Here is a 144,179-nt window from a genome sequence, read left to right on the forward strand (position 1 = left end):
GCATGAAGAATTACTTTCTAAATATATACAGGATTTGGGGGGTTTTGTGTATTTGTTTGTTTTCCTGGTACTGTGCTCACACAAAGCCTTATATGAATTAATCCACGTAGTTCTGTAAATTGTGTTGCTCGTTCTGTGCTCAAAGATTAAACATGGCTTGTCCTGGTTCAGCATAAGGTTAGATGCATATAGAAAAAGATTCTCTGTGGAAAACAAGGAAATACGGCTGGACTGCCTATATACTCGAGTGAATACTGAAATGCATGAAATTTCTTCCATTTCTTGAACAGGTGTTTTCCATTATTTTGTCAAAGTTTTTGTCTCTGGATTAAATTCTCATGCAGCTCCACAGAGAAGCCATTCTGGTACAGGAGACACCATCACGCTGTCTGAGATCAGAGATTAATCACTAAATTGACTACTTGTATAATGTTTTCAGCTATGGCTTGTGTCCTTCCATGATGTACCTAAGCTCAGTTTAACTTGACCAATGCAGAGTTAAGAGCCTTTGATACTTACCCTGCTAGTTCAACATTTTCAGCATCTTGTTTTGTTAATGTATCTGAGCTCACAGGAAAACTCCTGAAGACTGGTTTTATTTTGGTCTGTACAGAGTCTGTTTTTCCCTGTCCGAAGCTCCTTCTACACTGACTATAGGAGCACAGTGCTGAGACTCCCACAGTGGCACAGGGAGCTGGTACAACCCCTCAGCCTGGCTTTAAAGGTGATGTCTTGGGTTCTGGTTCTGAGCTGTTCCCTTCCCAGCGTGCAGCTCTGGGCTGCTGTGCCTCACACTGGTTCTTGTCTCTAAGCCATCTTGGATCATCTCCATTCTAATCCCCTGTAAATCCAGCTCCAGGCTGGAATGATGATCAGTTAGTGACTGCAGATTAACAGGATTATATGGGGGTTTATTTGGCCTATTAGGTTTAGTTCAACACAGGATTTAGATGGAGTTGGAACATTCAAATCTGACCTTACAAAAGCCCAGCTGACTTTCATTTTAAACTCAGTTGTGTGAAGCTGATAGCCCTAAGCAGAGTAGGTAAGTCTATTTAGGCATCTGCTGCTTCTGCAGTAGCCCTAGTGCTCAGTTTGGGCTAAAGTGAGATAAATGGTCTCAACCAGGAGCCTCCTCTGAGCATGCTGAGAAGCTCTCTGAGCAGGGGCACTTACTGCATGCCCTGATGCAGCAGCTAGGACCAGACCCGACAGAAAGAGGCATCCATAGACATATCGTTGGAGGAGCAGCTTTGATTCCCTCTTCATTCCAGTGACTTTCAAAGGGTTGCTCACCCAAGTCACAGGCTGTTGGCTGTTCCTGAGTAGCTGAAGGGATTAGGACTGCGTAACTGCAAAATATCACACCAACAACAGTACTTCTTGTGCCTGTTTGGTAAGAGTGTCTTCTGGGCTGTGAACCTGGCTCTGTACTGGAGTGCTATACACACTTATGCTCCAGCTTTCCCTTGGCTATGTTTTTTTTTCCCCTAGTGAACCTCATATTCCTTGCTGCACACTGGGTGCCTCTTCATCAGGATGGGTTGGAGCATCACCTTTCCAAGTCTGTTATAGTCTGAGCCTATGCAAAAGCTAGAGGAACAGGGACAAATTTTGTTATGCTGTGGAAGAGACTACAGCCAAGTTTCCCACTTCCTAGGCTGTTATGGGTGGTGGTAGTGGCATTACTGGAATCGTAAGTGCCCTGGGTTTTCAGGAGAAAAACAGAGGGGGTGTTAGTCTGTTCTCACAAAGAATGGCTGCTGGCATTGTCCTCACAGCAGGTTTCTGGCTACAAAGATGATTAGGGAGCTAGAGCACCTTTCTTATGAAGAGGGACTGAGAGAGCTGGGTCTGTTCAGCCTGGAGAAGGGAAGCTGAGAGGGGATCTCATAAAAGCCTATAAATATCTCCAGGGTGGATATCAAGAGGATGGGAACCAGACTCCTTTCAGTGGTGCCCAGTTACAGGATGAGGGGCAACAGACACAGAATGAAGCACAGGAGGTTCGATCTGAATATGAGGAGAAACTTCTTTGCTTTCAGGGTGCCAGAGCCCTGGAACAGGCTGCCCAGAGAGGTTTTGGAGTCTCCTTCTCTGGAGATGTTCAAGACCCACCTGGACACATTCCTGTGTGATCTGCTCTGGTGAATCTGCTTTAGCAGGTGGGCTGGACTAGATGATCTCCAGAGGTCCCTTCCCACCCCAGCCATTCTATGATTATAAGAGACAAACTCAGCAGCACACTCTGACTTGCTGTCCACATCATATGCCTTTTTTTCTTTTAAGTTTTTGCACAGTCCTGAGACACAAACTCAAACTCTTCATGGCTCAGCCTTAGTCTTGGAAACTGTTCAGTGCTTCCTGAGAAACCTCACTGAGGTTTCAGAATAATCCTGTTCTATGATGGTCAGGAATTTCCAGCAGGATGAGATGCAAGTGTCTTGCATGACTAACTGGGACTTATCCTTTCTTTTGTTTGTTGTTCTCATCTTATTTCTTAATCCAAAGTGTTGTTAATTCCCAAGAAAATTCCTACTGCATAGTGAAGCAGAAGGCTAACCCAGGGTCTTCTAGTCACTACTGTGTAAATATTTAATATCAGTGATAATGGCTCTTTGGGAAAAAGGGTTTATCACCAGTAAGTGTTACTGGCATGGCTATTACAGTCTCCTGGATCCAAGCCAGAAGATCTGGCAGATGTTAGAGGAGGGACACTTAGACCCTTAAGTGAGGGACTAACATAAATACAACAGTTTGTTCTGTCAGTGCCTATTCAAGCAGCATGTGGTCACTTTGGCTGAATAGTGCTGAGTCTGTGGAAGCTGCTGATCTCTGTGATAGTTGAGCCCAAGGCTGAGTCCCAGTAAATTTCAGGAAGGAGAAGATACTGATTTGAAAATTATTCTGAAAGAACCAACTAGATTCCAGAGTCAACTTCAAATTCAGTTAATTTATTAGCATCCATGTGACTGAAGCTATGAAATGCAGGATTTCTGAGGTGTGCCTATTCTTTAAATACTTGGCTTGTGTGTTCCTCAGAACTCCCTGTAAGGTAAGATCAGACAAAAAATAGCAAGCAGAGAATTGGATATTTCCATTAATACTAATTCTGTATTTGTGTTTTAATGCCTAACATAGGGAACCTTTTCTTTTTTCTCAGCCCAAAGACCTTTTAAGACAGGTGTTACTGTCCTTTAAAGGTTTTGTTGCAGTAAAACAGATTGACTGACAGGAAAACTAACAAGATAAAGAAAATAAATGCATGCCTTGTCTAAAGACCTATTGCACTGATCTTTGCTCTTTTGTCTTTATTCTATTGCACTCATTGCTTAATATTAAGTCAGATAAGCTTAGTTGCTGTGCATTTCTTCACCTGCCAGCTGACTTTGTTCCTTACACACCATTCAACTTCTTCCCTCCTGAGGAGCCTAAGGCTAAGTACCTCTCATCCCAATGCAGCGGATGAATGTTCAGGACATACAAAGAGTTTTCTTGGCAGGGGTAGGTTTTGGAATGTATTTGGTTACTGTACTGAAGAGGGACGGAGTGAGACCACAGCAGTTTCTGGCTGGTTGGGAGGGCAGGCACACCTCCCCCTTCATCAGCCCTGCATTGCCTGAAAACACAGGGCTTGGCTGTCTTTCCTAATGCTGTCTGGAGCCCTGGGAGGGAAGGAAGAGGCTCTTCAGTTTCCCATTTCTCTGGAGTGCCAGCACGGCCAAGGATCCCCAGCAATCACTCATCTGTTTACTGATTCACAAAAGGTTTGTTTTTTAAGGGAAAGCTTCTGATTCTGAGAGAAGTCTGTGCATGTAATGCAACAGCTTTTATCTTCTGAAGGCACTACTCTGTAACCATGGTGTTCCTAGGAGGCAACAAATTCTCTAATGCTTTCTTTAATTGATGTAAGTATAGATTGATCATATGCTAACTTGGCAAGTGGCTTTATTGCAAATTGCTTCTGTCTTCAAGCACAGTATAATGCTTATTTAAAAATAAAAATCGGAAGCTTCAGCTCCTTGGCAAAAATTCTGAGCTGTAAACTTGGGGTCTAGCATAAGTGTCCTAACCAATACATGAGGAAATTATCTTACAACAGTAATATTGCAGGGGAAAAAAAGGGGGGGAGATATGGTGCTTTCTTGAAGTGTAGTAATGTATGTAGAAACTTGCAACAGATAGATGGAGGCTCTTGTATCCTTGCTTGTTTGTATTTAAGAGGGCTGATCAAATATTTATGTAAGTTAATGGGAATTTCTCCATTTGATCTTATGGGATCTGGTTTATGTCTAAATACATTTTTAAAACTGTGAAGGATATTTTCTTAAGTGGAAAGCAGGAAAATAGGGTGGGGAAATCCTTGCACCATTTCCTTCTTACTAAAGACATTGCTTAGTCAAGGGTCCTAATTCTATTTTATGTATGTTATTTACGGTGAAGCAATTCATGAAGGAAAGATTTAAGCTGTTCTCCCAAAAAACACTGTAAAGTACTGTAGGTTTAAGTGGAGGTTCTGATCTTGTATATCTTTCTCCATCATCTTTGAGTCCTAAGAAAGAAGAAAGCAAACCACAAAGTTCCCTTTGCTTAAACACACACAGTGTGAAAGGCAAGAAAAGACCAGACTGCTTGTAGTCTAAGTATGTCAGAAAAACAAACCCATCTCTTTTTAATAACCTTTGGTGTTAATTGCTTTGGAGTAAACTTTCACTTCAAGATTTTTAAGAGGAACAATATCCAAGGCCTATAAAATACCTTCCTCCTGCAAGTGCTTTTTGGGGCATCTGTCCTCAGAGGCAGGAGGAGTCTGCAGGCTTGCTTACTGGCTTACTTTGAACCTTATTTCTCTGTATTTGTTCAGAAATAATCTCAGCAGTTGATGCCCATGTTTTGGAGTGCCACATAACTGCTCAATCCCCAAAATATTTTATTTGGAAGAGTGAAAAAAGGTCCACTTGCACTAAGTGATAGATTTCAAAGCTGTAAGGCAGCAAAGCTGGAAGTTGGTCTGGCTGAGAGCTGTAGTTTGGCAGTAAGAACTTCTCTCTTGTATTGGTAGACAATCATAGTGGATGTATTTAACTGTAATATAAGAGGATGAGTCAGAATGTGTATAAAATCTAAATGATTCCATTAGTCTCAGATGCCTGCAATGGCTGACCCGACTTGCTTGGTACCACTGGCAGGGAGCAGGAGAGGCAGCTGATGCTCATGTCTGCAGGCAGCCCTGTTTGCTCCTTAAGGAACAAGACCTGACACCTTCCAGGCTCCTGGTCCAGACAGCATTGGCTCTCTCCCTATGAGCTCCTGTTCTCATCTTGTCAACTTAATGTTCACCATTCACCGCATCCTTTCCTCCTCACACTGCGGAACACTTTTGGTCCTCAGCCTGAAAATGTTGCTGTTCAGCCACAGCTCATGAGAGCACAAGGGGAGAAGAGGAGGAAGTAGGTGGCTATAGGGAGGAAATCAAAGGATGCAAAAAATCCACTTCTCAGTTCTGGTAATCTGTGTGGGTTTTGGTTTTTGGTGCTTTTTGTTTGTTTGGTTTGGTGTTTGTTTTCAGAAACAAAACCTTTCAATTAACACCATGCTGAAGTATGGAGTGGTCTCATGTTACAGTACAGAATGTTAAATTATAGGTTCTAAAAATGTACAGCAAATCGCTGAAGATTAATCTTCATTCCTCCTTTGTAGTCAAAACAGCAGCAGATAAGAAATAGAAATGAACTCCTTATTTCTGGTGCTAGGCTATAACCCAAAGTGCTTGAAAAGAGTTTACCTCTACTTCTGCCTTTCAGGTCAGACAAAACTAGTCCATGAGTAAGAAAGAAGAAAATGGACAAGTAATGGAGCAAGGGATTTTCTTTTTCTTCCACAGTGCACTGAAACAGAAGAATCTTATCAAGGATAACTGTCTTAGCAGCCAGAAGTTGTTCCTCGTTCCTAACCCAGGTATTATATGAAGGGGGTAATAAAGCTTTTGATTCATCTTAGACACCAGGAAGAAATTTTATGAACAAACATCAGACAGTTGAAGGAAAAATAGTAGAGGCTTGTTTAACTAGGGAGTTGTCAAATCAGCGTGCTATAATTGCAGAAGGATTTTGAGTTGCGCCACAGAGTTTGGGAAAGAAATGTTTATTATTGTTCTATCACTTTATTACTGCTGTTTGGTTTACAAATTGGTAAGGGGTTTTGTGGTCATACAATAACTATACATTTTTAATTTAAATTTGAAATAGGTAATATTGAAAGATACCTGGATTTCCAGCTGAAAAAAAAACACCTTCAGTTTCTATAATAGGAAGCTATTCCAGTACAAATTTTTTAGATTACAAACTGTTTTGCAAAAGGATTAAAAAATAACTATTGAAGCTCTTGCGCAAGTGAAGCAGATAGAATGAGATCATAACACAGAATGTGTATTGCCAGAACACTTTGAAGAGAGTGGTATTAACTCTCACACTTGAACAAAGGGTTTGGATTTGTCCTACACTGCTACAGAAACTGAGTGGTTCCATTTCATGCAAAAACATCTAACAGTAACTTTGAGGAGGAGCAACTATAGTTAAAAAAATGTTTTGTCTGCTGGGCTGTCAGTATTTCAAGGCAACTGCTGCAAACATGAAAGAACATGTAGAGAAGAGGGCAGCTTAAAAGAAAGTCACAGCCAGATTCCTCCCACCCTGGCTTTTGGAAAAAAAGTTAACCAGAACATGATCAAAAGTCACGAGTTCTTGTTCTCAATCTCTGCAGTTATTTGAAGCTGTCACATTATCCCTTTCCCTACTCATATCTGCAAGTTCCCTTGCTTTGATCTCCAAGCAACCTGGATAGAACAACAATTCATTTCAGTAGTTAAGATCACTTCAGGTAAGAGGGGACTGAATTAGGACAGGTTCATATGGTCAGTGTCCAAATGCAGTTGGACTCTTCTCCGTATTCATTTTCACATACAGCCCAGCACAACAGAGAAGCATAAATCTGAGGAAAAACTTCATATATAATCTGCTGTCTCAAATCTGCGGTCAGTCAGAGACTTGCATAACACTAACAAGTCTTGATTTGGCCAGAGAGGGCTGTGGCTTCGGTGGAACTATGTGTATGGGCATGAGTCACAGCAAAGATGTGCATGTAAATACACTGCAACCTAACCTCTGATTTGAGAGATTATCTTTTCCCTGGTATATCCTATCCCATGAAGGTTAACAGGCTTTAATCAACAGATGTAGGTCAGGACAGAGGTCACTTAATGGGGTATGAATGGCATAGGGTCTGGTGTGGTAAACAATCTTTAGCATTGATATCTACTCTTGTGGACTTGGGGGTGAAATATGAGCATAAAGTAATGTCCCCAGAAACAGATAAGGAGCAGCACATAATGTATTCATTCCAACTGGAATTAGGTCTAGAGTACTCAAACACAGAAAAAGGAGATGAAGAGTTAAAGCTAGGGTTTCAGGCAAAATTGAGGCTGGGATAATTGCAGACAGCAGGATGCTGTGGTAGTGCTTTGCACCTAGAGGGAAAGAAATAATCAAAAGGATTAAGTGAAAAACCAAGCCATGAGGATGTTGGGGCCATGGGGCAGAACTGAGCCTTGGATAACGTCATGGTCTGGTCTTGCAGAAATACAAGGAAAAGCAAGACTGGGACAGCAGCTTAAGGAGCTTCAGGAATGAGTTTTGTGCCTTGATCAAATTCTGTGAGAAGCAGAATGGGAAATCATAGGGTTGTGGTTGATTTTGTTTGTTTTTGTTGTTTGTTTGTTTAAAAAAAAAAAAATCCACAGGAGACAGAATGGAGGAAATTTTGCAAATTTCTCTTTTGAGAGAAATACAAATTCTTTCAGGTCTGCAGAATATAGCATTTATGCTACGTTGATGCTTTCAGCATTGTTGAGAGGGTATCAAACTAGAGTTGGCACCAGCATAGAACTGTTTCAAGGAGTTACATATTCAGGGTATTCCAGGAAAATGTCTATATTGTGGGCTTATGTGCCCACCCAATGCGGTTATGATGGCAGGTGCTGTAGAGAGAGAGGTAATATCTGTAAAGTATGTCATCATTCTGCTTCCTTTGAGACAGTAGGAATTCATACAGGAGTAACAGTGGCCACATTAAAAGTTTGTCTTTTTTCTGGCACATTAGATAGCTGTTTTTTTACATGCTGGCTAGAAGGTGCATGCCCCTTTTGCAACAGTAATTACACAAGTTATTTACTGTTCCTGCTTCCTTGGGTTATGCTTTTGCAGCCTAATGAAACAACCTAGCAAGTTTCCAGGTGTTATTAAGAGCTTGAATATTTATCTGTTCCCTGTTAGGGAAGAAGGGGGAACAGCAAAGTCTGTACTAACCAGTGAAACATCATGAATTTCAGTTTAGACAAATTAATGGTGTTTCCCTCTTCTGTGAGATCTCTTTTCTCTATGTCAGTTAGGATCTTAATGTCTCTTCTCTATGTGTCAATTAACATCTTGATGGATCTTCTCTCTACGTCAGTTAAGATCTTGAGTACAAAGTTGAAATAACTGCAGTGGCATTATTATCATGTTTGTTTGCAGATTATCAGCTTGTTCTGGTGCAGCTGATAAGAGTATTTGGTTCTATTAATATACTATTTGTTGACACTCAATTATTAAACTGCAGGGTGGATACTTCTTGTCAGTGTTTCTTCAGAAGGCCATGTGATGCTTTTCACACTGATTACTCTGAAGCTTAAACATCACACGAAAGATTCTTTCAGGTACAGGATTACTAAGTTGTTTTCATCTTAATAATTGACACATGATATGTTACGGAAGATCAATGCGCAGTTTCAGACTTAACCATCTGTTGAGCAGACCTCTTAATCTTGTATATGAGACTTGTGAGTTTTACGTTCAGAATTTAATTATCAGGGAGGTGGAGAGAAGAGGAGACAATGTGCATAGAAGTATTTTACAGTATATATTGCTAAAAGCCCTCAGAATTTCCTATAAGACATCTGTTTCTGCTGCTACAGTTACCTGCCTGGCTGAGCCCTTATTTGTAGACTAGGTGTAGTCTCACTAATACAGAATTCACTCTATTTTATGAAATAAATGAACAGAAAAAAGTTAATGAGTTTGCTAATAGGCCTGTTTTCCCTGTGTCTCTCCATAGTGAGACTTGAGAGTAATGGGATTGCAGCAGTTTCTGGGGTTCAGGAGCACACCCTACACATCTGATGTGCACAACCTTCTGTTGTGCAATGCCCATGAACAACAAAACTCTGACAGCCTGATGTGCATGCAGGCCTCTTGCAGACGGGTTGGGCTGGGGAGGAAAGGGGTGCAGGTATAACAGACACTTTTGATATTTAGCATTCTGATGGGTTGTATTCCCAGCCACAAGAGGAAGGCAAGCACAAGAATCTCTAGATTTTTACATAATAACTATATTTCTTGTTCTAGATCTTTAGGTGTAGAGGGTCAGGAGCTGTTAGACTCCTTTTCCCCAGAGTCACTAAAAACCTGCTGTCCCACAACTGAGGTAGAAACAGTGTTAGCAATGATCAAATAAGATGGTAGTGAAGAGGAGAGAACTTAAAACATATTCTGAAATGGAAGTAAACAAATGAACAGGGAAACTTATTTTAGGAAGCTTGAGAGGATGGAAAAAATGAAGGAAAAAAAATACATTAATTAACTACTGCCCTGAAGCCAAACTAGTAACTTGGAATAGTCTGCTAGTAGTCTAGTATTCCTCAGGATGGCATCGACTTCTCTGCTCTTTGCTTCCCACTGTCAGCCTCTTGATCTAACAAAGGGTATTTAAATGGTAGGACTATACTAGCAACAGGCTGCTTCTGTAGGCTGTACTGCCCCATTTTGTTGAGAACTCCCCTTTCCTGGCTTCCCCAGCAAGCAGTGATGGCTGTGGTGCCCGGCTTCTCTCTGCCCTGGAGAGTCCGGCTCCAGCTCGGTTTTGCGGAGTGATGTCTTGCACCAGTTCCTGGCAGTACTGCAGCACCTTGGGAAAAGTGAAGTTTACAAAATCACACATTTTCTGCGCAGAGCAATTCCTCTTTAAAATAAACACACCAAACCACCATTGGTAGAGGAGAAACCTAAGGCTGAGGCTGCTTGTTACAGCTTTAGATGAGTGGAGATTCCTAGGGCACATTGGGCAGGTTATGGTGCAACCACAGTGTTTTTGTTTCAGTCGCGATAAATCAAGACATGTTTTGGCTTGTGAGGCAGAGAAGTCTTGGACCGTGTGAACTGGATGTCTTGTCAAGTTTAGGAAAGCAAAAACTGTTTTAGTGACTAATTTAGATATAGTCTGCGAGACATAATTGCTTAATGTGGCACAACAGGAGCATGCCCAGAGAAACAAACAGTTGATGCACAAATGTGCATATTAAGCAGCATGACTTAGCTTAAGAAGGGTATAGCTGATGACCCTCACAAGAATTAAAGAGCTTCCAAAAAAGTCATCAGAAAATAAGCTAAAATTGACAACCTCATGTATTGATCCTGTGGTACTCATTGCCATAGGATGTTGAAAGAATATATATAAATTGGAATCATGAAACAGGAACATGGAATGTGAATCCAAACACTCAATGTTAGGAAGTTCCTAAGAAACCAATAACCAGAAGCTGCATAGGTGAACTGGGGAAGGCTTTTCCTATACTTGCTTTGTTTCTTATTGCATCCTTGAATATCTACTACTGGCCATTATAAGACCAAATAGAGCACTGGCTAGTTTTATTAAAGCGAGACTGTGTAGTCATCTGTAATTTGCAAAGGTTCTACAAGGAAAGGACAACTCAAGGGGAAGGGCATATCTCCTTCCGAAGCTAAGGACTCCTTAATATACTTAGTCCATACAGTAGCATTCATCATATCTGCTCCTCTCTGTGTCTTCTGTTATGAACCTTTCCTCTCACAAAATGCACTGCTAGCTGAGGTTTGGATTGGTAGCAACATAAGGACTCTTTTATTAAGACTTTAATATTTTTCTTCTGTCTTCCTCAGTGAACTGAACTGACAGCTTCATAGGACTCTCCACAGTGGCTTCAAGATCTCCCCAAATTAAAATAGTTACCTGTGAGTCCATTACCTTATGTGTATTAAGGCTTTTGCTGCACTGATTGATATGTATGTATGAGTGATTGGTTTTATCTGGCACTTAAAATACAAAGTTACTGTCTACAACAGTTGGCAATCAGCTTTAGATTTGACTGTCCCCAGTACAGTGTTGCACAAACGTTCTCACATCTGGCCTCCTTTTCAAAACAATTCAGTGACAGGCTGAGTAATATGATCCCCAGATAATGGTCATATTGTACATTACTCTAAAATTTGATTTAATTTTATGCTGTAGTTAAATTCAGCATTATGACCAGTATCCAGTTTAGCATGGTTTTAGTGCTTTCATAACTTGCTTGTGTGCTTAGATAGCATATTCTTGCATCCTATGCTGGTCTGGAGTAATGAATTACCTTTCACAGATCAAGTTATGCAAAGTACATAAAACCATTAAAAAAATAATAATTATTACAACCACAAATGGGAGGTAAAGTGATCTAGATCCAAACTACTGCTATGCAATTGCCAATTATTTCAATATTTACTTGGAGAATAAGCTCATGAATTCACATATTCTTCCTGATGTCTTAGTGTGTACTACCTATAGATTCCTGTTTCTGTTCTCAGGTTAATGTTTCATTAATTAACAACATAAGTCTTAACATGAAAGTAATGTACCTTGAACCAAAAGCAAAGTAGAATGCAGTAACATTGTGGTGTTCCAGGATTTTTCAAAATATGTGGCATGAGTCATGCACTTGCATATAATTCAGTAAGTATCACATCCTGTTGGCATAATCGGCAATAAAACTTGAGTCTCGTCCAACGTCCTAAGTAGTTCTGATAATCTAGTGACAATTTTACTGTTAATTACTTGCCTTATATCAGTGTTTCTTGCTTGTGCTAGCTCCGACCATTAAATTACAGTAGCTTGCTCAACTTGCAAACCTTGAGCAGCAAGAGAGGGCAGAGCTCAGCTTGGACTGAACTTAAAAGTCTGTACTTGAGACTCAGCAGACCAAAAGGTTGCTACAATGGGAAATGCTTGAGTATGAATGAAGTGGAAAAGGCGGAAAGAAGCCTTATACAGTAGCAATCCAAACAGAGGATATCGGGCTATCAGAAGGTGTTATACAGATCTATTACTTGGTGCTCTTATGTTACATGAGAGGCTGTTCAGACATCTGTCTGGAAGCTTATGCAGTTACCAGGTAGGCTGCCTTCTCTCTGGAAGAGCAGTCTCACTAAGAGCCCTTCACCAAATACACAGTACCTTCCTGTGAGGTTTAGACTTCTTTGAAGGCTCAGGGTATGTTCTTCAACATCAGTAATCAGTGCCTGCAACTGTGCAGTGGGAAACACTTCAATGGTCCTTGAGTAGGCCACTCTTACCCTGTGCCCTTTATTACAAAGTTGTGTTCTGCCCATTACATTACAATCAACACCACAGGGAGAGCATAAGAAATAAGTTACATAGAGCTACTTTATAAGATGATGTTGAATTTTGAGCAGTTATTCTTGAAAATGCCATTCTCAACCTCTAGTCACACTGCAGGAGACATGCTCAGCTCCTTGTAGAAATGGGCTTTAAAGGTAGTAAACCTTGTGTGAAGAGGAGCAATATAAGTTCACCTGTATCAAATTATTTCTTTTCTCCAAAGGAAAAGTTTGAAAGCAAAATAAGCGATTTCTGTCAATGCCCTTTTAGTCCATAAACAAAGATACCTTATTCACTTTGGAGTGGTGGAATTGATTTCATTTCTAATGTCTTCCTGGAATATGCTGTTCTGCTTATGTAATAATTTCTAATTAAATGATTAGACCACCTATTACAAATAATTAGGTGGTTAAGAAGTATTACCACCATGAGCCAAGACTGACAATTAAGTTTATTGCAGAAAAATTGTTTTACAATTTGACTACAACTGAAGCAAATACAATCTTTCTTTCATGGACAATTCCATTTGCTGTTAATAGTGTTAACCAGCCAAAAGAGTTCAGCTTTTGACAAATAACGATACTACACTAAACCCATGACCCCAGCATGCAGGATGGGGCACAGCCTTGTTTGGTTGACAGGCACATCCATGGTGATGACGCAGGTCTGAGTTTGAGCTGGAAAGACAGGCTTTCTGGTCAGGGTAAAGGTCTGGATCAGCTTAACCTGGACTGAGGACAATGGCTCAGAACATCGCCTTACCATGCTCTCCTGAGCAAAGGTGGAGGGGAGTCCCCGCTGTTAGAGGCTCTCCTCATGGCTGGGTGCCTTCACCCATCCTCTAAGCTGGCCCTGAGCCCAGGACGGGCTATGTGCTCGGGGCCCTGACACCAAGAACTGCTGGAAACGGTAATAACTAACAGACTTTGACCTCAACAGCTTTTGAAATGCAAAGCAGGCACTACAGCTATCAGCCCTCCCAGTATTTCCTAACCTGTGGAAACGTAAGGGAGTTTTGCGTCTTTACGTTTGTGTAATTGAAACCTACTGAGTGTGACGAAACATTTCTGTAATGTTTTCAAAGCTAAAACAAAAGACATTTAAATGCCCCTGGAAATCCCAGCTAAAGTTGGGAGATGGGGGGAGTACCTACCTCACTAGGTTGTTTTTTATTCTCCAGTTCCTCAAAGCATGAAAAAAATGCCTATGTTGGCAACACACTGAATTTTACCATATTTACATAGGAAGCTTTACTTACACAAACGAATGTTGTGATACTTTAAAGCCAATTCTTATATTACATTATCTTTCCCTACTTTTAGAGTGTAATATTTTGGTAACTTTTCTTAGCCTTCAAGAGAAAAAATGGTGAGCTGCTGTTTGCTTGTTTCATGAATCTGTGGAAAGAATAATTTGTTACGCAAATATCTCTGCATTATTTTTAGTCTCTAGATCAAGAAGAATGAGATATCAGACCTAAAACTACAGTTAGACAAGCTAAAATGGTCTGGCAGCTTAAGTGAAGCTGAGATTTGGGCTACTTAAAATAACTGGGGGGGGCTGGATAGGGCAAAGTTTGGCCAAGTTTATTTTCCTAGCTTGTTTTCCAGGACCAACTTTCACAAGAAAGCAACATGAGTATATATATCTACTCTAAGCTTGCTCTGCCTCCTTTTTAGGCACATTCAGCATTGTGAGGAATGTGTGGACTCCAGGCTCAAGCAGCACTTGCTGCTCCCAGTGGGCTGAAGCTCAAGCCCTGAAACTCAAGTTTTGAGTAAGGTGGAGGCTGGCTGGGAGTGCTACGCATGCAAAGGCATTTTATATAATTTTCCCCCTCCACAGAGATCAAGAATGATGTCTAGGGCTAGGAGGAGTACTTATATGGTCGAGGATGACACTGAGTCAGAACATGGAGCTTCATCTTGGGGGGACCTTATGTTAGAGCCTGATGTGTTAGAGTGATCTCTCAAAAAGATCACTGGTTCTACTCTGAAGATTTCACGAGGAGTAGTAAACCATTCCTAAGTGTAATAGGACCGCTGCTTGGAAAAACTGTTTCTGTAGAAATTGCCTGTCTGTTCTTGATGTCTATAGAGAGATTTTAGGGAATGATGTGTAAAGAAAGGTATATCTACCTTCTGGAAGCAGTTTTTTTCTGAAACACGAAGAGAGGAAGAAGGCTCCAGCTTTTAGTACCCTGGTGAGAAGTAGTTTCCTTGCTCACAGCAATAATAAAGACAACAGAAGCTGCTCAAACATATCGGTCTCGGGCATTTTGAAAGTTTTATCTAATGTTCAACCAAAAACCCCTTAGATACTGGGTACTCTGCCTTCTTCAGGATTGAGCCCATAATTCCCACCCTAGAAGGCCTTCATTTTTGGTCATAATCCTTCTTTATAACGAGTTATTCTGAGCATGTTTCCTTTCCACCTGGAATGAACCTGTACCCAGGAGCAGCTCTGGTCTTAACTCAGGGCATGACCTTACAACATAAAAGCTTTTACTTGTCAATATTTAATTCAACATTTACTAAATAGCAGGTGGATGCTAGGCTGACTTCCCTGGAAATAGCTTGGCAAAGATTTAATGAGCTTTAATCTACATGGAAGGTAATGTTGGAAATAACCCTAACATAATGACAACATTGAAGTCATAGCTCGTAAGATTTTTCCTAAATGATGGCATACCTGACTTGCATGTGTAGATGAGAGAAAGTGGTTAAAACAACACTGATGGCCAACAAAACAGAGAGGTAATTATTAACCACTTTTTCTTCCAAAGAACTGGGAAATACTCTGCTGTATCTGATCCAAGGCACTGTAACAACCAGCCAAAAGTATTCTCAAATATTCAACATTATTGTTCTGGTTTTGTTCCCAATTTGTTACATCTTCTTGTACTGATGCCTACGTATTGGGAACTTTGTTTCTAAGCTGAAAAGGCTACTAAAGTGGCCAGTGTTCCGGATTTTCTCTCAAAACCATGGTTTTTGCAGTGCAGGAACACAATACACTTCTGTCAAGGACATGCAGCCATGAAAGACACCAAATTCCAGTTTGGGGAGGCTGACCAAGTAAGAAACTGGATCTTCTCACTTTCACTAGTGAAGTGTATGTGTATGCTTTATTTTCCTATGAAATGATGCTTAAAAATAAACTGTATACTACTGCTTAGCCATTTCAGGGCATTTAGAACTAAAATGGAAGGATCAGTTTGGCTCATCAATTTGAAACTGATTTTCCGAAGGAAAACATTCATAGAAACCAGGTACCTCTTTATGTGTGAACACTGTGCACTCTCTAAATATCACATGTACTCCTGCATTTCTGTTTCTAACTTCCGAACACTGACAAAATTCATCTTGAACCAGAAATTAAAATTTCAGACTTGTGTCTGAATATTCAGTTGGTGAGCTTTCAACTTAGGCTTCCTTGTAATGATTCTCTTTCACCCCCCTGCCCATTATGTTTCTGTTTAAATAAAAAAAAAAAAATAATTAAAAAATAAAATCTTTGTTTCTTTCTTGTGTGGTATCTAACAAAGCAATTCCTGTCTGCCCTTTTTCTTGGTCATGACTGTGTAAGTTGCCCTTGAGATGGTTTCTTTGTATTCTTGGTCAAGTTGATACTGGCCAAATTTATAAACTTGAACTGAAAACTTGGATCAAAGAGGTAGCTTTGTTTAGTCTGAAAGGATTAGTTCTAGCACAGGGTGTGCTGCTCTTCAGTAATCATTGAATTCATGCTTTTTGAACAGGCTTGTCTTCCCAAAGCTAACCTAATAACATATAACTGGTTTTATAATGTAGCAGTGCTAACTTTACAGCCTTTTCTTGGCTTATTTTCTTGTCCTTGTGGTAATCATGGGACATGCTGAGCAATGAATCCTTTCCACAAATGGAGGCTACTAAAAAGTAGTACATCTTGCTTTTAGATGTCACAAACCTAATCACTTTGGATTAATTTAAATTTTGAAGATTCATTTAAAATGTAGATTATGTAAAATAAATGTACATAGGTCTGGAAGGTATCATCTGTCACTTGCATCTAAGATGTTTGTACCCCAGAGAGTGAGGAGAGAATCTTCTATTTCCTTATAACCACTCTAACACCTGTATTACAAAGGACTAAAGTACAAGACATTTTTCTTGTTAATTTTAAGATACTATGTGCCAAATTTAAGACAGTTTTAGATGAAATATGCTAGGGAATCTTATGGAGAACTTCCTTCCTCTCCACTAAAGTGGTGTTTTCATTGATTAGCATCTTGTAGCCATAGAAAGAGGCCTATGTTTAGCAGAAGGAAATTTGATGGTAATTTATTTTGAGAACTTCACTGAGGTTTATATAACTGGGTCAAAAGTGATCTGTAGGAGCTGCCAGAACAATCATAGCCTGAAACACAAACCAAGCACCACATGCTCAATAATACCACCTTCCTTATAAGAACAAGGCTACTTAAATCCTGGCCAGCCAACTCTGTACAGCTGCCTTCCTACATAACACACCTTGGATACCTTAGCATCTGCAAGTTTACAGATAATACAACTAAATTAACTATTAAAGTATTTGAGGAAATCCTGATGAGCCTAATCTAACTTACAATGGATTTTCAGAGAAAGCAGTATGTGTATCAGCAGGGAAAAGCCAAAACAGAGAGCATGTTTTCACACTAAAGAGTATTCTTATCTCTGCTTGGCTTTGGGATATAAGGAACTGATAGAAAAAGCAAAGTCAGAACTGCTACACCCTTGTCTTAGTTGTGTTTTGTTTAGCATGTAAACTAACACTGATATGGAGTTCCTCTCCATGGCACAGAGCCAGAGTGGCAGGCAAGTTAAATATTTTTACGAATTACTGTGGTTTCTGTGACTGTACAGTATGTTTGTCCCAGCCTTTTAAAACCTTGTAAAGGGGTGACTTCTGACAAGTGCCACGCATGCGAGTACTGGCCCAGTACATCACTGTGAAAAGCCATTTACAGCACATGGAATGCTGTGGGTGTTCCTTCACCTGGTCACTTGTAATCAGGTAAGAGTATATGAATGTGAGTCCTAGCCTTAGGCACTTGCATTTCAAATGTCTTTTGGTTTAAATGTTGAAAGCAAAGCTTTTTCATGTTGTGTGGCAGCTGAAACAAAGAACTCTTGTATGGTATTGCAGTCATACAAGGCAGTTGGCTTTCTATTGGGCAGGAAAGATTTATTGCATGAATTCCAGCTGAAGCGTCATACTGTTCTTTGGTTTTACTGTTACATATTTATAACTTCTGAAAAGGTATAAAAGAGTTAAAGCTGGCTCTGAATTTAATTCAGTGTTTTAACTGTCCCTATTTCAGAGTAGAGGACTGCTTCTGAACTGCACTGAACCTCAGAAATCACTGGAAGTGAAGAACACTTTGGATAAGTGGTGAGTAGTACCTAGGAGATGGACTTTACTTTGGAGCAGCTTCTCATATTTGGCATTGTTCTCAAGGGTTTGACTCCAGGAGGGAGGAATAGATTTATCTTCATATTAATCAATTTTGTGAAGTTTGTAAACAAATAATTCCTAGTCTTAGTCAAGTGCTCAGCTTCTGCATAAGCAGTCATTAACTCTGAAATCTGTCTTCCTCTCCTGGTTAACAGACTTCTATGAAAAATAGCTTTAATTTTCACGACAATTTATATTTTAAAAAGAAAATAATTTTGTAATAGAAATTATTTCCCCTTCTCAATATAAGAGATCAGATTGTGACTTGTATGAATGAGGTATTGAAATCCAGATACAATAATTTGTTATCTTGTAAAGACGCGCTAGGAGTGGTACTACAAATATAGGTACAAAGACAGATAGACAGTTTTAACACTGTTAACTGATTACTTAAGAGAACAGATATTTCTGGAAACTGGGGATGTCTGCAGTATTTGAGATTAACTCTTGCCAAATGGTTCAGTACCATAGGAATGCTCTGTGCTAAATTAAAGTAATGCCACACCTGACTCCAGTAATCTTATTTTAGTATTGGGACTGTTCAACATTTTCCATGAACAGTATAAGAAGCATTGACTTGTACAGTCTCACTTGCACCAGAGTAGACTTAGCTTAAAAAGACAAAAAAAAAAAAAGCCTACCTAAGAAGATAATAATCCCTTCAGTTTTTAATGGAGTTCTAGAAAACTTATTTTAACCAGGTCATTATGTCACTTATCAAGATCTAATACATAAATTGTTCCTGATTTGGGGGACGTAGAAACTTGAAACATGTTTTTCACATTGGATGCTCTAATTAATCAATCTTTTCACTAATTGATAGTGGATTTCTTTTGTGTGAGCGTATAGGTGTGATTTACAGTACCAGGGATAGGAGCACATTCTTTGAAGTGCACACCACGGAATAGTGACAGACGTATCTAGCTTGAAGCACAGGGAAGTCCTCAGTTCAAGTCTGTTTCATCGCAAGGATGGCTCCTTTTTTTGGGAGGCACAAGTGCTCAGCCATAGACTTATCCATCCTCTTTTACTGAAGTTCTAGTGTTGAATAATAAAAAAAAAAAATCTTCTGAAGCACCTACCTATTACCAGCACAATGCACAGCAAACCTAAGAAGTACTCAAGTTGGACAATTTTGCCTTCCCAAAAGCAAAAATTATTAGGTGTCAGTCTACCATGGCCCAATAAGACTTAATGAATTTGTTTAGGTTATTTTTACACCAACATGTTTTCCAAAGCTTTGTGATTCACACCCTACTGCAGTGTTACCTTTCTTAGTGCTTCTTTCTTCCTATTTTTTAAAGAAAGCAAACCATTCTGTGCTACACCTGAAAGACATTTATTCTGAAGAGTGCAAAACAATCCCTTTTCATCCCTAAGAGGCTGTGTGGGTTTGTAATTAAAGTGAATTTTGTCAGCTGGAGGCTGCTTTTCTGACTTGCACATTTTCGCTGTCCATAGTAGTGCACTGTTGACACAATCTTTCTATAGAGGTAACATATTTTGCACTTTGGAAACAGACATGGAAGCCATGTACGCCCATCAGGAAGAATTTGTGTCAGTGGAACCTTTTATACGGCAAATAAACTTTATAAAGTTTTCTTGTATTGTACCTTGGGTGGAGTGACCAGTGGTGTGGTGTAATTTGAGGCCCATCTGAACAACATGGCAAACAGGCCCTGAGTGGGTACAGGTCCAAACAACACCAATTGGAGAACAACAACTGATCTCTTCCAGATCTTACACTTAGTTCAGGTGTTTTTCTTAATAACTGTCTTATCACTCAGCTTTTCTGATGTGGTCATCTCCTTGGTGATTTTTGTCACTTAACACAACAAACATGGCTATTGAAAATCTGAGTTTATCTGGAACTGGTCCTTTCGCCTTTTTTTTTTTTTTTTTTTTTTGTGAACACAACAGCTTTCTGATAGCTTTTGTTTTTCCTAACTTGCAGTCAGTTAATGAATGCTTGAGTGTTCAATAGAAGTTCAAACCCCAAACTAGATTACAGTAGGTTTATGGATACCTTTCAAGTCAGTTTGCTGGGCCAGTCATAATGCTGAGACACCCTTGCCAAGGCTAACAATGTGTAGGAGTCAGTTGGATGGCATGTCTATCTAACGAACTCAACCTATACATAGCTAAATAAACTGCTGGATAAGTAGGTAAGCAAACTGTAGCTCTGATTGCAACACTGAAATGAAAGGTGGACCCTGGCCTAACATAAATGGGTCTTTCCTGATTTGTGGGTCACCTCCTGACAAACTGTACAAGCTAAGGAGCAGACAGATCTAATCTTCCTTGATAAAAAATGAATGAGTGAATATTTCTGAATCCACAAGTTATGCACTTACCTAATACTACCAACACAAACTTCAGAGGGGAGGAATGCGCTTTTCCACCTTGCCTGTTAAAACTTTTCAGTGAATGGCCAGCAGCAGCAGCGCAAATCTCACACTTTCAGTCCCCTGAGAGGGATGTCACTTCTTTAGATTTTGTCAAATATTGCCATTTGAAGATTGGGTTTCTGCTTGTTGTAATCATTACTCTGTCTGCACACAAGTCAATATGACTGCAAAAGTAATGCTGAGAAATCCATGCAGGGTTTCAGTGATTTCTGCTCCCTCCCTAGTCCAAATTTCTATTTTTTTTTATTTTTTTTTATTTTTTTTAATCACACTGGATATCTGTCCTGGGTATGATATTGTTTCTTTTTCCACAGTCAAGTGGATATGCTTAAGAAGTTGTGAGACCGGGGTTACCTGAAATATAGGAGGGACAGTTCAGTTCTAACACTCCCTCAGATGGTACGCCGCTAGCAATTACACTTTCCAGACACAACAGACATATCATAAAAGTATTTAAACACTGCTTAAAGAAAAAGAATATTCAGTTGTATAAAAACAAAAATTTGTAATGAGGAAAGATGGACACAAGTTACCCTTGCTAGTGGTTTAGCTGTGAGGTTATGTCTATTTAGATGCTTAGCAGACAGTTTCTGATTATCCCTGTTTCAGTGCTATGCCCCATATACTCTTTGTATTGTAAGCTCTTAAATTCCAGCTTGATGATGCTTTGTTTGTGCTTTGTCAGAACATTCATTAATTTAATTATCTATATTATCTATATATGAAATACTGTATGGCATGTGGGTGCTGCAGTGAGCAAGGCTGACATTATTTTTGGTATGCTTGTTAAATGTGCCATGGACAGGTGAGCTGTTTGAGACTAAGCATCTCTTCTCAAGTGAACTACCTTTGCCTTGAAAGACCTTTTTGAAGAGTAATTTAGCAGGAGTTGAACAAGGCCCATTGCAGCATACAGAAAGGAATTGTTTGCATGTTCTTGGTGTTGACTGCACTGAGAGGTAGAGAGGGAAGAAAGTAATTTTTCTGGGTTTAGAGCTCATAGGATGCTGTCATCTCTCTAGCTTCTCTTACTGAAAAGCTCAGTCTGATTTCTTGGAATCGTTTGATATAATGGCATCAGCACTGCCAATGGCAGAACTTCTGTCACACAGGACTTCTTAGAAAACCACTTGTATGTGTGATAGCCTCCACATAATTTCCACTCCAATGTGCTGTTTTACTAAAATGAGTGTTACTCCCTATGTATCATAGTTCATTATCTTGTAGACTCCTGTCTACAAGACAACTTGCATTCAAGACTGGATCTATCATTACAATAATGACCAGGTAATCAAAGATCTTGAAATGTGCTGTCATCTCAAGATGTTGAGGTGGAAAGGCCCAGTAATCCATATTCTAAATTAACTAAAAAGACTGACTGCTCAAGATCATGCAATGAAGCCCAGTGTAAATAACAGATAATCCATCCACTCTGAAACGCCAGAAATCAGCTTAGTTTCTTAATAAATTATGACTAAAGTGTCCTTTAACGTTATTAAAGCACATATGGTGATGTTCAGGCAAGAGCTTTCTTGACAGAGAGGTAAATAAATTGACCCCTCCTTTGCAAATGCTTTCAGGCAACGCCGCGGCTAATATAAGGTCTAATAATCATTAGAATCACACCACCAATTAATCCAAATGACCTGGCTGCAACCCAGCCATAGTAGTGCAGTTCCACCTGTCTAAACTGCTTTTGTAGTTGCAGTGGGTCTGATGTTCCTATTCTAGTAGAGACGGAGCATCTGCTGAAGGGCCTGATGCTGTAGTGTTTTCCCCTTCACACTTTAGTTGTGCTAAGAACTACTGTGCCTTCTCCAAGGAACATGCCACCTTCTGAGTAGACCACTTAAACACGGTTAGCTGGTATGTTTTGGTTGCTTTTAACTGGATTCAGTTTGGTGCTCCTATGCTTTCCTGAATGAGGATCTGACTTTTGAAGGGAATAGTTAGACTTCTTATAGGGTTTTTCAAGTCCTTCCTGGATCAGATTTATGATTTCATTAAAACAAACAAACATAAAACAACAAAAACTAAAACCCCATAATACAAACAAAAAACAACCCGACAAACAAATAAAAAAACCTTGCCTCAGCTGAATGGGACCACAACTTTCCTTCTTTTCTTCCTCAGCTATTACCTAACAAGGTAACAGAATGGAGAACAAACAGCAAAGCAATGGTGAGATGAAAGAAAGCAAGATGATGAAGAAAAAAGTGGTGAGTGAATTCCCCAAATCTTCTGTTAACACATTTGTTTGCATTGTGGAAAGTGGAGGCAGAGAATAACTAATTGGAACCTACATGAATACAGGCTCAGTGTCCTAAACACAGGAATGTTGCTATTTCCTTTCTGCCTTTGGTACCTGGACTGCTAATGGGCTTACTGGAAGACTGCATCGGGGGCCTCTCATTTTTTTTCTTGTGTTTCTCTGTATACATATGCTGGATTTGAACAAGCCAAAAAGCTGTTTAGGCAAACCATTCTGGGATTACTTGAGTTTAGGCAAGATTAAAACCTGTCTTTTATGGGAATGACTGTGTCATTGAGGACAGTGGTAACATTTCGGAGTTTATGTGCCTTTGAAATAAAATTTGGGGAGGTTTCATTTTGTCTCTATGCCTTTTTTACACAGCTTTGTGGGATCTTGTATATTCTTACCCTTTTTCCACTTCTTCTCTGACGTGTAGGAGAAGCACAAAATGATGCTTCTTTCCAGGGGAACACAGAGATTTGATCAAGGGGAAGCTGCCAGAATGGCAGTTTGAGGGGTATAGAGAGTTGTGTTTAGTTTCTGTAACTTACTAACGGTGATTGTAAAAGGTAAAAAATGTGTGTTAAGGTGAGAAATTACGTACACATTAATCACATGCAGCTGTATTATTAGTATCTGAGTATGAACAGAACTACTTGCACTATGCAGTTTGAAAGTAAATAAAACACGATTGTCTGATAAATCTCAAATATACTCCATGTATTTTAAAGGCTCGATTCTCCAAACTTGATATTTTTACTGCTTATGGACATTCAAAGAGATGATAAATGTCTGGATGATCTGTCTATGCTGGTGTTTCTCAATATGTATGATAATTTTACATGTTAATGAGTAGCATCTGGCTTTCTATTCAAACACTGCTTAGCTTGATCTGAGCCAAAGACACTTCAAAGTTGCTGTGTCATAAACTACTTTCAAATCTGCCATGCTTCATGGCATTGTTACTGTGTCTTGGAGAGCTCTATGCTAGTTGTGAGGTATGTATCATGTCAGAACAGCACAGATTTAGACCAATATGAACTGCAGTCATCTGGGAATAGTTCCCAGATGCACTTAATACTCATCCATTGCCAACTAGAAGGGGTAGTTAACTCTAAGCACTTCAAAAATCCCTGTGTTTGCAAATAGGTACCCTCAAAAATAATAGCTGAAAGCTTTTTTTCTTCCCAGGTAGCATGTCTAATCACCATCTGCTACACAGCAGTATTTCTGCATATCTGATCTAAACCTTCTAAGGCAGTGGAAATATCCACATGCCGCGTGGTTAACATCTTAATTGGCTACAAGTCTTGTGGTGTTTTCACTTTCCAGCTTCGGCAACACGGGAAAAGTCTCCCCCTCCCTCCTCTAGCCTCTGCCTCACAGAAGGGCAGCCCGGGCTTCCAGACAGCACCCACGGTCCCCCAGCCCCTGCGCCACTCGGCGGGGTGCCGTGATGAACACCCCGTCGTGACATTTCGCTGCACGGCTGGGTAAATCCCCACCGAGGGAACAGGCTTGCCGTGAACCCACACGCAAAGCGCCGGGAACGCAATGCACGTTTGCTTCAGTTCTGTCCAAGTACGCAGATAAACGACTCGGGGCTGTTCCATCCCTTGAGCCCGCCCTGCGCCAGGCACCCACTGTCCCCGCTCCCGGGAGCCGCGTCCTCCGCCGCCGCCCGCCCGGGCACCCCCCGAGCGCCAGACGCGCCCCCCCCCTGCGTGGCCGCCACCGCCTCCCGCGGCCGCGCCCCCGCGGCGCCCCGCGCTGCCCGGCGGAGATGTGCGGCCGCTGCGCCCGTGCGGCAGCGGCATGGACCGTGCGGCGGGGCCTGAGGCGGCCACGCTGGTGGCGCGGGGAGCGGGGAGCGGCCGCCGCCGCGCGGGCAGGAGCGTAAGTAGCGCGCAGCGGCGCGGTGTCTCCCCGAGGGCTGTTTTGCAAGTGGCGATCGCTGTGGGTAATCGGCGGGGCGGGAGCGAGCCCGGCGGCGCGGGCGGGGAGCCCGGCCTGCGCTGCCCGCTCCTCGGGGGCGATTAACCGGAGAGGGGGGGATTTCGGTCCTTTCCCGGCGTGGTGGGGAGGGAGGAAAAGCGAGACTGGTGCACGGTGGCTGTGGGAGCCGGAGTAACTCCCCGCTTCTCCTCCGGAGTGAGGCGGAGCTCGGGCTGCACAGCGGCGGCGCCGAGTCCTTCCCCGCTCGGAAAGTTGTTGGTGCCGGTGCAAGAGGCCGGCGGCGGGCAGAGCTAAAAATACCGCGGCAGCCGAGCCGGGACCCAGAGGACGGGCGGAGGGCAGCGCCGGCAGCCGCCGAGCGCCCGCACGGCGAGAGCAGCCGCCCCCGCGGGTGAAGCCGCTGGCAGTGGGAGCACAACAAGGCGAGGGCTCACGGTGCTTTACCGCTTCTTCCCGACGCCGCCCGTACCGGGAAGTCCTCAGGGCAAGGGAAAGCCCGGGGGGAGAGGGCTGGAGGTGTCCCTCCGTCAGCGACCTGCGGACCGCGGTGTGAGCGGGCGCACCTGCCGGCAGCGCCCGGCCTGCGGCGGAGCCCAACGGGCACGGCCCTGCTCTGAGCTCCAGGGTGCTTGGGTGCTTGGTGCTCTACTAAAACTAGATCTCGCTCAGGGTATTGGGTAGGGTGCTCCACAACCCAAGTTCCCAATATCAATAAAAAGTCTTAGCGGTATCAGTTTATTTAAACTTTGTTATGTAGACTAACAAGTGTCTTTTAATCTGGGAAGGGTATTATAACTGACCAAAATTCAGTATTCTGAAGTGTGTTTTGAAAACAGAAATGCAAACTGGCATGCATTTAAAAAAAGGTAATTTAGGGCTCATAGCTGACACAAATGCAGTACTGAACAAGGATGGGAGTTGGCCAAAGCAGCTTTGAGAGCATGATGCCCTGGGATCTGTGGTAAGACTAAAAATGTGGACTTTCACAAGTAAACAGTACTCAGGTATCTGGAGGTCTTTGCTGTGAGCTGACACGCAACTTCCCTGACTGCGCGCTGATTGCTGGGGTGATGGTCACACCTACCTGCCCTTGTGCTGGTGGCAGCAACGCATGAGCAGACGGTTGGCAGTGAGGTAAAGGAACACCTGTGAGAGAGGTGTAGTTGCCTCCTTGTTTACTGTTCACTATAAAACACACTCTTTTTTTCCCTTTCCCTCTCTTAGTGTCGCCACAGGGTTAATATTTTTCAGAGCAACAGGTTGGTTTTATATATATATATATATATATATATACATATGTATATGTATATATATGTTCTTGCTTCATTGTGCTACCGTCTTTTATCTGGCACAGCTGAAGCCTGAGCAAATATTTATAATAGCGTGTGAGGAGGCAGGTTATAGAGAAGTTAACATTCATATTCCAAGAACTGTAAAACTCTGAATTGGGTAAGTCTGAGGCTTTCTGCAGCAGACTGTATACTTGAAAAAATTCTTGATATTGAAGTGGGCTCTAAACACACCTATTTGCAATGCTTGAAAATGAAGTGGATGTGGGCTTTTCTAATTTGGCAGCACTTCTGTGAGTTGTCCTGCATTATCTTCCACTTAGCCTCGTGTGCATATAATTTGCCTGTGCTGAAAGGTTTAAGCTTTTGCTGGAGTTTTTAATAGCACTGGGCTATATGATCCAAATAATTTTATTTGCAGGATTTTTCTGATTGATCTAACGTTGTTGGAGCAGAGCCCTTTAGTAATATTGCATCAAGATTACTGCATAGCACTTGTGAACTTGCATTTGTAATTTGTGAGCCCATTGGGAACAATCTGTTAGACATCCAGGAATATTCTCCTTGGCGTCTTCAGTTGAGAGCAGAATTTCCTCCTAATTGTAGGAACACTTGTGTGTAGTAGAGAAGTGGTTGACCATGAGTCAACAATGTGCCCTTGTGGCCAAGAAGGCAACAGTATCCTGGGTGCATTGAGTGTGACCAGCAAGTCAAGGGAGATTCTTCTCCCCCTCTACTCGGCCCTGGTGAGGCTGCATCTGGAGCACTGTGTCCAGTTCTGGGCTCCCCAGTTTAAGAAGGACAAGGAATTACTGGAGGGAGTCCAGCAGTGGGCTATGAAGGTGATTAGGGTCCTAGAGCACCTTTCTTATGAGGAGAGACTGAGAGAGCTGGGTCTGTTCAGCCTGGAGAAGAGAAGGCTGAGAAGGGATCTCATCAATGTTTATAAATATCTCAAGAGTGGATGTCAATAGGATGGGACCAGACTCCTTTCAGTGGTGCCCAACGATAGGATGAGGGGCAATGGGCACAGACTGAAACAGAGGAGGTTCGATCTGAATATGAGGAGAAACTTCTTTGCTTTCAGGGTGCCAGAGCCCTGGAACAGGCTGCCCAGAGAGGTTTTGAAGTCTCCTTCTCTGGAGACGTTAAAGACCCACCTGGACACATTCCTGTGCAGTCTACTTTGAGTGTAACTGCTTTAGCAGGTGCGTTGAACTAGATGATCTTCAGTAGTCCCTTCCCACCCCAACCATTATGTGAATTTCTACTTTTTGCTACTGAGGTAATGGTGCAAAGCTGGTTTATGTGTGTGGCAGGTTCATTTTAAGAAGCTGGCTAATAATAAGAAATTGTATTTGGCTTATGTAATGAACTCAATGAGGTGTATTTGTTACACAAGGCTTTTTTCCCCCCTGTACTCTTCCTTCTGACCTGACTGAAAACAGAGTGGTTAATGAACTGTGTAATCTCTTAGAAGTTCCCACATCTTGTGGAAGAAGTCAAAAACGCTCAGCTGTCCCACAGGGCGTTTTGAGCCCTCAGGAGTGGCACTGCAGAGCATGGCAGGCCCCACGCACGCTGGGCTGTGTGCTGCAGTCCCTTGCCCTGGCACCTTAGTGTCTCATCCCTTCTTCGTGGACCACAGCGAGTCCGCAATGACAGTGTGGAAACGTGGGCTCTGACACGCATTAACAGCCACAGTGCATTTACTTGCCCTGCTGTGCTTGACCTGAGGCTGCTGGAGCTCGCTCTGCTGCATTGTTGCTGTGGCTATGCCATGTGCTAGCTGCACAAACCTAGTTCGTGCTCCAAATCTTCATTTTCCGAGGCAAACATACAGCTTTGTGCAGTTAACAGAATGTGTTGACTCATTAACCTGTTCTGTTTGCTGTAAGGGATATAACTGAAGCTGGGTTTATTAGGCTGCCTTAAGCACATCTTTTTCCCTTTGAAAGGATTGGGGCTTCAATGAGTGATGAGGCTAGACATAAAATGACAGTGAGCTGTGCCTGAAATTCTGGATTCTTAGCAGAGGGTTGTTGGTTTTTTTGTGTGTGTTGGTGGTTGTTTTTTTGTTCATTTGGGGTTTGTTTGGTTTTGTTTGATTGTGGTTTTGTTTTCAATTCAAGACACGTTAAAAAGCTGCCCACTCTAACGTACTCAGAGGTCAGGAAAGGTGAGCTGTCTTCCATGATCTACAAAACAGTGTTCACAACCAGCAAGCCACCAAAACACTAACTGTAACATCTCTTGGGAATGGCAGTGGTCACTTCTGCCACTCTCTGTAATGCAGCAGAACTGAGTAGGAGAGCGTAATACTGGGAAAGGTAGAAAGGACCCTAAAATGCAGAATCTCTCAAATCAACTGGCTGAAACTCCAGTATCTAAGCAGTCCTACCTTTTATTCAACAGCTGATGTGGAAGAAGAAATTGTTAGTAGAGGTGGGCTAAAAACAGGCTGAGAGGGAGGGAGGGAGGGAAGAGCACTGAAAAGGGAGAGGTACAGGTGTGTCACTGGGGAAAAAGGGCAAATGGTGTCTCCACTGGAGTGTGTGTGTCATCAAATTACTGTTGGAGACTTGCGTGTGGATTACAAAACCTAGTTTGTAAGCATCATTTTTATTTGTTTGGTCACAGTTTCACTAATCCTTATATACATGGGAATGGGGGGCACACGATCTCACAGACTTTCACCTAGCTTGGGTCATCCCATGGATCATCAAATACACACTACTCCTTGTGTTGTTGCATTAATGGTATGTTGCCAACAGTTTTGTTTGCTGAGAATGTACTTCTCCAGCATTTTACTTTTTGGTGGGGTTGCTGATGGGATGTGTACAGCAAAAATCTGTGAGGTTGGAAGAAGTTCAGATGGTCACTTATGCTTCGGTAAATGCTGAGATGCTGCCACTTCAAATTTACTGTGCCTCAAATTGCAGCAAGGGAAAGTGTTTCAGGCCATTATTCTACAGTTGGGAGATCCGCCCGCAGAAGTTATGCAAGATAGTGTAAGGAGAGTTTAAAACATGAGGTATGTTAATTTAAGTTATACTAACATCTTTTCTTTGTTTTTCAGAGCTGGTCTGGGAGTCTAATTGTAGCCTCTTTAACTGGTGCCTTTGGGTCGTCTTTTCTTTATGGTTACAATCTCTCAGTGGTGAACGCTCCTGCAGTGGTAAGTGACTGACGAAACTGGAACTGAATATCAGTAGAGGGCAGCCTCGTCCATTTAGTGTGTGCTGCCCAACATCCTGCTTTTATACTCCTCCTGAGGTAGTAGATTAAATCTCATATAATAACTTTGCCTGAAAGTTTCTTTCTGCTGTCCGTGTGATTTTTGCATAAATTCAGTAGCTGTCAGGAAACTAAACATCGCTGTTGAGGTGAGTGGGTGCATGTGGTTTGTTTCTCATTCTCCCCAAGCCCAGAATAATACTAAATCTTCTTGCCTGCCTTTGCATGATAAGGTATTTTTAATAGTCTGAGTATTTGGTAGCTGTATGCACATGTTCAGCAGCTTCTCTTCATATCAGTCAGTTTTAGAGGGTTGCACAACATTTCATTCCCACAGTACTGATATTATAAATAATGCCTCTGGCTCCCTCCTAAATAATGGGCCTCTTCTTCTGCATTTCACGGCGATGCTGTGTTTGTTTCTGAACTCAAAACTGCTGTGTTGACCATCTGTTGGCTGCAACATATGGAATAGATTTGATGAATAGAGTACTGTGGAATCAGTGTACAATATTTGGGGGGAGATTTCATTAAAATACCAGTTATCACAAATGAAAATCTGAACATTTTGTTTTTATGCTGGCTGTCTAGAGATCCTCTTAATTCAGTCAAGCACAGCAGTGAGCAACTTAGTGGAGTTGCAAGCAACACCATTTTGAAAAAGTAACTTTGGGAACTGTGGAAATTCCATTTCAAAATAGTTCCTTTCCAAAGCTAAGCTCCTTCTTCTATACAGATCTCTTATTACAATGTGTGGCTAGCTTTCCACCTAAACAGTCTGGTCACATTAAAGATGAATACAGTATTTATGCAAATAATGGTAGAATTTTTTTTTTAAATTCATGTTTCATATGTGTATTTTATTTGGTAAACTGACAACCCAAAGGGCTAGGAAGAGACTCATCCTATGGGAAGTTTTAATTGCTACCTTTGTAACTTCTGGGAATTTTCTTCAAGTTCCTGGTACTTTTTGTACCAATAACACAGGGTGAGACAGATTGGATGTTTATTCTAGGATGACATGTCTAGGCATCACTTCACCTTGCAGTCATCAGAAGATAAACATGGCTTAGAAGAAATCAGCATGAAGCTGAAATTCTGTGAGCAATGGTATTGATTTTCCTGATGGTAGACATCCTGTGCTGCCTTGGTACTGTCAGCAGAGCAGTGAGAGTGATCTGATTTCTGAACTTTTAAGCACCGTTTAAAAAATGGGCTGTCGTGGTAATCAGAGCTCTTCTGTCGCTTTGTGCAGGTGTAAAGGAAAGAAAGGATGACAGGATGTGCTCTGTGGCAACACTTAGACACTTAGGTTTGAATGAGGTGTTAGATTATAGTGGTGACCAGAGTATGAGTGGGGAGTCTGAAGGTGCAGCTGTACTGTGACGAATGCTAAATTCCATGGTTAGTAGCACTTGCAGGATTGTCCACTTTTGTTTGAAATCTGTACGGTTGTTTTTGGACTGAAACTGGATGCCTGGCTGATTGCTTTGGTCATCTTGTTGATAGGTATGCATGAAGTTTCCCTTTTTCTAGCATGGTGTTTCAGTGTTTGATTGAGAACTTTGTGTCCTTCTTATTCATGCTAAGCCATACATTAGCTAGGGCTAAGGAGTAGTCCTATGGCCAAGGAATGCATAATGGTGTAGTTCACGAATAAAATACCAGTGTGGCCTCTGTTTCTCTCTAGCCCCAGGATTAATGTGTTGTCCATTTACCTAGGACAGGCCACCTTCCTGTCCCTGGAGCTGCAGTGACCAGGTTGAAGGGAAGAGTCTGGCCTCTGCTCGTAGGGAGGAGTGAGCCACACCAAACCTGTGGTTCTTCACAAGAAAAGGAACCTTTGCCACATCTGTTTTCCCCCATGTGTTACCAAATCAGTCTGCTTCAAGGTGACCCTTTGGAATACAGCTGTGAGGTGACTGAGGAAAACTGAAGGGGAACAGCTTTTAGCTGTAGATAAACAGCAGTCTTGTAAAACGTTGTATTGGGAGTGCAGTAGTTCCTAAATGTTGTAAGCCAAGTTTCATTTACAAACTTGGTAGGACAAATAAATTGTTCTGGTGATGTGCAGCTTACAGTCTGCATTATATGAGCATCTCTCTTTGGGATGTTGGATATCTTCTGCCTCTGTTGACTTCAGTACAATTCCTTTTGATGCCTAAAGTCCTCCAACTTTAGAAAGGGACTGTATGAAAAAATGTTTGATAATGACTGTTGACTAAAACATGGGATGTTTCTAGGATCCTGAAACTGAACACATCAGTACAATGACTGAGCTGGGGGGAAGGTTCATTTAAGTATTGAACTGTTCATAAGTTCTTGTATACGTGTCCTTTCAATGCTGAAAGTTGCACCAGCTTATCAAAACTCAGGGAAATAGCCCTGCACTTCTCACCAGTGAACTTTACTATGGGTCATCTCGTAAGGTAGTGTCAGTCCAACTTCATTCTTGTTGCAAGGGGGTAATAGCACCAGCTCTGCTCAGAGCAGAGGTCACTTCCCACTTAGTCCCTCACTTCTCTGTGGGAAAGAGCAGTGGCCCATTGCAGGTCTCTTCCCCCTGCACATAGCGCTTGACCACTCAATAAACCCAGAATTATTAATAGAAGTCTCCAGGGGCTTGTTCAAAGAGTTACCAGAATTCATTAAAAATGTATGGAAGCATTTGCCAATCAGGAGACAAATGCTTTAATTGAATGCAAGTCAAAGCTGTCTGTTAGCTGAATTTCTACAGTTCTTTCTGTGGATTGGTTGTGGGCATGGTCTGTAGAACAATGATGTGCTTTGTGCGGGAAGTAAAGTGTCTCTGTGTACTGCCATGCAGCTCTTGCCCCTTCCCGCGGGCGGCTGCAGCCCTGCGTTCCTTCTGGAGCTGATATGGTGATATAGTGAGGCTGTTACAGAAACGTGTAGCGTGCTGTGTCAGCCAGTTCAATAGTTGTCACTGGGTGTGAGTGACCCTTGTAATGATGGGTAAGGTCATTTTTCTTCTCTAAAGATCAGCTCATCTCTTCCCTTAATAAAAGTTACTTACAGCTAAATTTTTCCCTTAAATGTAAAATATATTCCTTGTATTTAGAGATACAAAATAATATATATCACTTGTATTTCCCTGATATTTCCCATCCTAGAACTACTGCCTTAATGAACTGAGGCAGCAAAATGTGAGATACTGGTATCAGTTAGTTGCCATTCCTTGTTGGCTTTAGGTAGGGGCTAAAAATTTTGTATGCAGGTTTACACCATTAGCGTTGTTGAGACAACTGTTTAAAATCCCAAAGGAGCATTTCCACTGAATTCAGTGGATTCAAATCCAGTGGATTTGTTGGATCAGATTTGCTTTGTTCTTTGAGGTTTCATTTTCATGTGCAACTCCTCAAAACCTGTATGTGTTATTAGCATCCCATTTACTGCCAACAGGAATCCAGACAGAGGTGATGTACATACCAGCCCATTTGTCTGTTACTTTTGAGTGTTGTAGTTTGTACTTTCTGTTCTTGAATATTTGCAGTTATTTGACATCTCCTTGGTAATAACAAAGCTATGCTGAGAATATCAGTCATAATACAAGGGGAGATAATTTGCATACTATTTTTAGCCATTATCATTAGCAAGAAATGCTAATAGTGTTCCAAAAATGTTTTCTTTCAGTATTCATTACTGTCAGAAGTGAACTTCAAATAAACAAGATATCTGATTCTAAATATAATCTGAGTATTGGTATTAAAGAGATAAGATGTATTGCTTGATTTAATGGAGATTCATTTGGAAGTTTACTGTGAGATTCTTCTAAATGGACCAAGCACCAAATTTACTTTTTTTTTTTTCCTTTTTTTCTTCCTTTTTTTTTTCTTCTGTCTGTTTATATAGTAATATGTAAGACAGGAAGGATAAATATCCCTGTCCTCCTTACATACTACCTCCACCTTTTTTAGGTACTTTGCAGGTGGAGAGGTAGAGTTTCAAACTAAATGAAGTTCTCAAATTGAATAGTGCATGTATCGAAGGCTGGAATACCCAAGTCTGAAATTCCTAGTTTGAGCAGGGAAAGCGTGGTGTTAGATTAGGTTTATCCTGCTGTGTCCTGCCCCAGGATAATTTAGTACCCATGACATGCTGGAGGAAATCTGAGAAGAAACTGGGGAAAACTGCCAAGATGAAGCTTTGTGATACAGTAGAGCTTGTCAGGCAGCAGTGACACAGAACACATGAGAGCGTTACACAAGTGTGCTGTGCCCTTCTGCAGCAGTGACCTGCACTGTATCCTGGCCAGAGCATCAGACACCATGGTGGCATCAGAGCTTTGCTTGCGTTCAAAGTGGGAAAAGCATAAAAATGAGGATGCCTGACGAAAGAGAAAGTAAATAGGTGATGTCTCTGCAGGTGATACAGAGACTTAAAAAATGTCATACTGGAGCTACGACAACTTTACCTTTTAGAAAGATGAAGAAACTTTGGTGTAATTAGACATCAGGGAAGGGAAGTTGTTAGAAGGCATTCTTCAAAAACTTGCAGTTGGGCTCATGTGAGGAAAGCAGAAAAATAAACTCTGGCACATTGAAGGTGTATGTATGTGAGCAGTGAGCGGAACTCAGCTGCTGTGCAGTAACTTTCCAAGCTCAGGTGGTGTGATTTGTGGAGTCTCCCTCTTTAGAGGTATTAAAAAAGCTCTGGGCATGGTCCTGGGCACTTGACAGTATGTGACCCTACTTGAGCAGTGGGGTTGGACAAGATTGGCCTTCAGAGGACCCTTCCAACCTCAACCACTCTGTGATTCTGTGTCTGAGCCCTTAACAGCACTTTGGGCTGAAATGTTATATATGTGTACACAGTAAGGCTAATGCAAACTGTTGTTAATGTTGTACTGATAACCAAAATGGTAACATCCATGCTTTGTAGGAGTTTCTCTTTTATAAGCCTCTTCTACACCCATGTCTACCTGGTTTTTTTTCCCCACCTGTTTTTGACTGGCATGTAGTTGAATGTATGTGTGCTTTGACTGGTTCAGTTAGTCTGTGTTGTAGCTTCATCTAGAAGTGAGTGAGACCTCACTTTTTGGAGAAGGAAGATAGAAGAGCAAGGATGATTCCTGCGAATGAGCTGCTGTTTTGTTTTAGTGGTGGTTTTTTTAATTATTATTCTGTCAGTTGTGTTCTTGAAGAGTAATTTTACATTATTATTATTATTATTATTTCAGTTTATCAAGAGGTTTTACAATGAAACTTGGGAAAGAAGATATGGCTTCTCAGTGGATGAAAGCACGCTGACTCTTCTCTGGTCTATAACTGTTTCTATTTTTGCCATTGGTGGCCTTGTGGGTGCCATTATTGTCACCCCAATTGTGAAGTTCTTCGGACGGTAAGTGTATTGAAAGACTAGTTTCTAAAGCAGTTTCTCACTTTGTCTCTCTAGAAAGAGAAACAACACCACCTCTTCACCAGAATGCAAATTTAAACATCTTCAAATTATGAAAGCTCAATTCTAAGAGTTCTGAATTTCCAAGAGTAAAACTAGTACCTTTCTCTCTGGCCTTAATGTGCATCATTTGAGTCACAGAAGCCATTTGTTCTGAATGGGCAATGGGCTGAGATGTCAGAGGCTGAATAGTCAAGAATGCAACAGGAAAATACCATATAAAAGGAAAGATTTCACAAAGGATCAGCAGACTCTTGTTTCAAGAGTCTGATGAGTATTTTACAAATAAAGCTATCCACATCTCATTTACTTCTCAACAACATTTGTTTGCATACCTTCCTTGTGTCAACTTAAAATACAGTTTGAAGAACTAAACTAGGGTGAAGTTCGTGTTTGGTCTTCCCTAAGCTTGGGGATGCCTTCCTTGCTCTATGCAATGCAGTATCTGACCAAGTCTTCACCATAGGGAACGTGGGTATTTTAGGAATGTTCGTGCTAGTGTGTATTTGCATTTTTGCTGCAGGTACTAACTAGATATTTCTGCCAAACTTTTGTTTCATACAGTCTTCCAAAGAGAATTTTAAAAGTGATTTGTAATTTACCTCTGTTTAGAAAGGCATGAAAAAAAAGTCATTATGAAATTCATCTTAACTGCTCATTTGTCTTTTCCTTAATTATAAATTCTATATAATTTGATATTTTTTGCTCAATTGAGTCACTGGAGAAGATAATAACAGAAGCTTAAGTATGTAACCATCCAACTCAACTGTTCTGACTTGTCTGGGCCGCCAGACTGATATATCGGTACTGTAATTGAGGAGCAGAACAATAAAATACTTTGCTGTTAAACTGTTCAAGGGTAGGTTGAAGAGATGTATGCATGATGAAGTGGAGCTCCATTTACAGTGGTGCAGAATAATGAACTAAGGGGAATCAAAAGCATTAGGCAGAAATAATGTATGACTTTAAAAAGAGCAGTCTTGAATCATGTTGCTGCAAGGTTAATAATATAACTTCCAAATTACTAGAGTCCTAGACCCTACTTACTTTGAGAGATGTAATTCTTTCAAAGAGAACCTTCGTCCACACAAATCCCATGTTCAGATGTGGCTTTGGCACTTCATAATTTAAATTCTCTTCTACCAAAGAGCCGGTGCTGTTGAGTAACTCGAACACCCAGAGTGTTATGCTCAGGGGATTGCTTAGGCCACTGCCAGGGGGGCATTTGCAGGAGAGGGACAAGACCTTCATCTTTCAACAAGAACCACTGCAGCAGAGCTGTTGATCTTATATCTTTAAACACTCATCTTCCATGTGTTCAGGAAATAAGACCTTGTATGTTAGTGTTTGAATCTGACTGACAAAGGCCCGTGAAATCCTATGTATAATTTCTTTTGTAAAGTGTTTCCTTCTGTAGAAGTTATGAGACTTACGACTCACTTTTGAATAAATGAGTCCCCCAAACGTGAGCAGAAAGTTCTGAAAGATGAAAACTATGAGAAATACAGCTGTTATTATAGTGCAAATGAGAAATTGAGATTTTTGAAAAATTTAAAATACATTTTTTGTGATTTTATGTATGTTTATTTAATGAAGTAATAATTTTCCATAAATAACATTTATTTTCTTTGAAAGAAGTATTTTTTCACGTTGTATTTGACTGCTATAGAATGAAATAATTTAAAAATTGGAGAAAAAATGTAAATCTGTATTTTGATTAATTTTAATAATTTTTGGAAAAGGGTAGATTTTTGTCATGCCAGTGAGCTCAAGTGTTTTTCCTAGCTCTACAAGTAGTAAGTAATTTTCCTCAATGCATGTTTTTAATATCATGGGTTTAAGGATGAATTACAATGACATAAATATGTCAGTGCTGGGAAGTTCTCAAAATGGCAAAAACTGTATGTAGCATAAAAATGCCTGTAGTTATATCAGCTTATTGCTATTTGAAATATATTCTCTGGTTCCTACATACATACATTTACCCAGAGTATGCTTGTTTATATTCATATACAGAGTCTCTGGCAGGGCACTTGGGTTCTTAGGATGTTCAGGATGGCTAAATGCTGTGCCTTTGAAGTACAACTCTTTAGTTAACTGTGATATGTTTTATTTTAGAGCTGTGGTATAGATTTGGAACTGTGTCCATTTGGGTATAGTATTGTATTTTGGAACTCTGCACAACATGTAAGAGGCAGTGTTTGCTAGGCACTTTTTGGTTTTATTTATGGATATTTAAGAATAATAGCCTAGTATGCTTTGAAAATGACTAGATTTAACTGTTATGTTGCTGGTATGTACAAAAAATATATTTTCCTTTTAGGAAATGTACATTGCTGCTCAATAACGTGTTTGCAGTGACAGCTGCTTTGTTGATGTCCCTCTCCTTGCTGGCGGGGTCATTTGAAATGCTCATACTGGGCCGTGTGATAATGGGTGTTGATGCAGGTAAGCTTTATCATGCCGTACGTATCTGAAATGCTTGCGCCATGCATAATCTTTCTCCTATGCCCCAATTACATCACTCTTTACATTAAAGAGGCATTTCAGGGACTAGCCACACTGATTTTGCTGGGACAAAACGGCAGAATAAGCATTGGGAGATGTGACGCTTGGAGATGACACTGGAATGGACACTAGCTACTGCTGTCCACTCTGGTTGTTCCTCCTCCTTTCCTACTCCAGCCCTGATAGAACATATCTGTCTTCGTGCCATGAAGATCCTTTGGCTAGGAGGGTGTAGTCTATTTATTTCAGCTGCTTGCTGCTGTGTGTTTAGAAGTTGTTGGATCCCATGCTAATACCAGTAGGATGAAGTGGAAGCTTTGGTACATCACCATTTGCTTCTAGCAACGTGGTCTTCGTGGTTTAAAAGTAAATCAAAGAGGAGCTGCTGCATCGGAAGAGTCTTGCAGCTAGCAGTGAGGCTCTAAACAACTTCACAGATCACTAGATGGTGATAAATACTTACCTATTGTGGAGACAGACTTGATGAATTAACATGGGTTTACACTCTAAACAATGGAAAGTGCTCTGACTTTTCCTTCACCATGCTCCCTTTCTGGCAAGCTTTGGTGGTGGTGTTAGTAAGCATAAACTTTGGTTGTTTGACAGTGGATGTGTCTGTCACTTGCAATGTAAAGTTCATGGGTAGTTTTGGTGCTGACTGCTAATTTTGGTCTCAGATTACCACCCAATGACCCAACTTCTTGAGCTGTGTAAATATTGTCAGTATGCTAACCAGGGTCAAGCGCATTTGTTTTCTCCTGGCTTTGAGCAGCATTTTCACCCTTATTTTATGGCTGCTTTTAAGTGTTCTTTGCAGCTGTAAGCCTGTATTGAGAGGAGCATCTGCTAATACCATTTACAGTAAAAATATTTCATCTGACAGTGTCTGCTTTCTCTGCCTGACACATGGTTATTTTATTTTTCCTTACCTGGCCCAATGCTAACATTGTGCTTGCTTTGGGATGTGCAAATATAGATCATAAAATCCATCCTCCTGATGATTCTCATCTCTGAGTAACCTTTGTGCTTCCGTCAAATAGCAGCCTACACACATCACTGTAGATCTGTAACAGATAATCAGTCCCATGGTTATTTAATGGTGCAAGAGTAATTAGACATACAGAGAACATAACTCATATTATCTGTGGATAGATACAGATCTGTTCTCTGCTTGTTTTTATGCTGATCTTGTGAGCAGATTAGCACTCAGACTGCTTTCAATAGATATTTGTTTCATACCTGGTATAATGAAAAGGCGATCTGACTTAACCTGTGATGTTTTCCTTCCTTCATAGGCATTTCTCTGAGTGCCCTTCCCATGTATTTAAGTGAAATATCTCCTAAGGAAATCCGTGGTTCATTGGGTCAGGTCACAGCAATTTTCATCTGTATTGGTGTTTTTACTGGTCAAGTTTTGGGGCTGCCAGAAATATTTGGGCAAGTAAGTATTTAACAGATGTTTTCTGTGAAAGAACACAAGCATGCTTAAAAATGGCTATGTTTTCATGTTTTGACTGAGTTCCTTACAAAAGTGGAAAAGCGAAACGTTCCTTTTTTTGTTTTGAAGCACTTTGAAAAGTGGTTTCTTCCATATCTTTTAAAAGCGTGTATGTGTGACTGAGCTTGGTAGACGTGGCAAGCAGCTTTAACAGCTTGAGCAGTTTGTGTGTGTGCATATGCAGATTTTCCCACGCCCCCCCTTTCTTGTTGTACATTTACTTTTGCTGGTTTCCAGTTTCCTTGAGTATCATGGAAGTGCTTAAGAGTTTATGCATATTTCATTTATAATTTTTCGAAGTGAGATAGAAGTGAGAAAGGCCTAGTTAGAGTTTATATGAGAACCTGAATACAAAGAATGTTGCCCAGTATTTTTAATGCTGCTTGTAATGCAATCCCACTTTTAGACTAGGAGGTGAAGTAACAGAGTTAATTTATACCTTTATGGAAAGAGATTATTTGTTCCCGTAAAAAAGGTTATCTTGCTGTCGTAGACTGAGATTAACTTGGTGGCCACTGGATGTCGGCATTACTCTGAATAAATGAAGTGTAGGTTTATTCAGGCTGACACTTGGAAATACTTTTTGTCTGGAGATGAATCTTAAAAGCAGTGTGGAGGAATAATCTGCAGCAATCCTCTCAGAGTGAAACCTGAACTAAGAATCCCTTCTGACAGCAAGCAAAAGTAGTAAACTGTTGATAAGTGAGGAGAGCTTGTCCCCCTGTGTCTATCCAAATTCAAGTACTTCGTAAATATATGGTACCATCCTCCCTGACACTTTTTATTTTTGTCTGACGGGCTCTCCTATTCTGTCCTTTTATCCTTGGGCTCACTTACCCTGTCCAGCTCTCCCAAAGGCAACGGTTTGATTAAACTTATCCTTTATTGAAGGACACAATACTATGCCTGCCCCCACAAGCAACAGATTTTAGGCAAAAGCTTAAAATGGCTTTCACTGACTGTCATTGTGGCTTCTACAGATATCTCTTCTCTTGCTTCGAAAGTTGGTGTGTTACAAACGAGTGTATTAAATGTGAAGAGGCTCATTCAACTGCTTAGAATATATGTCAGACATTATGTAGTAGGGGTGTTTGTTTTTTTTGAAACATGTGTATTTTAAAGGTGAGGTGTCTTGAAAATTAGTATTTCCCTGTTAAGTCTTTCAGATATTTTGAATAGGAAATACTTTTTCCTTGGTTTCAACACATTCTTGCTCCTTTTTTTCTTCTTCTCTTCCCTCCTTCCCAAGTATTGTCACTCCAAATTATGGAGGTTGCGTTTCTGCTTTTACAGCCTACTTTAGTATGTGGTTAATTAATATTACACTATTAAAGATAGCCATTAATTTATGTAAGAAGAAATATACTTTATCTGTAGCATAAGTTATTTTCAAGAGGGGTAACATCAGCATGTAGAAGTAGCAAAGTTTTGGCTGGTGTGAATTATCATATTTCTAGTAGAGATATTGGAGCCCGCTTGTATTTTCTGATGGAATATATGGGTGTATTTTCTGTTTAATATATTAATAAAATTTAGCACTGAGGGGAAACCTCAGGCTGTTTGAAATATGATTCCCTAGTGCAGCCTTATCTTTCTTCGAAGGCTTTATCAAAATTTCTGTTGGCTTCAGTCAAGCCAGGGTTTTCTTCCCTACCTTCCTGTGGTTCCCATTGAAATCAGTGGGACTTTTGCAGAGACCTGCAGTCGCTGCCAGAGGACATTCCTACAGCGGGTACGTGTGATGAGATCACTCCTGTTGAAGCTGGGAGGCAGCAAACATGGTGTCCTTATCCTGAGTTCTTTAGTCCTTGCAACACTTTCCTCTCTCCTCTCCCCAGCGAACACCTTGCTCAAATTTATCTCACTTTGTTTGATCAACTTCAAACGTAGGTTCAAGACATTTGCAGTCTATTTTCTAGTTGTGGGCTTCTCTCTGATTTATGTCATGTTCATTAATGATGTAGGAGCTTCTTATCAAATCATTCCCGTATTATTTTTTTTTTGTCCCTTTTATTCTGTTAGAGAAAGCTGGTTTGCATTTGAAGTGAGGCCAGTATTCCAGATCCACAGCCACCCTGTTTTGGAGACAGCTGTGCATTCATGGTGTCTCCTTGATTTCATCTGTAACTGGAAAGCAAACCCTTGCTTTCCTCAGAAGGCTGAGGTCATTTGTGTTACACTTAAGCCATTCTGTAATATGCCAATTTGTAGTATAATTCTACCTTTGTAAAATTCATAAATTGTTTAAAGCAAATAGACAGGAAAGTTTTGATCAGTAGGAGCTTGTCGCCAGCAATCACCGTTCTGTGCAACTGCTTGCAATGGCATATGGACAAACACCTTTGTGGGGTCTGTCTAACTATGTCCAGCTTTTTAATGATTGTGCCTTAAAACCTTGTGGGTGTATTTTTTTTGTTGCTCTGTGGTTGGTTGCTTGTTTCTATCAGAACTGGTTGTAAATAATACTAGTTACAAATACATCTGTTATGGTTTCATAACAATTTCCCCCAGAGCTCTGTCGTGTTTCTGTAACTTGTAAATTGAGCAAATATCAAAGAGGTTATTAACCGTAGTATCTAAGCAGGGATGGTTTTGAAGAAAGGACGGACAAAGATTGAGGTGGGCATCTCGCTGGAAGAGACTGGAACAGGAGTGGACATGGGGAGGGCTGCAGGCATGGCCAAGGGTCTGTCTTGTAAGAGATGACAGCACCATTGCTCGTGTGGCCAGGTAAATAAAGGGAAAGGAGAGAAACTGACGAAACTGTGTTAACATGAGATCAAACTACTACAGAGGGGGCAGAGTAGCTTAATCTCTAGGACAATATTACAACAAGAATAACTTTTTATAAATCCTGCATGAGTAATTGCATGCTGAAATTCAGCATAGTGATTTTTCAAACAGACTCCCAGCTGAAGTAGCTTGAGCAGAAAATTTAAATTGGAGCTCGATGCCTTTATCTGGATTATATGAGGTTGTTGCTTTCAGTGGTTCTGTAGAAGTCTTTCCACAGGAAAGGAAGGTATTTCTGTAGGCTGTGGGACATAGCATTACAAGCCTTTATTAACAACCTAATTGATAGTGTCCTCTGTTATGGAACACAACAGTGTTCCTTTGAATGTGGATGTGTGATAGAAATACCTCTGAAGCACTGAGTGTTACTTGAGGCAATTCAGAAAGTCCTGCTTTTTGTGTCAAGCAGGTTAAGCAGCCCCAAAGTGATTTTTCAGCGATCTTTTATTTATGAAGACCACTTTATGTGCTGGTGTCCTCTCCACCACCCTGACTGCTGAGAGATTTGTGCTTGTTTCCATGTACTGATGTCTTGTTTTAGCCTTCTATAAGCCAGAGCCCTGAATCCTTCGGGAAGCCATGGCAACTGTAGACGACAACTTAGTGCTGGCCCACAGGAGTGCAGTCATGTTATCTGCTGTAATGTGGGCACCGAGTCATTGCTACTGCCTATAAGATTATTTAATTTAGGGTGTTTTTGATTGTATAGCATGTGCAGCTTTCCATACATCTGACTGAAGGAAAAATCCCGATACTAAGATAAGGAGGAACTGTTTCAGACCTGCTACTTCTTCAGACACAGCCCGTCAGGTGTTTCCGTTCTCTCTGTTGCTGCGATTCTGCAATTTAATCACCCAGCCCATTTTCCTGACAGATTGCACCCTGCAAAGCAAAGGCCAGCGCATTGTCAGCTTCAGTTTTGAAAGTTCAAATTTACGCTTACTGTCTTAGGGGAATATTGTCTGGCCTGATTCTGGCATATTCCTTGTATCTGAGGTATCTCTCTGACTCACCCAGTTCCTCCTGCATGTGGTGTCCTGCTCCATGTTACTACTTTAGGTTACTGCTTTAGGTATTACTTTGTAATGTCCTGTCCTCTGTTACTACTTAGGGTAGTAACTTGTAAGTGTTGCAGACTACAGGGTTATCTCTTCTATTGCTTCAGCTTGTTTACTGAAGAGGGATTTATTCTTTCCTTAAATGACAGAGGATTTAGTTTATGAATACATTGAGCCACAGTTATTAAATTAATCACTTTTTTTTTTTTTTTAATACATTGAGCCTCAGTATCTTTTTCATATGTGTACAGATATGAGAAAGGGGAGAAAAAAATGTTTCACAGCATGCATGTGTATTCAGCACCCATAAAACTGGAATTGGTGCCTTTTGCCATTTTTTCATCAGACTTGTGCTTTGAGCCTCTTTTCCCATGGTGTGTCAGGTTTTGTCAAGCTGTAGTTGGTGCACCCAGAGTTGGCCCCAGTAGCTGCTCCAGCTGCTTCTCTGACCAGAACGGCTGTTTACCATAGGTAGGCCAGTGGAGAAATAGATTTTGTTTACTTTGAGAACTGCTTTTTATCCATTTCAAGTGTTTCTATGTCATGTTGCCCACAAGCTGATCTAACTATATTGCACTATTTCATAGTGGATAGTACGTCATCCTAAAAACCTTGCTATACTTGTGTCCTAAGACTTCTTAGTGAAACACTTTCTGAATAATCCCTATTGCTGCTGTAAGTGCTTTTAGAAAACAAACAAAACAAACGAACAAGAAACGAGCAAACAAAACAAACAAACAAGAAATGAGCAAACAAAACAAACACCTCCCCCCCAAAAAAAAAACAAACCAAGCCAAAAAACAAACAACAGTAGAGGAAACAGAAAAACTGTAAAATTCCTGATGTGTCCATCTCTCGAGGGTTGCAGGTGGTTTTGGTCATCCTGCTTTAAAAAGAGTGTAATTGAGCAATACAAGATACAGGAGGAAGCAGCAATGATCAGAGATAGGAAGTGGCTTCTTGAGGAGAGAAGGCTGAGTTAAGGCTCAGCAGCTCTTATGGACAACTCTGTGCTGGGTTAATACTTAAAGTAATACAAAACAAAGTACACCAGAGAGGACTCAGAATTTATCTTTTAAATGATACACTTTGTCTAGATTTCCTTTTTTTCTTTTTTTTTTGGTAAACACCTTTAGAATCTGCCCCATTGCAGAACTGTTGTGTAAGTGGTTGTGGTTACAAAATTTATTTATTAGGTGTTGTCTTTGTCATTGAAGCAACATGAATTACACTTTTACATTCCACTTTTTTGAGGAATTTGAGAAGTTTTAATGTATATCTGGCTGGATATTACCTGTTTCTAAAAAACTAGTTAGCTGCAAAAAAAGTCTGTGACATATGGTGATAGTGGCCAAGCTGTCTTTCCCCTACAACTGATTATTTTAGCAAAGCTATTCTGCTGTTGATACAAATATCAATTTCTACAGCAAAATGAACTAAATTTGGGAAAGGACTAATGAATTTAATAGATGCTGTACTATATCTCCAGTAAGGTACAAGATCTCTGTGATGAGTCCTTTTCAAGTTAGCTCTTCTTTATCCAAGTGGACCTTGCTAAGGAATAGTTGTGATTTTTTTTTTTTAATTTTTATTTTTTCTTTAAATCAAACTAAGAACTTCTGTAGATGCAACATCAAATTCTAATTTTTTTTTTTTTTTTTTGCAAGACCTCTTAAAATCATATACTTGAAGTGATAGATAGTTGTGCATTTAGGAAAGTTTATATAGGAATTTTTCATTTCACTTTACCAACTTCTTTTTAAAAGGACTCTGTCACTTGCAGTGAAATAGACAGTGATGAAACAAGTAGTTGTACAGCTTGTGCAGCTGAAGGCTGTTCTGAAAACTAAGCTTTGATTTTACTTGTCAAATCTTCATTTTTTATTGTCTTTTTTCCCTTGTTTCTCTCTATTTTTATTATTTTTTTTTTACTGATCCTTCTTCCTAAGACTCTTGACTGAGATTCAAGGATTCCTTAAAAGCTGTCAGTAAATTATAGATGAGAAAATAAATCAATTCAGAATTGTTCTGGGGACCTGCAGCCTTCAGGTGGACACCAAAGACAAAATGATCCGTTGGAGATGCTCTTGAATCTTACACATCGGCATGGTAACACAAAGTGTGAATCAACCCGTTTCCCCATATTTTTCTGTGAGCTCTTTTGTTCTATATGTTTATCTTCCCCTTGAGCCATGATAGTGACTATAGTTAAATATATTCATCTTTCAACATACGACTGAGAATTTATTTCAGAATATAGAACCAAGAGCTCTTGTGGCAATAAGAGACAGGGGAGAACTTAACACAAGTGAACTCTTGTCACTGCATGAAGCATCTTGGAAATGAAAGCAGCTTGTGCCTCATGGGTGCGTGCTCTTTACAGAATACAAAAGAGTGTTTGCAGCTTCTGTTAGAGTAGGACAAAAGCATCCACTAGTTTAGTGTTTTCCACAATCACTCTAATTCTCAAAGTGTCCCGTTTGCGATGATTCAGAACATTTTTCTTCACCTCCCACTGCAGCCCCAGGAGGATGCAGGTCTCTGGAGTTGTGTGTGTCACATCTCCCAGTCCCACAGGGACATCTGAGGTACCCTAGGGCATCAGAACGATACTATATGCCTGTGTTTGAGGAACTGAATCTTATCCACTTCAATTATTTTAGTGTACTGTTTTGTATTTTATTGTTTGTGGAAATTAACCTGAGTCTACATGTATAGCTGAAAGGAAGTTTTGTCAGAAATTTTGCATAGCTCCAGTATACCTCTAATATTTCTTTCTAAAGAAGCTCAAGTATATATGGTGGCTGCTAATAATAATACCATTTGAAAGCTCACAATTTCACGTTGATTTTCGCAGAAGTGTTTACATTTCTCAGAAGTGAATAAGCAATGAAGACAAATTATGCCATTCAGGTATTCAGTAAAAAGCTAGTTACTACTCCAGTAAAATGTTGGACCAAAAAGTATCTTGGGAACTTCTAAAAGACACTTTAATTCTCCCTCTCAATATGTACAACATGATCTAACGTGCAATTCAATGAGCAGAATGTCATGAGATTTGGACACCAACCACTTTCAAGGCTGTTTTAAGTCCTGATCTAAAGGTGGTTTACTCAGTAACAAAAATCTTCCAGTCACTTCTGTGAATTTTAGATTAGGATTGTACAGCCTTAAGTCTGGTAACTTCAGGTACTGTTTAATACCTGGGAAGACACTGAGACTTGAGTAATCTTGTTGTCAGAACTGTGTCTGCAGTAGTGACCTACACAAATAAATACCCATGTGGGTGCAGAACAGAGTTGAAATATATGTACTATCTGGGTTGCCTTTGTTTTAAATGAGAAGGCAAGCAATTCATAACTCTGTTATTAAAATATATTTTGACAGAAGTGGGTTGCAGGAAGGGTCATGTAATGAGAAAATCGTATCCAAAAGAGATGCAGCTGTTAGACGGGGAGGTTAGTGTCCTGCTCTGCAGCAGAGGAGGTGGCAGAGCAGGGTTTGATGGGGTATGAGGAAGGTAAGAGGAAGGTAACTGTCTGTACTTTAGGTGAGTAGCTGGTCTGAAGCTTGAGATCCAGGAGAAATACTAATTTCTCAGCTGCTTCATGATCATCTCCACTGTGACCTACCCTTGCCTCAAGGAAGAAAAAGAGAATGCAATAATGCAAATAAATCAGTTCTATCTCAGTGCTTTTTCCGTCCTTGGCCCCAAGCCTGTGAGGTTGTTCTTTACATTTAGGAGTGTTTTCTGTGACATGTTAACAGATTAAGAGAGAAATGCTTGACTTCTGCAGTCTTCTCATCTTTACACACCCACGTGAGTCTATTCAGTCTGTTTTGAGCAGGGATTTGATTATTTCGTGGGGCAAATGGAATATTTCTGATATGAAATTTTTGTGTCAAATCTCTACTAAAGAGGATAAGATACAATTACTTGAACAGAAGTATATAGTATCATTTTGATGCTCTAGGGTACCTTGGTTATCTCTGTGGGACTGACAGATGAGATACAGAAAGCCCCAGAGACCCATATACTCCTGGGCCTGCAGTTGGAGGCAAGGCAAGATACTTCAGGACATTTAGCAATTATACTAGCTGTAATTTTTTTTGGCTGTGCGCTTGTGATTATATTTTGCCAGACTAAAGTTTTAAATGTGTTCTTACTTCTTTATTGGAACTTGAAAAAGAAGAGACTGCCAAATCACTAGTTCCTGGACTTCTTTAGTGTCTTGCATTGGGTGCAATAGGCCTTTGTCTCTTTGTTCACCACATATAAAAGGGGTAAAATATCATGCTCCACATGCGAAGGGCTCTATACAAAAAACCTAATTACTGTTTGTAAGGCGTTCAGTGCTGTAGTAAACATATCATAACTCCACACCTCTAAGGAATTAATTCCAGATTTAATATTTAAAGGAGTTTGGGATAGCGACAGGTTAAAAAAACCAGTCACTGAGAGATCACAGTTTATCCTGTGCACTGAATGAGAAAAAGGGAGAGTATTTTTATCCTCTGGCAGTGCCCTGTGTCATCCCGTGTGCCGGCGGCTTCCCAGGAGGTGTTTGGGTGCAGGAATTTCCCCTGTGGCTCTGGAAGAGGCAGAGATGTGGGAAACATGCCCTGGGGCAGCTGGGGTCAGGGATGCTCAGCGGAACATGGGGGTCTCCACAGCAGAGAAAAGCAAACTCAGGGCAGAGAGCAAACGAGGAGCCTGACTGTGGTGTACTGCTTGATACTCAGTTGGGAATGGGACACTGGGATGCATCTCCAGATTATGCTTTGTAAATAAATAAAATTACTTAGAGAGAGAGTAGAGCTCATGGAAGCCATGTGTTTCCTTACTTGATGCTGTTATTCATCTCGTACTGAAATAGTTAATGGTTCTCAGTAGATCTTTCCAAAAAAGAGTGCCTATGTACAGGGCAGTACAGCACTTCTTCCTACATCTCTGTATCATACTGTCAAGGATTCAGTTCTCCCTTTTTAATTTTTATATATATATATATATATATATATGCATAGTCTTAGCCTTTTCTGTGTTGAAAGTGTTTTCAAATTTTACCAAAATCTTCCTAATTAGTGAAAATATTACATGTAACCATGCTTAAAGATGTCATTGGACTTAATACGGATGAATAGTTCAGCTCTCAGCAGTGCCTGTTGACATTTGCCCATGCCAGTTTCTTTTCCACCTTTTAATTGTTAAAGTAAGTTCAATTTTCTGCATTTTAGCTGATTATTCAGTGACATGGTGACCTTTGCTTTACTGTATTCCAGCAGAACTTGATCTTGTCTAATTTAGAGTTGGTAAATCCATGTCGTGCTTTATACATTTCTTTTACCCCCCGCCTTGTATTTTTGCAGCTTTGCACTTTATTACATCAACCTTTGAATGAGTCTATAGCTGTCAAAATCACTCTACTGTTTAACTGTCTTTTGTAAATAGATCAAGGTTGGGTTTTTCACGCTCCAGCCTAAGCAAATATCCATAATGTGACAGTTCAAAATTAAAATCTTACCATCTTGACATGTTATTTGTAGTGATTCTGAGCAGGTGATGAGTCAGGTCCCCTGTAATTAAAATATTTCATGCTCTTTTAAATTTTTCCTGAGATAAAATGGGATGCGGCTGCTTTCATTTCTCTCAGTAGCGCCTGTGTGCTTCTCCTTACTGATGACAGCTGAGGTAAAATGCCGATGTGTCTTCTAAGTCAAGCCTACGCTGTCTTCTGCCTTTACCTTGTTATGGCTTCTGAGCATTGTGCAAGTTTGTATCCTGTCCTATGCCTTCCTAAAGAACTTGAGGAACCCTTCTTTTCTCTGTATCCTTTCCTTCTCTTCGTAGGGTCTAATTCAACTTGATTTTCAGCAATTTGTATTTTATACTTTCAGACCAACAAATGTAGCTTTTTTTTTTTTAATGGACCTTTTAAACTAATTTTAGTCGTCCTGTTTCTTTTCTGTAGTGGGATGAAGAATTTGAACATGGATAATGTAAATGAAGAGAAAAGCAAATAGAACACTTGTTCTATAGCATTGAATAGACATCGTCTGAAACCTTTTGAAATGAATGGAGATGTTGCCATTGATTTCAATGACTTACTGATCCACTCATGCCAGAAATGGCAAGTTGGAGCATATTTATTATTTTTTTACCTTGAAGTTTTAAAAGTTAGTGTAATAAAAAGTAAACCAGAAATTTTTCATAGAGGAAGCTCAGTGTCTTATGCAGTGAAAATAGAGGGCTTTTTATTATACTGTCAAGGTCTGTTTTTTATCGTGAAGAATAAGTTCAGAAGTTCAGTCTGGTTCATAGCTGTTTCAAAATAACACTTTCAGAAGAGTTATTTGAGAGAAATATGACCGACTGAAAAACGATATGCTATGCGAGGCTTTAAAAGGGGTAAAAGCTTATTCCAAGTATTTCTCCATGGATTGGCAGCATGTTAATAACAACAATATAGAGAAATGACTTTTATTTTTTCCTTGAAAAGGTGTTTTTGGCATTGTGGAAAATACCTACAGGAAATACAATGTGCTGATCAAGAGTGTAAGATTTTTATCTAGAAGTGTTGTAAAAAGTTCTAACATCCTAACATCCTATAAACTTTTTTATATGGTACACAGCAAGTGTATTTATATTATGGGATATAATGATAGAGATTAAATAAGACAAGGGATTTTTTAATGACTTTGTGTGAAAGAAATGTCTGCTTCCATAGAATAAAACTGATCAGCTATACCACCTGTTTTCTTAAGTTATTCTTTAAAAGCAGATACTTATTTTGTTCATGTGATTTATTAGTTTTTCTAAAAGTCTAATCTATGTTTAATTTTCTAATTTTTAAAATAAGACTGAAGCTAATTTTTTTGTAGATTGTTAACTGCTCTCGATTCTCTTGTGTTACGTAAAGTTCTCCACTCTACTCCATTTAAAAAAAAATGAAATTAAGAAATAGGATCTAGAAGTCCTCATGGTAATTGAGGCTCTTAGTAAGACTCATAACCTTCAGTTTTGAATTGGTTGAAAAGCCCCTTGTTCAAGTTGTTTTCCCATCCCAGGAGATTTAGAAAAGAACAAACAAACAAAAGCAACCAAATAAAACACAAACAACAGCCAACCAAACAAAAACCCCTGTCACTTAAAGGGCATATGCCTGAGAGTTACTAAGTTATCTCAGGCTCCAGTTTGGGTTCCGGGCTTGGGTTACATCATGTACTGTGCAATACATTGTGCTTTAGCAGTGGCATTGCTGAAGTGGGAGAATGTGAAATACAAACTATCAGCAGGAAGTAGTTTGGGTGCTTTTGACCTTTGATTTTACTGTGTAAAATGATGTTGAAATGAAATTTATCCAGCTCCGTTTAGCGAAATTTGAGCTCTGAATGGGTGTATTCATTCTGATGAAGGGACAGGATCCAACCCCCCAGTTTCTCTTGGAGCTCAGTCAGCCAGATGCAGCACAACCTGTCTTTGATCTAGCCAAGCTTTTGAAAATGTGCTAGACATGATGCCTGAACAGCAGGCCTACTGAAGTCTTAGCAGGCTTTTCAATTAAGAACCAAGTCTCAAATTAGAAAACACTGAATTAAATAGATGAATGCTGAACTTGGAGAAAACTACTAAAAATTTCATCTCGGCATTCAGTTGGAACAGAAGGCATCTTAAGAACAGGGACAGAGTGAGGGCCATTTTGCAGGGGAAAATAATACTGCCAACACCTTTCTCCCTCAGCTACTTGAAAGTGTCCTGTACAGACAGTAAGCCCAGAGAGCAAGAACTCTCCATGCTGCCTTTCCAAGCCTTTTCCTGAAAGACCTTTGCTCAGGTCACCCTCTGTAGCTGGTTTTAAATAATGAATGTTTGAGGATGTTGACAACTTAGTTTCAGTTGATTTTAAAGAAAATTATCAAAGTCAAGTTGTATCTTGTCAAAGTCAAGTTGAAACCTGCTAGTGGTTGAAGAGATTCCTATAAATTGTGTTGGATAGTGCAGCACCTTGTGCTCTTCACCTGTGCCACAGCTGGGCTCTGGCAGGTTAAAACTGCCTAGCTTCTGTATAGGGGACTTACCAGAGAGGAGTCATCCATGCTTTGCATTGGTGGAGATACTGCAGATGGCCCTTGTGTTTCAGGTGCTTGCTGGAGACTTCCAGCAGATTACTTGCAATGCAATAGAAAATGTATTTTCTGTTTCATGGACTTGGGAACAAGACGATCAGTGTTTCATTTGAACATCTGAGCTTGGTTAGCTAATTCAGAGTGGGAAACAGTGTAATGTATAATTCTTAGTTATGGTACCATAGAACCAAAGGATGTCTTTGAGGTCCTGTGATTCACTGATAGAGTGGTTGGTCACTGGAACAGTTTCCCCAGTGATCACAGCACCAAGCCTGTCAGAGCTCAAGGAGCATCTGGACAATGCTCTTACTCATATGGTTTAGTTTCAGGTAGTCCTATAAGGAGCAAGGAGTTGGACTTGATGATCCTTATGGATCCCTTCTGATATGAGATATTCTATAATTTTGGGCAGGAGGACAGGTGAAACACCTTTTTTATACTTAAATTAGCATGGAAACCAGATTAGGTGGTGAAATCAATGGTTGCAAGAGAAAACTCTCATAAAGATAACCTCCCTCTGGTTAGACAGGTATCTTGTATGTTGTTAAATTATATCACTGTCTTAAATTGTGTTGAACTGTATATGTCCTCTGTTCTCAATGGAAATGAAAAACGCATGACTGTGTGTTACTTGTACCTGTAAGGCAAATACTGTGTTTTTCCAAGTAGAAGAGGCTTTTGGTGAGACCTCAGCCCGAGCTGGTTCATTCCCAGCAGCTGTGAAATGCTGAATGGTCACTGTCTGCACTTCCCCAAGAACCACAAAACTGTGCTGAACTCTAGATTAGCTGAACAGTTATCAGGATTTTACCCATACTATGATAATTAGAGGATTGAGCCAAATGGGTTTTTTTGTTGTTGTTCTTTTGAGATCAGTTAGATTAGACTAAGAGACAACATGCTGGTATAGGTAACTATATGAAAATAGTGTACTGTTGTTTAAAACTAATGAGTGATACTATTGTGAGTGGGGATGACTTGTAGAATATATATTTGAGTATATGTAACATTTTTACATGTATAGTTGTTGACACTGAAGGAAAGGAAAAACATGTTATATATTGCTGTTTTCCAGCTTTCCTGCCTCTCTCTTTCCATGGTCAGTCAGCTCATGGCTTGTGTTGTCGTCCTGGGCCATTGAGTGAGGTGATCGGAGCTTACTAAAGCTTAGCTTACTAAACTCAGGCAGAAGACATCACTCTGCTCACTGACACAACACGTTGAACAATGAAAAGTTACAGCAATTCCCATCAAAGCTATTTTTCTTCCAAGTATCTGTGAGAAAATATTACTGACTTATGTTTGCATTACTTTGCAGGAGTCTCGATGGCCTTACTTGTTTGGAGCGATCGTTGTTCCTTCATTGATACAAGTCGTGATTCTGCCTTTTCTTCCTGAAAGTCCTCGTTACCTCCTACTTGAAAAACGTAACAAGAGCAAGGCAGAAAAAGGTATGGTGTGTTACTTTCTTGCAACAAAGGATGTGTATTGTAGGAATGCAGGCTGGAAGTAATTGTGGTATTAGTAAAACCAGAATATTCCAGTAGGCAAGCTTCTCTTTGCAATTATTTTTCTTTCATATTTTTTGTCTCCGTGTGTGTAAATGTAACTCTTGCTTTGATTTTTTTTTTTTTTTTATTTTAAGAAATTAAATTCTCCAACTAACTAACCTATATAGCATTATGCATGGTAATACAAATCTGACCAAATCATTCTGCTGTTGTGCATCAGCCACTATCCGCAGGGTTCATTTGAGAGGGAAAGGTGGTTTCTGTCTTCATGACTCTCCCTTGTCTACGGTCTTTGCAGTCTGATTAGCAAAAACACTGATTCTGTTGCTGGGTTTTGTTCAGTAGTCACTGCGTTTGACCATGTGTTTCTGTAACTCAATAAGCTTTGTATATCCAATAAAAGCACCATACACTTATTTAACTGAAATTTTTCAGTGCTTCCATATTGCTTGCTGCAGTTTCACAGACACAGACCAGAATAATTTGTTCTTACTTTAGGTTGTATGTATAAAATAACTTGCTTGTGTGATGATAGCTGCTGTATACTCTGCCCCAGTAATATTGCTATGGTCAGTTGTAAGTTCCAATATATCATCATGTTAAGGCTGAGAGAATGTTGAAAATTTGTTTTTACTTATTATAGGGACATGCTAAAAATAGAGGTGTACAAAGATGGAAAGAGCCTGATTATAATACCAAAATGTTTGCAGAACATAACTGCTTTTAAAATTATTCCTGAAAACTTTATTTGAATATAACCCTTAATGTTTTTAGTCACTAACTAGTTGCTTACAAAATTACTTGCAAATTGTGAATCAGTTCCTGAAACTTAAATTTAATAATTTTTTAGCATTAAATTAATGCAACTTAGTCTATCCTGTTTCTTCTACTCTGAAATGAAAAACTGTCCTTTTTTATTCTGATCAGTACCCTGAAATAGAAATGGCACACTAATGAAGAGACTCTCATGTTGTCTCAGTTTTAATGTTGGAGTCAAGTGTTTAAAGCTCCAGCAGAGTGTTTAAAGAAAAAGAGAGAGAGCAAATGGAAATAGGCTTTGGGGAGAGTACTTTCGCTTTACAGAATCAGCAGAGATTTGGTGAGATAGAGAACAGCTTTTCCAGGGATGGCAAAGGAAGGGGCTTGCTTGCCAGCTGTGGTCCAAGCACCTTGGGGCTGGCTCTTGGGTAGGAACTTCTGCAGCAACACAGCTGGGCTGGGAAGAAATACCTTTGGGTGCCAGGTTTAAACTGGCTCATTTCTACCTGAGAAAATTGTAAATGTATTTCCGGAGCTATGGCTGGCAAAAAGTCTGTATCTGCAATGCTGTTGTGTAATGGCACACTTGTTGTAGGCATCTCTTGGAAACACTGCCACAGAACCTGAAACTTCCCCACTGACAGTGAAGCTGGGCCTCACATAGGTAGAATTTAAAAATTGTAAAAAATTGGCAGTAAAGTAACACCACCTGCCTTGAAATTCACACCATTTACTGTTGCTGGTGATGGGCCAGCTGAAGTCTGGGATGCTTTAGTGTACATGTTCTGAAATGATAGGAAAGCTGATCTAGAAGCATTAGAGTTGGATTTTGCAGTAGAAGACATCAGGAAAGCAAAGTTACACCTTATTTGGTAACTGAGTGGAAACGAGCTGTAGCAACTGGCTTGCTGATTACAAGAAAGTAGCTTTCAGGAACCACCCTAAAGACTATTAATTTAGACACTCTGAGAAAAAAACAAGAGGCCGAAATAAAAAACTTCTCAAAGTAACTGCTTCTCAATAGAAGCTTTTGAACTTGATAAATTCTAAAATAAAAAATTAATACTGGTACATGTTGTAGTACAGAGGGAAACTCAAAATGAGTGTAGTCAATAGAGCTTTCGAAACAGGGACTGCTGTTTCTAGACTGATATTTGCAAAGGACTGTAGGGCAGTGAGGTGTAAACATCCCCTGAATTTCCCTCTCAGCCCTTGCCTATCAAGCACCCACCCCTGCGTCCAGAACTGGCCACCCTGTTGCACAATCAAAGTAGCCTGTAGGATATCAGCTGCAAAATAGGTAGGGATGGTTTTAAAACATCATTTTGAAGTTAATGATCCATAAAATCTACCTGCAGGGCAGCATACCACATCATCTTGTACTTCTGTGCTGTAAAGTATCTACATGCTTTATTACGAAGCATGTTAGGAACACAAGAAATTTTCTTACCATTGCACATGCTTTGTAATCCCTCCTCTTCTAATGTAGATTTGCAAGTGTTAGTATCTTTGGATCTCTGTTCAGCATGGGTACAGGCGGGGAAGGAGTTTGGCTGATCCATGCAAGGACTGGGCAGAGGACACCAGTGATGTTAGCCGAGTGCAGGGGTTTGGAACCCTTTTCCCTGCTCCAGAGCACTTGGAGAAATCCAGGTTAGGCATGAGCCAAGCCTCGGATATCTAGACTAATGCAGTGGAATAATGAATGCGAGTAGAGGGGAATTCACAAAATAAGAGGGTGAATAACTGTGAATCAATAATCATAAAAAAATCATCTGGATGTTAGCATTATCTACAAAAATGGAGGAGGGAAAGTCTGAGAGACCTTCTCTGGGAGACCAGAGGAGTTTGTGGGTTATTAAAAAACCTACTGCTTGTGAGCCATATAATGACGAAGTGGTATTCTCCATTTTAATGATAATTCTTTTGAATTATTTGCCTCCTAGGTTAAATCTGCATATTAATATCAGAAATGTTGAAGTCCATCTTCTGACTAAATCCTTTTTCTTTCCCCCAATGGATCAAGGCTATTCATGCAAATATACATTTCACGGTGGATTATATCTTGTTGGAGAAAAATAAAACTGTTATTTGTAAAAGGTCTGCTGTATTTAAAGCAGATGACTACATTAGTCTTTATAAAATACTCTAAAATGTACGTGCATGTCAAAGCTTCTAAAATGGAGATGACAACATTAATCTTCTTAATTGTTTTAGAGCAATAAAAATCTGGTGGGATAATGTAGGTCATTGAGTTTCCACAGAGTTCTGCTTCTGCTTTCATCCCTTCCTTTTCTTCTGTCCTCAGGAGAAAACCACACTCTCAACTACTGAAATACTAGCGGCCTCATTGTCTTTTTGGCAGAGGTGTAAAAGAGCATAATGCCTTTAAATGTCAAATAAGAGACTGAAAGAGGGAGAAGGACCAAAATGTGTTGTGTAAGTGATGAAAAAAAGAGAAGCTATGATGTTAGATCAGGCAGGCCTCACGTGCAAACGTAAACCACACCACCACAAGAGCAGCTACTCCATAGGCACAGGAGTAGAGAGGCCTCAGATGAGTGATGTCTCGTGAGCTTCACTAACCAGGTTCTACCCGGTTCCCTGCTTTCCCCTTTCTCACAGTGCAAATGGTGCACGCTGATGCACCGATGTGTGGCTGATTAGCCACTGGGACACCGTGGCTGGTGTGCCGTTGTCTGCTGCCAAAAGCAAGTCTAGCAGCCGAGCTCTGCTTGTCTTCCTGGAGGTCACCATCCTGTGTCTGACTTCCTGAGACCAACAGGAGCTAAACTATCTCCCATATTCCCGTCTTGCTGCTGAATATGGGAGAACTGATTTATGTGTTGTGAGGGGAGAACGATGGACTGGATCAGCAGCAGAGTCTGTAAACCTGCTCTGCTCAGATGCTAAAAGTCTGGAGGAACCATCCCAGCTCCCCTCACAGGTCCTATAACTAACATTATTCTTTTTTGGTAAGAAAAGAAGGGAGAAAAATGCCTGGCATTTTACTGGTATAATCCTTCTTCATAAAGCTCACCAGACAGTAGAGGAGAAATGGGTATTCAAGTGGCTGAGGAAAGGAACTTTGGAAGGAGATTGTTATTCGGTTACTAGAGAGCAGTGAGAGTGAAGAGTAACAAGGATAGAAACAGGAAGAAAAACTTGCTGCTATAAGTACGTCAGGTGATTTACCATCCAAGTTCTAGAATGATAAGACAGGAATTTTACATTAATTGTCAAATAGTTGCATGCTGAGTGGACCACTGATCTATGTCTGTGGCTGTGACACAATATAAATAAAAACAGTAGTGGTGTAATAAACCAGACCATTTTTTTACTAACTACGTGGGTTATAAACACTCTCAGATGGAGAGTTGAGGGGTCTCTCTTGAAGAATGCTGTTACAAGAAGGAAACCTGAATTTTCAATGCAGCTGTAGTAGTTTGTCATGTAAATCAATACTGGAATTCAGCTGGCATCCCAGCTTGCCAGAGAACAAGAATATTGTTATCTCTTAAAGGTCAAATAACTTAGATATAATGTCACAGTAACATCTGTTGGTGACGAACAAAATCTGTTCATCTAGTATGTTCAGTCATACATTAAAACTCCCATGGTTATGAAAGAAGCACTGCGCCAGGTATGACAAGAAGTGTAGATTTAAATACTTAGGAAAATGAATCAGAGTGGATACCTTTTGATGTGGTAAAAGAGCGAGGCTGTTCCTGATTTTCAGAAAGCAGGTAGCTAATTTTTTATGAAGCCCCTTCTGGGGTCCACATGAAAAGGAGAGAGATTAAAGCTGAAGTTATAGCAGGAACAAATTGCTGCAAATCCAGTGATTTAAATGAAGTTTCTATGACTGACAACAAGAACATACATGATTTACTTTTGCTTATCTCTGCTTTTATGTCTCTAAGCATTATAAGCTATGCTTATGGGAAAGAAAGAGACAGCCATGACTACTGTTCTTCTAGCTTATGATAGAGACTCCATCTCAGATAGTTGCTGGCTGCCAAAAGCTGGAGTGATTGTGATGTGTCTGTTTTATTTTTGAGCTTTTCTTAAACGTCTCGTCTTTTACAAAGGATACTTGGTTCACTGAACCTTTGATACAACTCGGTTTACCAATTCTTGTGTTGTTTTAGGGTGGCATGTGGATATTTTGTTTTGCCTCTATCTCTTGACTAGCTTCAAATGAACCTGAACAGGCCTATTTTGTATTTAATATCTGTGAAACCAGACATAAGAACTGGTAAAGATGTAATCCCAAACTCATAGAAGGTGATAACTCACAGAAGATCGGCGAGTTCCTTTACTTAGAAGAATGAGGTGACACATGAGAAAAGCCTAAAGCCTTTTGCTTGCCATTATATTTACTGAATTGGAATTGCAAATTTGAGATTTATTCTTAAACTCTGCTATGCTACATGCTAGTAGTTAATTAACATTTTGCTAGATTTAAATAGCTATTTAAATCTCTTCTATTAATAGCAAGGTACATTTAAATTATTCTTTGGGCTATTCAGTACTCTAATAGAATTAGTGGTATATAAAAATAACTTTTTTCATTTTGTGAAATATTTTTTTATTGGTATGAAGCTACTACAGGGAAATTATTACAGATCCCATTCAAAAGCATTGAAGTTGGGTGAACTTTTTGCAAGTGCAGAGGCAACAGTGAAGCACCCCATATGTCTGCTGCCATCCGGAACAGCAGCCAGCATTAACAGGAGATGCTTGACTGCATCTGTACAGCCCTGTTTTCTGCCTCCCACAGTGGCCAAAGGAGATGCTGTTGAAGCAGAGCTTACACAAATCTTTGTGTTAAAGACACTGCATTTAATATACTCTAACATCAGTGAAATGAAAGTGAATGTCTCTGTGGGAAACAGATGACGATAATACTCACGCATCTTAATTTTTTTTCTTTTTTAAAGGCGTAGGTCCTATTGCCCAAACTACTACCTGTGACCACTTGTCTCTTTTCCTGCCTCTTCTTGCCCAGGGCTGGTTCTGTTCTATAAACCACACAATAGCATTTTGATCCTTTTAAAAGACTTCACAAAATTTATATGCTAATTCAGTCTTTACAATAAGAGCTGATTTCTTTGCACAGTCGTGGAAGTACTACAGTGGAGGAAGAATTAGTAATTCCCTATGTAGCTGGATTCTTGAGTCCCCATCTTCAGTTACTTTAAAGGCCTAATTGGCATTAAAGACAGTACCAACCTGATTTCTTTGAGACATTTGAACCACTTTTAAATATTTCACCTTTGCTTAGCTAAGAAGAATAAAAGCTGCTGGTGTAAATGGAAGGGTTTCCTATCTCTGTGCCCCTTGAATGGAACCACCCGCTTCTTTTGCCTTTTATAAGGGCAGTGCAACAGCTTTTGAAAGCTGAGCCTCTAGGACCTTCAGATCGAAGGGAATTAAAAAGAAAAATCTAAAAGTTTCTGGAACTGTGACTCCTTAGGTGTTTTTAAGCGTGACATGGAAATAAAACTTCCCTATAGAGAGAAGCAGCCAGTCACAGAGGGAAATGAGTCATTGCAGCAGGGAGAGGAACGACTGCTGTGCTTCTCAGTGCCAATAATGCAGGGGTTTAAAATATAAAATGGATAGAATTGAGCATCACATGTTGAAAGACCTTTGAGTTTTCCCATCTCCCTGCTAATGCAGAATTTATTTCCACATTAATTATGTATAAAATTGTGGTTCTTACAGTACTGACAAACTGTTAATGGAAGAAAATTGAGGATGTGTTGAGTAGCAGGAAAATGTGTTTTTACAAGAAGACCGAGTGTTGTCTACTCAAAACTATGCATATGTAGCATAGCATTTTCCTAGCATTTCTTGACTTGTTGGTAATTTTGAGTATCTGTCAAAGTTTCCTAGTGGCATCTAAATCTATGGTCCTAATACCAAGGAGGGAAGAAAGAGAAGGCAGGTGTCTATATATTTTTCTTGCCTTGTACTCGGTAATTTTGGTAATTGCAGTTTTTCACTTCCTGGTGCCTGTAGAAATATAGCAAGCTCCCTTATGCAGAAAAGACAGATTGCTTTCTTTTTACTTGACTGCACCTGTATTTTTGACTTGCGTGCCCTACAGGAATGCTGAGGATTCTAAGGACAGGAAAAATAAATAAAATCGTGCACTGACCTAATTCACACTGATAAACCAGATGCTTAAAAATCTGAGAGAATCTCTTCAAGGAAGAGTACAGTGATATTTATCTGGTTATTCTCATCTTTATCTGAATTTTTCTTTATCAGTGCTCTAATAATACAGGAGAAAGTATAATTTAAACGAGACGTTGGCTGTGACATGCCATAGGCACACGTTGTTCTAATTTTATGTTTCCTATCGTAGCCTTTAAATACAACACACTCATTTTAACAAGCGTTTAGCATGTCATTTAATAACAAGTGGGCAGGGGCACAAGGGCAGAACTCAGCAGCCTAAATTATGGGGTTTGAGGTCCAAATTTGTTAACTCATTTCTGATTGTAAGGCCTGTGTGAAAAGATAAATCTCATGCTGTTTCTGAAGGCTTTAACAATTCTGACCTCTCTTCTCCCAAGGGAGAAACTGGATATCAGAATAAATTAATGTTACAAATTGACTCAACACCCAGAGGTGGTCAGTGTTCATCCCTTAAAAAAATCATCCTTCATGTTAAGCAGAGTCACGTAGAGCCCATTAAAATGCAATAGAAGTGCTAACTGCATCTGAAAATCCTGGCCCAGAGCTCAAGTTAGTTCGCAATTCTGCCAGACTGGGAGCCAGGCAGAGTGCACGGTGTTGTGCACTTGCCAAAGAGATGGACAAGGATGTCCCTGGGAGGCCACTGGTTCATTGGTGTGACCTGCCCCTCACAACACTGAAATGGTGCTACTCAGCCTTTTCACCGCCTAGGTAATATTAAATTTTATAACTTCAAAACCTAAATGCAGTTCAGGTGTTCTAGTCATGACTAGTCAGTGTCTCTGGCTTTCTTAACTATTCTAGTACTTTCCATGATGCAAAAGAACGTATACTTACTGAAAAATGTGAAGGTCGTTTATTTATAGGCAGTACTGTGCAAAGCTGTGGATAAAAGAAAAATGGATTTGGCTCGTAGGAGAACTAAATTAACTTACTCACTTGGTAAAAATAGCAATTTTAAGTGACCTACTGTGTGAAGGTTTGTTTTTAGAGTTAGCATCCCACTGAGTTGCAAAGCCTTGATGCATGGGTATGTGTAACGTAATTGTTCCTCTGCAGTCATTCCAAGATTATGAGCATTTTAAACACCTCTTAAAAAGCCAACCCCTGGGGTATGTTCATGGGATTGTGATGAAAGTATCATCAGCATATACGTTATCTGTAGAACAAGGTTGGTGGAGATACACCACCTCCATTAGGAGGTATTTGTTTGTAGTACCTCTTGGAGGAGGTGTGAGATGGAAAGCTTTTATTATTCACAGTGAAAGGATATCTCAGTAAGTCATTCATGTCCAGTAATATAATACTAAATCGTATGTTTTTCTAGGGCCACAAGGTTGTTTGTTTGTATTTGCCAAGTAAATTTACTCCCATGTCTCCGGCATTGACAAATAGAAAGTCTTGAACTGCTCTGAGTAATTCTTGCTAATATTAATAATCTTGACAAAGTGAATTCTTGTCTATTTGCTAGCAAAAACAAGAAGTGATACAAAGAGTAATAGCTATTCCTTTTAAATGTCTGCCTTTTCTTGGTTTACCAGACTTATGTACATTCTTAAATGTTATTACTTCTCTTATCCAGTTTATCTCTGGCAATGAAGTCTGCTGTATTGTTAGGTACAAAAGTAGCCAGGTCAAATAATGTTCAGAGCGGCTTTGCTATTAAACTTTTTTTTTTTCAGATTGCACAGGGTTTTGACTCTGTACTGGACCTTAGGCTGGAGTGTATGTGAAATAATATAAGGAGAGATCTGGTGGGGTTCCAGATAATTCATATTCTTGTTGCAGTTTCTGAGACCAGTTGCAGGGATGAGCCAGATCATACCCAGAGCAGAATGATATTGTTGGCAGAAGAATAATTGAAGTTGTAGCCCATGTGTGTCCCCTGTTTGTATCACACATTTCCATTTCTATCAAAGAAGTCTGTTATAAATGCACATAGTGCCAAGTGTCTGACCTAAAGTACATCTCTCTTTATAGCATTTCAGACCTTCCTTGGGAAAGATGATGTGTCTCATGAAGTAGAAGAAGTTTTGGCAGAGTCCCAAGTCCAAAGAAACACCAAGTTAGTGTCGATACTTCAGCTCCTGAGAACCCGCGCTGTGCGATGGCAGGTCATTACCGTGGTTGTCACCATGGGCTGCTACCAGCTCTGTGGGCTGAATGCTGTAAGTGTCCTTCTTCAGGCCATGGCATCTCCTGGTCTCTCCGTTTCTTTCTTTGTAACACAAGGCTTCTACTATACCCTTCAGCAACCTCTGTGACTTTCTGGTTTTGACTGTTTCTTATTAGTAATGATTTAGTTATGCCAACCTGTGGCGAGGTCCATGAAGAGCTGTATCCGTTGGGGTTTTTTAAACAGAAAAGAGAAGGAAGCCTTGTTATGTTTTGAAGGAATACATGAAACGGTAGCACAGATCAGCAAAGAAAGAGTATGCAGCTGCTGATACTCATTCTCTGTTTCTGGTCAGTTAAGATCTGATCTGATGTGCCCCATATTTGTTCATGTTGGGTAAACTTGGTCTCTTCAGTTGACGTTTCTGCTTGGATTAATTCAAGTCAGCAAAAGTTCCTGTAAGCGATTTTAAGAGGTTGCACTGGATGTTTGACTTTTTGTTGTTGTTTCATACAATTTGAAGAATAAGCTGTACTTCAATATACCTTTCTTGGAAAGTGGAGCAAAATAGGAAAAAGGACACCAAACAGTCAATAGTGAGTCCTGTTGACCATTAATGTATCTGAGGCTAATGGATATTGAAGTCTCCTTTTCTTTTCTATCTGTCTGAGCCTATTGCATCAGCAAGGAGAAGGTTACAGGTCAATTTAGATTCGAAGGGATCTTTGGAGGTCATTGGGTGCAACACCCTGGGCAGAGCATGACTGACTTCAGGGATGACTCAGGCTACTCAGAGCTTTGTGCACTTGAGTTTTAAGTATCTCCAAGGCTGAAGAATCTGCATCCTCCCTGAGCAGCCTGTGCCAGGTGTTCTCACTACTTACACTGTGAAAAGTGTTTTCTATATATGCATCCAGAACTTTCCTTGCTGCAGCTTATGACATCTGGGTTAGATGCTTTATGTTGGCAACACAAATGTTTCATGAAGTGCCTCGAAGTGAAAGGGGTTTTCATTATAGTTCAAAGATGTTAATTGCTTATATATATGAAAGGCAATATTATCACTGCTGAAAGGAGCTCAACAAATGCAGCTTCTCACTGCGGCCTTTTGCATTACAGAATACTTCAGCTATTTTTTTCCCCAGAGGTCTAATCAGTGACAGCTGAATAGTTCAGACTTATTCCAGGTATCTCTATAGCTTTAAAACTCCTAATACGAAGTAATTTGTCCAAGACCACTTGAAAGATCAATGTGATTATAACTCTGATATTGTAAAGTTTTTAACAAAATACTAGGAGGGAGCAGGAGTATTTTTCATACTGTGGGGTAAACTATAAAAACATTTGTATAGGTGGTATTTTCTTCTAATTGTAGGATTTCAGTGCTAATGACAGGCTATTTTGTTCCTCGCTGTGGATACTTTTTTAAGAAAAGAAGTGGAATTATCTTATCATCCTGTCTTTCTAAGATTTATCAATGTCTTAAGTGAAATAACATGACATTTATAGTAAGAAACAGACTGCTCAAATAATGAAGCACAACACCTAAAGAAAAAAAAAGGTCACAGCTAAATTTTCAAGGGAAAGAGGAGAGTTTTGTGGCTTTGAGGATATTTATTAAAATGACAGAAATTGTTTAGTATTCTCTGAGAGAGCAAAACCACACAAAACTTGAGTGGGGGCACTGGGGGAAAGTGAGAGATGTCCAGTCCAAAATGGATGCTAGAGTTGTTTTAAAGTGCCACTGGGGGGGCACTTTCTGAAAATATGCCTCAGAAAAACTGTCTTTGTCAGGAAACCTGTGTGTCGGGTTGGCTGTTTCCAGCCTTAGCTTTTTATTACAATTACTTTGTTTCTCCTCCAATGCAAGGCCACTAAACATGAAAAAAAAATTATTCCCACAAAATTTGCATTCTGAAGTTGATTACTTAAATAGTTAATATCAATAGTAGAAATAAGCAAAATAAGCAAATAGTAAAAATAAGCAAATTGTAAGAGAGGTCAAGGGAAACAGCTGGACCACTTGATTAAGAGACCAGGTTTCAATTCCTTGTCTCTTGCGTGGCTTTCCTGGCTGATCTTGCCCAAGTCACCTGAAGCTCAGAGATTAGAAGATGGGTACAGGTGTGACAGAAACTGCTGAACGCAGGTCTTGTTTTGCCTGGCTGTATCTGGTCCAGCCTGCTGGGTGTGGGCCTGCATCAGCAAGGGTTGTCTGGCTGCAGATGATTCCTTTTAACTCACAGCTCCTGTCATTTGCTTTGTCTGTAGTGCCCTATTAGTTGGTCTGGTCTTTTCCACAATTACCATCTGGGCAGGGCATATGGGAAAGCTGGACTTCTTTCAGGTGAAAGTCTCAAGTCACTCTCTGGGGAAATTATCAACTGGCAGACTTCTGTAATCATTCTGCTGGTATCTTAGAACACTTGCTTCCTTTTAAGGCTCTTGCTTCACAGAAAAAACCCCTATTTTGCTTAAAACCAGTACATTTGTTGATTTCCACATAGAACAGAAATCATGGTGAAACCTTGATAATATTAATGTATCAATTATAATAAAATACCAGACAGTCTGACCTAAATTGACATAAATAAATGAAAATATATTAGTATCTTTTCATCTGATAAAATTTATCCATGATACGTATCATGCATAATTAATTTCTTTACCTGCCACCATTCTATCTCAGTTCTAAAGAAGACATGACACTACAGTGAAGTTCTCATTGATGAACTTTATGCTTTTTTATGTCAGGAACTATACTGTACTTCATACTGCTTTAAGAAGGTCATTCCCAAAGTGGGATCCCTTGGCTTCTGTGGGGTCTGTCGTTAAGGCAGAAGGCTGTATTTCAAATGGCAAAGAAATGCCAAGGAGTCATGCAGGGGATGGGGAGTCCATGCAGCAATGTATGTTTTCAGTGTGCAAAAAAACATACTTTGCTTTTCACACTTGTTACGGAGAAGACCTGGGATCAGGCAGTGTAGAAAGGGGTGAATGCGTATGCTATGTGCAAGACACTATATGTCCACATTGTTGCCCATCATTTTTTTGTTGCTTTCTTTTGCTATTGAAGAGTTAAATTTCTTGGGAAGACATGCATGTAGGGAGCTGGCTGAGAAATAAAAGAACTGGAAAACTGAGTCAGTGCTAGAAGGGTCAATGGCATGAGTAGGTTTGGGAACCCCAGTGATAACATACACTGCATGCCACTTTAAGCCAAGACCTTGTAGCAGTAAACACTTATGATAAGTAAAGTAAACAACTTTCATGAAGCTGACTGCAATCTACAGACAAAAATGCTAAAATGTTGCCTCCAAACTCACAGAGAGTGGACTGCAGAGATACAGTTAAACAAACGGACCAAAGTGGGGAAGTTTTACTTCAATCTGTGAAGCAAAAGCAAGCTGCCATGGACGTTGGAAGTCAGATGTCCATGTGTTGATTTGGACCTGACAGCAGTTGTTTTTGGGGTTTTGGACCTTCTGACCCTTTTTCCACAGCTCTCACATTCCAAAACTTTTAGCCCAGTCATCAGCTAATTTTGTTAGCTACAGAAATCACTAGCTAACAAAACCCGTGTTATAAAAAAAACTTAAGTAGTCATCATTAGCCTAGTAAGTTTGTCCTAGTAATATCCTATAGCAATATATTTCCTTGTTTAATGGTACACAGGCCGGAAAATATGCACTTTTATTGTTTTGAAATGTGTATATCATGTTAATTTTTACCCTAATATATATTTGTGCTGCTACAGAGACTAATAAGTCAGTGAACCTCATCCTGTCTTTGCTCTACCAGTTTTTAATCTAGCTGTGTTACTACCACTAATCTAGCTGAGTTACTACCACTCTCACCATCACATGCTCCTCTGTAAAAACACATCTTGTGTTCTAGTTGTTACATTTTGGCAAATTGCATTCAGCAGTTGCCTGCTTCAGTGAATCTTTGGCCTCTTTCTTCTCTTTAAAGGTCTACATACATGCATTATCACATTGAATTTTTCAATCTTGTAACCTGTAATATGGAGAAAAAAATTACTTTTGTCACAGTTTTGTGCTACCTTGTTTTCCTTACATACTGTGCCAGGGGTATGGGAGGTGAATAGGTTGTCAGGGTACTGGGCCCCAAAATATTTATGAATGGGCATAGACATTTCAAAGGGAATTGGGAGCTGATCCTTGGTTTTGTTTCAGTGTGTGCTCTGTATCAGGAGGCCAATGAAACGCACGGTTAACACCAGTGCACGCCACATCAAGGCAGATGGCTTCATATAGAGAAGTTTGCTGCTATCACTTATTGTCACTGCATCTATTCTGATGAGAGCTGATGTGCCAGCAGTAGGCACAAAAGCCTTCAGTCAGCTTCTATTTATCTGTAAGGTGATATAGGTGACGTTTTAGTCCTTGGTACTTTATTTGAGATGAGCTGGATTTTCTTCTTTGGTCTGGGACAAGCAGCTTTGCTGAAGGGCTAGTTGGGAATTTAGAATTACTTTTTTGTTTTTACAAAGCTCCTGGGTTAGTAGCTTGATGAACAGATGCAGCATGTGCACGGGCAGCAGGGCTTTCCTCATGCTATCAAACACTTCCATTCATCAGACAAGCCTTGTCTTTAGCAGTGCTTGCCCTGTTAGGGCTTGTGACATGGACAGCATATGGGAAAAAAATATCATTGCTGCTTTTTTGTTTGGTGCCCTCATTATTTCTGGCTTTCAGTTTTGTCATCACAGGTGATCAGCTATCGTTCAGAACTCTTTTTTGTCTTCTGATAATCAGTTGGTTCTATTATTTTTCCCTTCTCTAGTAAATCAGTTATCTTTTCTCTCTCCAAGGTAGTCTTTCCTTGTATGCTTTTGACAACCAAAATATTTGGCTAGCTCTTTGCTGTCACCTGAGTCCAACATAAAGATTATGTGATTTTCAAACGTTATTTATGATGTGCACGGTGCTCTGATACTTACCAGACTTGCTATTTTAGAGTATTACTGATACATATTCTCTGTCTGGATGTTGTCACCACTGGATATGGTTTTGCTGACCAAACATGATTGACTTTTTCTAAGCTAGTAACCCTGTACACCTTGGCTTTCTGTCCATTAATGACAGCTCCTTATAGCCTATAATTAATTTTATCCTAAAAGCAGCTTTTCACTTTTCACCAAGCAACTCTCACTCTAAAAGCATCTTTTCTTTCTGTTGATTATAGAGAGATGAGGGTGATGGCTTGACTGCAGATGTCCACACTGCAGTGCAGTTCAAGTGAGAGAAGTCTCACACATTCTGTCCCAAAAGGACCAGTTTCTCCAGTGCCTCTCGGCATCTCTTTCCTGTTCTCTCCTCTTGTCATGTGCCGCTGAAGTATTCCGTAAAGCCACCCAAACCTGCTTTTCTAGCAGTGTGGCTCAGCCACATGAAACCTATTTGTATCCTCTTGTTCAAGCTTAAAGTTGAGTTTCTTTGATTTACTCCTAAAGTGAATTAAGCTAAATTGAGTTAAAGCTGCTTGTAATTCTGCCTGGGTCTGCAAGCAGAAGTACAGCGGGGCTGTGTAACTAATCCACCTGAAATTCGCACCTTCCCTTAATTTGTTGTCCTGCCCAGCTCTCGGTCATTCAGGAGTGCTCAGTGTTTTAACATGTCTGGTCTCTGGCAGATCAGATGTTTGAACTGAATACTGATATATTGTAGTTCAAGCCATAATGATTAATAACTAGTTTTCTTCTCTCTGATACAGATCTGGTACTACACAAACAACATTTTCAGTGAAGCTGGGATCAATCATGAAACAATCCCCTATGTTACTCTAAGTACTGGTGCTGCTGAGACTCTGGCTGCTGTTTTTTCTGTAAGTATGGTTATAAAAATTCATTAACATGCTTGGTGTATTAATTACTGATTTTATTTCCTTCTACAGATTAAAATATCAACAGAATAATATATTGATGATTCAGTGTAATGATTGCTAAAGCAATTGCAAACATTTCTATGTTTAATCCTAAAACAGTTTTGTAGCTTGGGTTTTTTTTTTTTAAGATGCTGTCTAGTTTTAGTTTTATGAAAGAAGCATAAAAAGTTGATACATCCTGAGGTGCTTTGTATGAGTGAAGAGGAAGAAGGCAGGAACAGCAAGGCCCAAGGTATACTGAGTGATAACTCAGAAATGGTTTTACCTGGTAGAGTGACTTTACCTGGTAGCAGTTTATTCACATCTCAGGAGGCAGTGTTGCTGGAGAAGGCTCAGACATCACACAGCTGGGTGTGTTCAGTGTGGGTCACAGAAACAGCCATATGTCTTAATGGTATGGTTTAATAACACATTTTCTATAGCAGCTTATGAACAGAAAGTTCTTCAGCCATTTAAAAATATGGGAGTAAATGTTTGTAACCCAGCTTGCTGGAGAAGTAAGGCAGCTCGCTAGAACAAGATTCTCCCATGTTGTGTTAAATTCTGCTGTCTCATTCACTGAGGGCACGTGGGCATCCCTTTGTAACACGAGAGCTCCTGAGTAGGTCGTGTACCTTTGCTGTGTACTAAATATACTCTAAATGTAGAGGAATATGATAATAGAAAAAATGATCCATCCACATTTTTTTCTTTCCTATTTCAAAATGGAAAAGCTGACTAGTAAAATATGTACCCTAAATAAGCAAACTAAACCTGAGAGTTTTATTAGGTTAATATACAATGAATTGCTAAAGGAAATACAATAAATAAGAAATAATGATAGAGGTGTTTGGAATGGAAGGTTGCAAATAAGCAAACACTCTCTTCTTTCTTTGTTAGAATTTTTCCTTATCTTCATAATATTCTATACCAACTGTATTTGCACAATACACACCAGACAAGCATTTTTAAATGTCAGAAGAATGGTTTTGGCAAAAAAATCCTTTCCAGTGGCAGAGCAACTGCTTGTGACCTACGAAATGCTAAACTAAATCCAGCTATCAAGTATATTTTCTTATAGTCTAGGACATAAGGACTCTCATAGGTCATGAAGTTCTTCTTCTGATCTTTGTAAATTTCCACAAATCTATTTTTGGGTAAACCATCTTATTTTTGTTCTTTAAATGAAGGGACATTCTTTTAATAGGTGGAAACAGTAAAGTATGGAAATCTCTACCTTTTACAATTTCGTTTTTTTGATATTGCAGAAATGCTTCTTTGTTCAAGATACATGTAAAAATAATGGTGATAATTCTGCAAGTTATTTAGGTGAAGAATACACCTCTTTTTTTGTGGAAAAAGATGAAAATTATATGGAGATGATTCTGTAATATTAAAGCCATTCTCTAAATAGGGTCTGTCATCTTTTCAGTTCCTTCTCTGCTCTCAGATTGTGGGGCTTATTCAGAGCACAGTGTTCATACATAACGAGGTGCATGTGTCTGCTTTGGTTCCTGGCATGTGTGGTAACTTTTTTATGCCCAAGAGGAGTGTTTTTAATACTTTTTAAGCCACTTGCCATTCCTCTGGTAACGCTCATGTATTGATATCTTTGCTCCCTTCAGACTTGCTCTTTCCATTCAAGAGAAATGCTGCTTTGTAGCCTTAATTTTATTTCAGCGATCTTCATTGCTGCTGTTTAAAAGAATAACAATATGAATTTGTTTTTTTCAATTGAAGTTTTGCGGCTTCTCATTTTTACAAGTAAATTCCTCTGAATTTTTTTCATGCCTAGAACTAAGGAGGGGGAGTTCCTCCCACTCCCAGCCTCTCAGCTGCTCTTTTTGCCCCCTTTTTTTAATGTATTTGACAGCATTAAAGATTAACTCAAGTGCACATCTTACCTACTACTTAGAGGGAAGAATGGAAGAAGCAGGAGAAAGTGAGAGGAGAACTTAAATTTCCTGGTACTTTTTTATATATTGTACTTGCTAGCAGAAACCAGATTTTACTAGCAATAAATGCCAGGATTTTAGTAGATACTCCTATCAGTAATAGAAGTAGAGGTTTTTTTCTTGTATAATAAATGAAACAGCTATTGGAGAGTCCACAATAAAATCATGTACCATCTCCGATCATTACGCATATGTTAGGTGATCATGAAACTTTGTGCCTCAGTGAGAATACTTGGGGGTTCATCCACTGATGAGCCCCATATGAATGCTAAAGGAAACGATTGAAATAGATATAGTTCACAAGAGAAGGAAAATAGTATTTAGGAGATAAAATACCATTCAAACTGTGGAAAAAATTGAAAGTGACCCTTTAACACGTCTTCTGGGAGTAGCAGCATAACAGTAATAATGTTGATGTGGTCCTTGAGGAAAGGCAAACAACATCCTATCCCTTTTATAGCTGTGCATTTTCTCAGATCATTTGATATGCCTGCTAGTAGCCTGCTTTGCCTACAGCTCCATCCCTCATCCTCTTGAGCGAAAGCTGCGTAAACAAGACATCGAAAAATGAAATGTGCATCATCGTTTTCCTGTCATCTGTATAATTTGGCTGCAACTCCTGCTTACACAATCACTTCCTATTTTACTTCATGGAATACCTGTGTTGTAGCATTGCATACTTGGTGCCCTGGCTTCTCCCTGCGGTGACAATATACATGTTCTGTATGGTTTTGGGTCATTTGTAGACTTCTCCACCCACCGTACTGAACACAGGTTCTGTTCAGAGGACTGGCTAGACAAGTTGCTTTTTAATGAGAGAACCACCAATTTCAGTTTGCTCTCAAAGAAGTTTGGTATCCTCTGGAATGAAATACTGCATAGATTTCCTACTCACAGGCATGTCGCAGCAGTAAAGTCATCTAACCTGATGCTGTGCTTTGAATAAGGATGGAATATACCTAAATAATTCCCTGGCAAATATGTGTTTATTAGAAGTCTATTCTTTAAATTTTACAGTAAGAGGAGTCCACAAACTTAGTTTTTCTTTAGTAAGACTGGTTACTGTGGCTTTTTTGTAATTTGTAGTAATTGAGGTTAATTTAATTGTTGTGTTACTCTTAGTGGACAGAAAGAACAATTTGCCAGTGCATTTCTTTGACAAGGCAACAGGCTGAATGGAAAGGGAGACAAAAGTAAATGTGTGAAAAGATTCCCCCCGCCATCCCCCACCCTAGTGAAACCAGCATAGAATAAAATTGAATGTTATTCAAATTAAGCATCCCACATCCAATTTTGCCATCTGTGGCACCACATTTGGTGTTTATATAATGTTCACAGGAGACTAGCTATGACTATATTGAGAAGATTATGCCTTAAGCATTTCCCAGGAGGTGATGCATCAGCGTGTTACTAATGTGCCTTCCAAAGCCTGTGACAATGAGTTAAAACACAATTCAGTAGTAGACCACAAAAGACTGTAGAAAATCTTTTGCAGTATCACACAGAAGTCAAGGAAGCCAATTTTCTTAGGTGAGATGATTCTGGTTTGGGATGTCACGAGAAAGGGCTCTGAGACTTGTTCTGTGTTTCTTTTAACATTAGTTAATAGATCTTAACATACAAGAAGGGATTCCTTGCTTAGGGCATGGCACATCTTAAGGGAACTCCAGACACTTCAACAGGTGTTCTCATCCCTAACACATTTCCTTCATGGTACCCAAAGCATAATCCAAGATATCTTCGTTGAAACTCTGAGGCTCCACTGGGGTCAGAATAAGAAGAAATACAATCGGCTGTCACTGGAATGTAGCACATGGAAAAAATGGGGTGATGAATACTTTAATCTTGAGGGTTCGTAAGAGGTTTTGCTATAATCTGATTTTTAGTAAGACTTTTAGTACAGTCCCCTGTGACTTCGTTCACATTAGGTCAGAATCAGCCTTCACGTACCCATAATCCACATTAGGCTGTAAGTAGAGGAGTGTGCAAGAGAGGAGCAAACATGGCATTTTCCCCTTTTGCTCCCCTCATCCTGACAAGCTGTTGATGAAGGAATACCTGAATGAGAAAGTAATATCTTGGTCTTCAATATCTATGATATTTTCTTTGAATTTGTGTAGTTACTTTTCAGAATGCACAGCATCCTAAAGCAGTGAATTTCACAGTTTAACTACATATTATATGAAAAAGATACAGTAGGTGTGGGCTGGATGAAATGCTAACAGTGTAGTTGCTCAGCTAACTGTAAAACTATTATTGGAAAGTAGCAATCAATCCTTCACTGTTATACAAAGAAATATCAAGTCAGATTCTGTGATGGTTTGCCATGGGTCAACTAATCATAAAAATATCCATTAATAATATGGGAGAGGTAACAAAGAGCCTTTCATAATTAACTGTATCATCTGAACTCTGCAAAGGGAGAAACTCAAAAAAATTTGCAAGAACTATGGAAGATCGTAAGAAATTGGACAGGTGGTCTGAAATCAGTAAGATGAAATTCAGTAAGGAAAGGTACCCAGTACTGCACTTTGGGAAGGAAAAAATCATATGCACAAATACAAAATGTCATGCGGAACTGTGATAAAAGGCTTAATGAAGTCAAAATCTATCTTGTTTTTAATTTTCTTTCTATCAACTCAGCTTCCTCCCTGACAGTGAAAGAAGTTGCACCAGTCTGCATGGAGCGGATCTGTTTTGACTGTTCTTATCACCTTAGTCTCCTCTAGCTGCTGCCAGACTGTTTGACTGTTAATAATTTGTCCTAGTATTCTGGGGTGAATGAAATCCAGACCCTGTTTTCCTTCTCCCTGTATAACAGAAGGCAAGTTCTCCACCTGCCCAGATCCAGTACTCTCAGACATTGCCATCTACTCACAAGATTTATGGGATTTTCATTAAATGAAAGTCTCATTTTAACTAATAAATTGCGAGATGAAAAAACAGTCCTTAGTGAATATGCTACTGCATATTGATTTTGGGGAAAAAGTTACCTGGCACCAAAGACCATTAATTTTATCCAAGAGAAGTATTTATGTAGTTCATAATTTTTAATTTTAAGAGGCCATAAATAGTTGCCTACATGAGCAAACAGTTGGCTTCCAAAATTGCCTGCCACACTGATTTGTTTTGCTGATACAGAATTTTCACTTGCGTGAATTTTTAGATGATTTACATACACTTTACTCAGTATTACTAAAGCACTGCCAAGTGTGTCTAATAATTGGAATAAAAACAAATACTTGGTGATTCATTTGGAATATAAGATACTGAATTCTTTTAGATGCAGCATGTCACTAATTACTCCCTAGTCCCAAATTCATCATCATTTCATATCTCAAATGTGTGTGCAATATTTGTGGAACAAATTTGTGCGTGGAAAAATACTCAGATTTATGTCACTGTACTGGGCAAAATGTGAACAGAAAGAATCACCAGTACAAAAAAGTGATACTGACCAGCTTCCCAGGCTGTGCTATTAAAGCCAGAATCAATCCAAGAGGTTCCTGGAATGTGTTGATGATAACTTCTTTCTTCAAATGATAGAGGAACCAATGAGGAGGGGTGCTATGCTGGACCTTGTTCTCACTACCAAGGAGAGGCTGGTGGACAATGTAGAGCTCAAGGGCAGCCTTGGCTGCAGTGACCATGAAATGGTGTAGTTCAAGATCCTTATAGCAGGGAGGAGGGTGCACAGCAAGCTCACTACCCTGGATTTCAAGAGAGCAGACTTCGGCCACTTCAGGGGTCTGCTTGGTAGAGTAACATGGCATAAAGCCCATGGGGGGAGGAGGGGCCCAGGAGAGCTGGTTAATATTCAGGGATCACCTCATCCAAGCTCAGGAGTGATGCATTCCAACAAGAAGGAAGTCAGGCAAAAAGGCCAGGAGGCCGGCATGGGTGAACAAGAAGGTCCTGGACAAACTCAAACAGAAAAAGAAAGCCTACAGAGGGTGGAAGCAAGGACAGGTAGTGTGGGAGGAATACAGAGATATTGTGTGAGCAGCCAGGGATCAGGTTAGGAAAGCTAAAGCCCTGATAAAATTGAACCTGGCCAGGGACATCAATGGCAACAAGAAAAACTTCTAGAGGTATGCTGGTGAAAAAAGGAAGACTAGGGAAAATGTTGGCCCTCTCCAGGAGGAAATGGGAGACCTAGTTACTCAGGATATGGAGAAGGCTGAGGTACTCAATTACTTTTTTTGCCTCATTCTTCACCAGCAAGCGCTCTAGCCACACTGCCCAAGTTGTAGAAGGCAAAGGCAGGGACTGGGACTATGGAGAACCATCCACTGTAAGAGAAGATCAAGTTTGAGACCATCTAAGGCACCTGAAGGTGCACAAGTCCATGGGACCTAATGTGATGCATCCGTGGGTCCTGAGGGTGGATGAAGTTGTCAAGCCACTATCCATCATATTTGAGAAGTTGTGGCAGTCTGGTGAAGTTCACACTGACTGGAAAAGGGAAAATATAACCTCCATTTTTAAAAAAGAAAGACCTGGGGCACTATGGGCCAGTCAGTCTCACCTCTGTGCCCAGCAAGATCATGGCACAGATCCTCCTGGAAACTGGGCTGCGTCTTCGTCATGCTGGTCTGGCAGGCATTGAGTGTGGAGACCCTTTTTCACGAATGGGAAATTTTACTGCCAGGTGAAGCTGATTAAGGATACTTTACTGCAAAATAGTTCAGATTGAGCTTAGAAATGTAACAATCAATTCCACCCTTTGCTGATAGTAATCTCTAGCCTGGTACTTACAGAAAATTTGTAGGGTCTCACGCTGTTGTGACTTTAACACAGATACAGGCAAACTGATGTGAGAGCCAGGGTAGCCAGAGAGTTATTTAAGGTTTATGCTTATGTGGTCAAACTTGGCACTAGGCCTCTAAATTCCAGTTTAGGTACTTAAATAAAATAACTTCTTTCTTTGTTTTACAACAGTATAATTCATACAGTAGACAAATGGATATATTTAACAATATGAATCAAAAACCCTGTCTATAACCCTCAGGGTTCCTTTCCTCTTCTTTTCCTGGATGCAAGATACTACACATTGTGTCATAAATAGATATGACAGTGATATAAATGTGATTATCCATTTTAATCCTGCTATTTAAAATGGAAATAACGTAGAGTAAGCTTGTTACATTAAGCCTGAATCTAGATATACGGTGTTACTCAGACGTATATCCAAAACACAGGAGAAAAAAAGTGTGGCTAGTCTTGACGTTAGCATACAGATCAAGCTTCTTCACAGATCTGAGACGTCAAAAAGATTTGATAAGGTTTTCTTAGCATAATTTAGGGCCAGCAAATAAGCAGGGAATAGCATTCAGTGACCTCCCATCTGGGCTGTGGAACTCACAAATTCATTTTATCCAGAGAAGCTGGTCTGATCTTTTTTAATGTGCTCTGCTTTCACTATGTCAGCCTTGGTAACTGCAGCTGACTCAAGTGAAAAGGTTGACATTTGCCTTTTTAACTTTATTCACAAGTGTTTCCTGCAAGACAAAAGTAAGTTGTGTGAACTATTAACTGAGTTTGTGTATCAGTTGCCTTGTTATCACCAAATGTTTGTGTTGAATTTTGGTTGCAATAGTTTTTTACGCATCTTCAGTAATTTTAGCTGTGTTCATTACCATGACTGAGTATAGGCTTCTATGAATGTATGTTTATGATCACACATAAACAAGTATTAGCCTACACAATTTGGCAAATAACTCAGTGTGCTATCACAGAAAACAGTTGTAAGATTCTTTTTTTGACTCTACTTGTGCATATACTGATTTCTTGTTATTTCATTTACTCTACCATATAGTGTGTTTTGACTTTAGGTCTTCAATAGGTAACAGTTATCAGTGCATAGCAGTGAGGCATTCAGAACTATAAATACCTGAAAACTGGTGAATCATCTTCCACGTCTTATGAGTCATAAGCGTCTTAGTGATTTCTCAAGTTGACAAGTTTTGGGTCTTTATAATCATAACTAAAAATGAAGTTGTTGTCTGTTTATAACATCAAAACCAGCATTTTTTCACCAGGGAAACTTGCTGTTACATAAGATGTTAGACCTTTCTTTTCAAGTATTTACTGAAACTTCAGAGTTTTTCTGAGCTTTTATTCCCATCAAGAAAAGAACGAACAATTCAGAGAAGTTTGAGGTACTGATTTATTATCATAAGTTTTCTTAAGAAATCCTCAAAAATAAAATAATTTTTAGTTAGAAATACTGTAGACTTAAATGATTCAAAAAACCTTTTTGGCCTTGATGAAAGATGGTCCTTCCTGAGAGGCTTTTCTATTGTGGCGCTGGGCGCTGGGATGTTTCTTCATTGCCTCCTGCCCAGCAAAGCCACAGACCCATGTCTTTCCAAACACAAATGCTGCCTTTCATGAGACCACAGCTTTGTAATTTATTATCAGGTAGGGACCATGTTTTTGACTCTTGCACCTGGCTTTTCCTGAGCTTGATTCTGCGTAGTATCCTGTTTCAGCAGGGACTGGTGGGCCAAGAGGTGGGTCACACATTTGAACGAATTAGAGGTGTTCTTAGCTTTAAAATGGAAGTGGGCATTTCTCTCCCCATAACTGTACAAGTTAATCATGTCTAATTGAGAAACCTTCTGAGTCTGTATTCCCTAGATTTGTTAGTGTTGTCAGTATACTTAACTTTGTATCAAATTTGAAAATGATTATAGAATTCCCAGCAGTTCTGGTGCATCATGGTATCCCTGTGAATAAGGACAAAATCACTGCTTATTTTTTCCAGTGAACAAAGTTGGTCCATTCCATAAATCACAAGAATTGTAATTGTAATTGTAAATTCTTTGTGGCAGAAACTGCAGGGAATGCCCAGAAGCTGAAGCATTTGAGTTCCTCATTGCTACTGTATTAAATAAATAGCAATGATGAATGCTTGGGAAATCTGGCATCAGCTCAGGGAAAAGAATGACTGCACATGGATTTGCTTTATTTCATCCTGAATTTTCTCTGAATAAAAAATAATTTAAATGTATTAGAAATTATTATTCTTTTCTGTAAAAAGAATATGGAGCCCACAGATCTGCTGTAACTGTATTGTATGTGGCTGCTCTCAGTTAAAACTGGGAGTTCCTTACCAGCCCACATAGTTTTGCCCAAATATGTCCAGACTACTTATTCTCAATGCATGTAAGCACAAGTGCATACACTCCTCTAGGACCTTTTTCCCCCATGTTTTGCTTTGTATGAGAGCCATCTCATACAAGAAACATGCGTCCCTTACCCTGTTTTAATACAAAACCTGCCAGCTGGTGTAACATCAAGATTGTTTAATCATGGCCACCAATCCAGAATTGAAAAAACTAAGGGAAATTACCTGGTATGTCAAATTACATGTGCAGCATGTACTGCAGATAACTTTTCATCACTCATAGCCATAAAAAATGTCTCTTGGTTAAGTGTATGTGTGGCCGCATGTGTTTGCAAGATGGATTCATTAATCACCCTGGAAAACGCTTGGCATCTTATAGAGGTTTTGACAGTGCAGCACTTGTAATTTTGGAACATTTGGACCCCGTGAGCACAATGTGAAATGTTAATAACATCAGTGCGAGTCTATTGTAAACATGGCTCTGAAATCAATTCTATTATGGAAGCTGTGGAAGCTGTCAAAATGAGTATATTTCTTCATTTAAAGAAATAACGCTAAAGCTTGCTCCAGAGCTGCTTTCCGAGTTCTGCAGTGTCACGGTGCGTATCTCTGGTGTGGAAGTCCAGCTCAGTGGGGTGCGGGATTGGTGGGATTTGCAGCCTGTCCTAAAATCTGCCAATGACCCTGATGGTGTAGGAGAAGCTCTTGCCACACCAGGTGTTTCTTCTGTGGGTGACTTTGTACTTTCCTTTAACACGTCTCTTCTAGATGCTTACAGTGGAACAGTGTGCATCCTCTCCCAGAATTAAGGGTATTGCTCACGATTTAATCTTAGTTACTCGTTTTATCTTTTCCTCAAGAGAGGTGTGAAAGCAGGACTTCAGTCTCGAGTAAATAATGATGTGGCAAACAGTTGTGTGATTCTGATTTCAGGTTATTTGAAGTGATACATTTCAGGCTTCATGGAATTGTTTTATCTTTCTCATAAGCAAGCCAATTGTAATTAGCAGTTCCAGTAGTTATCAACAGGAACAGTACTACTAAATATTATGACCTGATGTATGTATGTATGAACCCATTTTAGTGAGTCACCCTAGCAAAGACAAGACAGTTCCATGTTACAGCATTTTAAGAATCTTTTGTGTTCTTCTCTAGCAGATAAGTATTCAGATTTTGTGATTACATTTAAGGAAGTTGAATTATCTTCAGGTGTTACATATAGATTCAAAATGTGCGTGAGTGCGCAAGTATCAGTGTTACAAACCCCTGTCTGAGCAAAGTTTTCTGACAGGTGGATTTGTTTTATCTTACTAGTCCAGTTACATTAACCATCCTATATCATGAGTAAATGTTTTTTCTGTGTTTGGACAAAAAATAAATTTAAATTAAATTTCAGATTAATAAAAATATATTTAATCTATGCTAAAAAGTTTTTATGCTTAAATTTTAAGCCTTTTAAGCTTAAATTCAGGAAGAACTTGAAATTAAGAAATGTGAAAAATGTTCGAACTTCTGACATTTAAAAATTACATATTTTGAGAACACCTTTATACTGATTTGGTGCAAATTTGTAAGCAGTTCAACCAGTGTAGAGTTATTTCTCCCCTGAAAAACCCACAAACCCATAAATAACAACAACAAAAAAGCCCCAACCAAACCTCTTGTAGTTATCATCATATTGATTATTTTAATATAGCTGATGTACAGTCCGTGTTTTACTATTAAATTGTTATCGAAGAAGTTTAATGTAGAAGTAGCTTTTGAAACCTACCATGCTAACAGTATTAAAGTTGAATTTACCAGTTGTACATTCTTCTTATCAAGGTGGTCATATTTGTTCCTTAGGAGGAAATCCAAGCATAAGACTACTACCAAGTACTGGTTTTAACGGTTTCCCATTTTTTCAGGGGTTTTAAATAAGGATGCTGTGCTAACTTGTTTTTTCAAAGAGGTTGAATTATGTAAACATAATTGTGAACACAGTTATGAACATATCATAGCTGATAAATAGTATAAAAGCTGATAAATAGTATAAAATCAGATTTCTTGGTTTTGTTTTTGGTGTTCATATTTGCAAGGAGAACGTAATTCATTATCTGAGTTCTTCAGTGCTTTATCAAGAAAGTCAAATGCCACTTTTTGTTTTCCAGGGCTTAGTTATTGAGCGGCTTGGGCGCAGACCTCTGCTCATCGGGGGCTTTGGGTTGATGATTGTCTTCTTCGCAGTGCTGACCGTCTCTCTGACTTTACAGGTAATACTACAGCCACTATATATTTTTACTCTTGTCTGTTTTAATAAACAGGTGCTCGATACCTGTTTACCTTGGCATTCCTATATAAGCCAGTCCTTTTAATTAGTTTGGCATAAGGATTTGAAGGTCTTTCATGTTTTTTTTGTGAATCTGTTGGTTTCAATATACTATGTTTAGCCATAGCAGCTTTTGCATTAAAAAGCCATATGGGCTTTGTCACATTCAGTCTCCTTAACTCAAGGATTCATGTATTCATGAACTATTATGAAGACAATTTAACCCATAGTTGGGTAAATAGTTTACCTATATTATATGTTTTTATCTTTATTTGTAATGCAGTCTTTTTGAGATTTCTTTCCTACTTTGTATGTCATTCTTATTCTTAGGCTTGGATGTTTGGTTTTTTGTTGTTTTTTCCAGTACTGGACGATTTCCGTATTTGCTGCTTCTTTCAAGTTGCATTTCTGATATTTTTATTGAAAATATAAAGATTTAGCCTTTACAGAACATCTGCACTTAAGTTCTCAGATGTTATTAGCAGTCAGTTCCCCAAAAATTTCAAACAGTCAGAGGAAGACTAGTAAACAAATTTAGATACTGACCCTGAGTCATTTTTCCTTGCTTGGCTTCCATTTTCATAATGATGCCATTTCTTTCTGTTCCCCAGAGCTTTTGGGAATTAAGACTGACAGTCTGCAATGGCGTGGGTTTGGGTGGTCTTTCATCAAGTCATTTTTCCCCTGGTTTTGATTCCTGTGTCTTGCCATTCTTTTGACTTTCAAATCTTGTTTCTTGGTTGAAGAGAGTGAGTAAGACAGTTTGACTAGCAAATTTGTGCCACACCATTGCAAAGTTTTATTTGACTTACCTGTACTTACAGCACTATAAAACTTTACTTCACATACCCATCATGACAACTATAAGAGAGCTCTCCAGAAGAGAGATGTTATTGGAAGTAAACAATAAAAAAATTCTCTTCAAAATCTTTTGAAACCTAGTCTGATCTGTGAGGAACTTCAACTGTTGTAAATATCTGAAGTTGGAGTGTCTTCCAGTTTTAGTTCCTTTCACAGTCACAGTATCACAATATGTTTGGGATTAGAAGGGACCTCAAAAGATCATCTAGTCCAATCCCCCTGCTGGAGCAGGAATGCCTAGGTGAGGTCGCACAGGAACATGTCCAGGCAGGTTTTGAATGTCTCCAGAGAAGGAGACTCCACAACCCCCCTGGGCAGCCTGTTCCAGTGTCTGTCACCCTTACTGAGAAGAAGTTTTTTCCTCAAATTTAAGTGGAACCTCTTGTGTTCCAGCTTGATCCCATTACCCCTTGTCCTATCATTGTTTGCCACCGAGAAGAGCCTGGCTCCATCCTCGTGGCACTCACCCTTTTTATATTTATAAACATTAATAAGGTCACCCCTCAGTCTCCTCTTCTCCAAACTAAAGAGACCCAGCTCCCTCAGCCTTTCCTCATAAGGGAGGTGCTCCACTCCCTTCATCATCTTTGTTGCCCTACGCTGGACCCTCTCCAGCAGTTCCCTGTCCTTCTGGAACTGAGGGGCCCAGAACTGGACACAATATTCCAGGTGTGGTCTCACCAGGGCAGAGTAGAGGGCAAGGAGGACCTCTCTTGATCTACTAACCACCCGCCTTCTAATATACCCCAGGATGCCATTGGCCTTCCTGGCCACAAGGGCACAGTGCTGGCTCATGGTCATCCTGTTGTCCACCAGGACCCCCAGGTCCCTTTCCCCTACACTGCTCTCTAATATGTAATTTCCCAACCTATACTGGAACCTGGGGTTGTTCCTGCCCAGATGCAGGACTCTACACTTTCCCTTGTTAAATTTCATTAGGTTATTCCCCGCCCAATTCTCCAGTTTGTCCAGGTCTCTGGATGGCAGCACAGCCTTCTGGCGTGTCAGCCACTCCTTCCAGCTTAGTGTCATCAGCAAACTTGCTGACAGTGCACTCTATTCCCTCGTCTAAATCGTTAATGAATATATTGAATAATACTGGCCCCAGTACTGACCCCTGAGGCACTCCACTAGATACTGGTCTCCAACTAGACTCCGCACCATTGACCACGACTCTCTGGCTTCTCTCCTTAAGCCAGTTTGCAACCCACCTCACTACTCTATTGTCTAGACCACACCTCCTCAACTTTCAGAAGTGTTTCAGTCTGTTAAGTATGAGAGATTAGGTATTGCTTTCAACAAAGGACCTGGGGAACAAATAAATAGACTTGATGTCAGGGCAATTTGTAGCTACTCTGGTTTTGCACCTTCTCTCTTTCAGTGCCCTTAGAGACCTTGGATCTGAGCTCACACGAGAACTCCAGAATTGAATACAATTCCATTGAAGAACTATTTATAGTTTGTTCTCTTTCCATGTACCTTAAACCGTGACACACACACATGGCCCTCCTTGTCTGCAAAATCAGATTATGGCTAAAATCCCTGGACTGTGGCTTTCACGTTCTTTGCTAAGGTTCAGGTACAGCTGTCTCACTGAAAGGAACCCTGTCACGTCCAGACTTCAGCACAGCCTTTAAATGGCGAACTTTGAAGCTCTGTTGCGCCACCATAGTTGCTCTTTTTAAACATGGCTGAAATACCTGAGGAAGATGGAGGTGCTGAGTCTGTTCAATGGAAATTAAAAGTTTTTTCCAGGATGGCTTGAACTTCAGCACAAGAAGTTGTAAACTCTCAGAGTTGTGACTTCTGTGGTGCAAGAGCTTGTCCAATGTTTCTCTGCCAGGATTCTGCAGAGACCAAGACCTTTACTACAAATCATCTAATAAATTCCTACAGAAATACTATGATTTTCTAAAATAATTCTAGACTAAATTCTGAAATAGAGAAAGAATTGTGGAAAATATTCTCTATCTGTGATTTTTTTTTTTAATATTGGTACATACAACACACTTACCATGAATGTCTTTTATCTACCCAGAAAACCGTGCAGTGGCTTCCTTACCTCAGCATATTTTGCATTCTTGCAATCATTGCATCATTCTGCATTGGACCAGGTATGTCTATATTTTTTCATGTTTTTCTGTGCATCAAAGCCCAGGTATTTTTGCACTGGGATTATGTTAACAAATTGTTGGGAACTTTGCTTTACCCTTGTCTGATGACCACAAGGGATCTAAGACACTGAAAAGTGATAGCAACACAAAATGATAGCAATATTCTCAATAAAACCCCATGTACGCACACATTCCCACTTAGCTGTCAGCATAATTGAAAACTAGTGCCTAAATTGCAATCAGTACCAAATTAAAATGTTGGCTATTACTGTTGGGTTACTATGATTTTGTAACTCTATAAAAAAAACTCAAACTGGAAGCTGATTGTTTTATTTATCAATGCTTGTCTTAGCATTTCAGTGCTGGTAGGATGCAAATTGGACACTGGTGGTGGAAGCGGACAGTTGTGTGTGGTTCTTTTCTTCCGTTCCAAAGACAGAAAAGTGCTGTGCAGGAGGGTTTCCACATGCTCTCTTTAGGAAGATGATGGAAAAGGTGGATGTCCTGGTGGTGGAGCTGCTTCTGATCTGGCAGTTCTCTGCTGACTGTACACATTTCAAATCTGATGCCCTCAGGGTAACTGTTTCTGTAGATTTGTAATGAGTTTATCAAATCTGTTTCACCAGCCGAGTTTTGATTACTTACAGTTGGATACAACTTAATAGAAAATCCAGCTGTAATTTTAAAAAATTTTTTTGCTTTAACAAATAACATGTTTAAGGATAAAAATGTAATAAAGCCAGACCTTTATCAGAAGTGTAGAATGAAAGGACAAGAGCAACAGTCAAGTGTCAACAAGGGCAATTGTGACTGTGTAAAAGAGAAAAAATGTTACACCGAGAGTGGTTAAGCACTGGAAGACACGGCTCACAGGGGCCATAAAGTGTCCGACTATGGAGCTATTCAAAGCTCAGCTGGACAAGTTCATGAACAACTGGCCCTGCTTTGACCAGAGGTTGAACTTCGGAAGTCCCTTCAAACCTAATTTATCCTGTGATTCTAATTGCATCGTGTCTTTGGAAAATGCATTTTAATAGGTAGGCATAATACACAAATACTTAATTCAGTGTAGTATAAGCAGTGGTGTTCTAGCCTTCGGATACTAGATCAGAATTGGATCCTGCAGTTATCAAATAAAGAAATGTTAACAAAAATTATCTGCAGACAGATAAAGAGAAATTTAATCCAAATTCAATACATGTACAGAATAAGATGTCAAAACAGTGCTTAAATTTTCAGAGATTCTCTTACAAACTGTTCTGCACAAAAATGGGAAAAATTAGCTGCTTTTTAGGAGTTTTTCTGCTGTGAGCCTGAAAGCGAGACTTCTATTCCACTGAGTTCTCAGTTTTTTTCATGCACCATTTATTACCTCATTTTCTTTATGAAGATCTTGACATTAAACATTAATCAGCTGTTTATACATCTTCACCACTGAAGTGATCTAATTAATTGATTATGGTTCATTTGGGGAAGGAAAGAGTTGCTGATGTTTTCTGTAATTCTAATGAAACATGGCTATAATGCTGTGGATCCTCTTTTGGAAAAGCTGAGGAAAATGGGGAGACCACAATATTCCTTTTCCCCTTGCTTCTGGGAAGATAGTCTGCCACTAATCTCTGTGCTTATTCCTTTATATATGGGAGCTTACTGGAGGGTGGGCTTGGGTAGGGTCATTAACACACCCGGTGTTGGACTGTAGATGGCCTATGAAGATTGTTGTTCTTCACCTCTAGCACTTCTTACAAGTCAAATAGTGCAAACGATCTTGCAATCCCTTTGTCCTTCTGTAGTAACAAATCTAGGTTCACCTAAGTCCCTAGTATTGCGGAGGTATGTTTCTTAGGTTGAGACATTTTTTTAAAAAGAAGAATTTGGTGGAATAGAGCTGCTTTTGCATCTTGGATACCTAAGTAAAATCAAATGTTGACTCAAAACTTCTTGAAAACTTCCTTTCCACTGTTTTAAATAGCTCAAACAATTTAAGTGCAGCTGCTTGCAACATCTACCAATGTTTTTTCTAAAAATCTGTTGAAACAAATTGTAATTTTTTTTCCATTTTACAGACATGTTCCACTGATCTTTACGACTTGCAGATCAATATGTTCTTACATGTTGTATTTTTAGTGTATTAAGAGTAACCCTCTACATTTCTCTTTCACTTCACCATTCTTCAGAATGGATTCTGTTTTTCTTAACTTAGCTTCTTTCCTCATACCAGTGCTAGTCAGGATTTTCTATTGTGCTTTGCACTGTCTTTGAAGCAGGGTCTGCAGATATATGTAAGACAAACAGCTTTTGTTTGATATTACTTGCTTTCTACAGAAATTCTTTAAAATTATATCTTCTGTGGGGTTTTTCTGTTGTGCTCATTGCTTTTAAAGCCAAAGAACGTTAATACTGTACCAGTAGCTACCTAGTTGGCCTCTCCACATTTCCTGTGTATGTTCAGACATTTGTAATACTTGATAATAGTGTGAATATCTTGGTAGCAGTGAACAGTGCTTTGGTTTTTATGAAAATTTTGTTGATTCACACTTCAGCTGTTGAGAAGAAGTTGGAAAGAATCATATTCTGGTTCCTCTGTCAAACAATATCAATATTTTAGCTGACTTGAATGGGACCAGATTTATCTTCAGTGAAACTTTTCTGTTCTGTTTAGTGGGGCTTAGAAGATCTAAATTACTTGGTTATGTCTTAGCTGGGGGCAGTTATCTTTCAGAATATGAAAGCAACTTCCATTATTAGCCATGTTTTAAGATGGATAAGTGAGAAGAGAGCATATATATTTTTTTTTCTGAATAAATAACATATTGCTAAAAAGTGAGATATCACTGGTTTTTGTATCACAAGACATAACTTCAATATTAGAGTGCAGTTGCTGTGTAAGGTTTGCTCTTACCTCCCAGTCCAGAAAAGACATCAATAAACTGCAGCAAGTTTGCTGGGGAGTCACCAAGTCAGGGACAGGGCTGGGTGAGCTGGACATGTTCAGCCTGGAGAGGAGGTGGCTTTGGGGGCACCAAAGAGCAGCCCCTGTACCTCTGAGCAGGGTGTTGTGATGACAGAGCCAGGCTCCTCTTGTGTCCTGGGAACGCTGCAGAGACAGAAGGCATAAGTTGAAGCAAGATGGACTGTTACTGTAAGGAAAAGGTTTTAGCTTATAGAGAGTAGAACAGGTTACCAAGGATTTTGAGTCCTTAATTACTACACAAAGATCAAAACTGAATGGTTTGTACTTCTGCTTCTTTATTTCAAAACTCTGTAGTCCATTGGGAAATCTGTGTTTCTGGATCTTCCTAGATAGGGAAAGTAAGTGCTACTGACTAGCAGTTACCAACTGATTTAAAATTGGCTGGGTTTTGTTGAAAACTACACTGTGACAGTTAATACTAAGATATGTGACTGATACAGCATATCCATATATGTATCTCATACATATTTTTCCGCTTAGGGTCTTACTGAGACAGCATTTCCAAGATTTTTGTAGTCTTCCATTAATTTGTTTGTTCCCTGTCTGAAACTGTGTGAAATTTTAGCTTCTTTTAGCAAAGAAATCTACAAGTCTACCATCTTTCATGTGCGTGAAGACATCCTTTGTTTTGCTTGGTGTGATGCCCTTTATGTCTTGCATTGGAAGAAGCAGAACAATTGATCCCCTTCTTTCCCTCTTCAAGTTTCTTGTGACCTTGTAGACTTTTACCTTATCACCTCAGATTTCTCCAGACTGAATGCCTATTTCTTATTGCTTTCTTGTCAGTGATATTTTATTACAGCCTTTAGCAGTAAAATTTCACACTTCAATATCTAGTATTCTTTTGCAGCAATCTGGTAGTTTAACAAGACAGGGTTGAAGTTTAGGAATAGCTTTCCCACCTTTCTGGTCATTTAAAGGTTTTCCCTAAGAAAATTAATGTATGCTCTTTATTTTTATTAAGTTGCAGACTATTAATGTTTGTAGCGTTTTGTAGAAGGCTGAGTATCATTTGTTTGTATTGGTTAAAAAGGTATTATTGTTATGGTATTACTAATACTTATTATCTTATTTAATTCCTTCTTTAGCTATTTAGAGCATTTCAGCATTCTTCAGAGTGATTCCTACATAGTTTGTAATGATTCTGGCGATACAGATTTTCATCTAAGATTAATTCAGTTTACATGCACTGAGCTATTGGTACTTGGAAAAAATTATCCCATCTGAAAACAGTAAATAACATAAGGAATCGAGCATACAAAAATACTGCCATAACCTTCTAGAGCATAAAATTACCTTTAAAAACACAGTATTTTCTCTCTTGTTAGAACATCTGATACTTTCTTGATAGCTTAGATGTTGTGTGGTCTCCCACTCTCTGATAGCATATGGATGAGTCCCATATGCTCCTTTACAGCTAGGATCAGCTGCTACTATAAATTGTGGGGTTTTTTTACTTGTTTCATTTTTCTGAACTTGGCTTTTCAGCTTGCAGATGTTTTTCAGGCATATTTCTAGGGACTGAAACAGTAATGCCAACAGGTACGTTCAGACATGCACGTGATTTGGTACTTCATCATTTTTACCGAAAGACAAACAGTGGAAAGCTTTCATGCATTTATTGAAAAGTAAAGGGACCTTTATGTTAAAGATAGTCGATCTATGATCTGAAAGTAAAATACCCTTCACAAATTGCTTGTTTTTTAGAGAGTAAGGAGCTACGCTGTTCCGGACAGTTGCTTCCCTGTCCCCATTTGGTTAATTATACACGAGTGAAGGTAGTTGGTTGCAAACAAATATATTGTTTTCCAATATTACTTTTGATTATGGGAACACATTAGTAAATAATTTTACAGTTTGCCTTCAAGGTAAAGGCAGACGCTTTGTGGAAATGTTTTTCTTGTTCACACACTTGATCTGAAATAAAAATATGATGTGTTTCAAATGAAGAATTTTCATCCAGCAAAGAGTAAATAGAACGGACTAAGGGGATTAGTTCTGGGTCTTAAGGAGAGAACAAGAAAAAAAAAATCAATGGAGAAAACAAATCATAGAAAAATAGTCAGAGAACATTTTCAGTATCTCCACAAAGCATTTGTGCTGTTTGGGTTAGGTGTCATGAGCAAATGCGTTGAATTGGAATGCCTTTAGTGAGTGGGTAAACGATTTGCAGGTCCTTGGAAATTTGGGTAGTGATAGATGAGCTTAGGTACATGTGAAATGTCTTCCTTCTTTTAGCTTATCTTAGGTACTATTTAAGGAAAAAGGAAAAGCTAAAAGCAGTTATCCCTGCTTTCTCAGTTAAACCTGGGTGGCTGCCTCTTTGTGGACACTGGAGTAGGTTTGACTGTGCTTGCAGAATCTATGTCTCTTTCAGGAGAACCACACTAAAAATCTGAATTAAACAGAAAGTGTGTAGGTTCTGCTTTATCTGTTCACTTTAATTCCCAGTTCATCCATTGTGCCTTTGCAATAGTCACTGTGCAAATGATTTGTGATTTTTGATTTTGCTGGGTGAATTGAAAAATATCTGTATGCATGTGTGTGCATTGAGTGACGGGAGTTAGTTTTATGAAGTTGCTGGAGATTGACCCCTTTTATCTACCACCAAATAGTTGGAAAAAAAAAAAAAAACAACAAAGCAAAAAAACCCAAAACCACAAACACAAACAAGAAACCACCAACAACAGTAAAACCAGCTGACCCAGGGAAATCCAGGGACAGTTTCCTTATTTGCCTACCAGGATTGTGACCCCACCTGCCAGGGAGGCTGTCATGTGTTCTAGGATGAGGGTCTTTCAGTGTTTGGGTTTGATGCTGTTCCAATTTGTATGTAACAACTAAATGTCCATTCTCTGAACCAGAGAATGTCTCTTCTGCCGTGTGTCAAGAGATTCACTCCGGATGGTAGGACATATAGGGGAAAAAAATCAAGCAACTGATTAATTGAGGATTACAGCAATGTTGGCATGGGCTTCCCAATAGAAATAAGCATGACATAGACACAGTGAGACCTTGAGAACTTTGGAAACTTGGCATAAAGCATTTCCATGCATTGTCTTTGTATGGAGAGATTTAATAATGTGGCTTCCTTAGAAGAATACTCCGTTTAATGTCCTTCTATCCAGTGTTGATAAATGGAGGTGGCAATGCTGCAGAGATGGGAAAGGAAACCATGGTGGGGGAGGTTAGGTATGATGCCTGTCTTTTAACTAAATGAAAGGGTGGGAAGAGGTAGACTGTTTTAATAATATACCTGCTTTGAAGTAATCCTTCCTTCATCACCTTCTTTCAGAAATTGAAAAAGTCTCTTTTGAATCAAACTTTTGCATATTTGATGGCTCTGGAAACGCAGTGAACTGGAGCACTGGACTTGATTTTACCATTGGGAAAATAACCCAAGACCCTATTTTTGCAGTAAGACCTGAAAAAGGTGTTTGTGTTGCCATTTGTTGGGCCACTGTAGCTGGGTGGGAGGTCGGTCACACGTGTGCCCAAGCAGGCGTGCAGTAACGTTCTCTCCTCCAGGGAACATTCCCCAATTGTTCCTTGGAGTCCTCTGGAAGGAAAAAAAATCAGCTTTTATTACAACAAGCAGTAATACCAGGGGAAGTTCCAGAAATCTGAGGAGTTGCTTTTATATCCGTTGCTTGATTAACATAAATCAAGCCATCTTTCTGCCGGAAATTCATGTGACTTCCAAATTTGAGATTAGTGATTTATTTGAAATCTCACTTCATCCTTCACAGTTTGCCCATTTCTAGTAATAGAGGATTTAAGCATGTCTGAATATGCCGGTTACCTAAGGGAGAATGTAAGAATGATATCTGTCAGTATCACGTGGAAAGCTTCCCCATAGACATTTATATTTTATGCAAGTCATTTGAAAATTTGTTTTACATTGACAGTCTACATGCATATTCTTTTACATATTTTCTTTGAGACCTAATGCATCATATGGTCGTGCATCGTCTCTCTGTATTGTAATGTGAAAAATGCTCATTGTGTTGTCATGTGTCATGTCACCATTTTTGAGATGAAGACTTGGAGCACAAAACTGTTCATGTAGCAGTTTGCCAGGAAAGTGGCAAAGAAGGGCTACTGCGAAGGTGAAGAAGATAGATATTTATATTAAAAGATACAGAATAACTTCGTAGTACCAAACAAAATACTGCAAATAGAATTTCTGTTTCCACATACATGGACAGAAGGGAGAATAACACTGAGAAGAGAGAATAAGCTCAAGGTAAATGTTGCTGCAGAAAATCACAACAAAAACCCAAACCTAGGTGCTGCTTAGCTATGAACAAATTTAGAATAGAAACTGGAAGAAAACTCATAGCCACTGCAGGAGCAGAGTTCTCTATTAACTTCTCAATGGAAACAACAGCAAAGGGAGAAACTAAACATGAGTGTTTTAAATTTCTAAAAAGACTGTATGAAATACTTCCTGAAACAGCCAAGGATTGGAATTGAACCAGATGATACAATCTGATCCTTGATTCCTTTATCTCCAAGTCCTTTGTTCTTGCTTTATCTCTAAGTGAGATATTTGATCCTCGGTATAAAGTCTTTCTTTTTTTTTTTTCCATTTGTCAGAAAGCCCATGTGTCTGTGAAGATGAGCATGTTTGCAGAGAGGATTTTCTAACTGGTCATTACATAGAGCATGTAGCCCATGACTTTAATGTACATCAATAGCTGCTATTTTTAAATCAGTGGTGCCTCAGTGAGAAAAAAAGCAGGAATCTCTGGTTAATCCTTAGACGGTGTCAACAGGGAATCTGACTTTACTGTCCTATGCTGTGTAACCCCTTAGAAGTAGTTACTCTGGTCCTAAATGCTGTAGGTATTTCTATGGATGAGTGGCGCTTCCCTTCAGAAGTCCAGCTGACTTCAGTAGAGTTTGCATAAGGTTGCATTTATTGTGAATAGGATCAAATGTGAACCAGTGTGATTTTGCTTCAATTCCTACTTTTGGAATAAGTTCCTATTCAGTATGAGTAGGGATGACAAAATCAGATCAGTGATATATTTCCAGTCAAACTCTCATCACAGAAAAATGAAGTCGATAAAACTCACTATAATGGAATTTGAAAAAATAGTTATTTCATGGTAGTGAGATCTTCATTTTTTGAATGTTGCTTTTTATAGCAATTGCATTTTCAGATGCAGCTAAGAAATCTTAGCAAACCAGATCATTTCAGAAAAATGTTTCACTTTTTGTCTCTTTTTTGAGAGTTTTGTCTTATAATTGAGTTTTATAATACTTGTCATGGTTTATGGAGTGTGAGTGAAGTCTTTCCTAGTACAGCTGAATACAGACACAATAGAAACATGATAATGGTATATTTAGCATGTGTTGAATTGACATTATGAAGTAAACAAAAGAAAACTCAAAGGAAATCATTGCTGTGCCCTGAGGTGTATCAAAGATATTTTGATATTTAAAGCTTACATCAGCCTATGCTGTTACTCTGAATGCCAATGTGCAGCTGTATTGACAGCGGAGCAGTTCTGATAAAAGGGTCACTTTGAAAGTCATGAGGTTTGTTCAATCTGAAATGTCATCAGGGAAGAAGAAAAAATCTGTCTTGGATGTGAAACACAAAGAAAGGTGTGATAGCACACACGTAGACATTAAAGTACTGAAATGAAAGGCAGCATCAGTATGATTGCCTGAAATAGGCATTTACAGAAGCTTTGTGTGATGTGTTAGCTTCCCCACTTAGAGTGGGATGTAAGAATGTCTAATGCTTGTGGCCTCCCACAGAGGTATTCTTTTCATACGCTTTCTTTTTAGTTCACTTCAAGAAAGAGTTTGGAGCTTGCTTGAGTGGAAAAAACTTCTCTTTGTACTAGAAAAGTGTACCATGTTAAAAAGAAACAAATAAACCCAGGTTGCTATATATTTAATTAAAAAGTGGTGGATTTGAACATTTAGGTTAATTTTCAAAATGTCTTTTATTCCGTAAACTAGAAGCTTTTGCAGTCTTTCTAGCACATAAGTATCCTTTGATAATGTCAAATAGTTCCCACATCAGCTAAGAAGGGTATTTGTGCGGAAATATTTATTTATATAAGAAAACATTTGGTTTGTTTATAGTTGTAAGGCTTTTGTGGGCACAATAGTAGATTTAAGAAGTGCTTCACTAAAAGCAGTTGCATATTGCAGACATGAGTTGCAGTTCCGTTCAGGAACTTGTAATAACGTGGAGATGTATTGTTATTGTGCGATAGGTACCAGTCTCAGTTGAAGATTTGCTGAGGGATCTCTGGCCCCATCCCCTGCCCCTTTGTGCCACTGCACTGCTGCAGATGCCGCTGCCACCCATCCATCCAACACGAGGAGCCTTAGGGTTGGCATTTCAGCCTCCAGCTGCCACCCATCACCACCTGCTATGGTAGTGCCATTGCTTTAATTTCTGTGGGCTGTGAAGCACAGCAGCAGGAAATATGATTTATAACACCCTTCCTCCCCTGGTTTGCTCTGGCAGTGGGAGAACCTTCTGCCCACTCTTGGGGACACTTTCAACTACTTCTGCTGAGTCAAAGAGATGACTGTATGGGAAGTTGAAGGGCTTCACATGAGAATTTATCTTTTTGTTACTTTTCAGTGGACAAACTGAAGTTTGGGGCTGTTAAGAAATATAATTGCTTACAATTGGGCCACATGTTTGTTGATTTTTTTTTTTTTTTTTGTGGGGATGGTAACATGCCCCTTGGATATATTGAATACAACATGTATCTTGGGGTTTATGTTTTGTTTGAATACTTCTCTCTTTAAAGAACAGCATAGAGTAAATGTGTAGCTTTTAACAGTTCTCTTAGAGAAGTGATTTCAATTCATTACAATTAGTGGAGGTTCTACTGAAAAATGAAGCCCTAGTGTTTTACAGGTAACTGTCTGTTGGATAAAGACATTGCTAGAGATGACACATGGAGTTCTTAGCAGCAGGAAAACTTATGAACTTTATCCCTTTAACAATAGATTTAAAAATTATCTTAATTGAAGCTTTCAAAATGTGAATGCTTTGACACTTGAGAGCACTCCTCTCACCTGAACTAACATGTTTTCCTGAATGATCCTTAATGACTTGCTGATGGCTCACAGCTCCAACACTTGAGAAATTTACTGCTGGAACAATGCACCCTTGTGTTTTAGAGCTTTGTGTAACTGTGAAAAATTTATTTATTCGGAGGTTGCCTAAGTGCATTACTCAGGGTAATGTGAACTGGACATAGAAAGCCTAGTAAAAAAAAATACTGTTTAGTCTGTGAATGAATGTAAAATATTTAAACTTACAAAAGTGCAAACTAATAAATATATAGAACAGTAGATGTAGAATTAATGAATGTAAGATGAAAAAGTACTTTATTTTCCTTGTTTCCAGGCACAGTGCACAGCAAAGTTCTAAGTTCATCCCATGTATTTCATGCTAAGCTCCATGGCTAGCATGTAAATGCAAATGTTTACTAGTTTTATGTTGCAATGAAAGTTGCTTTAGAGTCTAGACAGCGTTTCTTGATAGCCAGCCTACCATGTAGAAAGCTAAATAAACAGCAATAAAATACTCTCAGGGGAAAAATAGGTCAGAAGGACAATTGCATGAACATGGGTAGTCTCATGGTGTCAATTTGACCAAGTAAGCGGTTTCCTTTGAATCTCCAAATGCTGTCCTACTCCAGAAACCTTACTTTTTTCGGAACACTCAGTTATATGCCTTTGGCAACTTCTTTCTAAATTTCATCAGAAAGAAGGTTTATATCTTTCATCACAGCAAGACTGTCTTTCTTCAGGCCGGTACTTGTAGTCAAAGGGCACCTTCTGGCTCTCTTTTCTGTTTGCTAGCAAACAGGTATTGCTGTTTCCTATATCTCTTTTGGTTATCGGCCATAGTAAGGAAAATAAAATATTTTTGTTGTCCTACATTCATTAGTCCTACAGCCACTGCTCTCTTCACCCTGCCTACCGTCCTGGAGCTGCAGCCAAATTCTTTAATCACTGTCATTTGAGGCCCATGTCTTTAGGATTTCAACGGTTTCCAGAAATAAACAGATGGTCTGTTACCCATCTTAAACAGGAGGAGAACAGGGAGAGGCTCTTCTGTCCCAGCTTCTCTGAAAATTTGGTCCACTGTTTGTACTCTTTGGGTCCTTCAGGATGAATACAGCTATAGAATGACATGGCTGTGCACTGCTACTATGATTAATTTGTTAAAATATTTCATGAGGAAAGCCTGACACTGAGTTTTCAAGACTGTTTCAGCTTGCATAGGTTCACAACCAGCAGCATTTTGTGCTAATGGGTTGTCAACCTGAATTCCTGATGAGGAAATCATGTCCGATGACTTTATATTTCTTTCAGTAGATTATTGTAGAAGCAATAAGCCTGTATGAGATAGGGCTTGTTTTTTTTCTGTTTTCATCCTGTCATAGTGATATGACTGTATGAATATTTCACTTACCTAGGACTGATGATGCTTGTGAGCCTTTAATTCAGGTATTTCCACAATACTGCCATCTGTATAGTGGATGAAAATGTAAAGGACACTTGTGTGCTTTTATTACAGTAAAAACTCTCTCATCATTGATCTTGTAATTGTGATCATAGTTTTTAATTGCATAATATTAAGAGAAGTGATGTTAATCAGTGTGTGATCATCGTTGTTGCTGAGAATAATTATACAATTAATTATATCATAAAGACTCAGTCGTAGCTCAGCGAAGAATTTTTTTAACATTCAAGTAGAAGAACAGAAATTCAGGCTATAATTATGGTTCTGATATGATAAAGTGAGTCTGAAAATATAGCAGAAATGGTTAAAACACTATGTGCAGTTAAAAGTTGAATGTATTTTATTCTTCAGTAGAGATGTAGAATTATAACGGTGAAGTGAAAAGAAATATTGCTAAGTACCACAGTAGAAATTGAATCTTGATGTTTCAGTGTTTATAAAACAAAAAACAACTATGTAATAATCAAACAACAATAACCAGGAAAAAAAATACCCCACCAGATTGAAAGTGTCACAAACCACCAAAAAAGATGTGTTGGATTTGTATAGAAGTTGGCAGAATGGCCTGTATCTGGACTGCTGGTTTTTATTACCAAAGAAAAAACCAAAGTGGGGCAAAAAGGAAAAGCTAGTAAAAATTGAAGATATTACTCAGGCTTCCAGGAAATAGCTTGTTGTTGTTGTTGTTGTTTTTTCCCAAAACAGAACATTGTTGCAGGGTACTTGCCAGTTTTCTCAAAACGTCTCGCTTGGGAGACTCCATCTCTCAGTGTGTGGGGTTGGGAAGTCTGGGAGCTCCTGTCCTAATCTGGGCTCTCAGGATTTCCAGACTCCCTCCCCTACGGGCAGAATTTGGAGTGCCGAGTCGAGCAGGAGGCCACTAGGCTGCATGGCCACGGGTGGTCCTCTTGATGGGGCTGGAAACCCCACAGCTGGCCCTGGAGCCGTGGCCTCAACACAGTTTTGTCTTGAGTGTCCATTGAAAGATGGACTGCTGTCCCAGGGAGTTCCTTTCTCTTTGCTGGTTCTTAGGGCACAAGGTTTCTATCGCCTTTAGAGGTGATTTGCCTATATAGTAAATCTCCCTGATTTGTGTTAGGCATTTGTTCTTTTAACAGTTACATTTCATAAATCATTTATATAGCCATGACTTCAACTCCCAGTTAGGTACTGGATAAAAACAGAGTGAGGATCTAAGTACTTTCCTTACTCTTTCATGTTTTCTGTATTCAGATTTTTGCACTGAATTGAGTAACATCTGCTAAGCAATGTTTATTTGTAAGTGCTCACTGAACAGAACAATAAGTATGTGTACTTAATTTTTCATAAGAAAACATGTTGATAGTTGTGCAAATTGAAATATATATTTGAAAATCTGTAGCATGTCTACAAAGAGTATTGTTTCTGTTCATGCATAAAGGACTACTGGGTTTTGATTCTGGATGTTTACCAGCAAATGACATTGATTCAAAGTGTAACTGGACTAATTACTGAGGGAAATTACTGAGTTCAGGATCTCATGTGACAGAACAGAATACCAAGCAGAATCGCAACCCTGGACTTCAGTAAGGCAAACTTCAGCCTTTTCAAGCAATTGCTAGGGGAAATCCCATGGGACAGGATACTTGAAGGTAGAGGGCCCAAGATAGGTGGTTAGCATTCAGAGACTGCTTCTTTCAGGCTCAAGATCAGAGCATCCCAACACGTAGGAAGTCGAGGAGGGAAGCTAGGAGACCTGCTTGGTTAATTAGGGAACTGCTGGGCAAACTCAAATCGAATAGGAGAGTCTACAGATCATGGAAGCAGGGGCTTGCCACTTGGGAAGAATATAAGGCTGTTGTCAGAGGATGTAGGGAGGCATCTGGAATATTATGTCCAGTTCTGGGCCCCTCAGTTCAAGAAGGACAGGGAACTGCTGGAGAGGGTCCAACGTAGGGCAACAAAGATGATTAAGGGAGTTGAGCATCTCCCTTATGAGGAAAGGCTGAGGGAGCTGGGTCTCTTTAACTTGGAGGAGACTGAGGGGTGACCTCACTAATGTTAATAAATATGTAAAAGGTAAGTGTCATGAGGATGGAGCCAGGCTCTTCTCAGTGACAACCAATGACAGGACAAGGGGCAATGGGTTCAAACTGGAACACAGAAAATTCCACTTAAATATGAAAAGAAACTTCTTCGCGGTGAGGGTGACAGACACTGGAACAGGCTGCCCAGGGAGGTTGTGGAGTCTCCTTCTCTGGAGACATTCAAAACCCGCCTGGACACATTCCTGTGTAACCTCATCTAGGTGTTCCTGCTCTGGCAAGGAGATTGGACTAGATGATCTTTTGAGGTCCCTTCCAATCACTAACATTCTGTGATTCTGTGAAATGTATAAAATACACAGATGTAGAAGTATGTTGCATGTCTAATTGTTTCAGGTGAGCTTAATCTAGTTTCTTTAAACAGCTCATTGTTATGCAAGTCCTGCAATAGGAAATTTGTAATTTCCAGTAGATGTAGCATGCTAACAGGTATAACAATCTTTCTTTAACTGTACTACAATATGTGAAGAGTTTCTTCCATTAGTTTCACTGCAATGCTGAAAAGAATGATGTATCAGAAATGAATAACTATAATTATTGTGGTCAATGCATTACTTCTTTAAATTCATGTTCAAAAGCTACCTTGCTGAAAAACTCCTACAGGAAATCCTAATATATATTTTTGGTTTTATGATCAGAGCTAAAATAATGCTGTTTCACTGAAAATTGCATGGAAAGCCTTCCAGGGGAAATGCTAATGCTAGGTTCATCCTCCATAAGAAAGAACATAAGTTAGCTTTTTTGTGAAATTTCACCCACACTCAAATACATATTAAAGTTGCAAAACCCATGACAAAAAGACTGTTTAAAAAAAATACAGTGGCTTGGTTGGATTGCCTCTGGCTGTGCTTTCCAAGTGTCTGTATTTCAACACAGGCCAGTATGGGCCCATGTAGCCCAGTGATTATGTAGAGAACCTTGCAGTGAGACTGACTCTGTAAGGAATGGCTGGTGAAGTGCTGTATTGTTGTCATGGCTCAACTATTGCAAAAGTAAAGTTCAAGATCCTGGGATTTTGTAAAGAGAGCAAGGCTGCATGCACAGACTGGGTAGTGGCACACTACAGTCTGGATCCAAACTGGCCTAGTCAAAGCACGCTACAGCTTCCTTCAGTCTCATGCACCCACATTTCTTTCTCACATAAACTAAATTCCAGGAGAAAAGGAGTCCTTGAACACCCCTCTGACACTTTGAAATGGCTGGGGATAGAGTCCTGGACTTTTCAGTTCAGCTGATCTCAGGTATCCTCACTGTTGACGTCTTAAGGCTTTGCATTTTTCCTTCAGGTTGCCCTAATCTCTTTTTGACTTCACGTAGTTGGGGAGTGTGTTCTTCACAGTGATGTGGCGCTCAGGAGGCATTTGCATCCCCTGCTCTGCATCCTAGTGAGATGTGTCTCTGCTCTTGCAGTCCTACAGTGATATATAGCAATGACCTACCTTCGTTCAGTTTCTCATGTTTCTAGACCTGGCCTTTCATGTAAATTGATTTTCAGGCTCCGTGGTTCCTCCATATAATTTGTCTTAAGTCATGCCTCTACAGAAATTACTTTCTCTGTTTTGTTGTGCTATGGAGATGCTTGTCTATGCCTCAAGAAAGTCTGGAGGTCTGTCTGTGCCACCTTTACCATTCCTCTAAAGAACATTTGAAAGAACTCAGAGCAGCTGCTAATGTCTTTTATTTTTTTCCAGACCTTGCAAAATGCTATTTTTACCATCACTAGATTAATTGATTAATTTTCAAATTACATTGAAGAGTTTTATGCAAGTGTGACTAATCATAAGTTTTAGTGATGATTAATATGTATGTAGAAAGTACATTTGAATTTCAAGGAACCTTTTTCCAAGATAGTGCCGATGCATTTTTATTTCTGTAACATTTATGCTTTCTGATACATTTCTGTCCTTTTGTACTTTTTTTGTCCTTTTTTGCCTCTGGCTTTTTTCTTCTTTGTACAATGTGTATTTTCCCAAATGGGTCTCGAACAGCATTTTTCATTATACTGACAAGAACAGCAACACCTCAGTAGATTGTCCTACAGCAAAGGCATGACAGAATAAATGATAATAAATAGATGATGTTACATGATTTCTGTGTTTCCAGTCCTTCAGTTCCTCTCTCCAAGTGGCAAGTGCCCTAGCAAACCACTGCCTTGCATGGCATTTGAGACCTAAAACATATGCTGACAGAACAGATGTGATTGTTGTTTTGCCTGCCATCTTAGGATTTGAACCCAAATCCCAAGTGTGTGATAACCACTAATCCACTAAGGATTGATAGACCATGTGTTGCTTCAATTTCAATAAATTATGCCAGTTCAGCTGCTTATTCTACATGTTCAAAGTGCCCTTTTGAGAGGTCACTTTTTTTTAGTCACAGAATTCAGATGCTACATATGAGTTGTAGATTAACACTAAACTAGGGCTTGGATGACCTGTTTCCTTATCTCAGTTTCCTATATATAAAGTAGAAGTAAATAAATGTATTTGCTCTGTGCTTTAGTGTGTGTATTTTACACTGGCAGTCTGTGGGACCGAAAGTTCAGTTGAAGCCTTTGCAGATAGGTTCTCCCAGAAAGTCACATCAGCTGATGACAGAGGGTGATGTCTGCTAACGTGTGTAGCCTTTGCTGCATCATGTTGCCTTTCTCTTTTGCATATATTCATCATCTCTGCATCTGAAAGCTCTGGAGTGAAGGAATATCAGATGCCATGTATCATCTGCATGTCCCATTAGGCATTTACAAGTTCCTATCTCATACTGCTCACAGGACAGCTTCTGGAGCTTGTGTTTAAGTGCAGTGCCATTGAGTACTAGGTGCTACATGACAATGCATTGCTATAAAGGACTTGGAGATTTTTTCACAACTGTCCAACAGTAAGGATAGTGCAAAAGATAAGCACATAGATCAAGGAAAAACATGCAAGGAGAAGATCCAGTGGATGGATAAACTTTTGGTGGGTTTTTTTTTTTTTTTTTTAATCTTAATGTATCTATATATATTGGAAGTTGGGATTGTTATAGAGGTTTTTGAGAGGGAGTGTGTCTATTAATGTGTTTTTGATTGTCTACAGTAACTTCTTAAAATGCTTAAAACAGAGAAGGGACTTACATAGTATGTGTGTACATGCATCTAACCTGCAAAGCTAAGTGATGAGGCAGATAATACTGGCAAGACATGAGGACCTAGAAGTAGAAATTGGTAGTACCACAATACTGAAAACCTGTCTGGTATTACTAGGTTTACTGTCATGCAGGCTATAGTGAAATAATTCTGCAAGTAGATGCATGTCTAATGTGCAACTTTAACTGAAGTATGTAGCCCATCAGCAAATGCAATCCATGTTCTATTCTATAAAAATAGAAATACTTCTATTGAAATATCCTATTGGAATGAAAGAAGCTGAAGATCATAAATTGAGACTTTCAGCTACTAGACAGCTCTTCCCCAAGGGTATTGTCAGGCCAGCAATATGCCAGTGCTGTACAAATAGTCCACTGTGTAAGTAGAAGGAAACACGAGTGACAAATGGGGTATTCAACTAAACTTGTTATTACAGAGGTCAGAGTCCTTGACTGGTGGGATTAATAGACCTTGCCAGAAGTGCCAAAAGTGCCAACAGTATATCTAGTAAGGAAATGTATTAAATAAGCATCAAAGAACAGTATGCTTGTAGATGTTTTGCCTTATTTATTGCTAAAATTAAGTGGATAATAATTATCCAAAACTGCTGTTTAATCTCTTTGGAGCCATCTTTCCAACTGTTAAGGTCTACAAGCATTTTAGTAGAAACAATCATTCTTGTGTTTAGTAAACGGCTTGTCACATGGTACTCAGGAAGCTGATGTGTGGATTCAGTGCTCTGTTACTTGCTTGCTGTCATGGGAAGAATGTACAACAGGAGATGCAGTGGTGTGAAAGAAGGAAGTGTCACAATTCTCTAAAGTAGGATTTTGACAAACCCCGTTTTACTGGCTCAGCAGCCCCTGTGAACACTTGAGCAGAGCACTGTGGTCACTGGGGGAGTCTGACATGAGTGTGTTCATCTCTGTAAGTGAAACAGCTGTTGGCAGAGGAAGTTTACTAAAACCATTGACTTGGACTCTGTTTCAGGTGGGATTCCATTTGTCCTCACCGGAGAGTTTTTCCAGCAGTCGCAGAGGCCGGCCGCATTCATGATAGCTGGGACAGTCAACTGGCTCTCCAACTTCGCAGTCGGACTGCTCTTCCCTTTCATTCAGGTACTCAGCAGCCTTGATATTTGATATACTATGACACAGCTGGTGTAGTGTAGCATATGATGTTTGAATAGTAATTTTCAGGTAATAATAAATGTCTTTTTATGGAGGCGGATGAAATCGGCATAGTGTTTCTGATACAGTTCAGTTGTGCTACCTGCACATCCTCCTTTGAATGTTGTGGAGAAAATTGTCCTGCAAAAGAAAAATTTTTGTAACCGTGCACGACCCTTTATGACAGATTGCCACAGAAGTTCTTTATCAAAGCAGTCCGATTGCTGTGTCAAGAGTTCACGATCACTGATTGTGATTTTCACTGTCTTTTTCTTCATCCTTTAGGCCACCCATCTTCTGGTTTACCCTAGGCTTTGAGAATCCTTTTTAGTCTCATTAAGGAATCTCCTCTCCATTTAAGCTCTCAGTATTTTTAAATCTCTTCTGTCGGGCTTTTATCTTCATTAGCTGGTTCCTTCTTGCCGTAGCCTAGTTGCTGCATGAATGAATTTGTTCCTGTCCCAGCTTCCCCAGGCTGGCATAAGCTTCACTTTTAGTTAACTGCTTTGTTTCTTTGGCTGGACTAGTTGCATGGAGGACAGAGGCCAGTCATCTAGACCTATCTGACAACTGATGTTTGTATTCTAACAGGATAACTTTATTTTCTGGGTTTTTTTAAATGAAAAAATAAAATTCAAGGTTGAACATAAAATGGTATTTTTCCCCTCTGATTCCTAAGGACACTTCATTATTGTTGATGTGTCATTGTCTGGAAAAGGAGGCTTCGAGCAGCTTCTCATTCAAAACTACACTGAGGGCATTTTCCAAACCATGAACCTCTCCCAATGACCATCCACAGACTCTGGAGCTCACAAGGGAGCTGATTCTCTGTCTCAGGAGCTGAAGGACAGGTGATCAGTCCCCTGACCAACCATGTCCAAACTCTTTAAAGAGCCATCCTGCTCCACAGATAACAGTTTAAGAGTGAAGCTTACAACAAGTCCTAGTTGATTTTTTTTTAAATGCACAGAGGAAAGTAATAGGGGCAGGAGAAGGGTACAGGGAGGAGCAAGCCCTCCAGGCTACTTGCGGGTCTGCACATTTAGGAGAGAGATTTTGGATTACCCTTTGAATCATCTCCGAGTAAGAGAGTTGAATAACGGGCAAGGAGGTGTTACTGCTGTTTGTACCTTCTTAAAACTGAAAATTATATGATATTTTATCTTATGCAATACTGTGTAACAGTGTTTGCAGATACTGTGAAATTATCTCACACCGTAAGACTATAATTCATTTTCATTTGACAAGTAAAACTGCTTTTACTGAGTAGTACTGTATAAGATTATCTGTATGAGTTTATGGGAGAACTTAGAAGTCTTACAAAGTCTGACCCTTGATCTAAGTTTGACACTTAATTTAAAATTCTTTGTAAAAGGGAAATTCTCCAGGTGTTTTAATTACCTGGATCACCTTCAAAAGTCAACATGAGTGTAAAGGCTGAGTTCCTACTAACATTGACTTCAATTAGACTGCTCAGAACTGTAAGTCTTAAGAGCTTGTTATAATGCTTGCTGAAATCAATGAGTGTTTTTCATCAGTTTCACAGCACAGAATAAGACTTGCCATCTTAGACATTTAAGGTGAGATTTTCAAAAGCAGCTGGAGACATAATTATTTTCTCACTGAGGTCATTAGAAAATCTACCAAACACAGCAGAGAAAGAATTAGTCAGTTCCCTTGTGTTTTTGAAAACCCGACCTTGGCCATCAGCGTCAGTGTGATCCAGTAGGCAGCTCATCCAGCCAAGTGGATGCTTCTGTGTGGTTTACCAGCGGTTTCTGCAGGCAGACAGGGACTGATTAAGCTTAAGCAGTGCTGGGGATCGCCTTCCATCCTGGCATGCCCCGTACTGGTGGCCCTGTCACCTCCTCCATGGCGGCCAGGCAGGTGGCAGTGAAAGAGGTCTCGCATCTAGGGGCGTATAATCAGAATACTTTAATTTGTCATGTTTTTAAACTATCCAGAGATGTTTAAGGAATAATCACGCTTCTCCAAAATTGCAGTTTTTACCTCCTGCATAAAACCAAGGAGTTACCTGAGCTCTGGCTGTCAGTCACATCTGAATTAATGCAACTCAGGGCTCTCCCTCTGTGTCCTCCTAATCCCACCTTGACAGATCACCTGGTGGGAATGGTTAAAAAAGGCCCTCAGTAAATTCAAATAAAAGGTAAACTACATGCTCTAACTTTTCCTATGCATACTAAAGCCTTTTGAGTGATTTAGTTTGCATCCATATAAAGTTTGCTGTAGCTTTGGGGAATTTATCATTTATGTCATAAAAATTTCCCATTGTGTGATTACAAAATTACCAGTTTAAACAGAGATAAATCATATTTCCAGCTTGCAAGGTTTTCAGTTTTCTCTTCTTTAAAAAGTAATATAGAAAAAAAAGCTTAGAGTTTACACCTAAAGATGAAAACAGTGTTACTCAGACTTCGATTTTTAAAGGTTTTTCACAAGATCAAACGATAGTGTCTCCTCATTCTCTGACTTTCATTTCTTTCCTATTTCTGTCAACCTTATTCTCAACATTCAGCTTGTGAGTCGCTTTACCAAAAGGCAATAGCCTCTTCTTAGCTCATTTTTGTAGTCTAAAGCAGGAAAAAAAATCTTTAATATGCCTTCACACAACAAAAACATAATCCTTTATGTGTATTTAAATACCGACCTGATTTTTTGAGAAACAACAGTTACTTTTTTGATTGTTGGGGTGCGCTTCTACGAAATTATCCCGAATGTTCAGGAAACAAATATGTTAACTTTAGAGTTACTCAAAAAATGAAGCCGTAGTTAGTTCTCCAAATGTCACCAATTAACTAGTTTGAATGCCTAGATTTTCTCCCCTCAACCATCTGTAGATACATATAATAGAATAAAACACTGGCTTGAGTCATACATTAAAATGTATGGACAAGGTTGAAAAGCTAGTACACAAATCAGTTTGTGACAAATGTAAAAACAATTAAACTGTAGCTACTCTTCCAGCCCTCTCCACTGTGTATTTGAGAAATTTGTTTGTGTGAAGGATCAGAACTGAGGTTAAAATGACAACTGATACTATATTGAATCCACAAGTACATTTGATATTTTGTGATTACTAGGAGGTATATGATAGGTGTCAAAAATGTGCATTTAAAAAAATCTTTTACTGCAAAAATAGAGCAATTGAAGAAGCATTACTGCATGGGTTCTTGGAACATACAGAGAAATTGTAGATCATCTGGTTTTAGGTCTGAAGGCATTTCAGGCTTGTGTTTAACATAGAGCTTGACCTTGTGAAATGTCAAACAAGTCACCTTGATAGACACTCAGCAAAATCTTTCCCATTGCTGTCACTGCAGAACAAAGGCATGAGGCTTTCCTGAAGAATGAGCTGTGAACAGGCAAAGACAGCTTTGGTCAGCCAGTAGACCAGAGACGCATGAAATGGTTCATAACGATATGGTGACCCCTCTTTTCAAAGCATTTTCAGTGCTCCTACAGGTGCTAGAACTGGCTCATAAGGCTCTGTTATTTAGATGCCAAATCTCCAAATTTTCATTCTTGCAAAATTACCTCCAGTGAATATTTGTAATATTAAAAAAGTTATTTGGCCACTTGGGGAAGAATACTTGAAGTTATTATATAAGAATGCTTGTGCAAGCTTGAAGGAATTAAAATGCTTTATCTGAAATAATTACAACTTACAATGCTTTTCGTTTTGCCTTTACCTTATATACTATCCTTTTATACTTCTAATGTGTTGTAATTGGATCTGAATCTCAAATTTTTGTGAGCTACCCAAAATAGGTGTTTAAAAAGGTTCAACATTTGTGTGAGCTGGTGAAAAACTTATTGAATATATTGTCATATCTAAATAAGTATGTTGTGTCCTTGTTCTTAGGGACTTATGCAAACACTTAATTCCAGCATTTGATTTAAAGGTGGCTTGCATTCACAGAACTATTGATATGCATTCATATGCCTTTGAAAGATCTGAATCTAAAATATCCTGTATTGATTATTCAATTAATGTCTGTTTTCCATTGTTTGTTATATTTTTCATTGGTTCGATATGTAGAGGTGAAAATAATACCATTTTTCCTTAGGCATGTCTAATTTTTTCACTTTACTAAAAGTTTTAGAAACCTTTTTTATAAAAAAATATATATATATATATATATGTAAATGACTAAGATTTTTTTTTAAAAGAAAAAGAAGAAAAGAAAAAAAAAGATATGCAGTTGTGCCATCTGTTCTTCCACACAAATGAAATTGCTGTACTAGACAGCACACTCTCTGGCCAAAATTCTTAAAGATAAATTCTTGTAACTTCTTAATCCAAATTAGTAAATCTATCTGATTTTCAGCTGTATCGCTGACATTTCAGCAGAAATGTTCTGGGGTCAGGATCTCACAGAAAGCATTTAATAGCTGGCTGGGTGAAGACCCAGCTCAGCTAAACCCCCTCAAACACCGAATCTTTCTCCCTTGTTTGCTCTTTTTGATAACTCAGTTGCTATAGATAATCCAGGGCAGCAGCAGGGCTTGTCTCGCCATCCTAATAAATAATATTGATTCTTGCTTCAGCCCTATATTGCATTTTTGATGTGCTCATAACAAATCAGTCTTTGAAAATATAACTCTTGAATATATGGAATGGTTTTAGAAAATGAAAAGGAGATTAAACTAAGTGTTCCATTGCTAGCAGTTCTCCTGATATCTCCAAATCGTTAAGAGATCCAAAATGAGCACTTCCATCATGGACATCTTGTGTACAGATCACCCCAACATTTAATCCTCATGTGGCCCATCAGCCGTGTCACAGTTGAGCTCCGCAGTGGGAGCATGAATTTGGTTTGAAGCTCCCTCATAGACAATTAGTTGTCTGTCTTCTTGACCGAGAGTCCTAGGCATTGTCCCTATTAAGAAAATTCATTTACTCATTTACTCATTGATGGAAATGGGCTTCTGGTTGCTTTATGATATCAACAGAGTATCTCAATGTGTGAATGTCACATGGCGAGCATAGAGGATTAGTCATCTTCTCCATGTGTTCATGGTATAGCTTCTGTTTCCTAGTGGTTTAGCTTATGAGAATATAAGACACAGATTCTCTCTATAGTTTATTTCTGAGTAAATTCTAGGCTAGCTGTAACACCTGGAGCAAATTGAGTGTCATAAAACAGACTGCAACTATTTAATCATACTTTAAGAGTTTATGCTCAGTATGGAAACCTGTGAGTACTTGGCTTTATTTTTTTGTGTGTGTGCAGAAAGCGTATTGAAAATGAGCTTCTCTGGTTATCCACAACAAATAAGTCCATCATTTATTCATATTATCCCTTGGGAATGGGGATGATATTTTATGTCTCAAATGAGCAGACATAACAAACCAACGAAGTTTTTGGAGTGGAAGCAATTGTGGCTGTAATTATAGAATCATTCCAGCTGGAAGGGACACCAGGGGGTCTCTGGTCCAGGCTCCTTCTCAGAGAAAATCAGCTTTGAAATCAGACCAAGTTTGGTAGGACCTTGTCCAGTTGTGTCTTAAAAATGACCAAGATTTGGTACTTCTATGTTAACTAGCTTATAAATTCAGAGGACTCAGGAATCAAAACTGATGGTAGCTAAAATGCAGCCAGAGTTTTGCCATTTCTGAGAATAATTTTAATCTCAGTTTTAAAAATTGAATATCATTCACTGTCAATCTTGAAATAAAACCCACTAAAAATTCTGGAATAGACATTGAGAGTTCCTGCTGCTCCTCAATGTATTTTTAGGGTAAATTATGACAAATGTTTCATTCTGTCTTAATAAATTGATGCTTTCTTGATGTGCCTATTCTCCCTTTGTGAAACTGTATTTGTAAAATCAGAAAGAGTCTGTGGGACAGAGGGTATCTGTTTATCTTGAGAGAAAAGGGAGATACAGATTTTTGTCTTTAGAAGAAAGACAGACTCAAAATAGGACCATTTTCAGTTCCTGTATCATGTGAATTTTGTGAACTTCGTGCACATGTGAGATAGAGTGTAAAATATTTGTGACAGTGAAGGAGAGAAGTTTGCCTTCCAGCTCTCTAACATTTCAGTACAACCAAGCAGTAACCCAATGGCTTTTCATGATACACAGATCTGCAGGTGTATGTGGGACATTTCTCACCTTACTCTTTACGGATCAGTGAAATTCCTGGTCTGCAGAAATCAATGTGAAGCAACCAGTTTCTTTAGTTTCTTCTTGAGAAAAATAATAATGCTCCTTTTTATAAGAACACAAGTGTCAATGACGCCACTGTTCTATCCTGTAGGAGTAAGCCATTGTGAAGGTCTTTTCATGCTGTGGGTAAAACTAGCACTGTCCCCAAATAGGCGGACACAAAGCCCACCTTCACCACAATGTACTATATGTGGAGATCCTTCTCATCCCTGGGGGTTTCCTCTTTAAATGCCTCTGTTCTAATGTCATGAACAGTGATATATAACTAAATCACAGCTCTGGACAACAAACCTGAGTATGTCTGATTTTCAGGTTAAATCCACTGACTAGAATTGATAGCACTGGCAGAATAATTAGTACTTAGTTCCATAATTTATTTTAGCCAATGGAACTTCTAGAGAGGAGAAGAAGAACATATATATTTTTAGATTTTTGTTGTTTTGGTAAGAGTGTAAGTTTTAGTGAGTAATTCCAGGTATTTTAATAAGTGTAACACATTCATCTGTGTGGTTAGACTGAAGCATTCTTTTCAATAATTACATTGTAGGTATTTTATAAACCCTCCATGTTGCTAAGAAGCTTAATACACGACATTAATTAGTCTTTGACTAGAATTCACAAAGAGATTTAAAAAAAGAAGCGAGCTTTTTACACAGGCAGCAAAAGCATACTTGTTTGTAGGCAGCATAAAGGAGAATTTTGAAGGTCTCTTTTTTGTGTTCTGTGTGCTTTCTTCCTAGCAATGTGTTTTTAATCTAGACTTGCACTTGGAGACCTTTTAAAATTAGACTAATTAAAGATGTGGTTATGTGGCTTCTGTTTTTCCCAAGGTAATCGATGATGTGGTTTTAAGTTTGCTGACTGTTGCTCCAACAGGTAGAGCCTGTCAGATATCAAATCTTAACATTATTTCCTGGAAAGTGACTCTACGCTATGAAAGTGTGAATGTTAGCATAGTAGACATAAGAATAAGTATATTTCAAGGTCAAAGTCAGGTAAGAGCATCTTCATCACTGTCAGTGGGAAGAGTGTTGTCTGGAAAATATGCAGAGCTATTTTCATGCACAGAGCTGCTTGATTAATAAATATGGGTACATTAGGGACAATATTAGTGCCTGTTGTTCCCTTTTTATATTTGCACTGAACAATCTCCAGCAGTTATGCTTTATCTCTCCCTACTTACTCACATCCCAAACCAGACTGGGGTTGCATTTGCACCTAAACCTGTTCTCTGAAGAGGGTCTTGAAATGTGAGACACTTGGATTTGCATCCCTGCTCATCTGGAAACAGCATGTTTTACTTCCAATAGGGCACTTGGAACCAGCTTCACAGGTAGTAGTGTTTACTGGTTCAGTAGCATGTCCTTAGGAATCCTATTAATGTAAACAAGGGCAGAGGTGCCAGATGCTGAGGTCATGCCTTAATCTGCAAGATCGAGCACAAATTGTTCAGTGGTAAGTAGACCACCACGTTCAAAAACTCAGGTGATTGCAGTAGTGGTGGGATGCTCCTTTTAGTTGTGGTTATACGGAAAGAGTAAAGCCCTTAAGAGATGGCAATATGTATTTTTTAAAAAGGGAATGCTCTTTTCTTGCTCTCTGCACCATGTCCAGCAGCCTGAATAGTGGCAGCAGTCAGAGGTTCCAGCGCCTCAGCTGCATGCGTCCTTGTCCCAGGTGGCTTTGCTGCCTCTCAGATATGAGCAGAGCCTTGCTTTTCAGGCTTCTGCAACCCTTATGAAGCATAATAAAAACTTTATATCAAATTCCGTTTGAATTAACTGATGCTTTTGTTGATTACTACGGTGAAGTTTGCATTTAATGAGATCCTGTACAAGATCCCCTGCACTAACTGAATATCGCAAAGGAGTTATTTCAGCCAACAGGTTTGTCAGGGAGATGCTTTGGTGCCCAACTTAGTTTAGACAGTTCCCAGGCATGCCAGACCCACTTGCACTTGCTTCTCTGTTCTCTATTTATCTTGGGTCCAGGCCTGTCGTGTTCAGTGATTTGACCAGTAATGAGGGTGATGAAGCAGAGAGAATGTGTGTTATATTTTCAGATAACTGCATCAAGAAGGAAACTAGGAAACCTTTTACTCATGAGAATAGTCTAACTGTGTAATGATGTGTGGAGAAGTCATAGCTTGTCCATTACTGGAGATCTATAGAAGACAGGCAGACGGATGTTTGTCAAGAGCTGAAACTGCCTTAGTAATGGGAATGGACTGGTTGGTATCTGTGTTCCTGGTTTTCTTGAGTTTATTGACATTTTGAAGCCTTCAGAGCAGGGAGTGTCTCATTAAGTGTACACACAGCATGTGGTGTTACTGCGATACATCAGAGCCACTGCAGGAAGGGCTGCTGCAGGCTGCGGTGGCAGGAGAATCCAAACTCAAAACCAAAAACTGTAAGACAACTGCGATTACTCCTCTCCTTGGAAGTGATGATGGCTTAATAGGAATACTGCAATGATGCTTTGGGCTAAATATTATTGACAAATGCAGAAAAATTAAGAAGAAATGTCAAAAATTGCAATGAACTTGGTGTGAAAGAAGACAAACCTAAAAATATTCCATCTGGTGAAAAGATTAGAGAAGAGAAAGGCTAACTGAACAACTGGGGAGGGAAAAGCGATCATTTGTTTTCTTCTGTTCAAAAGGATCAGAAAGTGTTAAACTTCTCTGACACATAAGAGAAAACCTTGTGAATTTCAGAACAACTTGGGCAAGAATCAAGCATCCATGGAAATCTGAGGAATTTGTAACCTGAAGGCCTTCAAGGTTATATTAGTCATCCTTCTGTAAGCTTATTACTATTTCATATATTCCTTCTTTTATGGATAATAAGAGGAAGCAGATCATTTTCCCTTTGGCGGTAGTGACTCATTACCAAAAAAAAAGAAGACTAGAAGAACCTATGTATTTTTGTCTAGTTTAAGGTACAAGGCATCAAATATAACTTAATTCTGCATTAGTGTTTTCTAATTGCACTAGAACGTGTCTCAATGTACAGTTCTCAGTTACCGCTGCAAGTTTCCAGTGCATTTCATACTTCTCAATAGGGTATTCAGTGATTAGTTCTAAATCGTATCTTGGAATTTAACTTCACCCTTCAGCCATCAGATACTTTATTTCTTGCAAGTTTTATTTATTTCATCTTCTGTTGAACAGAACAGACTGGGGGGGTTGATATGTTTTTAATTGTTGGCTGAAGAGTTCATGTTAATGTATTTCAAGCAGTGGAGTTTCTGGAAGTCGCTCACAAACCATAAGGAGTTCATTATCCCACAGGCCATTTATTCCAGTCCTTGATTAAACTAAGAACTTCTTAAACAGAAGAATAATGGATGGCTAAATAACATATAAAGCAAATATACTTGCTTGTCCATAAGCCTTCTGCTTTCTCGTTCTCACTGGCACATGAATAAACAGAAACTATTTCCACAGTACTTATATGAGCAAAGCCCAAATCTTGTAACTGTGTAAGTACACAAATGGATACAAACACACCCTTGTTAATGTAGCCAGACTCAAAATTGTTACTTGCCGATATTGTTTGGCATCACCTCCCTTGATTTTCTGTTTTATGTTGCTGGAAACAAAATCTGAGGCTTTGCCTGACTTTGCTGGAGCTTGCTGTTCAAAAATCTGTTATAAAGAGTGAGTGATAGCTGGTAGAAGTTGGTATGCTGGAGTGTGGAGAACAGGGACACTTGCTAAATCAGAAATTAGTGTCTATGTATATGTGGAAATAGGTGCAACAAGCTGAAGCAAGCAGAGGGGACAACAAACTTAGAGGAGAAGAAAAGCACAATCTAAAAGGCTTGAAAACCTTTGGTGCAATAGAATAGGCGTGTGTTAAGCTGTTACTCTTCAGTAACAGCAAGTTTGCAGGGACAGGTTTCTGTAATCTGATGGTGTAGCAGGACCTTAAATTAGGTGTTATCTAGAAAAAATGTACTGTTTATTTTTTGTAATGCATTCTCTAAATACAAAAAATTACTAAGCATTAATAACTAGCAATTAATTTTGTGGCATTATTTTCATTACATGCTGATGCATTCTTATTTCATATTTCCCTTTATTCCACTAGGTTGTTACAAGGCACTTACGGACTATGTAGTAAATTAGTATTATACTGCAGGACAATGTACCAGATTTCTCCAGAAGTTTTCTGTCACAATAATTTCTTTTTCTAGAAGATTGCAGAGTATTTTTTTGGTGTCAAAGTCACAGTATATGTTCAGTGCGTATTAAATAAATGCTTGAATTACTCTGCATTTTATTGAAATTGGAATCTTGGCATGGATATACTAAACTACGTTGTAGAATAATGCGCTTTCCTTTCCCAGTAGCAAACTGGAAGCAGATATAACCCAGGAAGGACATGAGGAAATTAGTCATTTTTTCCCGTCATGAATATTCTCAAGGATTCATCCCTGGTTCTGTGAACATCTCCTGCATTACCCTTGTCTGCTGCTCACCCCATTGCCCCTCGTGCATCCCGCCTCTCCCTGGGTTATGGTGATGGCAGCTGAGCTTGTGTTTGCTTCTGGTTTGTACCCTTCTCTGCTACCTCCTGTGCCATCCTCATCCAACTGGCCTTCAGTCTGGTGAGGGTACTTTTGCAGGGGAGACCTCTGCCTGGCTGCTCCATTTCAGCAACCAAAACTGACTGCCCAGAGCCCTCCTTCTTCAGAGACCAGCTGCATCTTTACTGCTCCTCTGGTTCCCTCTCTATCCCATCAGTAATTTTCCAGAACAAGTAATGTTTGGTCTCTCCTCCTAATACGAATGTTTCCAATAACCAGGGATCGCAAAGAATACCCGGTTATGATTACAGGTTCACTAAGTGGAAAGCTCAGTTTATTCCCGGCTGGGGTTTGGCTTTTACCTTTGGCAATATGGGAAAGAGAAAGTTTTGAAATCATTAGAAGTGTTGGGGAAATGATTGATGGAGGTCTTCAGATCTCTCCGCATGACTGTACTACAAAATGATGTAGCTCCCTATCGAAATGACAGAGGACTGACTTGCTTCTATGGTTTGCTAGGAAAAAGAAAGGACTTAAATGAGGTTCATTTAGAAATGAGAGGAACCTCTTTTTCATCTTGCCAGTCCTACATATAGTCTCTAAGGGCTGCAGGGATATTTCCCATCTTTTACTTCTGCCACAGGAAAAACTTTTCTTATCCCAAAATGGGATACAAAGACATCATTCTCTCACAGCATTTTTGCAGCAAGGCTGAGGCAAAGATATTAATAAACTGCAAGATGTTTTGCAGCTCTCTGGCAGAGCAATAACATGGAATATCTCATTTTTGCAAGGGCTAATAAATGTCCCTGTGCAGTCTGAATGTTTTGTCCAGTTATAAAAAAAATGATTGATTTTACGAAGTCTTAATACTTAAATCTATTCCTCCATCATCTATTTTTTTTCATTGTTACCCTGTAATTGGAAATTGGAGCATGTTGATAAAGCAGAGACGTATATTGTGCTATAAGTTCCAGAAATGAACACTCAGACCTTAGTGAGGAGTTGTGTAAAAAATGTAAGTTATTGATAGGTACCAGATAGGTACCTGGCTCTTCAGACTGGGGAACCTGGTGACTCACAGAAATGACCTCTGGCAATGGAAAATTATGTGCTTTTCACAATCAATGAACAAGTCACTAGATTTGGGGCAGGCTTCAATAATACCTGAGAAATTGATGGAAGGTTTTGGGGCTGTGCTGTCGCACCCTCTCAATGTCCCTTCCATAACAGTGTGTGTTTTCAGAGGAAGGTTCAGCCAACAGTGTGAGAGTGCATTATGAGCCATAGCAGACATTAGGAAAACCTTTAATAACTAAAAAACACATTTAATATCTTTGTTCTCAGAAAATTAAAACCATTAACAGTGTAAGAGCATGAACAAAGCAGGTTGTGAAGGAGATTGTATCGTAAATAGAAAATGTATGATAAAAGATATTACTTCTAAATATTTATTATGAAGAGCTGCCTACATTCTCTGTGATTGTGGCTGGGAAACACCTTTTCAGTGAATAGAACCTTGGTGTTGAGTGTTGATGTTTGCCTAACCTTTCTGCCTAAGGGCAATAAAATGAGGACACAGCTGTGGATGCTCAGCTCATTGCAGCCCATCATAGCTTGTGCCCAGTTTCTGAGCTGATGGGTGAAGGTCTAATTCTCACTGATGCTGAGAGGCAGAGGCAAATGCTGAGATGACAGGAAAGGAGAACAAATAGCTGCGTGGACATTGTGTCCCCCAAATAGTGAGTGTTTTTAGTAGCTGGCTTTTGAAGTGAGGAACTCAAAGGCGGCACTCTTTTGAATTTTCATGTGTCTTCTTCATATAAGTGTTTTACTTACATTAGGGTAGAAGGCATCTGAAAGAAGTAAAGTACAAATTGTTACTAGCTAGAAATTGGGTAAACTTGGGTTTTCTTTTATTTTTAGAGTAAAATGTCTTGAAAAATAGCCTGCTTGGATCTGTGATCCAAATGGAGATCAGTAGCACATGGGATATAGGTGCTACAAGGCCTGTAGTCTTAGTTCAGGTTGCTTACTAGTATGGTGCAAAGACCTAGATGTGTGTTTATTTTCTCTCTTTCAGAAACTAATTTATTTCTGCCTGTGAAGTAATATGTTTGAGCCATTATACTTGTTACTGGAGGTTCTCCTGCATTTCTGCCCTGTTCCTTGTTTTTACACTCGAGATTTTCCGTCTCATGCATCAGGATTCATTTACCAAACAAGATTGTCTTTCGTTTTTCCTTTTTTTTTTTCCTTACAGTGTAATAATGCCCCTTGGCTTTTTCTATTATGCAGTACAAAAATTTCAATAGCAGAGATGTGCACAGAAGCCTATACGTAGATTCCCTCAGCCAAGCTATTTTAAGCTGTTGCAAACACATCTGATACTTAAGGTAACTACAATGCACCTATATTAAGGGAAATGGCTGAAGTTCCCCTTAAAGATGAGAAAATGAAATGTAGGCTATCAGAAGGTTAGATACAAAAAAAATGCTCTCAGTTAGAAGCAACCCACTTCAAGTTTGGAATACAAGGATCTGTTAACTTTTTTTATGAGGAGTTAGTGAATGTGTGAGGATTGAGGTTGAAATTGCCGTTCATGTCTGAAAATATCTCTATTTTCTACTTAAAGAAATATGTTTCATACATTATATTTTAGTGCTCTGTCCTTCTTCATTGTCCTGCACATTCAGTAGAACCTTAAATTATGTCTGAAACTGAAGAAGGACAAGGGGTAAAGGACACAAACTCTTTCATCCATTTGTTTCAGTGGGTTATATTAATTTGAAGCAAAGTAACTAAAGTCAAATGTCTACATGAAAAACTGTTTTGCTGTCGGTCCTTTTAGTAAGACATCTAACCATTATCATTTGACCTCGTTACTTCAAAATCCAGTTTGACCTCCATCTCACAACTCTAATCTTTATGGCAACTTCCAAATCCAAGCACCCCATTGCCAGTGCCGAAGGGGCTGTGACATTGCAAGTTGAGAATTCACAGTCACATTCCGTCATTTTCTGGGAAGAGATAAAAGTTCTTTTTAAAAAATAGTAATTTGTTAAGCTTGTTAAATCAGTTTCAGAATTTGTTCATTTGCTCATTTATTTTTGCTGTATCTACCCTAGAATGTCTATTTTCCTGGTTTCAGTATCACAGTTCTGCTTAGAATTTAACCTTGCTACAGAATGGGTTAAGTCAGTAAACAGCCATAAATAAATAGCACATGATGATGTTTTACTCAAATACTTTTATATTTTTCCAGACTTCAGTGTTCACAGCATGTAAGCTATTAGCAGGAAGACTGTTCTCAGCTGGCAGACTTTGGAAGTGGCAAATTGTTAATTTTTTTATTAATCAAACCCAGAGATCTGATCATTTCAGTTCCAGGAGTTTTATTTGTTTCAGTTTACCTTTTAGCCTGAAAAAAATGAGCTATTTTGCTCATTAATTCTGAGAAATTTAAGTCTGTTCATAATGGTAAAAATTAAATATTCTTTAACATCTTATTTAAAGGTAGATGGAGTAAATGCTTGTACATTCTTATGAATATAGCAGCCCTACACAAGCTGGGAATGTGTTTGTTAGCCTCTATGCTGCAGAAAATATGTCCGGGCTGCACATAGTTATTCATACACCTCACTTATGCAGTTACATCTCATCATCAAAGTCAGGTTTGATTGCTTGCCACACCTGGGATCTGATTTGGGGGAACTGCCTGAATCCTTCAACTTTGATTTTTTATTTTTTGTGATAACGGTGTGTGTGGCTTAGGTGATTCATTTCCTGGTTCTCTTTTTTCTTTAACAAATAAAGAGCCTTGATCAGCTGCAGAAAAATGAAGAGAACATAAAAATGAGTAATTCAAGAATCAGTTGGCAGGACATTTTCAGAAATGCTGTGTTTTAAATAGCCCCCTTAGAAAGCTGGTATGAAAATAGAATGTGATGAGTTCAAAAGTTTATACTTCTAAATGTCTTCTACAGCAATAGCTCTTACTAGCCTTGAAAAGTCCAGTGTGAATCCTGCTTTGGAGAGGCTTTATTAGCCTGCTGACTAACTAGGAATAGGTTCTAGGTATCACAGAATCACAAAATGTCAGGGATTGGAAGGGACCTCAAAGATCATTCAGTCCAATCCCCCTGCCGAAGCAGGAACACCCAGATGAGGTTACACAGGAACATGTCCAGGCGGGTCTTGAATGTCTCCAGAGAAGGAGACTCCACAACCCCCCTGGGCAGCCTGTTCCAGTGTCTGTCACCCTCACTGAGAAGTTTCTTCTCAAGTTTAAATGGAACCTCTTGTGTTCCAGTTTGAACCCATTACCCTTTGTCCTACCACTGTTTGTCACCAAGAAGAACCTGGCTCCATCCTCATGACAGTCACCCTTTATATATTTGTAAACATAAATAAGATCACCCCTCAGTCTCCTCTTCTCCAAACTAAAGAGCCCCAGCTCGCTCAGCCTTTCCTCATAAGGGAGATGCTCCACTCCCTTGATCGTCTTTGTTGCCCTGCACTGGACTCTCTCCAGCAGTTCCCTGTCCTTCTGGAACTGAGCGGCCCAGCTGGACACAATATCCAAGGTGCTTTCCTTGGGAGACTGCATCAAAGTGTGTATCTGACCTAGACTCTGAATTAATATTTAGGAGCCTATTAAGAGACAGAGGAAACCACCTGAAACTTTGGGCAACTTTGAAACTTGGATGTGCAGGCAGGAGAGCGCACAGAAGAAAAGTTAGGGGAAGTGCTTTGTTCTGTCTTCATTCTAACCTTTTGGTTTCTAACATTGTATGTAAAAGCCTGGCTTCAAGTATTGCTGAAGAAAAGCGTTCCTAGCTCTGGCAAGCCTGTCTAGTGTTAGAGGAGAAGAAGCACCTTGGTGCAGGTGGCAGCTTGTTCTGAACCCAAACAATACATGGAGACGATCTGAAGAGACTTGCCTGAGTGGATGTGGCAGGGCGGTATGGATGTGGAGCAGGGGTATGGATGTGGCAGGGCAGTATGGATGTGGCAGGGGGATATGGATATGGCAGGAGTATATGGATGGGGCTGGGTCGATGCCTCCTGCATGGCCAGAGTTGCTGCTGCTGCTATGAGCTGAGTGTGAGGAAGTAACCCATCCTTACATGGGAGAGATGAGAAGTAACAGAAACTGCATGCTTTCCTTGCATTTATTCTGTATTTAGTTAGAATTTCAATTCAGAATTGGCTTGCTTTTTCTTCTTCCCTCACCTTTCCTTTCCTCTTTTAACTCCTCCAGCTGTTTGGATATGGTATTTTTTATTGAGTCAAACTATTCTTCAGGTGGATACAAGTATTCAGTTTTTGAACGCTGAGGCTTGTATCCCATGTATTTAGTGAAATAATGTCACAAAGTATAGAAAAATGTTTACCTTTTCAAATTTTATCATGTATGTTGTCATTATTCTTATATCATTGAGGATGCACGTGTAAGTAAAAGATCTTGAGACCATGTCCGTTGGACTAAATACACAGAGTTGCAGATTTTCTATATTTTGCCACCAAAGATTTAAATTAAGTTCCTCCTTAGTTTTTTACTCCCACCACAGCCCAAGATAAGCAAAACTCTGGTAATTTTAGTTCTAGAGTGGCAACTGCACAGTCTCTATAGATGTCTTGCTTCTAGCAAGTTGGAAAGAGTAAAACAACAGAGAGACTATGGATTTGAAGATGTCAGGGAGTAAATGAGCGATAACAGGATTCATGGGCATAATATAAATAATACATAATATAGTATAAATGAAAGAAAGTATAATAATTTCATGGAACAAAGAAACAGATCCATTTTCCTGTCAGATCTGTCTGTCAATCCCTTTTCTGTAGCAGTCATCATTCTGTAAGTCAGCACGTTATCCTACCTTCTGAATCCCTTGATGGGCTCATCAGATATGCTGTGGTCAATCTGTTAATTGTTCCACCCCTCACATCTTCCCTCTGAAACCAGGCAGTTCAGAATACATCAGAAAATGATAAAAATGAATTAAAAATCTCTGCTGAACTGTATCTCACCCGTGTCCCACTAAAGGTTTCTATTGAGTTAGGATTTGGGATTTAACATTTTTCTTCTGCTTTATCCCATACTACTGTCCTAAATCCTTTATCCATGTGTGGTGGAGGTAGAAGGTTTCATGCTTGTAGCAAGTAAATCAATTCACACATGACGTTCTTCCACGCCAAAACCAGGTTTGGGTGATATGAGTTGGGCTCTGAATGAGTTACAAAAGACTTATGGATATGAGTGTTTGTTTTTCCTGTGTATGTGAAATAATAACCAGCTTTGAAGAAATATTATGACTGAAGAGTAGCTGCTGAGGAAAGGGCATTTTGTGATCGCCCTGCAGCATTGCTGTAGGGGAATTAGGGCCCTGTTGTGCCAGTCCTGCTGAACACAAGGAATGCGAAGTCTTGATCTCTTCCCACAGACCTAATTTGTAAGATTTATAACAAAATTTAATTTTTAGCTTATTCTCTGTGGAACTTCAGTTGGAGTTCCTTGGGGGCCACCTCTAAAGGGATCTGCAGAAATTAAGGAGAGCAAGTTTATTACCAACAAATGTAAATATATTAAGTAAAATAATTGCAAATAAAATATGCACTCATGAGAGTGTTCAGTTTAATGACACAAGGTTTAAGGAGACGATCAAAGAAGATAATAAGCACTAATTTAGGTCATGGACAACAAAGAAATGAGCAGGAATGAGAAAGGTGGGACAAAGTTGTGGCTGCACCATGAGACACAGGTAACTTGAGGCATTTGATTGCCAGGCTTATTCCTACTAGGCATTGATGGTTTATTTTCATCACAGAGAAGATTTAGTTAAATGAAGATTTTGAAAAGGGGAAAAAATTATTCCAGATTGGAGCTTTACCATTCAGCTGAAAAAAAATTCAAACGTAGAAGATCCAGATTGAAAATTTGAATTCTTAACATGACAGGATGATTTATGAAGTACCGTGAAGTTATTTTTCCCTTCTACTAAATCCATTTGCTTCTGCCTCTGTTTAAGCTTGAAAGTCATATCTGTTTCCCTGCCGGAATATTTTTCCCCCTCATCACTTGTGCTTTTTGGTTGTGATTGTCAGGTTGCTCAGGAGTTCATGTTTCTGGGATTTATTAAAGAAAAAAAAAAAGAACTGATGATCTCAAGAGTCCATAGTCAGTATTTCAGAGGATGCACTTTCTGGCTTTTCCTGTTAGAGACAGGAGTTGAAGGGCTGAACTAGGTAATGAATTATGCACGGAAAACATTGTGACTAGGCAGGCTGGCAACCAGACATGGTATTAAAAAACAGCTGCAGAAAAGAGGTTTTTTCCTTTTTTATTTTTCCTCTTGTTCCACGCATGAGTTTATGTTCTTCTTCTGTGACATATATGATGTATCCTGAGCAAGTGAAACAAAAATAATCCTAGGAATTGTGTACACCCTGCGACCCCAAAGAAGGGAGCTTAGCAGCCTGTAGTGTCAGACTGTTATAACCAACAATGATGGGAGGGTCTTAGAAAAATGTGGAAAGTCATGGTTACACAATTGTCTAGTCCTGTCTTAATTGTTTCAGATACATAAATTTAGTGGCAATTGTAATGTATATATACAGAAAGCCACATCTGCTGCTTTTGTCCTGAGTGATTTTTTTCCCTGGGGTAACCTCTGCATATAGCAACACCTGGGATGATGTGCAGGAGGTCTGGTTCTCCTCATATTTGCTGCTCATGACCTCACATAAGGCACCACAGCAAGATTGCCTTATTTTTGAAGCTGGAGATGCCACTTTTGGGTTAATTTAGCTTCAATTAGTGTCTATATTTTTGCAGCAAAGCAAAATCCAAAACATTCAACTATGGCCTGTACTTCATTTTCAGTCAACACTAGCCTCTAGCATGTAAGCAGTCTACTTTATGGATTCTTTTCCTGCTGTAAGCTCCCATAACCTTAGAAATGATATGTCTGCCATTTGGTTTTTTTTTTTCCTTGTTTACTTTGCAAATCTCAAGGCTTGCATCTATCATGATGCAGATCCCCCTGGCTATGGCAGGTTTCCCATGTGTTGTGTACAGATGCACAGCACTGCAAAAGCGTGCGTCGTGTTTTGTAACAAAGATGATTAAGATGATGTACAAAGATGATTAAGGGAGTGGAGCACCTCCCTTATGAAGAAAGGCTGAGGGAGCTGGGGCTCTTTAGTTTGGAGAAGAGGAGACTGAGGGGTGACCTTATTAATGTTTATAAATACATAAAGGGTGAGTGTCATGAGGATGGAGCCAGGCTCTTCTCGGTGGCAAACAATGATATGACAAGGGGTAATGGGATCAAGCTGGAACGCAAGAGGTTCCACTTAAATTTGAGAAAAAATTTCTTCTCAGTAAGGGTGACAGACACTGGAACAGGCTGCCCAGGGGGGTTGTGGAGTCTCCTTCTCTGGAGACATTCAAAGCCCACCTGGACATGTTCCTGTGCAACCTCACCTAGGCGTTCCTGCTCCAGCAGGGGGATTGGACTAGATGATCTTTTGAGGTCCCTTCCAATCCCAAACATACTGTGATACTGTGTGCCTAGAAATTAGGAGGCAGCGTACAGAACGACCCAGAGAAACATCTGCCTCATCTCCAGAAATACCGTGGCTACGCAGGGCTCGGTGGAGCCGTGCAGGTAGCAGGAGCCGCCTGCTCCTCACACCCACGATGCCTGGACTCAGCCTGGTGCCTCCCAGCATCGCCCGGACTGCAGATCTGCGCGTCTCTGCCAGTAACCTGCTCTTCCATCGGAGGACCACAGGCAGTGTTCAAAGAACTAAAGATTCATGCATTTTTATGAACTTCTAAGCAATGTGGGCCAGTACTTTACTGTACTTAGTTAAAAAATGTTCCATTTCTTTCAAACCATTTTTTCTTTCAAATCATTCCTGATGTTACTTTCCTTCTGACTTTTGTCCCTTTTATAATGACCTTCTCCCTTGTTTTCTATTTGCAGGGTGGTTTACAGACCTACTGCTTCCTAGTGTTTGCTGTCATCTGCTTTGCAGGAGCTACCTACCTGTTTTTTGTCCTGCCTGAAACAAAAAATAAGACATTTAATGAGATCAGCCAGGCATTTGCCAAAAGGAATAAAGTATCTTTAAAGATGCAAGAAATGAACCACTACCCAGGGGAGAGGAGGTCGAGTGCAGAACAAGAATCAAACTTCACTTCTTCAGTGGACAACGGGGAAACCAAAAAAGGGATTGTGTAAATGCAGGATGCTCTTCTGAGGGATGGGGAAACACATGCTCTTTTCATTTGGTATGTTTATAGCAATGCGCAAGTTGTATTTTTTATGTGACAGCATGAACTGCCTCCCCCTGAAATATGTTTTAAGTGAGTACAGGTGAATTTGTTAGCAGCTGGGGTGATGGTTGAGGAAATGAGTAGCAGCAGCTGATTAAATTAATAAGAGCCAGAATTTTCTTCAGCACCTGTGAAATAGGTGCGAGGAAGAAGAAGAGGTGGTGGCAGGGAAAAGGAAGAGATCCTGGTCTGTTAAGAATTGATGTAGGTAAGCCTGAAATTATACCGGCTCATGACTCTCCACATTTCCCAATGTATCATTCCAGTTGCATGTGAGAATTGAGGACTTGAAAGGAGACCTATCACACTCCCCTGGCCTCCCGTTCATTTTCCTGCTATTTTGACTTTCAGTTGCTTTGTCTGAACATCTCCCACCTTCCCACAAATGGGGATCTCTGGGTCCTGATGGGTTTCCCCGTCTCTCTTGCAAATCCTGACCAACTAGTAATAGAGTTGCCTCTCGTTTCTGGGTTTGCAGGCAGTGCATTTTTGTGGATATAAATTTTTTGTTTAATTTTATTTTTTAAAAAAATAGCTATAGAAGCTTTAATAAGAAGAGGAAACTAAACGTCATGGTGAAGTGAAAGAATTCTGATGGTATGTGCAGGATGTAGCATTAAAAAAAAAAATCAAGCACCGAATTTCCCAAGGGTTGGGAGTTTGGAGGTTTTGGTGTTTTGTTTTTTTCTTGTCAAGCTCCTTTGAAAACAAGTCTTAGGAGTCAAAATTTCCTTGAGAGCCAGTAAATGCCATTTCTTAATGCTTGGCTCTCTCCAAAGGAATTTGGGTGCCTACTTCTAATTTAAACACTAATTTTCATTTGGGCATTAGATTCTGAAGCTCCAGACCTAGGTCACATTAGTAAGTTTCTAAGCTATTTAATGCTTTGTAGAACTGTCTTCAGAGTCCACTTATTTTTGTGATGGCAAGACTCAGCAGGCTGTCAGGGGTTAGATGATCCATTCCCTTCCATTTGGGATTTTTTTTTAAATATCATCTTTCTAGTTTGTAATTTTGATAGTAGGTCGTCTTGACTCTTCTAATTACCTGGATGCTGGAGGGCTAATGAGCACTTTTAAATTAAATTGTCAGCTGTTTTACTTGAAAAGTCACTTGAGTCTTAGAGCTACTCTCAGGAGGAAGGCACAAGAAGCAAGTGAAGCATTTAGGTAGAGTCAGCTGCTTCCACAAGTTACATTTACTAATCCAGAGTTTCAAAAATTTGGGGCTATTTTAGAAAAAGTTATATATATATATATATACACACACATATATATGTATTCATATATATATTCCAAATATAGACATATATATGAATATGTATATCCATATACACAATGGAAAATTGCTTTCCAATACTTGGGGTTTTTTTCCAGCTTCCCCCAAGTGACAAGCTATATTTATTGTTTTGTTTTACACTGTAAATTAAAGTCAGAAATCCTAATGTTCAAATAGTACTACTAAATGATGTATATGGTTTTATACTGTGATTTATTTATATGTGGCCTATTTACTGCACACATTTTAAGCTGATCTAACAGGGCAATTTCACTACTGGATAATAGAATAAATCTTAATCTGAGCCTTTATGCCAGAATTTATGCTATTTTACTGGGATAGAGGTACAGCAGCAAGTAAGAAAATGAAAATAAATTCGAACAAGAAAATGAAGAATGCACAATCAGATTTACAATATTGGTGCTAATGTAGAGTAGAGTGAATCAGGATTATACCAACTAATAATTGTATATAGAAGTCAATCAAATACTACAGAGCAAACCGAAAAATGTTTTCTAATAACCGCTTATAAAATTATATATATAGCAAATGAACATGTCATCTTTCAGTGGCTTTAGTTGCCTACTCCATGTGTTACATGAGGCTTGCTAAGTGAATGGCTATGTAAAAAATTATCTTGAATGCCACCCCTCCAGGCAACTTCAGGAATAAATTCTTCCTATTCTGCCTGCAGGCCAGGACTGGTAAGTTCAGACTCCCTCGTTCAGACTGAGAATTACTTTACTTTGCAGTTAGGGCTACTAACATGGTACGGTATGATCCGATTTGAGTCAAGGTGGCAAGATTGTAATCCATTATTATTATTATTACTATTATTATTATTTAGCACTTAGTGCTGTTCATTAATGCACATTACAGGCATTACAAGTTGATAGTGTTGCCATTGGGTAACTTCAATAAAACATCATGTTGGCCAGACACGGCAGCTGTATTGCGCAAGAAGATAAAAATCATCTTCGTTACTTACAGTTGCACTTGGAGCCCAGCTCTGCACGTGTTGGTGAAGAGATGGTTCAATGGAGTTTCCTGTCACAGCTCAGGGGCTTGTACAGATTTAACAGCAGGGGGTTGTGCTTTTCTCTTCCACTGTCCCCTTTACCCATCTGTGCCCTACCTGAGCCAGGCACACTCCACATATGTGCTCTCAGTGCGGCTGCGGAGTGCTGCTGCAGGGCAGGTACACCAGGGGACAGCGGCTGCAGCTTATGGTTCGGGTTTAAGGCAATTCCAGTCTCCAGATGTGTGTGTGTGCAGGTGCTCTGCTCGCTGGCCAGGGAAGGTGGCTGCAGCCTCCTCTGCTTTGGGTCGTGGAAGTTTCTGAGGAAGCTTCACATGTGCCAGTACTGCATTGGCATTCTCATCTCTGACCCTAATGAGAGTTTTGCATTATTCTTGAAGTTGTTCTGTATTTTTTTTTTCCATTGTTATGCTGCTATAGCTTCTCCAGCAATGAGAGGACAAAATTGAAAATATCAGCAATTTATCATTTGTGGGTTTTTTTCATGTTGAATGTATCAAATTGTCTGCAGCCCATGTGTTTGTCAGTGAATATTGTGTGGTACCACATTCTCTTCACCTGTCTGTGACATGGGGATGAGATAGTGCTAGACAGTGTTTGTACGAGTACTGCAAGTGGGTTGTGTGTGTGTGATAAATTATGTCTGTGCACAGTGATGGCAAAATAAACTTTTGGAATTAAACTAAAATTATGTAGGTTTTGTTCTGGGTAAATCTGAATCTCTACATCTGCACAAGTTTCATTGTACAATTCCCTGGGGTTTCGTATGTCTCAGTACAAGATGCAAATACAAGTGCAGTCCCATGTCTGGATGATCTGAGTCATTTTAGACTCTGCAGTTGGGTGGTTGAGAGTTATGGGGAAAAAATAATCCCTGAAACTCTATATTTTTTGAGCATTATTTACATTTTGCTTCTCAAATCAGATTCCATACTTCATCGTTTCATATATTGCTTATAAAGCTTATATTGCATATAAAGCTTATATTGGGCTTTAGAATTAAAAATCCAGACATCAGTGACAGGCAAACTAGTAGTAGTAATCACTGTGTATAAGAATTATTGAATCTGGTGAGGCTTTTTTTTAGAAAGTTGTCATTTGTAATGGATGACTTGAGTTGCTAAAGCTCCACTTTCTGATGAGAAATTCAGTCAAATGACTATTTCTGCTACAAATATATGCAAAACCCGAGATCTGAAATATGTATTAAAAAATTGAATTTCATACTTCAGGTTCTGAAGCCAATTTTCATTCCACAAAAATCTACTTTCTAGTGGGGGAAGATATGAGTAGTTCAGCCATATGGGACAATTTTCACCTTCAGAGTAAAATGAAGGGAAAAAAAAAAGTCTCTGAAATTTGCTTTTTTCCCTTTGACTCTTTTTATATACTTTTCTATACCGAAATCATGATATAAACTATTAAAGCTCCCATCATCTCAAACAGCATGAAGAACAAACGTGAGTAAAGCATCCTTAGGAGATGCCTGCAGTCTTTTCCTTTCAACCTGACTCCAGAAAACAGAGTTAAAATACAGTCTAAAAACTTGAACTATATAGACTCAAATTATGAAGCAGGTTTGTTAATGCAAATATTCAGTCTGTGAAAAAGATCAGGTTTGGGTGCATACTTAATTCTCTCTGCAAGTAATATTATTTGTCAGTGAGCCCTGTGAAAAGGTGAATTTCATGGCAAAAGCTTGGTATTTTGGCTTCCTAATCAAGTTCTCACAGCTCAGTACGCAATCATGGATAACCCGACTCACTACTACCCTTGTCCTTGTAAACTAAACTGCGTTAATGTTGCTTGTGCTGTGACCTGGGAGAAACAAAGGCAGTGGATGATCAGGCTCCTTCTTGAGATGTTCCTGCTAAAGCTGCACTACACTTATATTATTTTAAACCTCGGGCTTAGATTTTAAAAAAGCATAGAAGAAGAGCTTCCAGGAGACTTTTATCCAGTGATTAGTGAAGTCAACAGAAGTCTCCTCCAGTGGTTTCAACTGTACAAAGGTACCCAAGAAAGGCAGGGTAAGTATAAAGGAGTTCTGAGCTTAGGAAACCCAGCACATTTTTATCTTCTTTAGACACTAAACTAATTACTTGATTTCTCAATCTGGGAAAACAATATAATTATTCATATGCTGAAGAAGCGCTGACCTGATGCTTTTCTTCTGAGTTTGGGGGCAAGAGGTGGGTCAGTTGGTGGTCTGTTGGGTTTTTTAATTTAAGTGGGAGCACTGTTATTCTGGTTCATATGCCAGAGTACCAAGCATGAGACTGCTGGAGTTGCTGGTTGTTTTAATATAATTCCCAAAAGGTAAAAAGCAAATTATAAATCTGTCAGACCCCTGAAACACAATACATTAAGAGCATGATCTTCTAAGGGTAGGAAATAACTTGTCTGCTGCTATGTAGGCTGCCTACGCAGAGACATTGATTTTTTTCTTTCATTTTCTGTTGTTTCCCTCAGTTAAAAAAATCAGTCAAGCTAAATGCAATGCTCACCTCTTTACATTTGTTCCACCTTTTGTTTCTGACTTATTCCACACAATTATATAAATATTTTTACAGTTCAGATTTGAAAACAGGAAAACAATAGTTACTTAAGAAAAACAAACATGCCAAAGATTATAAAAGTGATAAATACCATTTTCTCTAGAGGCTGACATTGTCAAAGATGAGCTCAAGAGGCAATCAAATCCAAATTTCAAATGGTTTCATCCCTTTGAATTAAACTCCACAGACTATATCTATGCATGTGTATATATAGAGAGACTTCTATGTTATCCCATGGAAAAAGATCAGCTACTTTAATTGTTGTTCATAAAAGAAATTGGGCCATTTGCATATTATGCCAAGTTGTAAACTAGACTATGGTGGTGCTCAGATACTTGCATTAACAAACTTAGCTAAAGTTAGCGTGATCTTAGGCTTGGGAAAGCAGTCTAGCAAGGCTGTCTCCTTTTGGCCAGCCTTAGATTTTTCTTTTTCCAATTTTCTAAACTGCTAGGTGGAGACTACTATGTTCATATATGTTTGTATATAAATAAAATATATATTTATATGTGTGCATGTATTATATATTAAAATACATAACTTCTTATATAGTTAGTATATCTATAATTTGCTTTCTTCAAAGGAAGAAGAATGCAGGTTTTCTAAATTCTGTGGAACTATATTTTGTTGAACAAATGTGAGGTAAACAGCTAATATAGGAAACTATATACTGCTTTAACACAACACCAGAATAAACCACGGTTAGACAATTTATATTCTGTCACCGACTGACTGAAGCTTTATCTTCCTAATTGGTTCACTCACTGAGCTGTTAAGACTGGTGATCTGGGTAACTAATAGTCAACAAGAGCTTTTCACGTGCTTGTTACACAGCACAGGGATCACCTTGACCCAAAGCTGGAGGAAATCCTTCTCGGCATAGCTCCAGTTCTGGACATCGATGCTAAAATAGTTGCCAACATGTATGAGAAACAATTTTCTTTTGTCAAATACCCTTCAAGCAGAATTTTTTAACAGAAATATTATCCTTAATGGTAACCTTTGGGTTTTCTTTTGAGGCATAAGAAGAAAACATAAAAACTCTCTTTATCCAACTAGAGAACCAATCTGTATTGAAGTCCCCCAAGAAGGAGGATCCACCAACATCTCATCAGGACTAAGCCAAATATACTCTCCCAGTTTCTAGTGAAACTCAGATGTATTTGGCACACCAGAAGCTCTCAGCTTTTTGGTAGGGAGGCCTCATTGCCATCCCCTTCCTTCCTTTCCCTTCTTGATCCACACTTTTCACCGCCACAGGCTGTGCTTTGCCTCCCAGGCTCCAGGATGAGACCTGCCAGCATGTCCTTAGAAACAACATTTTCATCAGCTGAGGAGTGGAAGGGTATTAAGAGGCAGAAAGGGAGGTCAGGTCTAAGGCGGATGAAAGGATGACAATGTGCAACCTATGGCCCTCTTGCAGACAGACGTTATTCACTATTAAACTTTGGTTTTTTGTAGAATTTAGAGAGGGCATGAACACTGCAACCTCGAGGAAGGTGGAAGAGACTCTGAGTTTGTGACCAAGCAGCTACCGACAGATGAAATCCATGTTTGAGAAATCATCCAAGTGGTTCAGACATTGCTGCGGTTGATTTAATGAGTATAAAACATATAGGAAGATTTCTCAGGCATCACTCTGAGCTAATGATGAAAGCACCGCTCGCTTTGCAACTGTAATCAAAGAAAACTAAGGGCCAAAGGGATCGCTAAGGACATCACAATAAAAATGTAACATTACAGTCTGGTCCCCCTCTCTTAAAAGGGTCATAGGAGGATGCAGGTGATAATTATTTGAAGTTTTCTAATGGAAAATAAGAGTTTAAAATGTTAAGAAGAAATACGTCTGAGGAAAACAGAATGCAAGAGAAAGGGGTGGCTTGTTTTTACAGTGCATTACTCAGGACCTATTCAATGAGCGATTAAAAATAAATCTAAAACTAATAGAAAAATTTTAAAATGCATAACTAAAGCTGTAGAATTGATTGGCACAAATAAGAATTAATCAGTTTTTATAGGATAAATTATTTAAATTTATGATATTAAAATTTAAATTAGGCAAGAGAAATAAAAATGGAAAAGCTACAGTCAATAGGAGATAAGAAATTTCTCTGAGGTGCTGAGTAGCCTATAATTGGTCATTAGATCATTATTTCACTTTCTTCTGAGATGTACAGTTAATTTATGGAGACAAGATGACACTCTATGTGGATCATTGCTCAGACACACTGTCATAATTTTTACAGGTGGCAGTGAGTACTATGAGCTGACCCATAATACAACAGAAGTGGGGAAATTCCAGTACTACCCAATCAATAAATAAATCAGACTCTTAAGTCTCGCAATTGTTGGGGAAAAAAAAAAGTTTTCTCCATACAAGGGAGCATTTCAGATGGAAATTGGAACATTATACCTCGTGATAATCATTGGGAAATTGTGTGCTGAGCTTTCTATGCTCTTTTAAGAGCTTTGCTACATTTTATTAACTCCATTTTGCAAAGCTATTGTATGGTACAAGATTCAGCCTTTTCTGATTGCTCACAGCCTTGGCTAATAAGCATTAGAAATCAGTTTTATTAAGACAGGAAAAAATGGTAACAATTCAGCAATAGTAGGAGAAGAATAAGCATGTCTGGCAAGCTTCTGTATTTTCTATGAACTAGGACACCTGGCTTGGATTATTTAAAATTTAAACATCCTAATAAATAGGGGTTTTTATATATTCTCAAAATATATTGCTAAATGGGGTCAGCCTTGTGGTCCAAACAAATGGTTTGAAGAAATGCAGTTCAAATGGAGTGGGTGATGTTGGCACGCGTGTTGTAGATGGTGCTGAAGAGATGATCGTTCTGGAATGCAAAATCATTCACAGCTCTAAGATATTTTTTTCTTTAAATTTAGAAGTGACAGAAAATTGTAACACATCATACATGCTTTCAACGTCATTAAGCTACTCAAGACTACCTCAAAAATATCATTTTGAAGGCAAAGACATTTTCTTTTAAATAAAAGATGTTGACAATGCTTTTGTCAATACACAATATTAGATCATGGATGCCTATTTGATGTCCACTTTTGATCAGTTACACTATGAACAGCCCCACCAGGCCAACGGTCGAAAATTCTTTCCAGCCCCAGATGAAAACGTCTTTTAGGTTGCACCTACTTCATGGTCAAAACAAAACTGACAAAATAGCCAATTCGAAAAGCCATACAGCTCTGCAGTTCCAGCCTATAGTTCCTGGAGAGGTTCTACCATTAAATATTGTAGATGGAATCTGATGTAGGTAATGGTGGGCATTATCCTGAAGGCAGCTAATTGACATTTTACTTTTCCCTTCCACCTCAGGTCAGGATTTAACTCAAAACTTTTACACTGCATTGAATATTCATATAAGTGCTTGCAGCGCTGTGAAAGTGATTGATTACCAACGTAAATGAGGGCTAGTCAGAAGGTGAAAAACTTGCAGGACTGGGTCCTTGTTCCTCAAACAGCAGATATTAACTCTGTGGTCCTGTAGATTGATTACGGAGCTGACCAGAATACTACTACTACCACCTGAAAAGAGTAAAATTAAAACCACCTCTACAATTTGCTTTGTACTTTGAGAAACTGCTCTATAGGAATTAGTACAACGAGCAGATTTGCCCTGGACTTTTATACGTAATATTTCATCTGACCTACATACACACACGATCTGCCCTCCTTACAACTGATTGGGTTGGACCAAGTTCCTACGCATGGTCACTGCTGGCAGCAGATCTGAGATCCAGTCCCTCTGCCTGTCAGGAGTGCTTGGTTTAGTCCTTTAACAGTTACTTACAGGACAAAACCTTGCAATTTACTGAGAAGAAAAAGTTACTTAAAGGACAAAAACCTTACAACATACGGAGAAGATACATCATAAAAGGTATAATCTGCTCTATGACCTTTTGTGCTTCATATTTTTGAATTTCAAGAGTTGATTCATACTGTATTTTTAATGGTCTCTTCCTTTGTACATATGTCTTTGATAGTAAAAGAACTCCAGCCCTTGCCTCTCTCTAAGTTGCAGACACATGGGATATCAGATTCTCTTCTGTTATAAAACCAAAATATAACCTTGAATTTTATTTGTTTAGTACCCTCATCAAGTAACATCATCATAACTCCTGTCGAAGTCTATGTTATTGTCAGCTGGATTTACCTGGGGGCTATAAAAGAACAAGGAAGAAGCAACACAAGAACAATTGTTATAAAGGCCTGTGAAGGTGCTGAGGCTGGAAGAGTCCCTTTTCCTCCAGCTGCCTCTGCCCTGGAAGGAGCCAGCTCCCCTCTTACCCACAGGACAGCTTTGCGGGACATGAAGCTTCTACCACGGGTCAGCAGCACCGCTCTACCTCACTGCACTTTGCTGATGTCTCCAACAGCTTCTCAATCTGTGAAGTGGATGTGAGAAGCAGAAATCACAGCTAAATGCCAAGCTCTGACCAGCCAGGCTCTGCCAGCTGACCCTTTGACCTAAGGTGCATCCTCAGCACATGAGATTTAACACATATCATAAACGTCCACAAACACGTCCAGCTCAAGGGCAAATCACTATTTGGAAAAAAAAAAAGGTAAAGGTCAAAAGTTTGCTTACCTTCAGGTGTGGCAGTCCACTGACAATGACACTGCGATCATATACCAGTTTGGGTAGGCTTCACTTCTGTTTGGTGGATCAAATACAGCTCTGTCACCGTAGTGACTAATGGCTCTGCATCAGATGTATCCCAATGAAAAACAGAAGGCAAAACATACATTAGACAGCAAGATACTCTAGTCAGTTATTCCTTATAACATTCAGAATACTATCAAGAATGCTCATGAATTTTAAATGCCTTCTGTTGTTATGACGGTAGTGAGAAGTGTTTGGTTTGGGTTTTTTGGTATTTTTAATAGACATTTTCAGATAACTGCTTTTTTTCAGGTGTGTCTTCTGCAATGTGCTCCAGTAATGGTCGCACACAGAGAAATGTGCACCTAAGAAGAGTCTTGCTCTTGGGTTAGTAGTGCAGCTATGTGATTAATTTCCAAAATTACAAGTTCAGAGAGATTTTATTCAAAGCAGAATATATGTACAAAAATGGCTTATCATTGCAATAATTGAATTCTGTTACCAGATCCTTTCCTAGAATAATGGAAATCATATGCACACTAACAGAATAATTATATATGTATTTTCATGTACAGAGTTCTTTACGTATATATGTTTATTTTAAAATATATGAAGATATAAAGTATGACTTTTTGTGCTTTACAAGATTTAAAGAAATAAATGTCCATATTCTAATATCAGTAATCCATAAATACAGTAAACTGTATCTCCTTGCATGTGTTGGATTAAATATGACTTCATTAAATGGCACAAACTGAAGCACTTCTCCACAACAGTTCACCAATTTTTAAATTACAATATTTATGAGTCTGTGAAGAGGTTAGTGATTTGCTTTCTTTAGTTAGAAAGAAGTTCTATAAATCATCACTGGAACAATTCTAGTCCTTGAAATATAAATGCAACTGTGCACAACTAGCAAAGAGAGATTACAGTACCCTGACAGTTTGGATTTTTCTACATTCATTCCCAGTTACTGATGCAAAGTTTGTAATAAATATCAGTGCACTTCCATGTGAGCTGTCTATGCAAATCCAGGGCCAAATAATAATAGGCTGCAAATCATAACTCCTGCTGAAAAAAAAAAGCCATTGAAAAAAGCTTTCATGAGCTATTTTCAGTCTAGTCCTATATAAAGCATATTCAGAAATTCTCAGCTTAACTAGCAGCTTCGAATGCCTCATGTATTTTTATGATCTTGTTAATACTGAAATAGTGAAGTTCTTTCTGTATTGTTTAGTTTATACTGGCAGTAGAATGGGGAGTCATACTAATCAATTGATGCCTGCATCTTTTTATATACTCTAGCACAACGTTTATAGAAAAAAATGTGTGTGATAACATAGCTTCGGAGTGTTTGACAGCTAAAGCCTAGGTTTACATATGACCAGGTCAAAATCCCTGTTTCTGGTGGATGTTTATAGGGGAACCACTAAGGATATGGAAGGGGAAATCACATTATTCAACCTACCTGTTGACTCCATTTCAAAACACCAGCAACCCCTTGAGACCATCCATTTTCTTAGTTTCAGCATCTTATTGTAAGCACGATTCCTATGGAATCTTCACTCCTCACACAGTTCCAGCTGTCTCCTTGTGCTACCCATCTATTACATTGCTGCTGTCAGCCTATGCAACATTGGAGTAGACAATGTTTTTCAGGACCGTGGTCCTGCACACTTTTAAAAATAATTGTGATTTACACATTTTCACTCACACTGCATGCCAATCCCACTTGTTTGAGCCACTAGTCAGAGCTCACAAGGAGGTAAGTTCAGTTGTTACAGCGAACCACGAAACAATGCACTGACATGAAACAAACCCAGTATGAAGGTTTTGAGAAACAAGGTTTTGTGGTGCTGACAGACATCAGCCTCTGAGGAAAGAATGAAAGAACTGGGGCTTAGCATTAGAAAAACTACCACACTGAGAAAACCCATTACATATATGAGGCTGCTGCAGAAAGGGAGGCCATTAGCTGTGCTCTTGCTGGATGCAACAAGAGCTCATGGGGCTATGATGGCAATTTGAAGTTTTTTCTAGCAGTAAAGATAGCATGACACTAGAGTAGATAGCTGTGGGGGCTGAGGAAGGTTCCTCTCTGGGTTAGTCTATGGAACAAATTGTACAAAGGTGGTTTAGATGCAATTAATCCCTCTCTGACAAGGCACTAGATGGCTGCCATGGGTCTCCCACGGCCTCGTGCAACACTGTTCTGGGGCTCTCAGGTTCAAACTTCTGGAGTAAATCATCGACAACGTGGTACAAGACAGAATAGAGCCAATAGTATCACAATGTGACTATGAACAGCCAGAATCCGCATAGTAAGCAGAAACGTAATAACAATTTCTCTTACTTATTTGAAGCACCCTAGAATGCACACAGCCCTGGCGGGGAGAAAGGGCAACGCTCAAGCAACAGATCAGACACAGGTGTTTCTGACTCCATGTGGGATAACATGTGTTTCAGCTCCTTTAATCTTTCATTTTTTAATCTTTTTTCCATACCATAATTGAAGTCTTTCAGCTCAATTTTCTTAACTGGCAGGATACAAGAGATAATTGTTGAGTTTTTGAGTGACTTCATCCAGAAAAGCCTCTCTTCTGTTAATCCATATATTTCTGTCTCCAGCAGGAGCAGGCTGTAGGAATCATTATTTTTTACTTGCTCAGAACTTATTTTACCCTGAAATTGTTTTACAGTGCATCAAAGGAAAAGGTAGCCATAGCCATACTGATTCTATCACTTCTAGCTAACACTGCTTCAAACATGACCAGCTGCTCTCATCTGTACGTTATGCACAGAGAGAGGGTTTAACAGCATTCCTCTGGGCTGTGATGGAAAAAGTTTAAAAAAAAAAAAAGGAAATCAATGGGAATAGGAAAAGCGTTTTAATTAGCATCTAAAATTTAAAATGCTGAACATATCGACCTGGAAAGTCTCTAATAATTACAGCTGAACCTTACAACAGAATAATGCCACAACACTCAACTACCCTGTGGTTTACAGCCATGTGGAAAAAAAAAAAAGATGCTGCATAATTTGAGAATTATTATAAATTATATAAGTAAATAATTTTATAACTATTAATAATTAATGTTATTCTCTTGGCTCAATTTTAGTGACAGAAGCAATTTGTGTTGATATTCTGCAGTGGCAGACTGCAATTTGTGTCATTTGAATGGGACCAGTGAGCGCTGTAAATGAAATCTTCATTAAGGCAGTGGGGTTAAATGAAGGAGTAAGCTCTACCATCAGCCATCGAGAACTTTCAAGGCACCTTGCTGTGCACTAGGAATCCGGTAGTTGCAAGCTGAATCTTCCCAAATGAGTCACAATAATATAGACTCAAGTAACAAATACCATGCCGAAAATAAACAGAAAATAGAGTCTTCAATATATATTCCAAATCCCAGTGTCTACTCCAAAATAAACATACTCTGCACAGCTGCAGAATAGTAGTCCTTTCATTAGTAATCAACTTGGAATAGCTGACTATTTCCTTCCAGTAGTTACAGAATCACAGAATGTCAGGGATTGGAAGGAACCTCAAAAGATCATCTAGTCCAGTCCCCCTGCTGGAGCAGGAACACGTACATGAGGCTACACAGGAACGTGTCCAGGTGGGTTTTGAATATCTCCAGATAAGGAGACTCCACAGCCTCCCTGGGCAGCCTGTTCAGTGTCTGTCACCCTTACTGAGAAGAAGTTTCTTCTCAAATTTAAATGGAACCTCCTGTGTTCCAGTTTGTACCCATTGCCCCTTGTCCTATCATTGGTTGTCACCGAGAAGAGCCTGGCTCCATCCTCATGACAGTCACTCTTTATATATTTGTAAACATTAATAAGGTCACCCCTCAGTCTCCTCCAAGCTAAAGAGACCCAGCTCCCTCAGCCTTTCCTCCTAAGAGAGATGCTCCACTCCCTTAATCATACTCGCGCTACGCTGGACTTTCTCCAGCAGTTCCCTGTCCTTCTGGAACTGAGGGGCCCAGAACTGGACACAATATTCCAGGTGTGGTCTCATCAGGGCAGAGTAGAGGGGCAGGAGAACCTCTCTTGACCTACTAACCACCTCCCTTCTAATCCACCCCAGGATGCCATTGGCCTTCCTCGCCGCAAGGGCACAGTGCTGGCTCCTGGTCATCCTGCTGTCCACCAGGACCCCCAGGTCCCTTTCCCCTACACTGCTCTCTAACAGGTCATTCCTCAACTTATACTGGCACCTGGGGTTGTTCCTGCCCAGATGCAAGACTCTACACTTGTCCTTGTTATATTTCATTAAATTTTTCCCTGCCCAACTCTCCAGCCTGTCCAGGTCTCTGGATGGCAGCACAGCCTTCTGGCATGTCAGCCACTCCTCCCAGCTTGGTGTCATCAGCAAACTTGCTGATAGAACACTCTATTCCCTTGTCCAAGTCATTGATGAACATATTGAATAATACCGGCCCCAGTACTGACCCTTGAGGCACTCCACTAGATACAGGCCTCCAACTAGACTCTACCCCATTGACCACAACTCTCTGGCTTCTTTCCTTCAGCCAATTCACAGTCCACCTCACTACCTGATCATCCAGACCACACTTCCTCAGTTTAGCAGTGAGGATGCTGTGGAAGACTGTGTCAAATGCTTTACTGAAATCAATATAGACCACATCCACTGCTTTGCCAGTTACATAAGCTTTACCTTAGATATCTATCTTTTGGAAGAGACACACACTGTAAAGTATGTTATAAAGATCACCTTTCAACAGCATGCTTACATCAACTCAGCATTAGTTATAATGAATATATCAGGGACGAGTGGCCTCTGACCTCTTTCAGCATCTCAGTTGTCACTGTGGAGAAGTCAAGGACCATCTGCAGATCCTGCTCATCCTCCTCTGGGAGCAGAGCAGCAGGACTCCCAAGGAGCTACTGTCACCTCTGCTTGTCATCTTCTCAATAATTTAATGATCACCTTTCTATTTTACAGGTTACACAGATTAGTTTTAAATAGAAAGAAATTATAGAGGGAGAAATGAACCTATGGATTATCTAAATTATTATTTCCCTGTCCATCTTGACATTGCCTATTTTGTCAGAAACACAAGGGTTGCTGGAGTCACACTTTTAATCACTTTGTGCCAGGAATATCAGGCTGCATAGCTGAGAAATGTGTGCAGTTTGCAGGAAGACTGAGAAAAATAAGTAATACCTGCACAGCATGGGGATAAGTGAATGATAGCATTACATTGCTTCCCACTGAAAGTATTGCCCCAGCTGCAAGAAGGGCTGGGTGCAGGGCTTTGTTTCCACAGTCAAATAATTAAATTTTAGATCAATAAGCTAAAAAAATAGTATTTTCCTGAAGTAAAAATAATCCTCTAAATTCTGGTGAGACTCTGACTGCTATTGTGCCTATGTAACTTTGCATATATCGGCCTTGGGTTTATGTCACTATAATGGTGATAAAATCCTAGTCCTTTACCCTCCCAAGAAGAAATGTGACCTTTATGCTAAAATGAGATGTGAAATATTGAAACACTCCTGATGATAAAGGATGCTTATAGGAGGGAAAGAATCACAGCAAGGGTGTCAAACTTAATTTCACCAGGGGCCACACCAGACTCACAGCTGCTTTCAAAGGGCCAAATGTAATTTTAGGACTGTATAAATGTGGGAGACTTACAGGCTTACCAAGGCACTGAGGGACATCCACAGAGGCTGCCCTTGGTCCTGGGGCTGCCTGCCTGCTCTCTGATATTCAAAGTGTGCCCTGCAGTGTCCTTTGATTAAGGGGCAGCCGAGATGATGATACTCATTTTGCATTAAGTATAGGCAGCCACACAACTGAAGACGCAGAGCTCTTTTCTAGGGATGTCTATTGAAATGCATATTGGTGTCAAAAGATCAAAGCTACGCAGACCAGCTGATTATCGCATACTAGATCTTGCATAAGCCGCAGCAATTGATTGCCATACTTGAACAGGCCCTGTAGGAGCTCACCTCCGATCCCAATCCATGTCCTTCTCACTTTCCCCATGACCTGCCAGCTCCAGCGCAGACACAGAGAGGGGCTGCCCGGCCCAGCCCCGGGCAGGGGTGAGCAGGGGATGGAGGTGGAGGCACAAGCACTGCACAGGGCACAGCAAAAGACTTTAGCTGTCACAAACTGTCTGCAGTGCAGATTACCAGAAATGCCTTGCATAATTATTTCTGTATTGTTTTATATTACATACATGAAGAGTCAAGATACTGCGCCTTTAGCGCGTTGCCTAATGCTACTCAGGGCAGCTAGCCAAAGTTTTATTTTCAAGTATAGCTGGTAGTGTGAAAGGCTATGATGAAGAAAACAAGGCCACTACTGCATTTTTTCCCCCTTTGCAATTTGCTTTGATTAGTACTTGTTTTATGGCTGGAGATGCTACGTAAATGTTATTACTGCTATTCACAGCATACAATAAAACTACATATATGGTTTCTTCTGACGGTAATGTACAAATAGCATGTCTCATTTTTTGAAAATCACTTAATTTGTACAATGTTTGCAGACCCGTTCAGTCAGAAAAGATGGTATAAATAGAAATTAGCGTTTCCATGTGCTGTTTTCTGCAAATAAAAATAGACTCCATCTAGACTCCATTTTTTTTTTCCTTCCCAGATCTTTCTGTTTATTCCTAATCGTAATCAATCTCTGATGATTCTATCAAAAGCAGGTGCTAAAGTGTGTTGTTGATTATTTCCATTTCAAACATAGATGAACAGACTATTCAGTGCACAGGTTTTGTGCATTTTAGAAAAAAAAAATCATCACTCCTACTTACGACATTTATTTAAATGTGCTTTTAAAACAATTTGGATAAGGAATGATTAGTATTGTTTTCACAACTAGCAAAATCCATTTTCTACTATCACTGCACTTTTCAGTAAGCACTAAAAAATAAATTTGAGTGTTGTAGGTTAGAATATGTGGGCATGTCTAGCTAAGAGTTGAAATTTGTGGGATCAGGCCCTGTAAGCCCGTGTTTGCTCAATTCCTTTTCCTTTCCTCTTCTATATCTGCAGAAAATTGCTAGTAATTTTTTTCTATTCATCTCTTCAAAGTTAAAGAAACCAAATATCTTTAAACTATTTTTAGATTATAAGCTCAGAAGAAAAGTTTGCACTTTGTTGCAGAAGATTAATTTAGTCATTGCAGAACACTCTTACTTTAAAGTGCTTTCAGCCATTGTCTTGGGCTCCAGCTGTAGAGGACGGGATGCACTATTTGTAAGTATTTATCTGGGAATAGAAGGAATAACAGAAGCTATTTGTTTTATTGGCATTCCTGGAAATAAGTCAGCCTAAGTTCTCACCCCTATTTATTTCCCTACAGCAGCGCACAAATGCTGAGACCCTGCTCCTGAACACTGGTCCCATGTTCCTGGAAAGCCGGCATTCAAGTATTTCAGGGCTAGAGCCTTTTTAAAAAAATGAGGTATGCACTGGGTTAACGTACACAAAGTCTCTGGACCACTTGGAATAAACTGACATCCCTCCACTGCCAAGCTACTTCAGATACAACAGCCAGATATCTGCAACTTATTTAATTGTAATATTACAGCTGTCAGAGGAAAACATGCTTTTCTATCAGTTCATAAGACATTTTATAGCATTTAATCAATGTGCATTAAGTTTCACAATCTCATACCTACAAAGGCCTGAATTCAACTCCCAAAGTACACCCTGTTATACATACTGTGGCAAAAGTAATTTTTGGAATCACTTTCCTGTCCTTTAGGATTAAACTCAATGTTACTATATTCCTCATACTCTTCAAAACAAAAACTGTGTAAATGATGATGAATGCTACAGTTTGACCCAAGACCACTATTAAATAATAAACCAAAGCAAAATTTATTGTGTATTGGAAACTACCTTTCAGAGCACTCTGGAGAGGATAAGAGTCTGTTGTACCAGCAAAGGTGATAAGTGTCTCTCTTACTGTATATGTCTCCTTGCACTCCAGCAGAGTAGCAGGTTATTTTTAAACTCTAGAGGACACCATCACCTTGCCCCTCTCATTTGTAAGGACTTTAGCCATTAAATTTATTCTTAAACAAGTCAGTATTTATTAGGCTTTCATTCAAAGATCCAAATGTTCATTCATGAACTGCATGCAAGTCCTGTATGACGCTCTGTCTATTTTTTCACCCTTACTGAAGAGCCAGAATTTGTGTCTCAGCTGAAATTCTATTGGTGATATTCACACCAGCTCCCTGGTCTCTAGTGGAAATCTCCTGCCATACATCACAGAAAACTGGCTGCTCCTTTACATGGTTTCACAGTGTATCTGTTGGTTGGACCAAGAGAGTGACCAGAGCTGCTCCCTCTGCCTGCGCTCCTGGCCCATGGTGGGGAAGCCTCAAGGCAGCACAAGCCCCAAGCACACATCCTGACGCAACAGCCATGGGCCACTGGCAGAGATGCTCCCCCTGCAAATCACACACAGGTCAGGGGCCAGAGGAGGCAACAGAGGCTCACAGAGAAACAACACCCATCGTGGTGAGACCGCATGGTCTGAAAACTAATAATATTCCTTATGATCTCTGATGGTTCAGTCTGAGCCTGTAAATCAGAAGGAAACTGGCACTCTAAGCTTACAGTTGTCTATAGCATTAAATCACTAAAGAGATCCTTGGCTCAGGTTTGGCCCATGCTGACTGGCAGTCTCCCAAAACTTCCCAGGCAGAGTCTGGGAGTTGGGACAAGCCAAGGACCATTCCTCATGGGCAATTTCTCATTTCTCTGTTAATTCTTACTACAGTGCACTGTCATGAGTTCATGCATCTTGGTAATAAGTCAATTTTCCCTATGTTTTGAAGACAGTGCCTGTGCATAGCATCACTATCTCTCAATAAAATGTTATGCAAAATGTTCTGGTTATGTTTTGGTTTTTTTTGGTTTGTGCTTTTTTGTTGTTGTTTTGTTTTTTGTTGGGGGGTGGTGGTTTGTTTGTTTGTTTGTTTGTTTGTTTTCAAATATGGAGTAGGAAAACAGAAATAAAAGTTTCCAGGTTGACACGTCAGTTTTTTTCTTTTTGCTGGCCCCTAAACTATTTCTGCTGCCTACACAGATTCCTGTATGAGGCAAAGCTTATTGACAAAGAATTACATTTCTTAGACACTTCCATGTACTTTCTGAAATAACAGCTAATGCCGCTTGGATCAGCCGCAGGCCACAGCCATTTGTCCATGCACACCGATGCACTTTTGGAGTGAGGAGTCACCCTTCACCTCACTATGTTTTTCATACTGTACTAGAGCTCCTTAAAAGCAAACGTCTGCCTTAATTCTTTGTGATTGCCACTGGCAGGAGGTGACTCATTTTGAACTAGCAAAAATCCAAGAGAGAAAGAAAATGCCAGAGTTCCCAAGTTCAGCACTCCACAAATGACTTTCAATTTGACAAGCATGAGTGGAAAGAGCTCTTCACCAGACTCTGGACTGCAGCTCTGCTTAGCTCAGGAGCTGCAAAGCGCAGGTCAGGCCACTGCAATACGCAGTGGAGAGCCAAACAGAGAACACTGACAAGGCATTTGCCTTCCCAGAAGAAAAGGAGAGGAATCATCCTGACATAAATCTAAAAAGCCTGATGAGCATTTTGTTCTTAACCGTAATAAAAGACAGGGGCATGTAATTATTTAAAAAAAAAAATAAAAAAACAGAAGAAAGTGTGCAGATCCCCATGAGGAACCTGGAAGACTCTTGGATGACCTGTACATGGAAACACAAACCACTAAATATTATTAGAGAAGTTCCCTGGGGGTTTCACAAGTATACAATTCAGATTGCAGGAATAAAGCTGTTGCCATTCTCCAGAGAATCTCCAATGGGGCATAAATCAAAAGCCTAAAAGCAAAAGAGATGATTCACCTCTCAGACAGGCATGCATCTTGACACAGAGAACAACACAGAGTAACCAGTTAGAGCCCTAGAGAAGGTGATGAGAGGAAGCAGATTTCTATATAACCTATCACCAGCTAAAGATACTGCCTTGTGATAGTAAGGTTTTCCACAGTTTGTAAGATTCAGTTTATGCTCAAGCCCTTAAGCAAGTTATTACATTCACATATTTCTGAAAGCCATAATGTGGACGCATCACACTTCTGGGTACTTTTGCTAATTTAATTCTAAGACCTTGTAAAGAAAAAGCAACTTTTCTCAAAAGGTCAGCCAGTTTGAACTGTTTGAGGTGGGGGAGGGGGTTGCAATACTACTGGGGTGCAGTAACAAAAAAAGCAGCCGCATTTTGGGCAGAAGCAACCTCACCTTTAGAACAGAAATGCAACACAGCAGCATTCAGCTTAGCTGCGTACAGCAGGAATGCACTGTCTGTACCACAGAAGCCCAAATGAACAAGATGTGGAAGAATTTAGGGAGGTATCTGTAATATCTTAAAAGGAGCTAACAGCATGCAGGCAAAAAGCTGTAACTAGAATTATGTAACAAATATAGCTTACTTGCTCTCTGGGCATTTTCATCTTCACTTACTAATCTATCTCCTAATAGGATCATTACTAATATTTCAAATATATCTGCAGCTTTCAAAGAACCTTCATGTCTTTTAAAGTGAGTAGCCTCAAAAAATTATTTCTTCCCCAAAGGTCATTAGTAATGTACTGTTATTGCAGTAGATCGTGCTTCATGCTGATAAGGTGGAGACATTTTGAACCAGTGTATTTTTTTTTCTTTTAAATTAGAAGAACCACCTCAGGAAGGCTCACTGCAGATGAAGGGTGGCCGTCTAGGCCAGCAAAGTCAACCTGAGGGACTTCCCTTCCTGCTGAAGCCATGGCAGTGAATAAGGAACCATGGCCAGATGATCTGCAGATAGCTTCATTAAAGCTAATGAAAGTTTTGCATGAAAGGAAACAGCCTCATTGCAAATGAATGAATGGCGTGATGACAACTAGATACACAGATGTATTTTTTCCCAAATACCATCAAACCTGTGTGATATAGGGAAAACCAGCAAAACATGCACAAACAGGAATCCGGTGAGCCCTCCTTTTAGCTTCTACCACAGTCCTGAGCTGCGAGTTCATGCAGTTGTACACAGCCAAGTGGTCTTCTGCAAAACAGGGTGGAAAAAGGAGGCCTAGTATCCTCCCAGAGTACATATGGCACATGGTTCCAGCTGACGGCCTGTTACGGAGCTGGTAAGGTAATTCATGGACCTATGTTTTCCCCAGCCTTGGTAAAGCAGTCTGCAACTGCAGGGACACTGGCAAGTGCCCATCCTGGTCTGCAAGAGAACACGGGAGATTTGACCAAGGGCACTCAGGAGCATACAGGCAGGAGGCTCCTTTCAGCCTCTGTGCCCTTTCCAAGCAATGCCGGACTGCACCTCAGCAGCATATCCCGCACCTCTCAGCCATGGTTTGCTTCATTCTGAGGATCAGACATCCCAAACACAGCTCCAAAACTTTACATCGTATAGCAAATATTCTCTCTAAAAGTGTCTTCAATGAAAAGATTGTCCTAATGGCCAGCACCTGAATATAAACTACCCAGGCTTGCTAGAAGTGAGCACCCAGGCAGGAGAGCCACATCTGAGATGCTGTGGTCTAAGGAGACTGAAGGACCTCAGTGCTCACAGGTGAGGAGGCACAGCCTGGCCTCCAGCCTGGGGTACAAAGGCACAGGCAGGTGTCCAGCTTCCATATTGTGCAAGGACTCCTCAAAAAGGTTACACAAAAATCCCTAGCACACTGTGGAGAACTGTCTAGAGCTGGTGTCAAACACCAGGTCTTGGAGTGAAGCTTGGGCCACAACTCAGGGCTGTAAGATAGTTGGATGAGCTTTCAACCCTTGGGTCCAGAGACCGAGATCTGCTGGGAAGGTTTCAAAACGCTTCTTTGAGCTTGATCTTTTCTTTATTGCTCACCTGACATACAGTAGCCCGGTGGTTAAAGCACAGCAAACAACAGACCTGGATTTATTGTTTTATTTCTCTCTGGGGTGGCATGTTCAAATTCTAGCTTCCCAGAACAGATTTAGCCAAAGGAAACAAGCCTTTCTACAACGTTGCTTAGGCTTCTAGGGACTTCTCCACAGTGTCTTTGTGATATTTTCATCTTCAAATAAAAGGAAAAACTGTCTTTCTAGCCCTAACTAGGAACTGCTGTGTTGCCAGCTCTGCAGTTCAGATCATGACTCAAACCTGACAATCATGAGACAGAGGAATCACCTTTTAGTCTAGGGGGAACTGGGAGGGGAAAAAAAAAATATCAAATTTCATCACAAGTCTTTGTAGCTTTCTATAATATTAATACTTCTCCTCCCTTTCCCACATAGCTGCAATAACTGTTAACATATTCCCTTGCCAGTTGCACAGAGGAAGAGCTTCCTTTCATTCTCTTCAAAAGAAAATAATACTAGTTTTGGATTACTCACTTGATTAGTTTCTTTCTTAGTTTCTTACCTCCAGTTTGTAAACATCCTCTCCAGATATCCCCCCTTCTTCCTCTGTACTCCTCCTTGCCTGCAGCTCAGCCTCCTCTTGGTGCCAATCTACCAGTGGGTCCTTCAGCTGAGGGCCATGCTCTGCCCCTCTCCCACTCCTCCTTCCTGCTCCCAACCCTCCCTGTCTATGGGTACATCACTAATTTACATTGAAGATACATTAGGGAAGAAGAATCACACTGACCAATGTTCAGGAGTGTTTGCAAACCTCAACTGTAGGTCAACATCCTGTAATCATTTCCATTTTTCAGAAGTTCCAGCCATGGAACAAGACCTTTTTTTTTTTTTCTTTTTCTGTAGAATGAGTTTTTCTATCCTGGCTGCTGCTTCTCAGTGCTTTATTGAGAACTGGGGTGGGATTTACCAGATATACATAAGATGTATCTAATCCACCCCCTGTTGCATTTCACTGCGACACTGCATGATTGCCCAGGGTGGCCAACCCTGCTCACACCAGGTCACCTCTGCCCCTGGCGCTACAGTAAAACAGATGAGCTTTACCTCATTTTTTATCCTGTAAGCCCACCCACAGTGATGGCTACAGAGCGACCAACAGGAAGGGAACAACAAGGGTATCATCAGGGGACCAGTAAAAAGAGAAAGATAAACATTACCTGGAAATTTATCTGCTTTTGTCAGCTTCTGTCATTTTTGGTTGAATTGAAAGGAAAACTGTGGAAAGAACTTTTGGCTTGGATTGAAAATGGCTGTCTGAAAAATAGCTTCTAAGAAAGAACAAATGTAGCTTAATGGAGTAGTGAGTCAAATTGTTGGAAGAAAAATAGAAGAAATTTCTTTGTATAGCAGTAATGATAATTCCACTGGCATAAGTATCTCTCAATGCATGATTGAAGGTAATACTCAAACAGAAAAATGTCTGCATCATTAGAGACATAATAATCACTCATAAATTTGAGACATATTCAAAAATTGAATTTCATCAGATCATCTATGTAAACAGCAAATTCTTCAAATCAGTCTACCTTTATCTTCCACCTACCATCAGCTCTTCACCTTCTAATTTTTCCTCTCTTTTTAAGGCAAGTTTCCAGGTTTGGCAGGCCCCTGGGCTAATGTTAGTAGTGCTGTGGTATAAGCAGGAAGGTGAGGAGGAGGAAGGGGGCAGGGGGCCATTATTGCCCATAAAGAACCAGCAGAGAACAAGTCCCAACAGCTTGTGGTAAGAGCCCTTGTGCATGCCCCTGCTCCAACTGCCAATGCCCAGGGACCATGTGTGGGGGTCCTGCAAGCCCTACCGATCTCACAGAGCTCCCTGGGGTTGAGACCTTCCCACCCAGCTGCAATTTAGACAAGATTCTTAGGGTTATGGTTTAGTGCTAGAGTTAGGTTAGGTTATGGTTGGACTCGATGATCCTGAGGGTTTCTTCCAACTAAAATGATTCTATGACTCTCATTGCAGCTCCAATCCAGCCCCAATGGATTTTCTTTCAGCTTTCTTCTTTAACTTACAACAGATGGTCTGTCAGCAAAGGCATGCTCCAACTAACTGCCTTCTAGTGCTGCTGCTTTCATTGTAACTTTCTCAGTTTTGCAAGCAAGAACTTAATATTTTCCTCTGCTGGGGTAATAATTCCCTTGTATTTAAAAGTGGCCACAATACAAAGGCTATGCTGGCCAGAGCAGTGAAATAACAAGGTCCATCAACGTGGTGTTGCTTTAGGTGAACTTACACTGAAGTGGATGAGGCACTGGAATGATTTCACACTAATAGGTCACACAATGATGGAGAAGCAGAAAGAAAACTGCCCCCCAGTAGGACGGGGAAAGAGAAAAGGAAGAGTAACTGTGAGAAAACTTGTAGGTCAAGATTAAAATAGTCTAATAAGCAAAGGATGGAAGGAAGAAAAAACAAATGGCACAAAAGAAAACATTCACCACTTCCCCCATGTAGATTGATGCTCCTGGCCAAAAGACGACTAACTGACCTAACCTCACTCCTCCATGTTTTATTTCTGACCATAACATTGTGTGGTATGGAGTATCTCTTTGGTTAGTTCAGGTGATCTGCATAGCTGCATCTCCTCCTGACCTATTCACTGCGGGGGAGCGGGAGGGCGCAGAGTAAGAAGCAGAGAAGACCTTGATGCTATGCCAATACTCTTCAGCAAAAGCTAAAGCACTGGTGTACTACCAGTATTATTCTGGTCACAAACCTACAACGCAGCACCATATGGGCTGCGATGATGAAAATTAACTCTGTCCCAGCCAGAGCCAGTACAAGAGAGCTGATTTTCAGCTGAGATGTACAGGTCTGGTTGTAAATAGCTACATTAACAACACAGAATTAATAGCCAGAAGCTGGTCATATTTCTGTTGTATTTTCAAAGGCAGATTTAATGTAGTTGGGTGATCTGGCCACTGAAAATCTTATGAACAAAATACTAAATTTGATGTTAGAATTGTTTATGTAGCACAAGTTGCAGTGTTTTAATATGGATGTTTGTGTGCTTTCTACAGAGAACATAATGATACTTCATTTAAATTGCACCTAGCAGCCTTGTCTTTAACTTACGTTTTTTTGTGGGGGAGTAAAAGAGCTAGGGCAAATAAAATATGGCTCATGGAATTTTCTAACAATTTGGCAATCAGTTGGGGAAATACAAATTACTTTAAATGCATCTGAGTGAAATATTTTGACTTGAATCCACACATTTCAATTTCTTCTTTGGAGTCTGAGTTATTATGTTTTACATAGGAAAGGGGGAGAATCAATCTGAGTGAACTTCTAGACTCATAAGATCTTGCACTGTCAGCTGCACCTCAAAAGCTGTTGATGTTCAACGTGTTGTTATATGTCATCGGCTGTAAAATGGGATTCGTCCTGAGAAGGATATAAAAATGACAAAT

The 144,179-nt window shown here is 39.6% G+C and overlaps 1 protein-coding gene across 1 annotated transcript; it reads left to right on the top strand.

Annotated features, from left to right (window-relative positions):
* Positions 1-24,453: 24,453 nt before the first annotated feature.
* On the top strand, positions 24,454-119,219 carry SLC2A9 (solute carrier family 2 member 9; the record flags this gene model as incomplete). The annotated part of the gene is made up of 12 exons (XM_080343609.1): positions 24,454-24,534; positions 28,963-29,061; positions 34,321-34,481; positions 36,862-36,986; positions 38,342-38,487; positions 51,838-51,970; positions 60,980-61,167; positions 66,852-66,962; positions 78,239-78,340; positions 81,296-81,371; positions 99,062-99,189; positions 118,962-119,219. 12 exons carry the CDS (start codon positions 24,454-24,456, stop codon positions 119,217-119,219), a joined length of 1,608 nt encoding a protein of 535 aa, XP_080199735.1.
* Positions 119,220-144,179: the final 24,960 nt, after the last annotated feature.

This window comes from Nesoenas mayeri (genome assembly GCF_963082525.1).
Source record: "Nesoenas mayeri genome assembly, chromosome: 4".
Taxonomy (NCBI): domain Eukaryota; kingdom Metazoa; phylum Chordata; class Aves; order Columbiformes; family Columbidae; genus Nesoenas; species Nesoenas mayeri.